General features: G+C 34.8%; 8 protein-coding genes and 1 long non-coding RNA gene across 15 annotated transcripts in view; 5 read left to right on the top strand and 4 right to left on the bottom strand.

Annotated features, from left to right (window-relative positions):
* The window catches only part of LOC109717578, a 19,428-nt gene extending 19,061 nt beyond the window's left edge, over positions 1–367 (top strand). The window contains exon 13 of the mRNA XM_020243433.1: positions 1–367. This exon is cut by the window's left edge and continues 1 nt beyond it. Within this exon, the coding sequence (XP_020099022.1) occupies positions 1–111 (111 nt within the window). The 3' untranslated portion in view covers positions 112–367.
* LOC109707124 lies at positions 3,889–15,349 on the top strand. Its single transcript, XR_002215411.1, has 2 exons — positions 3,889–4,066; positions 14,704–15,349. It is a non-coding gene; the product is annotated as an uncharacterized LOC109707124 (long non-coding RNA).
* Positions 25,177–28,154, bottom strand: LOC109707178 (protein DETOXIFICATION 48-like). Its single transcript, XM_020228296.1, has 3 exons — positions 27,844–28,154; positions 26,184–27,353; positions 25,177–25,748 (listed from the first exon to the last, which is right to left on the bottom strand). The coding sequence occupies exons 1-3, from the start codon at positions 27,988–27,990 to the stop codon at positions 25,350–25,352; spliced, it is 1,716 nt and encodes a 571-aa protein (XP_020083885.1). The 5' UTR covers positions 27,991–28,154; the 3' UTR covers positions 25,177–25,349.
* Positions 44,603–56,123, bottom strand: LOC109719235 (lariat debranching enzyme). 5 transcript variants are annotated; one of them, XM_020245807.1, is made up of 11 exons: positions 56,023–56,123; positions 55,751–55,867; positions 53,067–53,224; positions 52,432–52,553; positions 52,000–52,193; positions 51,098–51,280; positions 50,507–50,625; positions 49,146–49,285; positions 48,624–48,743; positions 46,311–46,398; positions 44,603–45,097 (listed from the first exon to the last, which is right to left on the bottom strand). In XM_020245807.1, exons 1-10 carry the CDS (start codon positions 56,026–56,028, stop codon positions 46,331–46,333), a joined length of 1,227 nt encoding a protein of 408 aa, XP_020101396.1. In that variant the 5' UTR covers positions 56,029–56,123; the 3' UTR covers positions 44,603–45,097; positions 46,311–46,330. The 5 variants fall into 5 exon arrangements, 4 of the variants coding, with proteins under 4 accessions (XP_020101396.1, XP_020101404.1, XP_020101377.1 ...); XM_020245815.1 differs by lacking the exon at positions 44,603–45,097 and adding an exon at positions 46,053–46,214; XR_002218657.1 differs by lacking the exon at positions 44,603–45,097 and having other exon boundaries at positions 46,053–46,398; positions 48,624–48,705.
* Positions 58,152–71,226, bottom strand: LOC109707195 (FIP1[V]-like protein). Its single transcript, XM_020228320.1, has 9 exons — positions 70,180–71,226; positions 66,837–67,075; positions 65,342–65,468; positions 65,179–65,247; positions 64,934–65,083; positions 64,419–64,520; positions 63,569–63,885; positions 60,899–62,450; positions 58,152–59,749 (listed from the first exon to the last, which is right to left on the bottom strand). Exons 1-9 carry the CDS (start codon positions 71,140–71,142, stop codon positions 59,159–59,161), a joined length of 4,110 nt encoding a protein of 1,369 aa, XP_020083909.1. The 5' UTR covers positions 71,143–71,226; the 3' UTR covers positions 58,152–59,158.
* LOC109717661 (nucleolar protein 6) lies at positions 78,967–91,773 on the top strand. 2 transcript variants are annotated; one of them, XM_020243540.1, is made up of 25 exons: positions 78,967–79,407; positions 79,984–80,149; positions 80,269–80,385; positions 80,532–80,665; positions 81,078–81,237; positions 81,850–81,914; positions 82,158–82,256; positions 82,800–82,915; positions 83,800–83,974; positions 84,378–84,488; positions 84,568–84,646; positions 84,769–84,912; positions 85,368–85,481; positions 86,102–86,223; positions 86,775–86,857; positions 87,235–87,341; positions 87,448–87,571; positions 87,944–88,081; positions 88,887–88,983; positions 89,081–89,206; positions 90,324–90,416; positions 90,507–90,612; positions 90,863–91,005; positions 91,085–91,171; positions 91,265–91,773. In XM_020243540.1, exons 1-25 carry the CDS (start codon positions 79,099–79,101, stop codon positions 91,391–91,393), a joined length of 3,144 nt encoding a protein of 1,047 aa, XP_020099129.1. In that variant the 5' UTR covers positions 78,967–79,098; the 3' UTR covers positions 91,394–91,773. The 2 variants fall into 2 exon arrangements, with proteins under 2 accessions (XP_020099129.1, XP_020099122.1); XM_020243533.1 differs by having other exon boundaries at positions 78,968–79,407; positions 87,235–87,359.
* LOC109720308 (60S ribosomal protein L6, mitochondrial-like) lies at positions 94,082–98,651 on the bottom strand. The gene is made up of 2 exons (XM_020247335.1): positions 95,516–98,651; positions 94,082–94,714 (listed from the first exon to the last, which is right to left on the bottom strand). Exons 1-2 carry the CDS (start codon positions 95,607–95,609, stop codon positions 94,407–94,409), a joined length of 402 nt encoding a protein of 133 aa, XP_020102924.1. The 5' UTR covers positions 95,610–98,651; the 3' UTR covers positions 94,082–94,406.
* Positions 101,842–106,165, top strand: LOC109720660. The gene is made up of 3 exons (XM_020247917.1): positions 101,842–101,903; positions 101,983–102,227; positions 105,775–106,165. The coding sequence occupies exons 2-3, from the start codon at positions 102,030–102,032 to the stop codon at positions 105,868–105,870; spliced, it is 294 nt and encodes a 97-aa protein (XP_020103506.1). The 5' UTR covers positions 101,842–101,903; positions 101,983–102,029; the 3' UTR covers positions 105,871–106,165.
* On the top strand, positions 107,550–110,854 carry LOC109706641. Of its 2 annotated transcripts, none has more exons than XM_020227585.1 (3): positions 107,550–107,669; positions 110,027–110,241; positions 110,527–110,854. In XM_020227585.1, exons 2-3 carry the CDS (start codon positions 110,059–110,061, stop codon positions 110,617–110,619), a joined length of 276 nt encoding a protein of 91 aa, XP_020083174.1. In that variant the 5' UTR covers positions 107,550–107,669; positions 110,027–110,058; the 3' UTR covers positions 110,620–110,854. The 2 variants fall into 2 exon arrangements, with proteins under 2 accessions (XP_020083174.1, XP_020083183.1); XM_020227594.1 differs by having other exon boundaries at positions 107,585–107,669; positions 110,030–110,241.

The raw sequence follows: 119,103 nt of genomic DNA, 5'->3' as shown, positions 1-119,103 counted from the left end.
GGGATCAAATCTTTCTCTCCCGACAAAGATGGTAAGGAGCCAGTCCTGAAGGTGAAGTCCTTTGTCTCTGATCAATATGCTGATCTTGTTGAGCGTGCAGCGCTCCATTAAATGATGCTTCTATTTCCAAATGAATATATACTTGCTTTACTTGTTGTATGGATATACTAGCTGTTCTGTTACCTACTGTTGTAATCTGCTTGGGCCATGATTTAAGGTGATCCCTCTTGAACAGCTATAGTGGCTCAGTTTTTAATCCAATCCAATCAACATATTGCAATCTAGGGATTGGGTCTGTTGAAATATGCACTTTTTTTACGTAATATACGTAAACTGATTAATATACACTTTTTTTTTTCTTGCCTTATGTCTTGTTTCCTTTTTGTAATTTTGTTGCCTTCTGTCTTGTTCTTCTGCAGCTGTGGATGAGTTGGTTTTCTTTTGGTAAAAATGTATGGAGATCCCCTCAACTATAGGACATCTTGAAATGGATCCCCGAACATAATTTATTTCGATCGATGATACCTCTTCATCTTCATTTGTTTTGATAGTCATTTCAATCAATTCAATCATTAATTTTGCAAAATGTTTGTTCAACTCATTCTAATTGCAAATTTAAACTAGTTAAAGAAATTAAGGGACCTACTTTAAATGGCTTGTCATTGAGGGGTGCATACAGTTTTACCTTTATTTTTGTACTTGCATAATGTTATGGCATGGTGCAATGCAACTGCTGCTCCTACTTCAATAAGCATATTTTCGGTTGGATAATATCAACCCGTTTGCAATAATAATTTGTTGAGTTCGAGCTATCGGTTTAGAATATTTAAGCCTAGTTATTATTACTAGAATGCGTGGCCTATACAATGTGGGATTTATTGAAGTGTTATAGACTCTCTCCGTCCTAAGACGGCTTCTGTGGGTCGAAGAGGTGACTCTCACTAATTTTGCGGTATGGCATTTAATTCTCATACTTTTGGTTGGTATTCAGTTTTGTAATGATTCAATTTGCGAGCAATAATGATTTATTGGACTCAAACCATCGGCTTAAAATACTCAAGTTCAGTTATTATTACTAGGCTATGTGCCCTTATATTCTCAATCAGAATAATTTTTCATCCGATGTGGGACTATCGGAGTGTTATAGATAGTGAAAAATGATTAATCCAACAGCCAAAATATCCCTTCTTAAGGCTTCTTGTTGTGCTGCAGTAGGAAGTCCCCAGGAGGATTTTAGTAAAACAGTGGTTAGTGCTTTATTTGAATAACTTTTAATTTAATCAAAAATCCATTTCAGGAACCGACCGTCCCTAGAGCAAGTGGCAAAGGGCTTGGTGGTTGGTATCCGAGACCCAAGTTCAAATTTTACTTGATTCACATTTCCAGCTAAGTTTATTACTAAATGATATAAACGAAGCGGGTAGGGTGCTACCTATCTTTCAAAAAAAAAAAAAAAAAAAAAAAAAAAAACCATTTCACGTGAAGCAGCTTTGTTTGAGTTAATCCAAGATCTTGAATGCAGAATCATATGGAGAATGCCCTATAATCCTTTCCTAATTCTACGCAAAAGAGAATCCTACTGCTATTTTAATCTTTCAACAATTTAGTTAGTATTCAGGCTCCCATAGTGAATCAAATTTGATAATTTTAAATCATAGTTAGTTAATTCGGATTCGCCAAAAATTCAATACGGTATACTAGGCATAAAATTCGTTTTCTAATTTTTAAATTCGTTGAAAAATTCGGCTTGAAAAACGGATTCGGTATAAAATATAAAATATAAGATAATCTATATTTAAATATAAAAATTATAAATTTTTTATTCAGATTTTTAATAATTCAGGAATAATTCGTGAATTATTCTCCCAGTCCAAAAATTCGCGAATAATTCATTTTATCTAGAAAAAATTCGTAAACGGACCGTTTAATTCGAATTTTCAATAAGTCGCGAATAATTTGTAAATAATTCGTGAATTAACTAACAACGTTTTAAATGGCTAATACAAGCTAAATTCAAAACCACTCAGATCACTAAGCGACATTGTGAAATCATAAAATTTTTTATTTCTTCTATTTTTTTTTTCTTGCTTTTCGTATTATAATTCGATCTTTAAGTGAAACTCAGTTGAGTCGACTGACATGGTTAGGCTTCAAGCTCACTAGCTATAATAACTCAGTTGCTCCAAACTTGAGAGTCAGACCCGATAAAATTTAGGTGCTCCGAACTTGAAACTCGGAGCAACCCTAAATTATTTACGAAAAAGCTTCAGATACCACCTCTGTGTTGATTTAAATGGGTTAGCATTCTATCCTGTGGCGGGAGAATATGTTGGGCCAGGTCATGTTCGAAATGACGTGAGGCTGGGTAGGCCGAGTCATGCTCGAAGTGGCGCGAGGTTGGTTGGGCCAAGTCACAATCGAGACTCGTGGGCGTTATATTTGTACGCTTTAAGTGAATTGGTTGCGTATTTCTAACAGCTCGAGCTTTTGGAATTAATAGTTAGCGCCAACAATCCGACACTCTGTGAGTTCACACTTTTTTGTTTTTGTATCCTGTGGTTTAAAGTGTATCAATTTAGTGCTCTGTAGTTTCATTTTTCTCTTTTTATTATCCCATCTACTAATTTTTTCAGTAAATCAACGACAAATTTAAAACTAAAATGTACTAAACTGAATATTCGATAAACCTAGGTGAGGTATCTCAAATTTATTGTATATAATTTAACGAAATGTTAACGGAGGAGCTGACAAAAAGAGAAAAATAAAATCACAAATTGATACACTTTAAACTACATAGTACTAAAGTGAAAAAGTACGAAACCACATGAATGGTTTTTGAAGTTTTTTCAAAATTTTAATCAATCACATATAATCCCGATAACCTAAAATTTATAACAATCTATCAACACAAGTCTAACGATTAAATAAAAATTTTAATAATTTTCATACAACCTCAACAATCTCAAAAGAATCCTCGTGGCTTGTTAAAAGACGATAATAATATAAAAAGACGGTGAACGATTAATCGTGTTCTTTATTTTTCGATAAACAATTCCTTGTGTTTCTTTTTTTTGTCCAACAAAGCATCGAGGCATTAAGTTGGCCAAAAGAAAATTAATTTGCCAAATAATATTTTAGAAAGGTTATTTGGCAAGTTAGAAAGTTTTATAAGGTTATGGTGAAAAAAATAAAAATCACTCTCACTTACCTACTGATGCCAACAGGTCGGATTTGAGTTTTTAAACGATCAAACCCAAATCTGAACCCAAACTTGAATCAGAATCTGAAGGATTTTAAAAATTCATATCTAAACTCAGATCCGAAATAATTATTTTTTATAATATTCAAAACATATTGCATTAAATCTAAATTTTTTCAGTATTGGTTCGGGTGTAGTCAAAAGTCATGTCCGAATTTAAATCCATCGATTTTTCATTTTTGATATCTATATACGAAAATATATTTGTTTAGGCTAAATTACAAAAAAAAAAAAACCCTATAAATACTCGCTTTTTTACTTTTTGTTCATTACTTTCAAAATCCTACATTTTACCTTTATAAAATTTCAAAAATATTTTTAGGAGGGATACGATATTAATGAGAGGACAAAATGGCCAAATTATTTTTACTTTTTTTATAAGAAATTTTTTTTTTTTAATATATTTCTTTTATTTTGAAAGATGCTTTTGATATAAATTACAAAAATTGGACGAATAGTAATGGAACCTGACGGAGAGGGACTAAATGCAATAATTTAAAGGGACTAAATGCAATAATTTAAATTTTTAAGAAGGCAAAATATAAATGTTTAAAAGTCAGAAAGAAAAAAATTAAAAAGTGAATATTTGTATGGGGGGTTTTATGTAATTTAGCCATTTGTTTATCAACGGATTTATCGGCTCTATTTGGGTTCTCTGATAAAATTTCGGATGTTCACAACCATTGACATTGACGAGTGCCGGAGACGCCGGCGCCGACGCCGGCGCCGCACTTCGCCGGTCGGCGACGGCGTCGGCGTTCGGAGCGTATCGCCACACGCACCAGAGCCGGTCATCTCTGCTTTGCGGTACCGTTCGAATCTACGCACGTTACGTGTTTGTTAAAATGCCTCACTGGGGCCTGTGCTTGAAAAACATGTTGTGATGTCTCTAAATCTCCATNTTAATTATTAGGTTATACATATTATTATTATAATTTATATTTATGAATTAAATATATTAAAATTATATAATATAATAAATTCTCTGGTATATAGGTATGTCAATGGGTATGGATATTTAAAATTTTATCCGAATTCGAACGGAGCGGATTTATTCGATGCTAAACGGGATATACTTTTGAAGTTAGATAGCAAAAAGAAAAACCCGATGGATATGGATTTTAACTGTACTCGACTCGAATTCGAACCCGATCTGAATGCGAATTTATTTTACATTATATATAATATGAATATAAAAATTTGATGTTATATTTGAATTTGTATTTTAAAAATTTAAATTTAATGTAATATATTTTGAAATATTGATAAGAGAAATAATTGTTTCGGGTTCAGATTTCAGATTTTTGGTCAGATTCGAGTTTTTAAAAATTCGTTCTGAATCCGATCCATTGACATCTCTAGTGGTATAGCACTTAATTCTCATACTTTTGGCTGACCTTAATTGCGACACTAATTATAATAATTCAATCAGCTAGCAATAATAATTTATCGGACTTAAATCACCGGTCTAAAATAATTAAGTTCAGTTATTATTACTAGGCTGTGTGGCCTTATGTTTTCAATCAGAATGACTTTTCATCCGATATAGGACTGTTGGAGTGTTATAAATAGCGAAAATGATTAATCCAACAGCAAAATATCCATTCTTAAGGCTTCTTGTTGTACTGCAGTAGGAAATCCCCAGAAGGATATTAATAAAACAGTGGTTAGCGCTTTATTTGAATAACTTTTAGGCTTCGTTTGAGATTACGAGAAGATTGTGTTGCGTGCGGTGAGAAACGACGATGAAAAAATATTCTGTTTGTTTCCATACGTAATATTACGTTTTAGCATATTGCGGTTAGTCGGTTACAATATATTTTCTGCGGTCCTATCGAAGAACGCAGAAGTATATCTCTACACGTTTTTTCTCAACTCCATTCTATCTAATAACGTTAGATAGATCTCAATACCAAACTAAACCTTAATTTAATCAAAAACCATTGCAGGAGAAGCAGCTTTGTCTGAGTTAATCCAAGATCTTGAATGCAGAATCATAAATAGAGAATGCCCCATAATCTTTTCTTAATTCTACGCAAAAGAGAGACTTAATATTATTAAGGAGAAACTTCCTAGGCAAAATAACAAAAAGCTGGCTCCTTCGCACCGTATCAATTATCCTACTACAACGTATAAATCATGTCAGCTTTAATCTTTCAACAATTTGGTATTCAGGCTCCCATAGTGAATCAAATTCGATAAATTTAAATCATAGTTAGTTAATTCGGATTCGGCAAAAATTTGATACAAAATTTGTTTTCTAATTTTTAAATTGGTTGAAAAATTCGGCTTAATAAGATAATTTATATTTAAATATAAAAATTATAAGTTTTTTATTCAGATTTTTAATAATTTAGGAATAATTCGCGAATTATTCTCCTGGCCCAAAAATTCGCAAATAATTTAATTTTTTTGAAAAAAATTCGTAAACGGACCGTTTAATTCGAATTTTTAATAATTCGTGAATAATTTACGAATAATTCGTGAATTAACTAACAAAGTTTGAAATGGCTAATACAAATTTTTTTTTTTTCTTGCTTTTCGTATTATAATTCGATCTTGAAGTGAAACTCAGTTGAGTCGACTTGACACGGTTAGGCTTCAAGCTCACTAGCCACAAAAGCTCAGTTGCTCCAACCATTGACAAGTGCCGGAGATGCCGGCGCCGACGACGGCGTCGGTGGCACCGCACTTCGCCGGTCGGCGTCGGCGTCGACGTTGGTGACGGCGTTCGGATCGTATCGCCACACGCGCTAGAGCCGGTCATCTCTGTTTCGCGGTACCGTTCGAATTCACGCATGTTACGTGTTTGTTAAAATGCCTCACCGGCGCCTGTGCTTGAAAAACATGTTGTGATGTCTCTAAATCTCTATCATCTGCACAACTGAAGTAGAGTCTTTTTGCTGTGAAGGTAGTGACTATCTTGGGCTTCGGAGTCGAGATAGATCGGAATTTGTGAGAAGGAAAGGGAATTGCCTTGGATAGTATCTATCAAAATTTGATTTTTATCAAATGAATATTATGCAAAGCTTGAATCTTTAGGCGTTGCTCGGATGCAGAGATAAGTTATCCGATGATAACTTACTCGGTACGACGATTTTCTTGTGTTATTTGAACATAGGAGTTTAACTTTGCTTTTTGAAAGGTCGCGGCGGAGTCTATGATTTTGTAGGGCTACATATTTCGGCTAGAAAGTGGTTTATCTATTTCGGAAAAAATGACCTAGAAGGCTGAATATGCTGTTCCATTCTTGAAGGCCATCTTGTTTTTGGCGTCGAGATAGTGCGCAAATTGTGGCAATGAGTTGTAATAAAGTAAGAAAAGGGGAGGAATTTGCCTTGGAGAAAATGTCTCTAATTTTGATTTTTATCAAATGATTATGCTAAGCTTGAATCTTTAGTAGGGGTAAAAGCGGTTAGGATAAATTCCGAATGAATCCGACATGGATTCGATAGGATGCGAATATGGATGTCAAAATCTAGCATTCGACACATATTCGTATCTGGAAAAAATAAAAAAAAATGGATGAAAATATGGTTTCTTAAAAAATCCGACCGTATTATACTGTTTTCACGCTTAATAGATAAGAGGGATGTTAATATATATATTGTAGGGGGATAAAGTGGTTTCCTATCTTGTTCATCTTTTAACATGAAATTATGAATTTCATGTTAAAATCATTCATATTTGTTAAAGTATTAAATTTTATTTAATAAAATATAGGTATACAAAGTTTTAATACGAATGCAAACCTTTGAATCAATTGTGTGTCTTATTCGCTAATTTTAGTTCATATTTATATATGCTTGTTAGGAATTAAGCTCCTATGCTTTCAAAAGCACCAAGTTATTGGTGCTTGCACGTTTTCGGCCTTTGGATGAAGATTCGTAGGGTTAGGATAATAGTGGTCTCCTAGAGTTGAGAAGGTAGTTGGTGGAATATCATAATCTAAGGGATAGAATTGGTCAAAGGAATAGATCTAATGATGAGAAACTTACAAGCACCAAGTCCTTGGTGCTTTAAAGGCACCATAGTCGGACTTTGCATATTAGTATATATTATTATCGAAATAATATTTGAAAACAAAAAAACTTATGTTTGAATCCAAATCCGCTTTAAGCAAATATGATAACAAAAATTTAGCATCCATCACCTATCCGCATCTAAAGAAAAATATGGATGCAAATATGGTTTTGTCAAAAGTCCGACTGTCTTCGACCATTTTCACCCTTAATCTTTAGGTGTTATCTGCATGTCGGGGTAAGTTATCCAATAATAACTTATTCAATATGAAGTTACTATTGTGTACTTGCAAGGTAAGAGTTTGAGTTTTGCTTTTTGAAAGGTTTTCATGCCCGTATTTGGTAGGATTGCATATTGTGTCGGTGAGGTGATTTATCTTGAAGCTGAATATACTATTCCATTCTAGATGTTTGACCGCATTATTAGCTTCCAATCATAAAAAAAAGTTGTCGCACTGAATAGCATATCGCTGGATAACTTATTTTGACATCCAAACAGAGCCTTAATGTAATCAACGCTAGTCTTAGTTTAGAAGGGGGATGAAAGGAGTGAGTTCTGCACGTGTCGGTGAAATAACATCGATCTTTCATTTCCACGTGTAATATATGATCAATCTTAGTGCATAGATGGATTGGGTGAATTGTTGCATACAACATATGTTTTTTGTTTTTTGTTTTTTTGTGGCAAACGCCTTTTTTTCTGCCGATTACAATCTATCCCTTGCTTTTCAATCTTCGTTTAATTTGTTGGTAGTTTTGAGGATTTTCGCATCGGACAAGTGTTTTAATGTCCTCAATGATTTTCTCTTGCTAATAAATCAAAAGCTCGATATTATGCTTGTATGGCGACTTTACTAGTAATATGATCCAATAACCTTTGTGCTGTTTTCCGATTGTTTGAATGGGACCAAAAACATTCTGATTATAGATCCCAAATTGCTCAAAATTTCCTGATAGGAAAAGGAGACAAAATTTTAAGTCGGAAATGTTGCTCGATTGCATTAGACTGAATTTCAAAATGAATCGAAAATTTGAATACACGTGTCCCACCATTTTCTATGAATCCACCAATTTACTTGAAGTTCCTTTCATAATAGTCCATAAAAATGTGCGTATTCGAACCAATTGATATGACTTTTTGGATGATAAATGATATGGAAAACTTAATCTAGCTTGATATAATTTGCTGGTGGGACAGATTGGTGGTTTGATATATAGTTGACTCATTGAAGGAGGGCCAAAATAAGAAATGCTGGCTACTAATAGTTTGTTTCAAATGCTATAGTGGTAGATTAGATCCATGATATATCACATCTGAGAAAAGATGGAACATTGTTATAGACTTTGTTTTGAGTAGAAGAACTCTGCTGAATCTATGAGCACTCCCTAGACAGTGGTAATCTGGGACTACATTTTACAATCTTTTTTATTTTGTTCTCCCTTGTTGTGCAGCCCAACTATAGTTTACCTTCCAATTGTACCAACTGCGGCGATTATTGCTATCAGATTGCTGTTCAGGTTGTCTGTGAGGGATTGGTTTTAATTATCGTCACAATTCAGTGATTCACCACTTGACGATTGTTAGATAGTGTAAAGCAACTGATTTCTCCAAAAATCTTACGCTACTAAAGAATGATGTTTTTATATTTTATATTCAAAACTTCTCCCCCTTGTTTAGGTGACCTCCAGCTCTGAAATCATATATGAAATAATGTGAAGCAACCGTTTTTTCTCCAAAAGTTTAAGCTGTCAAAAAACAGTGTTTATATATTTTATATTCAACGGTAGTCATGGAGCTTATCAAGAGCTAGTCAGCTACTATAGATAATGTAATTGCTTTGGTTTCCTTCTTATTTGCATTGGTCTAATTAGCTAAATGAATGTTACATTCTCAATTTAATTGGTCGTGAAGTGCCGCTTGCTGAACCACGAGGCATTAAAGCAAAGTTGGGCTGTACCACAACCGAGGATCTGAAATTTCCTTCTAGGACATTATAATTTCACTCTTGTTTCGAATTAATGTATCGTGGTGTGCTCATTGATGTTTTTATTGTTAGTAACCTGTAAAACTTATTAGTTATCCATGAATATTCGTAACTTCACAGGGTTTAATTCCTATCTTATGTATATCGCAGTACCATATATATCACAGTACCATATAAATACTCAATAGGTCTACTCAAATGTTCCATCCGTCGCTTACTTTCTGAAGTTGTCAATATTGTTTATGATCAAATCACAGTTTTGATGGCTTGATCTCTACACTTTATGGCTAAGTAGCGAACAAAATTTTATACGAAACTGAACCAGTTTCAACAATCTCAATCTGCATGTTGCTGAGTTGTTCGTATGATATATTGTTGATATGTTATCTTTTCTGTTAATGTATGGTCCTAAAGTTCTCATATGGGTGTCTGCCGCGAACGAACCGGCCCCGCCGTAGGTTGTTTCTAGGGCGAGTGGTCATTCATGGTAGAGATAAAATTTATTTATGTTTTATTTTGAAATCAGGATTATAGGTTCATGGCTTCCAACAGACTCAAGAATCTGCTGTTAATTACCCCACACTTTCGGTGTTAAGGAACCCTCGATTAAGAGACCAAATTTAATGCTGATGATAGAAAGAGACTGTAGTATAAAGATGAACTTGAATTGATATAATTTTCAAGTACATGGCTTAAGCAGGGGCATACCCGCACTGTACATTGATGAAATGCTCAGTTTATGGACTTGGCAGTCATTTAGTCGGTTTGAGCTGAGTTATAGCAGTCGGCTTGATTTGAGTAGCTCAGTTTAGCGACGTGGCGGTCGACTTGACTTGAGTAGCTCAGTTAACGACGTGGCGGTCGACTTGATTTGAGTCGCTCAGTTTAATGACGTGGCGGTCGCTTGATTTGAGTCGCTCAGTTTTCTGTTTGATTTGAGTCGCTCAGTTTAACGACATGACAGTCAGTTTGAGTTGAGATGCTCAGTTTAGCGACATGGCAGTCGGTTTGAGTTTGAGATGCTCAGTTTAGTGACATGGCAGTCGGTTTGAGTTTGAGATGCTTAGTTTAATGACATGGCGGTCGGTTGAATTTTGGTGCTCAGTTCATGACATGGCGGTTGGTTTGAGTTTTGGTGCTCAGTTTAATGACATGGCGGTTGGTTTAAGTTTCGGTGCTCAGTTTAATGACATTGCGTCGGTTTGAGTTTCGGTGCTCAGTTTAATGACATTGCGGTCGGTTTGAGTTTCGGTGCTCAGTTTAATGACATGGCGGTCGGTTTGAGTTTCGGTGCTCAGTTTAATGACATGGCGGTCGGTTTGAATTTGGGGTTTAGTTTAACGACGTTTCGGTCGTTTGAATATGGGTTTAGTTTAGCGACATTTCGGTCGTTTGGTTTGGGTTGGAGGTATTTGGATGACATAGGTTTGGTAGATTTGATTGGGTTTTATTTATGGACTTTGGATTTTGGATCTTTGGGTTTTGGATCTTTATTTGTGGACTTTGGATTTTTTGGGAGTTTGTTTGTGAACTTAGGGTTTGGGATTTTATTTGTGGACTTTGGGTTTTGAGATTTTTATTTGTGGGCTTTGGGGTTTTTGGGATTTTATTTGTGGACTTTTGGATCTTTGTGATTTTATTTGTGGACTTTGGGATTTTTGGGATTTTATTTGTGGACTTTTGGATTTTTGGGATTTTATTTGTGGACTGTGGGATTTTGTGGACTTTGGGTTTTGGATCTTTAGGTTTTGGGTTGAGAAATCCATTCATATGAATTTTTTTTTCTTTTGGACCCAAATTTGCATGTGGGTTGAGATTGTTTCGGGCTTTACAGGTTTGGGCCATGGACCCGAATCTGTATGTGGATTTGGATTAGTTTTGGACTTTACACGTTTTGTACCTTGGACCCAAATCTGCAGGTAGACTGAAATAGATCTTAGATTTTATATGTTCTGGGCTCAATTCTGTATGTGGGTTAAGACGGGTTTCGTGCTTTAATATTCTGGGCCCGAATCTGTATATGGGCTGGGTTTCGGGCTCTGCACGTTGTGGATCCGAATTTGCATGTGGACTGAGATTAGTCTTGGACTTCACATGCTCTGGCCTTGAACCCGAATTTGCATATGGGCTCTGCAATATTTTTTTTGACTGCTTATGAAATTATTTATTGGGCCCATAATGGATTGAACCATTTTCAAAATAATTCAAACCCAATNCTCTCTCTGTGTGTGTGTGTGTGTGCGAAACCGAGAGAGAGGGAGAGTTGGTACCCAACAACTCTTCTTTTTTTTTTTTCTTTTTTTTTCTTTTCTTTTCTTCTTGCTTTTTTTTTGTTGACGGTCGGAGGGGGAGAGGGAATAACTCCTCTTTTTTTTTATTATTTTTATATTCATCTCTCTTTTTTTTAGTCCAAATATACGAAATTGATCACGTCGAGTAATACGATTGAATCGAACGAAAATGACGAATCAAAATAGAATCCGTCCATTTTCTTTTATTGTCACGTTTTGTTCAAATACGTGGAGTTTAATCGTGTCGAGCCTATCACGAAGATGGCCGCTCGATTAATCTTTTCGACCGTGTCGAGCCTATCACGAAGATGGCCGCACGGTTCACGCTTTCGACCATGTCGAGCCTATCACGAAGATGGCCGCACGGTTTACGTGATAAAACGTCCGGTTCGATCAATTATTTTGACCATGTCGAACCTATCACGAAAATGACCGCACGGTTTGGAGATTAACAAATACATACGCACAGCGGAAGTGACAATTTAATGTCAGATTTGATCGGTTCGAAACCTATCACGAAGATGGTCGGGTTGATCAAACCAACAAAAAGATCGCACTTATGCTATGCATATGCATGCGTATCTCCTATTGTTGTAGAAGTCGTCGTGATTGTCGTTGGGGAAGTCGCCAAGATCGCCACCGCCATCGTCGTCATCGTCGTCGTCGTCGTCAGAATCGTCGTAACCGTCGTCATCGTGATCGTGCTTCAACTTTTCTTTTCTTTTTTTACTTTCTCTTTTCTCTCTTTTTTTTTCATTCTTTTTCTTTTTTTTTTTTTTTTTGTTGGCCTGAGAGCTCTTCGAAGAGAAAGGCGGAGGACGAACCAGAGGTGGAGGTGGAGGCGGAGGCGGCGACGGCCAGCCTCGCCTCTAACCCCCGCGCCCTCGTCTTCGTTTTCTCCCTCCACCTCCACTTGCTCGTCGTCGCTTTCGTGGCGGACGATGCCGAGTTGGCGAATGCCATGGCGGGGAAACCTCCTGGCAGCCGCTCTCTCCTTTTTTCTTTTTCTTTTTTTTTTTTTTTTTTTTTTATTTTTTTTTTTTTTTTTTAAAACCTTCCCTCCCTAAAAGATTTTTTTTTTTATGATCCAATTTATAGTGGTTTTTTTGGACCATTTCATTTTAGGAAATGATTCAAAAAATTTTGAAAATAAGGCAATACTATATTCTCTTTTCTTTCCTTGTTGATTCCTTGCCCTTTAAGGAAAATAGCAATCAAATCACAATTTATTTTCTTTCCTTCTACATCCCAATTTGAATTCGAATTCAAATTTTTTTATCTCAAACAATGGGCTGCTCGATCGATAATTAAGTTCAGAACAGAAGTATGATAGATTATGTTCAGAATAGAACAGCTCGGGAGTTAAAAGGAAGGGAATTTTGTTTGTTTTCAGATTTGGTAATAATATTTCATGCAAAAGTGTGTCAGCACATAGGTATTTTGTTACCAAGTGTTTGGCACGAGCCCATGCGGCGGTACTTAAATCCTTGATATCTGCAGTAATATAGTGTTTCAGGCCTCCTTTTCGGTTTTCCTTTACTGGAATTGCAGGCTCTTCAGCTAGTTAAATTTTTTTTGGATACTCATGCATCGGTGGCTCCTGCTAATGCATCAATGTGGTTTATAAGAATCTGATAGGCACCAATCCAACAATAGTCGCAACTCCTACACTCACGTGCGCGGTGGAAATCAAATGAATTATGTCACATCATATGCACTTATAGGAGAGGAAAAAAAATCTGATAGGCACTAGTCCAATAATAGTTGCAACACCTACACTCACGTGTATGGTGAAAATCAAATGAATTATGTCACATCACATGTACTGATAGGAGAGGTAACAAAAGAGAAAGCAAACAAACCTCTACAATATGAAATGGTGGATGCGCGAATTGAACCCAAAGATCTCTTGGAATTACGGTGGCCTAGTAGTAGTATATCTGATACTATATTATCCATGTAACGACCCGACTCGCTAACAACAATAACTTGTTGGGCCCAAACCATCGGTCTAAATATTTAAGCCCAATTATTATTACTAGCATGTAGACCTCATATATTCTAATCAGAATTATTTTATCAGACGATGTGAGATTCTAGAGATGACTCCTATAGGTTCAAGAGGTGGCTCCCACCAAACCCGTTGGTGTAGCACTTTGCCTCGCATAACACTTAGCTCTCACAGTTCCAGCTGATATACGGCTTTGATACCAATTGTAACAATCCGACCCGCTAGCAATAATAACTCGTTAGGTCCAAACCACCGGCCCAAAAGCCCAAAATATTTAAACATTGTTATTATTACTAGCTTGTAGGCCTCATATATTCTAATCAGAATCATTTTCTCATCCAATGTGGGATTATTGGGTTGTTACAACCCAAAAAATTGATCTTATAGAAACGGGAACAGTCTTAGCAAAGAATACCCATCTGCTGCATTTTATTGCGTTCAGTGTTCTGATCTTGGAGACAACATTTCTGCTCTGTGATCACTGTTACAGCTTATAAAATTGATTGCTTGTCTTTTACTTTTGCCTTGGATTAGTTTTCTCAATTTAGGTAATTCTTTAGCATATGTTGATAGCAATTTCATGGGAGGGATTTTGTATTAATAGATATTCTGTGTCCTAACCTTCAATATTTCCACATAGTCAATCTTTTTTGGTTAAAAAATATAAAACTTATCCGAACAAGGACAATTTTGATTTAGCTACCCAACCTTTAAAACTTTTATTTTACTAATCAAACCTTTCAGTTTGTTCGATTTGAGTCGTTCAACGACGCTTAATTTCAAATATAAATTTATTGAAGTAATTAGTTTAAATTTTGAAGTCAAAGTGCCGTCGACTGATTGGGTGATAAGATGCAAATTTTGAAAGGTTTGATAGTCAACTTAAGACGGTTCATAGTTCAGATAAGTTCTGTACTATTCTACCGATTAGTTATCAAAGTAAATATGATGACTTGTACCTGAACATAGCTGTATCAAGGTTAATTCTACCTGAGATCTGATAACACAGGTAAATGTCAGCATTGTGAGTTTCCCTATTGCTGTGTCATGAGTGCAGAGTACTGTAACAATAATTCATGTTCAACTGTTGCTGATGCATCTCATCTGAAACCAAGCACTTGTATCATCATCTCAGGAAAGTGAACCATGGATGCAATTATTTGGAGGTTGAGAAACTTATTGCACTTATTGTCCTTTGCTGACCCTATTTTCCATGGGCAAGAGGTAACAGGTAACTGCTGCATTGTATTGTTCAAATCATCTTTTTTGTAGTTTGTTAAGAATGCTAGTCTAAAGTTTTTTAGATTGGTCTGAGCACTTTATTGATGGTTTTCTTTACTGCTTAAACTTTTATGAATTTATTGCTCGAAAGTAGGCCGGTATTCTGCCTACGTGGCGGCAGAGGCCGAGGTGAGCTAAGTTACACTCGAGATCTGTGGGAGCTATGTTTGTACACTTTAATAAATTGGTTGCTTCTTTTCGAACATTTTAGACTTTTGAAATTATGGGTGGCGCTAATGATCCAACAAATAGTACCAGAATAGATCACGGGTTCGATTCTCGCGTGCTGCAATTTGTGCAGGGGGGGAATTGTTGGCAACGAGGCCCGAAGGCATTGTGTCTGTATATTTTTAAGTCAATTTGTCGGCCCCTTTCTAACAGCTCGAGTTTTTGAACTTGTGGCTAGCACCAATGATCCAACGCATGTAAGTTTACATTGAACTTTCGAGTCCTTTGTAAAGCTAGTTAATTGCAATATGTGTTAACACTTTCTGACTTTAGCCTTCACCTTCTCAAATATTATGAATGAGTCCTTAGTCTTTTATTACCACCTAGGCCCTTTCCATTGAATTTTTCTAACTATAGTGGATTGTATAGTTCCTATAACTGTGAAATTAATGGTTTTAATCCTCTTCCATAACTAGATTCACTACAACAGAGTTAGGTTATAGGGACACATGTTTGGGACACTTTTGTATAAGTGTCCAATTTATACCAAAACTTTTAAAAAATCTACTAATGTCTAAATATAAAGTCCAATCCAACTAAAAATAAAATGTTACTCTACTCAACTCATCCCACCCAGTCCATTTGGCCCGATTACAAACAGAAAAGAAAAAAAAAAGAAAAATCGATTACCATTTCTCCTTCTCCCCTCACTCAATCGACTAAAATTCTAGACGAAGATCCCTTCCTCTCGTCCTCCTCCACCATTGCAGCCAACGAGGTAGAGTTCCGACGGCTGCTAAATGCTTAAATAAATATTGGTAAATTATGAGCACTTTTTTAGGTTATAACGACGCTCTTTAACTGTCATTATATATCTAGCGACCTCACATATAGCAACACTTTTTAAAAATGTCGGTAATTTAGCCGGCAGTACTTTTTTTTACCTGTACCGACATTTAAAAGTATCGCTGTAGACCGTTTTTATTGTAGTGATTACATAGTTATCACCTAATATTTCCATCTCTCAATCAAGGATTTAAGTTCTCATCGGCACGGACTGTATCCACCGTACTCTACCATGCCAGCAAGATATCGACACGACACAAATTCCATTCTGATGGCACGTGGCTCACAGTCCTATTTTTTTAAAAATTAGCGAGTAGTTATCTCAATAAAATACAAAAAAATTAATAAAGATATATTATAAATAATTAGAATATATTGGTGCTAAAGAAAAAGTATGTTTCATACCAATATGTGTCCGTGCAATGGAAACTGGAAATTTTTTTTCCTCAAAAAATAATTTTCTACTATTTTCTAAGTGATCCAAACAAGCCCTAAGGACGGCGGAATCACATCAAAATTGAAAGCTCAGGGATTAAAGTGTTTAAAATGGGAGTTTAATGACTCAGTAGCAATGCCGACATAAACCCAGCTTCAGAAGCCACCTCTTTTGCGGCACCAGTAGAAGGCACCCTCCCCCCTCAATAAATCTTGTAACGACCCGACTTGCTTAGTCCCTGACGTTCTTGTCGAGTCCAAATCAGATTATAAATACATATCAGAATTATCAGGCTATGTGAGATTGTAAAGCTGGCTCTTACGGGTTCAAGAGGTGGCTTCTACCAAATCCGTTGGTGTAGCACTTTGTCCTGCATAGCACTTAGCTTTTACATTTCTTGCTGGTATTCGGCTCTGATACCAATGGTAACGACCCGATCCACTAGCAATAATTGTAACGGTCCAAACCATCGGCTCAAAATATTTAAGTCCAGTTATTATTACTAGCGTGTAGGTCCCATATATTCTAATTAGAATCAGTTTTTCACTCGACGTGGGACTATTGGGGCGTTACAAATTTTTTGGAAAAAAACACATTTTCGAACTTACGCGTCGTAAGCCTACTAGATAGAGAGATTCCGTTCGCAACCTAACCGAAGCAATATGCCAATTGTTCGCTTATTGCCACCAAGTAGATTAGCATATGCTTATTACTTTTTCTTTTTCTCCTAGATGGAGACATAAATCGCGATTAATTCGGTCGCAGTAAGCTTTATTTCTTTTCACCCTTTTTTTTTTTCTTTTTAGTTTTTGGGGCTGTTAGTAGATGTTCCTGCATCTGCATCTTGGAATAAGTTCTCTTGGTTTGGAGATGTCATAAGGTTCTGAGAACACCTCATTGTTCTCAACTCCATATTAAGATGCATTGCATTGCATTACATGCTTTGCAAATATTGTTAGTTGAGGGCATCTTATTCTACATCTAGTAGCATCTAGAAATGGACAGGTTTTCTTTCTATTTTTTTTTTGAAAGTAAAATCAAAAAGTGCAATAGAAACTTTGTATTCATTTGTAGTTTGTGAGCGGACTGACGGTAACAACTAGCGTAAATTGCAAGATTTTAAATACCTATCAGTACGGGCTGAGCCCACCATGCCTCATGGATAGAGCTGTTAACGAGCCGAACATGAGCGAGCTGGGACTCGTGTTCAGCTCATTTAAAGTATCGAGCTGAAAAATTCAGCTTATGTTTGGCTCATTCATATACGAGCCGAACGAGCCGAACATGAGCTGGCTTGCGAACAGTAAGTTAGCTTGTGAGTCCTGCAAGTGAAAAAAATAAGTTGAAGAAAATTAGAAAATTAGAAAATTAAAATCTTAATCTGATAATTAAATTCACAAAATATTGATCTTTTTATATTTGGATTGACCTAAAATCCTAGTAAAAATTGTAATATATATATATATATATATATATATATAATATATACCAAACACAAACTACTAGAATTGCGCTGAATAACATTTAATAGTAAAACGTTTTTTGACCTAAATCCAATTATTAACCTTTGGATAAAAATGTACGTCAGAGAAAATAGCGTTAGATGAGTGCCACCCTATACAGGATGATGTCCCCACTGGTTATAGTATTTAATCCAAATGTTAAAAATAATGAAAAGAGTTAATCCAAAGCTAAAAAACTGTACAATAGGATTGCTACTAATCATTAGCCAGTCCTAACTCTAATAATAATATATATAATATATATATAATATATATAGAGTTAGCTAGAATACAATCATTATAAACGACCGTTTACTAATCATTGTTCGATGATAGAAGTCTTCCAATGACGACCGGCCCGATAAAATGAACTAAACATTTAAATTATCTAAGAAATCAAATTCAACACACTTTCGAAATGTTCTTTACCATCAAGTGAACAGCAAAAAGAATGCTGAAATGAATAAATTTTAAAAAAATGAGAAGAGTTTTATAACAAACAAAAGTATATAAAGATCTGTTTTAAATAGTTTACAAGAATTTCTAACAAAAATCAATTGATTTAAATATTTACGTCGTTAAACGAGAAAACGCCTCTTATCGACCATCAAAATACAATACAAATTTTGAAACCTGACATTAAACAATAATGCAATATCAGAATTTGTTTCTAAATACTTAAGTGTAAGCATCATAGTTCAACGAGCCAGAATCGCCATTTGAAAGCTATAAAATTCATACATATAGGTAATCAACGGCTTCGTTTACTCCTGATAGTATTCTAGCAAAACTATATATATATATTATAATTATATATATATAAGAAACGGACCGACTTATCCTAATTTCTTTGCGCTCTTGAATCTATAGAGTCTGGAAAAATATAGCATTGATATTACGGCTCGCTTATATAAATTATTGACCATAATTATCCGGTCATGTCAAGCCGAACACGAGCTGGCTTGCGACGGCGAGCTAGATTGCCGGCGCTACTCACCGTGTCAACAAAATAGCAGCACGATGTGACCTCCGTGTCGATAACACGGCTCAACATCCTTCTTTTTCTTTAAAATTAGCTAATCATTACCTCAATAAAGTGCAAAAAAATTTGATTAAGACACATAATAAACAGCTAAAATATATTAGTTCTTAAGAAAATAAATATAATATCACGTCACAGTGTGACGACACATAGGTATTTTTATGACCAATACATATTGGCACAGCACGGTACGTACAGTGTTGTATCGTGCCAACAAGTGCTTGGCATTATCCAGTGCCACGACACTTTTATCATTGATAAATTGCAATACTAGTACCTCAACTTTGAGTCAAGTTTCATTTCGGTCCCCGAACTTCTAATTTTGGTGGCCGGAACCCTAAACTTTTAATAAAGATTTAATTTAGTCCCTGGAATTTCAATAACGTTTCATTTTATTCCTTTCCTTCCATAAAAATTATTAAGTGTGCATAATAAATAGATGTATAGATGCACTGTATGTAGGCAACAATTTAGCCTCTACTTGTGAATATATACAAGGACTAAAGTGAAATTTTTTGCGAGCTCAGGGATCACTAACCCTAAACCCTATAAATTTTCCTTTAACAAATAAATCACAGGAAAAATATGATCCATTTAAGCCTAGAAGTTAACTAGTTAACATAAAATGGCTAAATTGCACTTTTGATGCTCAAACTTTGAGGCGCGGAACACTTTGGTCCTCAATATTTTAATTTATTGTGATTGTTGGCTCAAATTTTTTAAATTATTACAATTAAATCCCGCGACGTAATTTAATTAGTTAAATAATGGTATGTTGTTGACATGATAGTGATATAATAGTGCAATAATCAATAACGTTGCAATTACTAAGATGCTACGTCACTAACGCATCGGCGAAACATCAGTATTAAGTCAAATAAGTTAGATGATAGGACTTAATTATAACAATTTAAAAAGTTTTGAGTCAGAAACTGCAACAAATTAAAGTCCGAGGGCTAAAGTATCACGCACCTTAAAGTTTGGGAACCAAAAATGCAATTTACCATAATAATAGATTAAAATACAGAAAACTCTCCTGCAAATATCCCTTTTTTTATTTTTTTCTCGTGACGTTCAAAAATTTATATTTTGTCCTCTTAAAAGTTTCAGAAATTTTTCAAGGGATTACAGCATTAATGGAGAGAGCAAAATGATTAAATTGATCTTACTTGTTCTATAAATAATAATAATTTTGTAATTTACTTATGTTATTTTTAAGAGCATTTTTGGCATAAATTATAATAAATGGATAGAATAGTGACGAAACCCCAACGGAGGGGTGGCTAAATACATCAGCTTGAAATTTTGAGAAAGTAAAATAATAATTTTTTTTAAATCATTGAGAAAAAATTAAAAAAAAATAAATATTTACAAAAATTTTTCTATATTTTAACCAAAATTATATCTAAAGAATTTAGTATGATGCCTGAGAAAATTGACCAAATTATTGGAGTTAGCTATTAAAGCACATTTTTCTTCTTGAGTCTCTGTTCTACTTTGTACTTCAATTGTATATTGAAAGGAATAAAAAGCATATATTATTTTGAATTCCATGCCTCCTAGGTTTATCTTTGTTTGGGCACTTGCGTAGTTGCTTAGGGCAAGTAAATTTAAAGGCTAAATTACACTTTTTGGTTTTCCGCGATACTTTGATTCTCAAACTTTAACTCGATATCGTCGCAATTAAGTCTCATTAATCCAATTTAGCTGACTAAATACTAATCCATCGATAACATTAAAGAGATATGACGGTGTTATGATTGATTATACAATAATGTTCAATATATACTGTGTCACTTCGACACGAATCCAGTACAATTATATGAGAATTAAACTAAATTGGATGATACCGTATAGCTGATTTTTTTTGCTAATTACACCCCAGCCAACGGCTAAGATTCATCCTTCTACAAAATATTGCATCTAATTAAATAATTTTGTTCGTAGGATTTGTGCTGGAAAAAAATCCTACCCACAAAATAATACGAAAAATCGCCTCCTTTCGGTGATTGCGGTCCATTTCATTGCTGATGAGGAGCGAGACGGTTTCGTATGCACAATAAATTTGTATTTAAAAAAAAGATAATTGTCTATATATTTTTCATATGTTTGAAAATATTCGATTTATTCATTTTTTTTTTTAAAAAATAACCCTCATATATTCCACCGTTATTGTAAAATACTCCCGCAGTTATCTTCTGTTAAGTTAATTTGGGTTAAACGTGAGTTAAACATCTACCATAGTTAAAAAAAATTAAAATACCAATTTTGCCCTTAACTTAAGGGCAAATAAGAAATGTTGGTAACGGTAGAAAGGGATATATTAGAAAAAATCAACAGTCAAAATATTTTTTATACCCCTGACTTTAAGGACAAATAAGAAAGCCAGCGATAGTGGAAGGGTATATTTGAAAGGACAAAATAGTAATTTTACAGAAATATCAAAGTTCATTAACCGATTTTAACTCTAAAAATATATTAGAAATAAATTGAAACGTAGAAAAAAAAATTTTAATATTAATTTTTTTAAAAAAATAAATCGGAAAGTCAGAAATATTTTAAAAATATATAAGCAATTGTTTTTCTAAAAAAAATGTTACGTACTGTGCTGTAAAACGGTCGTATCCCAAGTCATATTTCCTGTTACCCCGTAGTCATCTCCAGGCCCCCACAATATTTGCTGCCGTGCAGTCAGCCAGTGCCAGTGGCAGAGGCTGTCAGGCAGAGGTGTCAGCATGCAGCAGACAGCGATGGAAGAGAGAAAGAATTGAAGGGCTTGGCGCAGCAGCCGTACCTATCACTTGCTTCCTACTTTCCAACTGCTCCCTCACTAGTCACAATACCATCTTTTTTTTTTTCTTTTTTTTCTTTTTTTACATTGCAATTGCCCCTCTTTACACTCTCACCATTGCAAACCTCATTTGAGTAATTAGTATGGTGTTATGGGAAAACCTAAGCTCCCGTCACTTCGAATATATATGTATCAAATTCTCACGTTCTTTCGTGTTTATTATGCACGTGAGTAAGAAATAATATGATATCGAATATCAGTATTGATTTTAAATTTGTGTTATTATATATTTGATATTGTGGGGGTTTATGTTTTATTTATTGTTTTCACGTATTCTTCATGACCATTATATACACGAATAAAAATATCAGATACACTTCTATACTATTCTTATATGGCTGATCTTTTGGGTAACATCGATTTTTTATAAGTTGATCTCTAAATTGAGCCATGTAATTAAACTACATGAATAGTGTTGGTAGAAAAAAAAAACTGTTTCAAACGATAAGAAAAATAAAAAGTTTGGACACTTACGGGATAGCGAGAGGTTACGTGCCAAATATACTAACAAATAAAGTTGTAAAGTCTCTGTCCCAATCGTGCATTTTTTAAAAAAAATTTTAGTGCACTCCTCCCTATTATCGCATATCACTTAGAATATCGTACTTTACACACGCATCTGATAAAAGCTTTTTTATTTTTATTTTTTCAGAAAATAGGTCAGGGTTCACACCAAGAATTCAACTGAGCCTACAAGTTGNTAATAATTTTTTTAAAATCATAGAGAAAAAATTAAAAAAAAATGAATATTTACAAAAAATTTTCTATATTTTAACCAAAATTATATCTAAAGAATTTAGTATGATGCCTGATGAGAAAATTGACCAAATTATTGGAGTTAGCTATTAAAGCACATTTTTCTTCTTGAGTCTCTGTTCTACCTTGTACTTCAATTGTATATTGAAAGGAATAAAAAGCATATATTATTTTGAATTCCATGCCTTCTAGGTTTATCTTTGTTTGGGCACTTGCGTAGTTGCTTAGGGCAAGTAAATTTAAAGGCTAAATTATACTTTTTGGTTTTCCGCGATACTTTGATTCTCAAACTTTAACTCGATATCGTCGCAATTAAGTCTCATTAATCCAATTTAGCTGACTAAATACTAATGCATCGATAACATTAAAGTGATATGACGGTGTTATGATGGATTATACAATAATGTTCAATATATACTGCGTCACTTTGACACGAATCCAGTACAATTATATGAGAATTAAACTAAATTGGATGATACCGTATAGCTGATTTTTTTTTGCTAATTACACCCCAGCCAACGGCTAAGATTCAGCCTTCTACAAAATATTGCATCTAATTAAATAATTTTGTTCGTAGGATTTGTGCCGGAAAAAAATCCTACCCACAAATAGTACGAAAAATCGCCTCCTTTCGGTGATTGCGGTCCATTTCATTGCTGATGAGGAGCGCGACGATTTCGTATGCACAATAAATTTATATTTAAAAAAAAGATAATTGCCTATATATTTCTCATACGTTTGAAAATATTCGATTTATTTTTTTTTTTTCCTTTTTAAAATAACCCTCATATGTTCCACCGTTATTGCAAAATATTTCCGCAGTTATCTTCTGTTAAGTTAATTTGGGTTAAACGTGAGTTAAACATCTACTATAGTTAAAAAAAAATTAAAATGCCAATTTTATCCTTAATTTAATGGCAAATAAAAAATGTTGGTGACGGTAGAGAGGGGTATATTAGAAAAGATCAAAAATCAAAATATTTTTTGTGCCCCTGACTTTAAGGACAAATAAGAAAACCAGTGATGGTGGAAGGGTATATTTGAAAGGACAAAATAGTAATTTTACAGAAATATCAGAGTTCATTAACCGATTTTAACTCTAGGAGTATATTAGAAATAGATTGAAACGTAAAATTTTTTTTTTTTAAATATTAATTTTTTAAAAAGAATAAATCGAAAAGTCAGAAATTTTTTTAAGAATATATAAGTAATTATTTTTTAAAAACAAATTTTACGCACTGTGCTGTAAAACGGCCGTATCCCAAGTCATATTTCCTGTTACCCCGTAGTCATCTCCAGGCCCCCACAATATTTGCTGCCGTGCAGTCAGCCAGTGCCAGTGGCAGAGGCTGTCAGGCAGAGGTGTCAGCATGCAGCAGACAGCGATGGAAGAGAGAAAGAATTGAAGGGCTTGGCGCAGCAGCCGTACCTATCACTTGCTTCCTACTTTCCAACTGCTCCCTCACTAGTCACAATACCATCTTTTTTCTTTTTTTTCTTTTTTTCTTTTTTAACATTGCAATTGCCCCTCTTTACACTCTCACCATTCACCAACTTTGCACTGCAAACCTCATTTGAGTAATTAGTATGGTGTTATGGGGAAACCTAAGCTCCCGTCACTTCGAATATATATCAAATTCTCACGTTCTTTCGTGTTTATTATGCACGTGAGTAAGAAATAATATGATATTGAATATCAGTATCGATTCTAAATTTGTGTTATTATATATTTGATATTGTGGGGGTTTATGTTTTATTTATTGCTTTTACGTATTCTGCACGATCATCATATACACGAATAAAAATATCAGATATACTTCTATACTATTCTTATATGGCCGATCTTTTGGGTAACATCGATTTTTTATAAGTTGATCTCTAAATTGAGCCATTTAATTAAACTACATGAATAGTGTTGGTAGAAAAAAAAAACTGTTTCAAACGATAAGAAAAATAAAAAGTTTGGACACTTACGAGATAGCGAGAGGTTACGTGCGAAATATACTAACAAGTAAAGTTGTAAAGTCTCTGTCCCAATCGTGTATTTTTTAAAAAAAATTTTAGTGCACTCCTCCCTAAGTCCCTATTATCGCATATCACTTAGAATATCGTACTTTACACACGCATCTGATAAAAACTTTTTTATTTTTATTTTTTCAAAAAATAGGTCAGGGTTCATGCCAAGAACTCAACTGAGCCTACGAGTTGATCAGATCTACCTGAAAAAAAATATAATATTATTATCAGTAGTTCAAATTTTATCAGTAGCAAGGTGCAGTGCTCAGATTGAGTTTTTTTTATTTTTTATTTTTAATAATAATTTATTAGTTGCGTTCTTCACCTGAGCCGTTAGTACACTGGGAAAAAAATGCGGGAATAATAAGAGAGCATCTACTTTAGAATAAGAACCATGACAATGCTAGATTTTTCATATCACTCTTGTGCCCTTTTCGCCTGTCTCTTAAAATTAAGTAAGCTTTAGTAGAAGAGAATAGAAGAAATTGGTATCTAATTACTTACATATCTACTCTTTTGTAAACCCTAATTTGTAACACTTGTAAATGAGTAAAAAAGAAAAAAGAAAAGGCAAAAATTTTTTTAAAAAAAGATGATAGAGTTTAAGTCCCATTAATTTAAAGTAATTAATGCCTACGTTTTTCGTAGGTTATATCGAGTACAGTAATTTTCTGATCATGTTAATTTTAAATAATAATTTGCACCGTATATTACAAAACTACTGTTTTTAATCATATCAAAATTCAATTCATCTAAACAGAACAATTGATAAAACAAAGGAGGAGGAATAAACATAATTACCCTGCACAAATCCTCACCAACAACATAACCACCCCCAAAATAAAATAAAATAAAAATTAAAAATTAAATAAAATACATAAATTCAAAATTCACACACTCCCACTCTTTCCCCACAAATGAGGGGATCACTCTCCAATGCAACCCTCTTCTCATCCTCCTCGCCAACACAAACTATCTCCTCCAACTTACAATCATCACTACTGACATTTCTAGTTGCCGCACTGTCTATATCATCAGTACTTACACAATAGCGCGAAAAATTCTTATTATTGTCATCAGAAAGATCGGAAGAAGGAAAAGAAGATGATGAATTTTTGGTGAGCTGTTTGGCCCTCTCCACCTCGCCGGCCCAGTCGGTCCGCCAGATTGCAGCCACCATCAGAACGGCGCAGGTCGCCTGCGCAGCCAGCAGGCCGATCCATAGCCCGACGAACCCCATCCCCGCTGCGAACCCCATGATGAGCCCCACTGGCATTCCGACCTGTCGAATATAAAATATTAAAAAAATATTAATTTTTTTAAAAAAAGATTAGGTTTTTATATTAAAAAAATTCTGAATTCAAATTCTACTTGTCTTGTCTTCTAGGGGAATATAAAATATTAAATAGGTAGAAATACTTGTCGTCTAGGGGAATATAAAATGTTAAATAAATAGGTAGAAATATGTGGGCGCCCCCTCTACTATAGCCCCTTTTAAACTACCCTCACCATTTAATTAATCGATTCTATCCATCATTAATCAATAATAATTACTTTAAAATTAATAAAATTACTAATAAATTTCATAATATTCCTAATTTATTCCATTAGAATCTTATCCAAATCTAAAAAAAAGGGGCTATAGTGAGGAGAGTTTTAGCCGTACATTTTTATCGTTCATAAATATTATTAATAATTCAGCATTGTTACTATGTACCAGATAGAAGGAGCCCAAATTTATGTTGGCTCCTACGGCGGGCCGAGCGGTGCCGCGCAGCACGCCGCAGCCGGCGGTCTGCGGGCAGTTGCCGAGCTCGCAGAGGCCCATCACCGGCAGCGCGGCGGCGGTGAGCCGCAGTATCGTCCGGTCCCCGGTGAACATCGTCCCCCACCGGTCCCTCACCCCGGCGGCGAACCCTGCGGCCGCGACGCCGATCGCCGCGCCGCACACCAGCCCCACCGCCGCCGCGCGCCTCGCCGCCGCCGCGCGCCCGGCCCCGAGCATGTTCCCGACGCGCGTGGAGACGCCGAGGCTGAGCGCGGAGGGGAACACGTACACTAGCGACGTGGTCTGCATGAGGATCCCCATGCTCGCGACGGTGTGGCTCGGGTTCCGCAGCAATCCGCAGAGGAGGATCATGAGCTCGTACCACCACCACTCGAGGCACACGGACACGCAGGTGGGGACGGCGAGGCGGAGCAGCGCCGACCACCCGCGCAGGCACTCGGCCGTGGGGGCCACCCACGTGTCGCGATGCACGCCGGAGAGTAGAATATAAGCTAATAAGAATAGGAAGAGGTTGAGGTTGGTCCAGGTCATGGCGAGGGCGACGCCGGGGACGCCCATGCGGAGGCGGCAGACGAGGAGGTAATTGAGCGGGGCGTGGAGCGCGATGGCGAGCGCGGACGCGGCGGTGATGGGGAGAGTGATGTTCTGGGAGCGGAGGTATATGCGGATCGGATGGAGGATGCTGAGGAGGAGGAGGTCGGGGAGGGCGGCGAGGAGGAAGGAGGCGGCGCAGGCGGCGAGGAGGGGGTCCTGGCCGGAGAGGAGGAGGAGACGGCGGGCGTTGAGCCAGAGGAGGGAGATGGGGAGGGAGGCGGCGAGGAGGAGGAGGACGCAGCGCTGGAGGGTCAGGCCGAGGAGGCGCGGCTGGCGGGCGCCGAACGCCTGCCCGCAGATCGGCTCCATCCCCATCGCCAGCCCCGACAGCACCGAGTAGCCCGTGATGTTCGCGAAGCCGATCGACAGCGACCCCCCCGCCAGCTCCGTCTCCCCCAGCCCCCCCAGGAACAGCATCGAGATCATCGACCGCGAGTACAGCACTAGTCCCGTCGCCGCAGTTGGCAAGGAGATTTTCCCTATCGCTCTCACCTCCTCCACCACCTTAGTATATACATATATATATATATATATATATATATATATATTTTTGGTAAACAACAAGTGAGTGCATATGCTTACATTAAAAAGAATCTACCACACCAATTAGAATGAGCCACATATGTTATAAATTGTTTGTAAGCAAGCAAATTAAAAATTGGTTCTAGTTGAGCTTTTGCAGCGCCACCAAGTTAACTGGAACAAACAAAATTTTAATAGATAGCGCTTCTTCCCACAACTCTACTCAAAAACATTTATACAGAAACTAACGTGTAACTAAATATACAGTAGAAGAACTAGTCCTAGGAGGGAATCTACAAGCTACGCGTGCATGGGGCATCTATATATATATATATGTATATATATATATATATATAATAAATAAGAGGATATATATATATATATATATGATACATGTGAATATGAATATACATGATAATGCAAGTTGCACATGATGGGATATGCATGACAATATATATATATATATATTTACCTCAGAGAGAGAAGGCCAACGGTTGAGATCATCATGGAGAGCATTGTGGGGAGGAGGATCCTCCTCCTCCATTAATGGTTTGTTAGGGTTTAAGAGATGGGATTTTTGGGTGGAGGAGAAAGGAGGGGAGGGGGAAGTGTTACACATTGAGGTGAGATGTGTGTTCACCTTTTTCTTATTTCCTTGGTGGGGTTATTTTTAATTTGGCCTTGGTTTGGATGTGTGTATATATATATATATATAGTTTCTTCCCTTTGGGAGGGATGTTGGGAGTTTAATTATGATGATGGTGGGCTTGTGCTTCCTCTGGCAGCACTGGAACTGCTTATATAGGGGCAGGCAGTACAGCCCTTCAAATGCCAGCGGCCATGTGTCGATTTGGAATTTGGAAGTGATGTGATGGTTGGGTATATTAAAAGGGAAGGAGAAATGCGGTCCCCCCCTCTCTGAGACCGCAGATGCGTTGGTCAATTTGTGTGGTGCCTGAACTGCATAAATAAATAAATAAATTAAAGTCACCGATTGTTGTTGTGCATTTGTGTCCTGCATAACTTAATGAATATATTGCATCTTCTCGACGTTGTATGTAGCTAATGCATCAATCTATAATGGCAGCAGAGCTATGGTTTGAGCCACCCCTCTCAAAGAGTTATCNTATATATATATATATATATATATATATATATATATATATATATATGTATTATAATAAATAAGAGGACATATATATGATACATGTGAATATGAATATACATGATAATGCAAGTTGCACATGATGGGATATGCATGACAATATATATATATATTTACCTCAGAGAGAGAAGGCCAACGGTTGAGATCATCATGGAGAGCATTGTGGGGAGGAGGATCCTCCTCCTCCATTAATGGTTTGTTAGGGTTTAAGAGATGGGATTTTTGGGTGGAGGAGAAAGGAGGGGAGGGAGAAGTGTTACACATTGAGGTGAGATGTGTGATCACCTTTTTCTTATTTCCCCTTTTTTTAAGCTTTTGGTGGGGTTATTTTTAATTTGGCCTTGGATTGGATGTGTGTGTATATATATATATATATAGTTTCTTCCCTTTGGGAGGGATGTTGGGAGTTTAATTATGATGATGGTGGGCTTGTGCTTCCTCTGGCAGCACTGGAACTGCTTATATAGGGGCAGGCAGTACAGCCCTTCAAATGCCAGTGGCCATGTGTCGATTTGGAATTTGGAAGTGATGTGATGGTTGGGTATATTAAAAGGGAAGGAGAAATGCGGTCTCTGAGATCGCAGATGCGTTGGTCAATTTGTGTGGTGCCTGAGCTGCATAAATAAATAAATAAATTAAAGTCACCGATTGTTGTTGTGCATTTGTGTCCTGGATAACTTAATGAAAATATTGCATCTTCTCGACATTGTATGTGCTAATGCATCAATCTATAATGGCAGCGAAGCTATGGTTTGAGCCACCCCTCTCAAAGAGTTATCACAGATTGCTGATGTAGAGGTCACTCAATTTGACGTTGTATGTACTAACGCATCAGTGATAGCAGCAGACCTGTTATTTGAGTCCCCCCCTCAAAGAGTCCTATAGATTGCTGATTTGGCGGTCACTCGATTTGATAATTTGAATGGTAAATGCGAACTAATCGAAGCACTTATATATCGGCAGCTTACAAGGATATATAATATTGTGAAAGTTTTATTGTAGTACTAGTATCAAAAAGCTCAATAAGTCGTACTCATTGCGGTCCAACACCAGCTCAAGCCATCATAAATATCTATATTTGATAGATTTTTCAATGTCTACAATTAATCCAATGCGTTGCACGAGTGATCACGACCGCTCATATCTCGACTAAGACTAAGAGATGTCTGGCTGTCACGCATGTCATGCAGAGAATAAGTAGCAGAAGCGATTTGATGTGCGAGGAAAGAAGTATGAAAGAAAAAAAGGTAAAAACCCAAGTGTTCTTTATTCAAAATTATGTGTCGTATTTTTTCTCTGGTGTAGTCTGTGAATGGTCCAATGGACCTGATCCTAGCAATAACTTCTTAGCCAGGAGGGTTAAATGCATGGGACAATGCTTGTCCTATCGAAGAACTTAATTTTCAGAAGCTACTCCCAATCAAAAACAGTTGAATTATGAAAGAGCACATGTGCTCATAAGAAAAAAAAAAAAAAAAATTCAGTAGGAAGCTTTCTAATGACGCCTTGTTGAGGAGCCCGATCTGCTGTCATGTGTTAGTTTTTTATTTATCTAAGAATTATAATCCTCTCCTCTAAATTCAAAAAGGTTAGTGTTTTTTTTTTTGAAAAAAAAACCCCCAATAAACTTTTGGATGAGAGCAAAATGAACACGTAGCAACAGATTGGAGGCTCTGAAATAAGGCGCCATTGAGAGCTCCCCTCATAAGTGCATGGTTATCTAACAATATGTGGTTTATGTACACTTCCTTCTACATGTGGCCCCTCCATGTGTGGTGAATTTTCACCATTGCTTTGTTTCCTTTGTTTCACTCAAACTTCTTTTTTTTTTTTTCTCTCTCATTTTGTTGTCCTGCTTTCTTTTATCATTGGAATTTCCATTAGATGGTCCCAAATTAAGGAATAATCTTTTTCTCCCTAATTCTCCTAGCTAAAGCTAAAAGAAGGGATTGTGATTTCTTATTATAATGCTTTTTCAAGGAACCAAATCTCCCTTGCATGTGCCCATGCAAAATGCAAAATTCTCCCTCATTTTTCCAGCCATTTATGCCCTTTTTTTAAGCATCATCCAATTCCTTCCCACTTTAAGGACCTGTTCGAAAACGCTGTAAATACAGTATAATTGAAGAAAACAAATTTTTTTATTATGGACTGTTTAGGTGCTCTTTTTATAGCTCTAAAATATAGAGTTTATAGTCTACAATTAATAGAGTATTTTTTGTGTAACATGAAAAAGGAGGTCCTAGCTCTATACATCTAAATAATAATAATAATAAAAATAATAATTATATATATAATAATAATCAGAGCAAGTTGGTGAAATGGATAATATAATGTCCATTGAAAAGTATATAAAATTTTCTAGAGTTCTCAAAGCGGCCCAAAAAGTGGACTTATTGTGGAGGTTTCTCTTGATATTTAGCATTTTTTTTGTTCTTATTGCTATTTTCTTTTATTTAGGGTTGATTATATATTATCTATATATATATATATGTGCAATTATTGCTTGCTTAAAGATCAACTTAGTACATATTTTCAAAATCCTTTGATTAATTTTTCGCGCTCTAATTCGAAGTTGACAAGATTACACCACTAACTTACATAGAAAACGTTTTTAAACCGATCATTATTGGTTAGTAAATTGCGGAATATAATCCAAAACACTCTGAAATTAATATTTATGATGAACCATATATACCAAAATTTACAATGGTGGAGATGCATGTAATTGCAAGGGGGGAACCCAAAAATTCTTTTTTTTTTTTCTTCAAGTTATTAACATGCCAATAGTTTCTTTCTTTCTTTCTCTTGTCCCCCTATCTTTTGTTAGTGGGGGTTTTGCTATCAATTTGTGGTGGGCATCCTTATCTCAATGCTGCTGCATTTGTTCCCTCCTCAACTTGCCACAAGAATGCTCTCTTCCAAGTTTTCACATACACATGTAGATAGATGCTCACGCAAGTTCACTATTGGAATATATGTAATAAGATAAGTGTTATCATCTTACCGGATATAACAGTACTTTTCGTAAGAGCATCAGAGGTTTCGTTTCGTATACTGCTTAAGAAGTCTGGTTAATTGGTCTCAGATATAATATATATATATATATGTATATATAGCTGTTTGTCTGTCCGTCTCTTTCTTTCTGTCTCTCCCCTATAATCATTTTGTCTAATGTTTTTCATTCTTGGATTAGGATTTGTAGTGCAGATGTACACCTATTTTGGTTTACGTGGTATGTACAACTGGGCATCAAAGGGGACTTCTTTGTATTCGTGGAGTTTTAACTGCATGCTTCTTCAATTAATACCACTTAATGTGGCGTGCGTGTGCACACAAAAATGTGAGAACGTAACTCAACATCGAAAACAAAGTGAAAGCACGGGAGAGAGAGATTGGAATCTATTCAACAAAGCATTTGTAGATAATAATGTGCTGCAAAAGTGAAAAAAGGCCAGGGGCCTGCTACTAACTGAAGAAACAATATATATATACTCTTATTATTATTTTGTCTACCTCAGATCGATCAAGATGACAAAATTCTCAGCAGTGCCACTGAGGGGAAATTACCAAAGCAGTACTACTGATCCCTACCTCCTTTGTCCCACACTTTCCCCTTATTATTACTACCTTTTCCTCCCACTGCTTTGTAGGGGTGGAAATGACCCGAGCTCGAGCGAGCTTATCTTACCTCAGGTTTGCGAGGGAGCTTATTTTACCTCAAGTTTGGCTTGAAATTATTTTCGAGTCTAAATTTAGACTCAAGCTCAGCTTAAAATTAGTTCGAGCCGAGCTTGAGTGAACCTAACTTCGTGTCGAGCGTGCTCGAGCCCTAAACGAACTACTTGAAATTCTTAACGTTCATACAATATATAGTTTAATTTTTATAAAATATTATCTTGAATTTAATACAAAATTTTGTCTAATGGTTCAACATGTAAAATAAATGCATGGAATACGGTATTATAATATTAAAAAATAGTTTATAAGTTGATTTAGAGGAAAAGACTCTACGAGCAAGTGAAAGAAAGTGGGGTCAGGAGAGAGTAATTAGGATAGGGCTTCGCTAGTTTAGTTTTGTGGACCAGCAAATATAGTCCAATAAACTAAACTTTATATACATATAATTAAAATACATAATATATATAATTTTTACTATATATAACTAAAATATATATTAGATATAATTATAAATATTAATAAATATTTATAAATATATATAATTATACATAATATATATTTTCAATTATATATAATAATATATATATTCGAGCTTTTTAAGCCTAATTCAAGTGAGCCTAGTAATACTCAAGCTCGACTTGAAATAAATTTCGATTTTTTTTTTTCTACTCAAGCTCGGTCGTTTATTTTTGAGCCTAGCGCGAGCAAGCTAAATGCTGAGCCGAACACGAGCCGACTCGCTCATTTGCCCGCACTACTGCTTTGGATAAAAGTTATCCTTTTCCTTCTCCTTTTACTATGAAGATCCCTCAACTATAGGGCATTTTGAAATTTCCCCTTAACTTCACTTTTTCTCGCGGATAATTCTTAACTTTTGTCTCTTTTGAATTGAGTGATTTTAGCCATATTTGATGGGTTTAATTTAGAGATGTCAACAGGCTGGATACCGAGCGGATTTTCAGAAACCCAAATATGAATCCAACTATCAAATCGGAAACCTGAACCCCAATACGCCCAAAAATCCGAAACCCGAACCCGAAATAATTATTTCTTTTTACAATATATCAAAACATATTATATTTAATATAACTTTTCAAAATACAAATTCAAATATAACATCAAACATTTATATAAATTATATAATGTAAAATTAATTCGGGTTCAAGTTTTGATCGGGTACAGTCAAAATCCATACTCGAATCCAAATCCGTCGGGTTTTCGCTTTTGATATTCATATCCGAAACTATATCCGTTTAGTATCGAATAAATCCGCTTCGTTCAGATTTGGGTTTGGATAAAATTTCAAGTATTTGTATGCATTGACATCTCATGTTTAATCATTTTCTAACTAAGGAAACTAAAACAACTAACTGTTAGCTAATTAATAGACTCATTATATTTGTGAAAGTTTTTAACTGAACTATTGTAAATCAATTAGGAAAAATTAAAAGTTAATTAGGAAGCCAATTACAAAATAAATAAATAACAAAATAAATAAATTGAGGAGCTTGTTCGAAATGCCCTAAAGTTGAGGGGTCTTTTTGCAAATTTACCTTAATTAATTTTTCTTCTTTTGGACGAAAACTCTAGGAGTTTTCCTCATAGAATTTCTATGAGGTGAGACTCTTGATACATGATATATATGTGTCTTTATCTTATAATGTTTTACTCTTTTAGGTTGGTTGGGGAAAATGGAGTTCCCCTCACAATATTTGTCCACCTTAATTATCATGCCTTTCACTTTCTCCTCTTTCGCTTTGCCTCCTTATAATTTAGTACCATTCTTGCTCTTCTAATACTTCTTAGTATCGCTAATGTGCTGGTTTATACTGTATGTCAGTTTATACGTGATACATTAGTACGCCAAAACATCAGCAACCTATAAGAGCAACATTTTGAGACACCTGTAATTGTACTCGTTGTAGATATGCAGTTCATTAATTGTAAGATCTTTCCATAGTGAGCGGTAAAGAGTGTGAAATAATCGTTTTTCTTTAAATACTTAAGTTGACGAAGAGCGTAAAGAATGATATTATATTCAACAATTCTCATGTTCTGAGCTCGAGATTTTTTGATAAGTCTACGAACGTGGTCTGATGAGATCTAAGCTCAGGATTTTCTAGTTTAATACCATGATAAAATATATGAACCAACCGTTGTTCTCCAAAAAGTTAAGCTCTCAAAGAACAGTTCTTTATACTTTGTATTCAGCAGTGAGGAGAGAGAGGGGCCAAGAGGTTCTTGCTTATGAGTATAAATTTAAAGTATCCTAATTATAATTTACCTACCATATTAATGTAAAATAACATAAGAACATATGAAAAGATAGAAAAACTTAAGATTTTCATTTCAAGCTTTTACTATTGGTATAACAAATTCTCAATTTTATCTCTTAAGAAAATGATAAATAATAATAATAACTATTATTTATCGATTGAGATGAAAAACAGTCTAATATATATAACATGAATTTGGTCTGCCTCAACTGGTCACTAAACATTTAAAAAAAAAAAAAAAAAAGTCACCAAAGTTTTAGCACTTCACAAAATTAACTTCTTAAAAGCTAAATAAGATATATTGGTATATTCTGGTCAATAAACATATGTCAACCACATGTATGTTGATTATCCTTTATTTTATAACCCTTGTTATCATTTAACTGTTCATGCCACCAATATATGAAAAATATTATCATAAAATAAAAGGAGATGACACAAAAAAGTGAGTTGTTTGTCAAAAAGGAAATGAAAATTAGTTTGGTGAGTAATTAATTGTGTATTAAAAGTAGGAATCAAATAGGTTACTTTATAGGTACCACAAAGAAAAACTGTGGAACGTACGTGACTAATTTATCATTAGTGACACAAACAGTATGATTATCACACCATCATCATGCCAAAGTCAATTGTACCAAAATATTCATGCAATGATAATATTGATAATTCAACGCCGACTAAACACTGATCGAACTATAGATTACGATAAGGGATAAAGCTAGCTTAAGAATGTCGGTTTATCAGATTGAGATAGTTTAGAACCGACATCGTCGACGGATTAAAGTAAGTGTATACTTGCCTAGATTTAGAACAAGGACAACACAATTGCTCCACTTCATGGTGATTAATTTCATATTATTATCCATCTAGAAAAGGAATCCCCACTACATTAGGATGTGATTAGGAGCATAACACACAGAATTGACACTTAGCATGCCAAAAGTTGGGATATGTAATAGATTAAGGGAGATAATTAGTTGAAGAATCATTAGTAGTTTAGTAAGTAAAGAAGTGTTTGGAAGACTAAAGATGATCCCCACTTAATTAATTGGAAGTCAAAAAAAAAGGGCAAAAGTCAAATCTCAAGCTAGTGTTAGAAAAACCTAAGAACCATATATTATTTAATAAATTGATGTGATATCCAACAATGAGAGAAAAGTTTGATGCTCTTGAAACTTAAGATGCAAGGAGTTATCTTAGCTAATATTATCTTGGACTAATTTTATGCTCACGAGTATATCAGCATCCTGTCTTTGTTGCGGAGATTGCGTTGACCAAAGTCACAATAGAAATTTATGAGTGTTGTCTCTGTATACTTCAAATGAATTGATCTCTCTCTCTCTCTAATAGTTTGAGCTTTGAGAATTATAGTTAGGATTGACGATCCAAAAAATAATATCAGAGCAGGTCATGAGTTTGATTCCTGCATACTGCAATGTGTGCAGGCGTAGAAAAAGGAGGATTGTCGACGAATAGGCCAGCATTCTACCTACATGGCAAATGTTCTTTGTCTGTATATTTTAAGTGAACTAGTTATTCCCATTCTAATAGCTCGAACTTGAGGATAATATATGAGTAATTTCGAACCATCCAACATTATATATATATATATATATATATATATATATATATATATATATTATTATATATATATTATACCCACTGCTTTACAAAAAGAGCCAAAGAATAAAAGACATATGTCAACAAAGAAGGAGACCATCTTAAGGGAGACTGAGTATCATCACCCTTAAGCACCAAGCTTATGATTTTGCACCACGTGGCACGACACTATACGTGCATGTTAAAATATTAGCTAAAAATAATCGACGATAGTCGGGGTTACAAGTGTCGGTTTCTTAACAACTCTTTTACCAATAAAGAATAGGCAAATAATATAATAGATCTTTCATTCCTTGCTTCAAATTAAGTACTAGCAATGTTGCAATGAAGGGTTTTCATTGGTGGAAAAGGGTAGTTTGGTGGGTCATGGGAGAAGGAGAAGAAATTAAGAAGGAAAATAAAGAAGAAGAAGAAGAGAGAGATAGTGGAGCAAAGTGTTGTGTTGGTAGGGGGGATAGCAAGAACTTTTGTCTAATTTAAAAGGGACTTGTACACAACTAGTTTGTTGTTTTATTTAGGGTAGGGTTGCTTTGGAACATGGCTAAAACAAGTAAAACTCCTACTCCTCCCATCTCCACAACAAGTCATGTCAAGAAACCACATGTAGAGTAAGTGCTCCTTATCTTCTCCCATCCCAATGCAAAAAAGCCCAAAACAAAGTAGAAGTTGGCCACCACCAAACAAGTCTTCCAAAGAAGATGGTTGGGAGGGAGGGGTGAGTTTCCCTTCTAGGCATTGACACTTGTGCTCTTCTCAACTCTCTCTCTCTCTCTCTCTACATATATAGCCTACACTTTAGCTCTTTTGTTCCCACAAGGCTAAACAATGCTTTTAGGGCTTCATGTTCTTTTAAACTACAATGGTCCAAAACCAAACTAGTAGGCTCTATTACTATTTGCAAGATAGCTCATCCTCTCTCTCTCTCTCTCTCTCTCTCTCTCTCTCTCTCTCTCTCTCTCTCTCTCAATATATATCTATCTCTTAATGGCAAACAATTGAATAACATTTCTTACATTATGATTGGTGCCCTATATGCTATGGTTGTGTTTCCTTTCTTTCTCTTTGCCTAGGTTAGGCAATTTTGTCACACAAAAGAATAGAACGGAAACTCCCACATGTTTGGGTCCCCTTGGGTTCATTTCACACATGTCTAGGCCAGGCTAATTAATTATTAGCCTATGTACTAAAGGGCTATTTAGTTGTTTGGAGTTTTAACTGCATTGTAGTTATAATTCTATACAAATTCAAATATGATATTTTATTTGATGCATTTGAATTTAACTATTGTAACTATTATTATAGTTATAATTGCACAAAGTGATTCAAATGCAAAAGTTGTAACTACACCAAAATTGACTATAGTTTCAACTATAGTAGTTGGAGAGAGCAACTTTAAATAAAAGGTAAGCTTCATTTCGTAATCACCTTTTAAACATAAATATCTTCTTTCTTAGTAGCGATTATTTCACTATTACATATATAAAGTAATAAAATTTTGTAAATGCACTTCTCAATTATATGCAACTAAATAAAGTATTTATTGTTGTACGGTTTTCACTGCATGCCATCAAACAAGATGCATTTATTTTTAATTGCTGCATTTATAACTACATGCATTTTTAATTATATTGTATTTATAATTACATGTCAAGTTGGAGTTTTAATAGAAGTATTTTTTAAGCAAAACTAACCAAACAAATATTTATGTTAAATTGTTTTTGTTTTTTTTTTTGCCATCAAACTACAAGGAAGCTGACAATTTGGTACTCGAAACTTTAATTTGTTGTAACTTATGTTATGAATTTTCTAAATTATTGCAATCAAGTCCCCTAATAGTCCAATTTAATTAACTAAATGATGATGTATTGTTGATGCGGCTGTTTAGTTGTTATCATGTTATCAACCACAACACTATCATATCATCGCCAAATCAGTGATGCATTAATCACCTTAATTGATCTGTGAGACTCAATTACAACAATATAGAAAGTTTAAGCTAAAAATTATAACAAATTGAAGTTTGAGGAATATAAGAATGACAACAAAGCCAAGCAAGACATAGAGCTCGTATTTTTGGAGCTCTGAAACTATCTTCTATGGATCATAAGCATGCACTAACCAACCATCCCAAAAGGCAAGTGCAGATAGAAAGGGCCCACCTGTCGCACTTAAGAGCTCAGCTACAGCGTTTACGGAGTTCAACCCGACTCAACCCATCTGGATGTTGAATCTATTGTTGGGTTTAATATTTTCGCTAGGTCTATTGCAGACCGCAGCCTTACTCAACTTATTAGGCTCACGTAACTCAATTTATTAGTCTTTTGGACCAATTATCACGGAGCAAAAAGTTAGACCCATTTTACCCAATAATTATCGACATGCTATAGCATCAAAAGTTGTGGATCTTTTGTTTATTAAACATCTAAGCACTAGTATTTTTTCAAAGTAGAAAAGCTATTTACTGAAACCAACAAAACATGAAACAAATTAAACACTACAAGAGAAGCCAAGTCTCATAGCATCCATGACTAGGCAGAATTAGAGGACCAGCTTGCTTAAGGTAGTCAACAATTGAAGGAAAAAAGGGGAACAAAAAAAAAGAAAGAAACACTACATTTATTCTCCAAACTTGGGAAACCTAATACTTTACGCATCAATTAGTTCAACAACCCACTCTCTCTCTCTCTCTCTCTCTCTCTCTCTCTCTCTACATTTTAACATTTTTGAGCAATGTTTGTAACAAGGTGAACGTGTGCATCTACACACCACCACTTGCGCTTGATGCTTTGAAGAGGATTAATATTGAATTTGTTCCTTCAAAGAGTCTTTTTAAAGAAACACCACCCCTTGTGTTTGATTCCTTGAAAAGTGTTTGAAGTTGTTCCTTCAAATCTTTTACTAAGATATTATCACGGGAGGACCGCATAATGTGCGTGAGCTGACGATGACTGTCATTTTCAATGATAGAACAATCGAACTAATGATCGACACCACCAGACATGATATTAAATATTCGAACTATCTAAAAACTTAATTTTCACATGCAACATTTATTCATTTAATATTGGTCTAGAACAGATAGCCAGAATTTTTGTTTGATTATACTATTTATGATTGATAACTTAGAACTTGAATTGAAGAGTAGTATCATCTATTTCTAAAATACTATTTAATAAGAACTGTTTATTTTTGTACCTACTTGACGCACTCTGAAATGGTATTCTATTAATTTCAAAATAGTTTTTAAGATCATGTCCGATAGTATTGATTATTAACTTGATTAGCCAATTATCCAAAATTATATAAAATTATACATTTCCGTGCTTTCGGAATTATACCAGCTCTACTTTATAATGTGCTTTTGCATTGCAATACATTTTTCACCCAAAAAAAGAAAAAAAAAATTCCAATTTTGGGGCAAAAGTTCCAAGCACAAAAATAATTGCGATAATTTTTATATTAAAATAGCATTTAAGACACTTTTGTTTCTTTTACCTATCCGTGGCTTAAATGGGTGAGTACTCTTATCCAGTAAACGAAAGATTAGACTGGACCGAATCAAGTTCGAAGTGGCGGAAAGTTAGATTGGATCAAGTTACGATCGAAACTCGTGACACCGTATCTATATATTTTTTTAATTATCTCCTTTCTACCAGCTTTTTTGTGCATTCCAAATTATAGCATGCAGCTCTACTTTATAATGTGCTTGCATGGCCAACACATTTTTCACCAAAAGAAAAAAAAAAAAAAAAACCCCTTATTTGGGACAAAAGTTTGAAGCACAAAAATAATTGCGATAATTTTTATATTAAAATAGCATTTAAGATATTTTTTTTAACCTATCGGTGGCTTAAATGAGTCAGCACTCTGTGTAGTAAACGAAAGATATATCATGTTGAACCAAATCAAGTTCGAAATAGCAGAAGGTCGGATTGAGTCGAATTTCAAAATAACGGAAGGTCAGATTGAGTCGAATCACGATGACATTATATCTATATATTTTAAATAAATAAATTATTTCTTTTCTAATTGCTCAAATTTTTAGTATTAGTGGTTAGCGCCGAGGAACCTACACAATATTATAAGTTTGACGTGGAATAACTGTGACAGAAAAAGACTAATGCTAGATGCGGGTCCCACTCCGAACAGTAATCTGATTGGAAGATAAAGTGTGGGACCCACTCTGGGGAGACAAATTTGTCACTAACTTTTCTATCTTTACCATTTAAAGCAAATGTTTGTGCTGAGCACCTTTCGGCTTGTCTTAAATGGAAATTTAGGGCAAACCTCATCAGACACCCCCCTCAAAAAAGAAAAAAAAAAAAAGAAAAAAGAAAAAAAGATATAATTTTTTATTAAGTTTGTGGCTTTCTCCTCTTTGATCCCTTCTTCTTTTGTCAAAGCAAAATTGTGTCGCTATACTGTCTCTGTATCTGGCGTAGTGACGCAGACCAAAATGCAGCATAGTAAGTGAAAAAGTATAAGAATGGAAAGAGAAATATATAAAAAATTATTATTAATCAACTCTAAAAAGTACTTAGTGTATATAGGGGCGATATCTGAATCTTACTATAATAAATTATAATACATCTCTAAATATAAACCGATAAAAAATAGGAAAGTTTTCAAAATTAAGTAACCTAAAATTGCAAAAAAGCAGCCTAAATAGTTGAATTCGGGTTCCAAACTCGGATAAAACAGTTTTGCTATTCGGCGCATAGATCTCGAAAAGTATTTTTCATGCCTATTATAAAAATTGCCGAACTCAATGAAATTTTCGACCTAGTTTGGTTGAGTTATGCTTTTCAGAACTAACGCTAAATTAGCAGCATCACCCGATTTACTAAGAGGTTGTTTGGTTTCTTGAAAAAATATAAAAAAAAAAAAAGTTTTCAGTTTTTTGCCCATTTAATTTTGAGAAAAATAAGCTAAGATTTCGCAAATAACCTAATATGTTTATTTTCTGAAAGAGAAAAATACTAGTTTTTCATATAATCTGAAAAAAAAAAAATCAAAATAGTCTTTTTCTTTTTCCTTTTTTTTTTTTTTTACCAAACAGACGAAAACTGAAAAAGATATTTTGCACAAAAACTTTTTTCTTAGAAATTCTTTTCGCCATGCTTTTTTCAAAAGTCAAACAGCCTCTGAGGGTTGGTGGTTGGTATCCAGTGTTTAAAAAGATGTAAGGCGTGAAGAGATGCACTGCGAGGTGTGCGTCTCAAGAAGACGGAACGCATATTTACTAAATCTAATTTAATTTGTTATTCTACATTAAAATTTTTAAAATAATCATCAAAAAGTAAAAAAAAAATGCATGAATATAATTTTATTTGATGTTCTTGCTGACGCTGCTGCTGTTTTTGCTGCTGTTGCTTCTTGTTTTCCTATTGCCGCTGCTATTGGTTGCTTGTTCTGGCCACCGCTGGTTAACAACTGCTGATTCCTGCTGCTAGCACAGTTGCTGTTGGATGCTCGACAGAGAGAGGATGTGGGAGAACAAGAGACAGAAAGGAGGGGGCGAGCGGCTGATTTTTTTAGAAATTTTGGATTTCTTTCAAGATTTTTTAAATATCGTATCGGATTTAAAGTATAAGATATAAATTCAAAATCCGACAATCCGAAAACTTGAATTTTTTTGAATTTCTTTTAATATTTTTTAAGTATCTTATCAGATTAAAGTATAATATGCAAATTCAAAATCCGACAACTCGAAAACTAGAATAAAAAATTTTTGAAAATTTTAATATTGCGAGGCGATCGTCTGAGGCACTCGCCTCAAGCCCAAGGCGCGTACCTCAGCAATAGCGCTGCGTCTCGCTATAGCTGAGGCGCTGAGGCCCGCGCCTCAAGCGTGCCTTTTCAAACAGAGTCTGTATCCGAAATTTCAAATTCAAAGCCTACTTGTTTTATATTTTTAGCGGAGTTTTTTTTACAAAAAAAATGAGCCAAAGTGGATAGCTTGCTTACATTTCTCTTAAAAAAATATTGCAACTTTTGAACAAATATTTTAATAAATATTTATTTAATATAAAACTATTATATTGTTTTGATTAGGCCATTCTCACATAGGCCCCAGTACTTTCATTTTTTGGATTGATACAATCTAATTTTTTAAAGCTAAAATACAGAATATCTTCCTCTAAATATTTATTTATTTTTTTACTATACCCTCCCCCTATATTTTTAAAAAACTATTATTTTCCTCCTTTAAAATTTAAAATTGTAACACTTAACTCAGCGTTGTTACAATTACGTTACTATTTTATACATAAATTGTATGATACAGTCGAAAAATTTATTGAAATATTTATCATATCCTTAAAAGTAGTAAAAAAACGCATAAGAATTTTATATTTTCTTTCAGGTAACTTTATGAAAGAGTTCCTCAATTATTTACTAATTAACCTTTTGTCATTAAATTTAAGGATAAAACAAATATATTAGTATTACCTAATTGTTCCACACAAATAATGAAATAGTAGCAAATTTATAAGAGTGTTTAGATTTAAGGGGACAAAATAAAGACTTTTAAAAAGCATGTGATTAAAGTGCAAAGCGGATATTTATAGAAAGATTTTATATATTTTAGTCTTTTTATTTTTATTTTTAAGAATTAAGTTCAAATATATTGCAAATTTTTCACATTCAATGATAACTCCACAAACTTAGTGGTCTTAATTAATCACTTCGTAGCAAACAAAACTAGATTAATTAACTGCTAATAGCTAACTAATCGATGAAATTTAACAAAACTTTTAACTTAGCGGAGAAAAGAAATTTCAAATTAGAAACTTCGGAGTTAAAAAAGCATCAATGCAAAAATATAAAAGTTGCGGGGTCTATTTCAAAATCGCCTCACAATTTCCTTATATACCCCTCACTACTATTCAAAATTTCAAATTTACCTCTCTATTCTCAAAATATCCTTCTAAACTCCAGATCCCGTTAGTAAACCCTAGAATCTTTTAGAAATCAATAAAGATAATTTTGACCGACCAAGTTTCCAACTTTCTGATTTATCCTTCTTAGAAAGCTAATATTAAAAATATCTTATTTACGTTTCAGCCTATTTCAAATACTAGAGTTAAATTTTGTTAATGAACGATTAACAATAACTATTATCTCTATAAAATTACTATTTTGTCCTTTCAAATATACCCTTCCACCATCACCTACATTTCTTATTTGCCCTTAAGTCCAAAAATATTTTGATTTTTGATCTTTTCAAATATACTCTTCTAACATCACCAATATTTCTTATTTGCCCACAAGTTAAAGGCAAAAGAAACATTTTGATTTTTTTTTAACTCTAATAGATATTTAACTCAAGTTTAACTAAAGTTAACTTAACGGATGATAACTGTAGAGGTATTCTGGAATAACGAAAGAACGTATGATGGGTATATTGAAAAGAAAAAAAAAATAAAGGTAAATAAAATATTTTCGAAATTTTGAGATGTATATAGGCAATTATCCCAATAATTTTTAAATTTTGAAGGATATATTAGATATTATCCCTTCTTTCTTTTTTCTAGAGTATCTAGGGATTTTTTTTCATTTTAACCCTTTAAAAATTCATAATTGGCTAAATAGTCTTATAAAAAATTTATTTGTTGAAATAATTCTTTTTCTTTTCTATTAGAGGCGGTAAATGATTCACCATCTTTCTAAGTATAAAAAGTGAATGATTTATTGTTTTTCCTTATTCTCATATATAATTTTAACAACCACATAAAAATTTCAACAAATCACATATAATCCTTACACCTTAAAATATCTTAACAATCTATCTATATAATTTTAACCATAAATAAAAAATTAATAATCCACATACAATCTTAATAACCTCAAAAAAATCCCCACAACATAAAAAAAAAAAAGAAGATAACAATATAAAAACAACGAACCATTCACCACTTTCTAAAGACGGTGAACGATTCACTGTATTTCAAGTTAGTTGCCCAAATAAAACTTTGAAAGAATTATTTGGCAAATTAAAAATTTTAATAAAATTACTGTGCAAAAAAGTCCTCTGAATTTTTAAATCCAAAACATTCCTATCTAAATAAAGTAAAAGATACCTCTTTGAAGAACATGGAAAGGGCTCTTTTTCCCCCCCTCCACCATGCTTTACTATAAAGGCACATGTGAGAACATAGAAACCCTAGAAACCCTAGAAACCCTAATTTCGAGCATGAAAGCTATAGCTCAACCTAAAAAAGTTGCCACACGTAGCAATCACAGAGCATCTCTATCTTCAAAGCAAAGGCAAGGAAAATTGATTAACAATTAAGTTGACTAGTTATCGGTCGAGTGTTTGACCAAATGAGCCACAACATCTAGAACCCTTCTCTAGGGTTTCTGTGGTGTCGGTTTGAAACAACGTCGAAGATCAAAAGGATAAGGAAGGAATAGTGAGGCTTGAACAAAAAAAAAAAAAAAAAGAGGAGAAATGGAAAAGAGAGAGTCGGAGACGAAAAAAAAGAACATGTAGTCAAACATTTGGGTCACACTATTTTGAATCTTTGGTTTAGTTCACCATTGATAAGCATGGAGTGATCCATATCCACACAAATGCAGGAGTATTTTATTCGATACATCTCTTTCATTCACTCAGAAAGATTGTACTACTTGGTTGACGACGAGTATGATCAGATATCTAAAAAAGCATACTATATTCGGCCTTCGACCTTATAGTTATTTTCTTAGAATAAGATAATTTGCCTGATACTAACAAGCAAAATATGCTGTCCTACTAAATCATGGCCTATCAAAACCTTCTAAAGAGCTAAAATTGAACTTCTAACTTCTAATCACAAAACTAAAGGGGAAAGAAATAACACCTTAATTTATTTATGGATAACTTGTTCAGACATCCAAATGGGACTTGTATCTCCTTCATTTGCTTGAAGGCGAGGTAATAATTGGTAATAATTGGTTGAGGGGATAATGAGTCCGTCAACAACCACGTATATATATACATCCTGCAAATTATTATCATCTAATATGATAAATCACCTTGCAGGCAGAACGCATCATTCTGAAAGAAACATGATTCGTAGCGAAAATCCTAGCTTGAAATCACGAGAAAATCCTCATATGACGCGCAGGTTATTATCAGATAACTTGTTCGGATGTCCAAACAGGTCTTAAGAGCATATGATCCAAATAGATGGAAAGCTAATAGTGTTGTTTTTTTCATTTCTTTTTTTTTTTTTTTTTCTGAACAGATTTATCCAACAACACTTCAGTAGAAGCTCCATTGAAGCCGATCAGAAAATGATATGTTTGGGTGGGGTGGTGGTGGGTTGATCAACAACACCAAAGTCAGTAAAAGATTTTTCAACAGTGGAGCACTTTATCTTGAGCAAGCATGCCAATAAAGAGTTACAAGATTTTCAAAGGGTTCTTAAAAGAAGAAAAACTGTAGCATGTTAGACCTCCTCAAATAAATTTGTGGAAAATGTCAGTCTGATTCATAGTGGTCTGGTTTAAACATCATGCATCAAAGGAATGAAGAAATAGAAAATACGACTCTCAATGAAGTAATTTCCGAGTCAAAATTCAAGAGATCATTGTATATAGAAGGAAGCGAAGTTGTCGACGGCACTTAAAAGACTCTGAAGTAGGAATATGTTTAAATTCGACATAATGCTCACAGAATACACAACCTGATGTATTTCTCATCTATTTAAAGCAATTTTCGTAAGGTTATTAATAGCATGCAGAGCTTATTTGAACTATAGCGCAGCTTTCGACAGGCACCTGAACAAGAAAGATTTTGAGTTTACTAACTAGCCTTTCATTTGTTTTGATGTTTAATAAATTTCAGTCTCTTAGAACTTCATGTCTCTGTCGAAAAAGTTGCAGAATATACTATCAAATAATGGAATATTCCATTAGAAGTATTCGTGTCACAAATCCTATAAGATTAGCTAGTAAAATCAAATTCCTATTTCATAAATACTTTATGTTTAGGTAGTAATATCAAAATGTCTGTAGTGTAGGTACCTAGTTCAAAAAGTGCTATAATTCAAGTAAGGTATGTAAGTTGTCGGATCAATCCAAGAGGCAGAATTTTTTGATCTATGATCAATCCATCTGTATTTCAACAGTATGTTAGTACAGATTAGTGCTTTCTGTCAATAGTTCTACTGATAGGACAGAGGAGAAATTTGGGTTAGTCATGTATCACACCTGTGAGAAAACCTCGCTCTTCACTCCTCATCATCAGAATCAGCATGCTCTTCCAGCTCGTCCACATCATCGTCGTCATCAAGTGCATCTATTACACATCAGATAATTAACTTTCAAAACTCAATTAAAGACAAAATACGAGGAATCTATATGCATACTGAGATCACTTTTAAGACGATGCCAATAGAAATGCCAGCAGAAACTCCTAAAAAGCAAAGTTTAGTTTAAATCATTCATTAGGAAATAGTGTAAGATGTGTAACAACCCAACCCACTAGCACCACCAATATGTTAAGCCCAAACTGCCAATCCAAAAATGCTTAAGCTCAGTTACTACTCATTATTAAGAGAGTACTTGGTCCTTGTTTAGCCAAACATAATCCCTTATGTATCCAATATGGGACTATCGGGGCATTACAATAAGCAACTAAAAGAAGCTGCACAACACTGAGACTAATCCAACAAAAGGCAATCGTTCATGTATTTATCTCCGAACATGCCAAATGAAGCTATTGTGTGCAATATGACCATTTTTTGTTGTCCATTTCTGTCCAAGATTTAATGCAATTGTTGAACAGCAAGTAAAATAATTCAAATTGCTTGCGCCTTTTTCTGTTGCCCTTTATAGAAGAGCCACAATCCTTCTCACTTAATTGTTTCAAAGAACCAAGTAAAATACTTCCAATTGTTTATGCCCATTTGTGTCGCCCTCTATCATTCAATAAGTTAGCTTTTCGAAGTAGGTAGGTAAAATTATTTATAAATTTGAGTTCAAATCTCCTTTGTTGTCCCAAAATATTATAAGTTCCCGAGACCTCTTCCAGGCTGAAAGTAATGTTTGCATGGCCTTCTTCATCCCAAAATCTTAGTCCGCATGGTCATTTCCTTCGTTCCACATTTAAAGATAGCATCTGCCATCATGTCCACTAATAGTCTTTAGAAATAAACAGAAATATGTTAAGGATTTGTATGTATAACTCACATGGTCCATTTCCTCAGAAAAACATAGTCCAGAGATCTTTTAGCCAAGAGTTGAAATTTTTGGAGCTAAGTACAATCAGGCGAAAGCAGGACTGACTACAAAAGTTTACGTTGTTCTCTCTCTTCTATTTTTTAAATGCATAACACCATTAAATTTTATTTGAGGTCTCTTTACCATGTGCATATGTCTATTTGTTTACTCTCTTTGTATGGAAAAGCACAACTGGAAATGGTATGATCCATTAAATTAATCAAATGATCATCACCGTTTCTAAACTCTATTTGATTCTTAACTCCATATTCTGAAGTCTCCATTTTCTCCCTCATATTATCTGCTTTAGTTTCCTAACAAATTTGCATATACTTTTTGACAGAGGTTTCAACTCCTAGTTATCCCATCCTAATGTCTGGAAGCTTTGCAATTGCTAATGATACTAACGAATTCTCCCAATACAAATCATTTTGTCACTATCTTACATTTCAAGGGAAAACTCCAAAATTCTGACCTTCGTATAGCCCGATTCGACTTTTCCACCCTGAAGTTCAAAGAATAGCACTTCGTCTCCTGATGTTGCTGTTTCAATTTTCGGTGAGAATGACAACCACATACCTCAACACATTGTAATATAGGGAAAACTACAAAACCCTCCTTGTGGTGTAGTCCAATTTGTCGCTTACTATACTGTAGTTCAACATTGTACAACTTTGCTACATATTTTTAACAGCACTTTAATAGCACCCTAACCGGAAACCACATACTTTTAACGGCATTTTAATAGCGCCCTAACTGGACCAAGAAAGTAACGACAGGGACAAAGTGTTTCATCTTGAATCACATGGCCGCAAATTGGAATTGGGCTATACCATGGTTTTTTTTTGTAAGTTTCTCCTACCTTTAATTCTACTTACATCTTAAAAATTCTTTTAAATTATTATCTGAATTAGACCCACCTATAACTGTTCCTTTCAACTAAATCAAAGTTCATGTAGCATTTTCAATTCCTCAGATCTCTGCTACCATTTAATCCTCTAGATAGTATATACAAATTATACTGATTCCATACTAATCACTAAAAGTTAATATGTTACTAAGTTTCTAAATTTCCATCACGAAAATAGCTAATTTGCTGACACTCAACAGAATGGAGGAAGACCTTTGACTACTTTGCTAGTGCTGATTCACTAACAATCCATTTTACATCATTTTCAAGACTGTTGTACACTGACTTTGAAGAAAAATACAAGAGAAAAAGGCATAGGTTGCTTGCGTGCGTGTATGAGAGAGAAAGAGAGAGAGGAATGGATAGTTCAATTGCATTTCACAAAACTCTACCTGTAGGATTTAACTGCTTGGTACTTTGCGATGGAGTATTGGCTACATTCTCACCATCAAGTAGATATGGGAGTTCCAAAAACTGCAGCAAGGATTCAGTTTGCGGATTACGACAATGACCTGAGTATAGCAGAAATGTAAGTGTTCACAGCAACAGAACTTCAAGATCTAAAATGGAATGCAGAAGACCAGCTTACTAAATCTTCCCAGGGAAGAGAGAGAGAGAGAGAGAGAGAAAGAGAGAGAGAGAGAGAGAGTTATAATGTGGATCAATTAAATTACTTTAATCCGAAAGAACAAACTTTCACAAAAATACAATCATGCGAAATACACCGATTAGATGAAAAATTACAAAAGCATGAAGGCGCATGGAACAAGAATTATAACATGGTGTACATGGAATAACCTAGTAGGTTAGAACTATACAATGTAGAACTGCAACGACCGAATAAGAGCTATGTAACTGAGAACAGATAACCATAATATTTATAGGATAAAATATACAAAAATTCTGAAAAGTACCAGTACGGAAAGGATTGGAAAAGGTCTGAGAAGGATCATAGGCTGGGACAGTCTGGACAAAATCAAAAGGTTTGGCCCCTCTTTCATCCAATTTACGCATCACCCATTGCCGACAATCTTGAATATCAAGTTGCTTAACCCTAAAAGCAAGTATCTAAGTTCTCGATTTAGATAGTAATAGATCGTGAGAGTGCAAGAAACTGAAGTAAATTTTATATATATATATATATAATATATAATTATATACTATTTATAATATATATATATATATGAGTGCGTCTAGTATGCTTTTGGAAGCACGGAGCGCTCCGTGCTTCCAAGTTGTTTTCGATGTTCGGACTTTCGAATCGACAATCGGCTCGTTAGACTTGATCTAGAATATTTGAAGTATCTAGAAATAAATTTTGTGATTTTTCGATATCATTTGCTAGTGATTGAAGTGGCTCAAAACCAACGGCTAAAAATAAAATCTTACAAAAATATGATATGACATTAAAATTTTAGATCAAAGTTATGATCTTGTTTTATATGGTATAAAAAAAAATTTATCAAAATTTCATGTGATTTGGATATTTCTACACCGTTAAACTTGCAAACGGCTCACCACGGCCATTAAAATTATTGATTTTGAGCCCCTTCGATCACTAGGCAAATGATATCGAAAAATCACAAAATTTATTTTCTAGGTACTTCAAATACTCTAGGTCAACTCTAACGGAGCCGATCGTCGATTCGAAAGTCCGAACATCGAAAACAACTTGGAAGCACGGAGGGCTCCGTGCTTCCAGAAGCATACCAGCCCACTCTATATATATATAGAGTAGGGCTACTATACTCTTATGAGTATTAGGCCCTTCGTACTCATAAGTTGTTTTCGATGATGGGACTTCCGAATTGACGATTCACTCCGTTAAATATGATCTAGAGTATTTGAAACTTTTAAAAAATAAATTTTGTAATTTTTCGAAATCATAATAAAATCCATCAAGCGGATACAAAATGAACGGTCGAAATCGAACGACGTCCTAAAAATGGATGATCGGATCCTTCAATTTAAGATCGGAGTTATTGATCTTTTATAGATAGTGAATAGAATTTTCTATTAAAAATTCAACCGATTCCGATTCTTTTACACCATTAAACTAGCAAATATCCCATACTGACAGTTAAAAATTGTCAATTTTGTAACCTTTTGATCGTAAGGTAAATGATGTCGAAAAATTATGAAATTTGATTTCTCGAAGTTTTAAATGCTCTAGATAACGTTTGACGGTATGGATCGTCGATTCGAAAACTCTATCATCGAAAACAACTTATGAGTACGAGGGCGATCAAAATATATATATATGACACATTCTTACCCTCCATCAAAATATTTTCGCGTCAAGGGAAGAATATTATTAAACTTTTTTGTTATTGCAAGCCATTCCTCATCGTATTGAATCTCATAAGGTCCTGGATCTGATTCGATATCAATAATCTGAAAAATTCAATGAAGGCTAAAATGAGATTATAGATCCAATTCACCGCATATCTTGCCGATTATAATAAGTGAGATGTCTCGGCAAAAAGTATACAGGTAAATTGCATCAGGGTCCTTAGCCTTTTAGCACAACAGCAAAGTTGGTCCCCAACCTTTTAATTGTTCCGATCAGGGTCCTTACCTGAGCATTTTGCTACAATCTTACCCTTTCAGTTAAATTCCACCATAAAATTGGATTACTTATTCGCATAAATGTCAGTTTAGACTTCTTGTGTAGCTATTATTTGGGTATCTTTAATTTTCATGCATTTTATCCAATTTAAGGAGGGACTAAATTAAAATGGTAAGTCTGAAAAATAACAGAAAAGTTAAGGAGTCGATTATATCAATTGAAAGGTTACAGACCAAACAGAAATCTTCCTAAAAATGCCGGCGACCCTTGTGCAATTAGCTAAAATGAAGACCTAACCTGCAGAAATCTGCGACCATGGAGGCATTTATCAAGTGCAAGAAACTTAGTAATAGGTCCATCCTTCCCATGCTGAATTACTGCTGGAAATTTACAGTGGAGATGAGCAGAAAACCAGAATGGCGGTCTTAATTTGTTCAGCAACTCTGCAGCAGGTTTGCTACCTAGGGTTCTACTGTAGACCTAAAAAGGAATCCCAAAAAACGAAATGTGACAAACAATATATTATAAGAAATGAGTTCCTGAAGCAGAGGTCTGCAATATAATTGGTGCAAGAAAAAGCAGGATATTATTCATGTAACAGAACATCAAATCCAGAACAATCAGAAATTGGCTCGGCCAATTGCTACAGCTACAAGCTTGTGAGACGTCAACTTTATCAGATATATATGAGAGGGGAAAATAAATAAACAAGAAAAGCTACTATCACCAAGTTCATATTCAACTTTACTGAAATGATGAATAAATACATCACATGAGTGTGTTTCAACAATGAATGGCATTCATTGTGAAGAAGAATTGTGAAAGGAATGTAAATTCAATTTTGAAACTGTTCATCTGAACTATGTGGTAACTTGAAGAGGCTCAAGAAACTCCAAAAAGAACAGCAAGTTAGTACACTTTTATGAGGCAACATGTATTTATTGTTCACTGTAGTGCAAGGTTTACTACAAACAAAAGAGATTCAACTGTAAACGATGATTACAACTATATCGGAAAAAAAAAAGCCAGTCACTACCGAAGTTCTAATTTCAAATTTCAACATATATAAACCAACAAGCCAGGAAAAAAACAATTTCCTCCCTTCATTAGAGAATTAATATTATATTATATCATTTCACTTGCATGCAAACCTGCAACTTCAACCATACTAGAAAGTAGCTAAACATAATTGACATTACCTCTTCTGTAAAATGCTGTTTAATTTTAATAAGCTTCTCCCAGTTTCCATACTCGGTGATTCCTAGAGGCCAATCATGGGACAAGAAAATATCTATTGGTTCTTCAACGTGCATGAGTTTAAGGACATCATAATGCCTCACATGGTATATCGATCGTATGTCATTATCATTATACGGAGGCCGCTCGAAATGTCCTGCTTGAACAATAATATACTATCATAAGTCAAGGGTAATGAAACTTCAGCTGTCAAGGAAAAATTTATATTTAAGAAAAAAGAATAAAATAGTAAGCAACTGAGAAATGTCCTGCCGATCATCCCACTAATAAAAAAAGGATTTATTGTTTTGGAGATCAAAAAACAAAAAAAAAAAGAAGATTAACAAAAAAAATATATATAGAAGATCAAAGCGCAGGTATAAGGTTAAACTTGCCTAAAAAATAATGTCCTGGCTTATAAATTCCAGAGAGCCCTCCAATGCGGATGTTGCCAAACTTAACAACTCCAGCATAGCCCAAGAAATAAATATTTTGTGCAGCCCAACCCCCATAATACCTAGTGAGGAAGCAACAGGGAAAATAACTACAGCATTCAAAGTAAAATAAGAAATAAAAGTTCAAACCCCAGTATGAAATGTATTAAATTTTCACAACTAAGAATCTCAATTCCATCTAATAAAGACCATTCTTGCCAATTTGCTTTGACAACTAAGAATCTCAATTCCATTTAATACAGGCCATGCTTATTAATCCTTCTCCCAAGTGATCATAAGTGCTACGTATAGTTCAACGACTTTTATCCATGAAAGCACAAGACAACAAGAATTTTAAACTAATATCCAGGAACTACACTGTCTTGCTAAGATTTCCGCGTTCAACCAAATAAGAATACATAGCTGTGGTTCAAAAGAAGGCTAGCACTAGCCATATTCAGTTTCAATTTTGAAATATAATACTCACACAATTGATTCTAAGAGTATAAAGGTAGTGCAAAAAATCGAGAGGAAACATGATGCTCTCACGTTCTCATTTCTGAAAGCTATCTGGTTAAGTAAATAATAAAACTCACAATTCCCACAAATAGTTGGATGCCTCATGATTCCCACCAATGAATATGGTTGGATACGGAGCTACTTCTTGCCCTGAGTAGTACTTCCAAAATGTGTTCATACTGCGATACTTTGGTTTGACGTTTAAGCTCTCTAGATCATTTTCATTTCGAACTGCCTGCTTAGAGAAAGAAATGATTTATTCACATGCTATGAAAAGAAATAATAACCAGAAAACCAATGATATTCTAAATTTGACAAGGCAGAACGACACTAGTTACGGCAACAATTTATATATTAGTTATGATGAAAAACCAACAATCCTGTTTCTCCAAAACTACGTTATCACTACACATGTTAAGCGACCAATCTCATTCAGAATGCAAAATTTCGCATTGCTTTTCCATGTCCCATGGTTTAAAATTAAGACAGAAGAGCATATTATGCCCAAACTCAGATGCCAAATGGTACAGAAAGGATAGAGCTAAGTTCAGTCGCAAACCATATTTGGATTCATAAACGAACAAATGTTAATCAATGATCAACTCTTACTCTTAAAGATCAAATGTTAATCAATGATCAACTCTTACTAAGGATAGAGCTAAGTTCAGTCGCAAACCATATTTGGATTCATAAACGAACAAATGTTAATCAATGATCAACTCTTACTCTTAAAGATTAGATTTTCTGGAGAATGCCGTTTTCTAGAGCAAGATTATACTACTTCGTACTTTGATCATTCTAAGAAAATAATAGACCATAGAGAAACCAATCTCACTTCTTCTATTCCACTTCATCAACCATTTTCCTTCTTCTACTGCTAGTTTCCTACTGCTTTTCTCATATCTCAAGACACTCTAGCAATAGAGAATCACCCTTCCATTGAAAGAAAGTGTTGGTGGTTTAAGTCCTTCAAAGCAATTCTCATCTCCCCACTTATAGTTCGAGTTTCAGCTGCAACCATATCCTGCGAAGCACTTTGGAAATAGAAAATTCTAAAGTTCTTTGTACAGCAGGAACCAAAAAATAAAGTCTGTTTGACCTCGCTTGTAGCAGCCTCTGTGTGAGAATTTGACAACGAGAAAATTCTAGGGCTTGTACTATGGCAGACAGAAGAAATGATACTATGTGTCTAAAAAACAAAAGCCCCTAATTGATGCTTCTAATTCTTCAACAGAAAGAAGTTGTTTAGGGTATTTTAATATTACGCTTCTCTTAATAACATTACTTAGATGGCACTTCATCAAATAGCACTACAACAAGGCTGAATAGGCCCCAGGATCATGAACCTCCAAAAAAAGAAACTTCAATTTAATTTAAAGCATCTAATTCTGCTGTAAAGAGAGACCACCATGCAAATTCTAAACGAAATAGTAGTTTGTAAAACAACATTGCACCCAACAGCAAAGCCAAACATGTTGTATTCATCTTCTGCTTCTCTCCTTCTTCCCTAATTTGAAAAATCCCGGAAACATGTGATTCCAGTCTCATCATTGGACTCAAGACCTTTTGCTTCGGTACCACGAGAAACAACTATCAAATAAGTCATCTCTAAAAGCCTAAGCTACTATCGAAAACAGTGCTTCTAATCATATATATTCAACAATTAGTGATGGTATCATAATTTCATTTCCATCCAACGCGATCGTTATCCTAACGCCTGCCTGTTTGGCCCAACTTCCACTTACGCTTTCAGCTGTAATCACATAAAAAAAGCATTTGGCAAATAGAAAATTCCACAGCTTTTGCTATAGCAGGGAGCACAAACGAGCTTATGAGCCCCAAAAGCAAAAAACTCCAATTCGAAGCTTTTGACTCAATTAAACGAATTCTAGCTCAAACAACACTACGTTGTACAGCAGACCGAAATATGTTATATTCTCACTCCCTCCTCTCCCTCCCCTCCTACGCTATTTTAAAAATCCTAGCACTTTACAATTCCAATCCCATCATTAAACTCAAAACCTTCTACTCTGGTACGGTGCATAAAACAACAATCAAATCACTTGCCTCTAAAAGCTTAATCTACTATGTTAACAAGTAATTGTGAAGCTACATGCAAAAATATGGCGCGCCACCACCTCTTCTTCTATTACATTTTCAACTCAACACGCAAATTTCAACCAAANAAACAGTTCTTTTAATTATTTATGCTCGACAGCTACGTGAACTAAAGGCTTTTGGAGGTTTAATTCATGCAAAACTATCATTATTTCACTTGCATTCAAAACAATCATTGGCCCAGCTTATTCTTCTTCTTTTGCCTCCAGCTACAGTCATATCAAATAAAGGATTTGGCAAGCAGAAAAGTACAGGGCTTTTGCTGTAGCAAGAACCAAGCGAGATTACAAGTCCCAAAAGAAGAAACTCCAATTTGAAACTTTTCACTCTTTAGGCGAATTCTAACTCAAACAGCAATTTATCAAACGACACTACATCCAACAACAAGCGAAACATGTTACATTCCACTCCCTCGTCCCTACTTTAAAAACCCTAGCACTTCACAATTTCAATCTTATCATTGAATTCAAGGCCTTCTGCTAAGCTACTATCAAAATCAAAATTTTTTAAATCATTTATACTCAACAATCACATTGCGAACTCTGATTAAGAACCCTAGCGCTATTCACATCCAATCCCATCATCACACCGAAAGAAGGTAAAAAAAAAAAAAAAGAAAAGATCAAATCAAAAATCAAATCACCTGGAAATCGCCGCAGCAGAGGAGGAGGTCGATCTTGGTGTTCTCGACCTGCTCCAGGCGCCTCAGCGTGGCGTACACCGCGTCCAGCTCCCCGTGCATGCACCCTTCCACCGCGATCTTCATGATCCCCGCACCAAAAAATTCAAAAAAAAACACCCAAAAATCAGAAAAAAAAAAAAGAGAAAAAACTTGCATAAAATCGATCGAAATAAGGCGACGACATGGATCGATCGATGGAGCTCTCTCTCTCTCTCTCTCTCTCTCTCTCTCACCTTCATTTTTATCTTAGAATTAGGGCATTTTGTTGAGCTTGCGATGCTTCTGCTTCTGCTTCTGCTGAGAATCTCTTTTTTAAATTAAGCCCTGATATTTTCAACCCATGTAGTGTGGATGCCAAATGGATACGAATACCCGAAATTTTATCGAATCCGACCCGAAGAAGACCGAATGCAGGTATAGTTTCGAACAAGAGTACAAAATATTGAAAGCACGATTTTGCTACTTTTTAAAAAAAATAAATTTAGCTAAAAATTTGAATTAACTAGAATTCGAACTTGGGACCTCGGGTACTAACTACCAAGCACTTTGTCACTTGCGCCAAAGACAGTCGATTCTCTAATATCAATTATTGAAATCGATATTTACACTAATATCGATTATGGAACTCAAAATCTAAAATCGAACAAAATAATATAAAGAAGAAATATTGGTAAAAGGAGAAGATAACTAAACAAATATTTTATTAATAAAAAGCATTTAATTGCACTCTGAGCAACACCGATATAGTCATATCTACTGTAGCTTATTCTTCTTATTAACTCATGCCAATTATATAACTATCAAATCATAACTAATGATAAATCCAATTTTTACATTGAATAATTACAAATCCTAATTATAATCAAATAAAAGACTTTAAAACTTAATCTCTAACTATATTTTAATTAAGTTTGGATTATTATTCCAACATAGAAAATAAGAATTGGACGGATTTAGGTTCGGCTATAAATTTTGTTTGTACCCAGTCCGAAATCCGAATAGATTTTACATTATATAATATATAAATATTTGATGTTATATTTAAATTTATATTTTAAAAATTAATTTGATGTAGTATGTTTTGAAATATGGTATTTGAATTTGTATTTTAAAAATTAATTTAATGTAATATGTTTTGAAATATAGTAAAGAAAAATAATTGTTACTGGTTTTTCAATTCGGATTTGAATTTCAAATTTTTGGTTGAAATTCGTCGAATTCGGGCTCCAGTTTCGACCCATTGGCATCCATCGGTGCATAGCCCACTCCAAATTACTTTGCTTAAAATCTCCTTTTAAATTAAAAGGATAAACTTCAATAGTTCAAGCCCAAAATTTTTACTTAATCTTTATATGATTTAAAAATTAATCACTTTGATCCGCTGTGGCATTATTTTTGTTTTATCGTAAGAATTTACTATTAAAATAAAATAGTTTATTGATTATGTTCATAAATCATAGATGACTAAGCGTAAATTATAGGCTACTAAAATGTTAAATATTGTCACAGAGTTTCGAGAAACTAAGCTTATAACAATCTTTAATTGTAAATATAAGCATTTATAATTTGTATTTTTTAAATTTGACTAAGGTGGTAGATGATTTTTTTTGCTTTTAAAAGTGATGAATTTAAAAACTATGAATCATGTTGGCTATTTATTGTTAACTAAAATAAATCCCACTTCTTACCATGTGACGATAGACTTATGAAATTAGTGACGATATATTTAAAAGACTAATAAGTTGAATTGAATGAGTCTAATAAATTGTATAGAATTGCCGTCCACAAAAAACCCAAAAATAAAAAATTCAATAATAAACCTAACATCTATGTGAATTAAGTCAAATTTAAGCCGGTGAACGCTATGACTAAATCCTTAAGTGCAATAAATAAGCCCTTAGTCCTTCCTTACTACCGTATTTTTAAAATAATTGATTAGATAATTGATTAGCACTTACGATGCAGAAGAGAGAGAGAGAGAGAGAGAGAGAGAGAGAGAGGGCATTTGTTTATTTATTTACAACTTGATTTTGTTTACCATTTAAGTACTTAAGAAAACGACTAAGAAATAATCCTAACAGAGCCTAACCAAGTCATCAAAAAAATAAATGAAAAAAATATTCAGATCCGAATTCTAATTTGCGTAGACCCTACCCAGAATAATGCTCATTATTATTATATTATATCCCAGACCAAACACTGCAAAAGAAAACAAAAAAAAAAATCCCAAATCAAACATGACCTAAAAAGAAAAATACAAAGGTAGGAACTCACATCACAAAATGGTTCCTTCCTTTTCCCTGTTATACATCTACACTGTGAAAGCAAGCCAGGGAGAAACCATGCAAACAGAGAGAAAAAGGAAACAAGCAGAGACCATCAGGAAACAGGAAAAATCAACAGAAACAAGCATTTGTGAGAAGAGCACAAACATATGGTGGAGCAATTCAGAGTAGCATGAGCTCCCAGGCTCACCATCACAAGGGTGACAAACAGCAACCAAAACCTCCGAACTACAGATATGCTCTCGCTTTCGAATGACCGAAAGCCGACATTCACTTCGTCGGGAGATAAAACCAACCGATTTCCCCCCATTCGGTCGAGCGCATGTCTCGACCATGCATGTCCCCCCATTCATCAAGCATTTTCGTGTACAGTTGAACGCAAGCATGCAAATCGTTACATGGATCGCAGGGGCCTATGATCTCAGACCAGAAAGTTCCAGATTCGTGTTTTCGGCTTCTTGCTTTCGCACATCAAGATGCGCCGAACCTTGACAACCAGTTACTGCATTTTCCACCTGGAAATCTTTCCCAGCTACAATGACTCATTGTAGCTTGCACATGAATCTTGCAGGACGAAAGAGGGAAAAGAATCAGCAACGATAAGGAGGAAATCCAATAAAAGCCAGAGTTTCCTCCGGTTCGCCGCCTGTGGAGCAGGATAGAGATTCTCGCTGCCTCGGACCAGCAGGTCGCAGTGCGTCGGCCATCAATTTCGCGCCTTTCTTGAAGCAATTCATCATAAATGTCCAGTGCGGTTCAACGGCATCATAGTGCCTTATATGTATTACAAGTTGTTGGGATCCAAAAAAGAGAGAAGGAAAAAGAAACAAAATCAGGGGAAAGAAAGAAAGATAGCATCCAGAGTACATATCCAGGGTGCATAAGTTACAACACGGTCATTCGATATGATCTCAGGATGGTCGGTTTCAGCTTCAATCTGAATAATATTGAAGCCTCAGCAATGTTCCTCCAAAGCAGCCATCTCCTCTGTATATAGCAGGCCACACTGATGAGAGATGAGCAAAGATGAACCGTTGTAACTGTCAGAGTGCGACGAATATCTTCAATGGTCTCAAGGAATTAATCAACTCCCTGTCCACCTTCTCTTACGAGCCGGCCTCTCTGGTTTAACCTCCATCTCGGGTGGAACAGCTTCATTCACGGGTTTAGGCATTTCGTTCTCTGCTACTTTATTCTGCACTGTCTCCTTCTCAACCGGCATCGGCAATTTAAAGCGCTCGCTCCTCTTCTTAAGCTTTGCTACCGTGTCCAGGTGGCGGTCCCGGTCCTCCGCTACCTTTTCTGTGACCTGTCCCAAATCGCCATCCTTAGCGCTAGGGTTAGGGTTGGAACTTCCGGCATTATTATCGTTAGCTTCAGTTTTTCCTAACTCATCGGTGTTTAGGGTTTCGGCCTCCTTTGCCCTGCTTGAGGTGGTGAATGCTTTTGTTGCATCGACAGTAGTGAAATCCCTCTCCTTGTGGCTGGTCCAACGCTCCAGCTTAGAACGTCCCCTTCTAGAGTCTCCTATATTATCGTCGTCTGAGGTGGGCTCTTCCTTCCCTTGTTTCATGAATGGACCACGGAGATGAGCCTCTGATTGTTCACGAGTTTCGGAACGGTTCTTCTTGGATGAGGGGATGATTTCTTGGTCGGTTTGGCCTTTGCTATTGCCCTGATCAAAAGTACAGTTAAGTAGTGAGGAACAAATAAGTTACGCATTAACGAGATTGTTGAATAAAATTTTGGAGTTCTTCTCGCTGCTTACCATAAGCATGCCATATATAAGTGTAGTCATATTACTGCAGCACTACGAGAAGAATGTAACGTGGTTTATACATAAAAAAGTAAAGAAACAATTGAAAAGAAGTCACTATACAATCTTCATTCGCTCCAACCAAGGCGACGCAAGATGTAATGGAATTCATGAGACAGTTAAAAATTATTATCCGATAATGGTTGTTTTAATTTTTTTTGTTTTTGGTAGGCACTATTTATTCATCCTGCATGCAATTAATTCAAAGTTGCTGTTTTTTTTCCCCCACTTACTTTTATGACAAGAAATATGAGCACCTGAAGGTCATCAAGAAATCGCATTTCCCTAGCATTAATCAACTGGTGATAATTGTGACACTGACCGGAATCAATAAATAAAATACTTATCCACTTAATCCATTAACCAGATTTAGCTATTCAAGGCTATCGAAAAAGCTAATGACATTCCTCCTTTCCCTATGAAAAATAGTATAAAAAGGAACTCGTAATAGTACATCACTGTTTGCTTTCCTCATTTGGAAGAGTTAAATGGGTATTTATTTAAAGAAAAGCCCATTGAGACCAGATTCCCAATGCCCAAGTAGGTTAGGAAGCAATGGCTTCCATCAAGCCCCTGTAGTCTTTTAAAACCTTTCAGTACCAAGGACCTATTTCACCAAATAGGAGCTGTTGTAGAAATGCTGTTTACAAAGATTTGTTCAAAGCAGCAGAAAGAGTTCCGTTCATTATAATCACCTGACTGATATTCTGCTCAGCAGCAGGAGGGTTTGAATTGGAGCTGGCTAAGCCTATTTGGACCGTAAGCCTACCTATTGAAATCTCGCTTGGTTGGAATAGAACTATTAGAGCTAATAGCAGCCGTGCTTTCGAGCTCAAAAGCTCATTTTAGCTTCACATCATAGAAAAGCTCCAGAACTTTTCTTTTTTACCAAATGACTAACTGCTTCTCGTAGCAGATGCTCACAAATACCTTCTGTCCAAGATTTTCAGAGGCAAACTGATGCAAATCAAAATAGAGCCAAGTTATCAGAGGTTTATCAAGTCATACCTTCTCATTTTGGTGAGCACTGTGGTCCTGATGCCTCCTCTTTCCAGGCCGCTGAGAATTTTGCTCACTAGGTTCAGAGCTCTTGCGTTTTCTCATAGTCTCCTTCTGTTCCATGTACATATGATGGCCGCCAGACCCACTTGAAGAGTGGTAATTTTGAGAACTTACTCTATCATGTCTCGAGATTCTTTCATCACGCCCTTTATGCTGCATTGAAGTTTCTTCCCCAATTTGATCTCTCTTCGCGGACTCGTTTTGCCGTCTACGTTCTTTGTCCTGATAGATCTTATCCCCCACAGGCTTCAAATCTTCCTTATTCCTACTGCTACCATATAGCTTATCCTCTCCAGCCCGTCCGCTCCTTACTGCTCCTCGCCCTTCCTCTCTCTCACGATGTGTTGATGTACTTTCGTGAGGTTGTTTAGACCTTTGTCTATCCTCTCGCTCCCTGTGATGCAAACTATCTTCTTTATGCTTGGAAGGATAGTAGTCCTCAACTTTATCCCTTATTCTTGTATTATCCTCTCTCCTCCTTTGATCCACTCCATCGTCCCTCTCTCTCTTCCTTCGGCTGGATTCTTCCTTAGCCCTATACGATAGATCTTCCTTCTCAAGTTTGACTCTTCTCGAGCTCTCCTCATCCTTCTTTCTCTTGGTGTGCGAATCATCTAGGGTTTCGCGACGATTCATCAGGATATCGTCCCTCTCCCTTGGTCTGGAGCCTCTCCAGTCTCTGTCGTCGACTCGTTTCTTATGAAGGTCTTCATCCCTCTCAGTCCGATCGCTTGCTCTAACCTTACTCCTGTGTCTCATACCTGCCTCCAAACTCTGCTCTCGCCTGATATCTTCGTCTTTAACTCTTCTACCATGAAGGGCTTCTTCTCTCCTCTGCCAGACATCTGCCTCCCTCACCATCTCAAAATTCCTTCCTCTATCCAAATCTCTATGAGAGTAAGGGTGGTATATATCTTCCCTCCCTTTGGGAACTGTACGGCTTCTTTCATGGTGTTGGCCGTCCACTCTTCGGAAATTACTTTCTTCTCCTTCACGGCGCCACTTAGAATCACTTAACCGCCTGGATCGTTCATCTTGTACAACTTCTTCCCCAAGTTCAGGGCGCTTGTGATATTCCCTACTGCTCCCAGACTTTGCCCTGCTGTTCTCACTATGCGAGGTCCGCTGCATATCCTCATCGTCATTATCGAATGCCAAAGAATGCTCGACTCGCGAACTTAGCTTCGACTTCTTGCCAGAATGGGCTAAGTCATTGTCCTCACCAAGAGTCTCACTTGATTGGTGAATATCTGAATTGGCGTCATCTCCTCCTTCAATGCTGTCATGTAGTTCGAGCTTGTCTTCGTTTTCGTCAAATCTATCTTCAATGGTGGGTGATACCTCAGACTTCTCATTAATTTCACTGTTCTCAACTAGTTGGAGATCATCTTGATGATCATCATGTCCTTCTGAGTTGGTAGGTTGGGTACGAATTGCATCATTAGATTTTCTGCCACTTGAAGGCGAGTGTCTTGCAGTTGATATTTGTTGAGGCAACCTGAAAATTAATGGCAAGAAACTTCATTTCAAAACACATTCTGAAAAGTAATTTATAGTTATCAAGAAAGTTTATCAACTGATTTATCTTCCTAAACCTACATACAAAAGTTTCAGAAACTAACATGAAGATAACGTAAACATGTAAAGGACTAGTACGGAAACAAAAAAGCTAAAACCCCAATTACCCTAAATATTTGATGGTGGAAAGGCTTGAATTATGATCCCTTTTTTTAAGCAAATGCAACCAATCAATGGGTAAACAAACTCTATCAACTGAGATTTATAATAAGCCCTAGGGACATCAAGTTTCTTACGTACAAGAGTACAGAAACAATCATCTCCAATTATAGGCAGTCTTCATTTACGTCCCTTGGTAGTTTCTGTTCAACTTCTAGTTCTATTACTTTTTTAGTACCAAGAACATGTCTACTTGAGCGGCTTCGATCTTAAAACTAATACCAATTTTAAGTGGATAGAGTACTACAAACAATAATCACGTGATGACATGTACATTGAATTGCACCAATCCCTCACCGAGAATTAACTTGGGCAGACGTTAAGTGCCCAAATGAACAAAACCAAAGTCTAAGGACAGACATAAGCGCGTTGTCTAAGTCCACATCTTAAGTGAACCTACTATCTGAATATAGGACATCAGTCTACCACCATGTAAACCTAAGAGAGGATGGACACTTTCCAGCACGTTGAATGTTTCTTTTACGTCCCCAAGTAAATTGGAATTAAAAAAAAAAAAAAAAACTTTTAAGCGTGAAGAATACCAAAGGAGAAAAACTGCAGGTTACAACAGTCAAAAGGATGATATCCAATATTCATTTCCAATCAGACAGCAGATGTAAAGATACAGCATTAGTGGGCATTATTACAAATCCCCGGAAACAAAAAAAACAAAAAAAGAAGTAAGGATTTCACCAATTGTAGCAAGATTTTAATAAAATTATCCAACAATTAAACACCCCTCAAAAAGTATATCACTATATTTAAGAAGATAAAGCCAGAAAATGAAGATTTCTAATCATTTAAATTTTTCTATCATTTTCCTTAACAATTTAAGAATGTACTCAAAGAAAAGAACTAAGCATGAAATGCATAACATACCTCCCTCCATGATGTGCACCAGAAGAACCACCATTTACAGGGCTCTTAGTTTTGAAATTGGGAGGTGGGTACTGATCTTGAGTCTCGGAGGGAAGCAAGGCATTGTCTCCTCCTTCGGATGACAAGGGTGCTCGTCTAGTAGGAACCCTCCTATTTGTGGAAGAATTAATGTGATCCATGTAGTCTGACGCGTCATTTCTTTCATCTTCTTTAACTTCATAGGAATCTTTAGTACGTTCACCCTGGAAATCCTTCTCAGGTTGCTCTAGCACACCATTATACATAACCGGATCATCCACAGAGTCCTGTAACACAATCTGTTCACAGAAGCACCTTTAGAACATGGCTGTGAATGATTATCCCGTAATTACCAAGAAATTTCACTTACGTCATACTTTGATTTGTTTCAATCTACACACTGACCTTCATTTTCTATTCCTATCAGGTTATGCTGTCAAACACTATTTTAATTTTTCCTAACATGGAGTCGATTCATATGCCTCGAGTGACAAGGCAGCTGGATTAGTTGTTACATTGTCACCACATCATTACTTTGAGATGACATGACAATTTAATCAACTGCGACATTCCATTATGAAAATTATCCAGAGTTCAACTGAGCAACCAGATTTGAAACAAAAATTGAAGATCAGTGCTCAATTTCTCGCACAAATTGAAGTTTGGTTTGACCTGAGTGAAATTTCACAATAAGTTCATTGACAAACGATGTAAGCCATCCAACATATTTTATTTGTACATACTGCAAATGACAATTAGAAAGCAAGAAACTCAACAAATGGGTACATCAGTAAAAGCACCATTCAAAATGACTAAAGAAGTTGAGACTTACTTCTATAATTGCATCTGAATCACGCATACGAGGTGGCCTAGTGTCAATAGAGGGAAGACGTTCACCATAACCACCTTCAACCTGTATCGCCCTCCCAGTTGGCTGGGTAGACAAAGATACATAAATATAGGAATAAGAACTGGATAAACAATTAGACATGGAGGAAAAATATTAATTTAGGGACTGTTTGGCTTGGCTGTAACTTATTCAAAATTGCTTCTTGAAAAAATCTGTTCGAAGAAGCAGTAATAGATTTTCCATTAAAATCTTGTCTGCAGCTCCTCACTACAACATAAGGAACTTAACCAGAAAGCTCATTTTAGCTTCCTATTGCAGCTAAAACTTCAAAATGTTTGTTAGCCAAACGCCTGACTTATGGAAGATTCTGCTTTCAGGAATAGATTAGTCGATCCAAAAGCTAGGCCAAACAGGACATAATAAGCAACATCTAAATAAGGCATGTGTGAGGTATTGTAAACTACTGGATATTTAATATTGGAATATAGATGTCGTACTAATGGTGGTCGAACATTAGCAGGTCCTCTTCCTTGGCTATTAACATCAATTTGTCCATTATCAGCCTTACTAAGGCGCCCATTATCAGTAGAAATATCATGATAGCCCGCTGCAGCGGCAAGTTCAGGGGGTAAATCTGGATCGAACTCCTGAACCAAGAAGAGGAAAAAACTAAAAACTAAAAATAAGGGATTTGTTGGGGAGACATTAGTTCAATTTTTATAAATCCAATTTATAGAATAACCTGCTCAGATCGTCCACTTTCATAAACACGGATTTTACTTTGCATGGTAGCCTCCAAACGCATTTGTTCCTGGTAATCAAAAAGTAAACAACAAACAATGGTAACATACCTTTTCTTTGACTTGATATGCAGAAGTAAATGGGGCAAAGTAAGAGCCACTTACCAGGTGTTTGCAGTACTCTTTCCATTTGTCCTCATCAAGTTCAAAGTTGAAAAAATCTGAAACATCAGCTCCAGGATATCTCCATGGTTTTTCCTCAAAACTATCAATCTCAATATCAAATACCGTCCTGAGAAAAAATTGAGAAAATAAACATATCAATTTCCATTTCGTGGTAACGGTTCCAACTTACAAGACACTTCTATGAAAGAACATTAAGGACTTCATCAAATCAAGCTTTCTAGGCAAGTGAAAGCCAGTAAAGCCAGATTTTGAAGCTGTGGGCAAAGAACAATCTAACCCATGCAGGAAGTTCCCGTAGTTAAATCTCTGAAGAGGGAATTCCATATATTTGGCCCTTGAAGATACTTGATGTAGCTTAATTTGGCATATTAGGTTACAGCAACATAAGTTGAGTGTGTAGTATGTTGTCTCAAAATACTATTGATAGTACGATTGCAGTAAAATCTTACCATGAGCATGGGAGGGATCTGAGCGTTAAGTCAGTAAAAAGGCAATTTCTACTTTTCAAGAATACTAAAACAAGCGAAATTCCTTCTAAATATTCAATTAACCTAGATGGTAGTAATTTCAGGACAACATCTGCTTGTACAAACTGAGGGAACGAATAACTGTCGTCATCTTACCAAACACCATGAAAAACAAAAAAAAGGATAGCACCACAATCCTGTTACCATCTTTTTCTTTTGCTTATCTGAAATAAGATTACTGTCCATGATAGCATGATCAGGTAAGTACAGACACGGAATGTGCAAATATCTCAACCACGAGTAGAGAAAGTGTATTCATGCTTACTAAAATACCAAAGAAAAGAGAGAAAAAAAGATCGGTTAGAGACAGGTGATTAAATTCATGCAATCGCAGAGTCAATCATCCATATCCCAACAATGTGACATAAATGTATCTCTGAAGTACCATATTTGCACTGAGCTAGACCGAGTATGAGACTGTCAACAAGCTGCATGTATTATTAGTAGGATGATAAAGCTAACATACTGTTTACATTCTTGTCCTGGCATCAAAATTACGATATCAATTCCCGGAAATTTAATGTTACTGCAGTGAAGTCAACTGATGCCTCATTCATGGATATGAATCATGAAAGCTATTTGATGTAACAAGAGCATATTATAACAGCTAATAAGAATACAGCAAAAGGCTCATGGCAATAGTTGTCTTGCATAAGATTCATCACCTTCTTCATCGCTCAATCGAACTAATGGAATCAAATTTTCAGCAACATAGACATGCATCAAATTCTGATCATGACGAACAAACATCTAGTATTATAACCTAAGGGTTCATTATAAAAAGAGCGCATCATGCTTTCAATAAAAAACTAAACAACTTTATTCATTTTAGTCAACAAAAAAAAAGTAACTAATATTAGGACTAGCACAACTAAAGAACTAAAAACAAGTCAACTTTATATTGAGAGAATAATCACAATTACTAGCACGGAGACCGCCAAACATACTTGTGTGGGGGAAGCGTAAAATCCAATCCAGTGCCAAATGCACGAGCTGATGAATTATTCCAAGAACCAATTGGGTAGAAACCCTTCTGCGCATTCCCAATGCCTCTACCTAACGGAGGCCTCCAATCACCTCTCCCTCGACCAGCAAGAGGCCCAGATGGAAGAGGAGGACGGATTTGACCTTGAGGGCCGATAGCACTGCCAACACCTGATATGGGTCCCGCACCAGGTCTTACGTACTGCACAAAATAGGAAGACAAAATTGGCAAATGCAATAAAGGTAAAAGCTATATTTTAAACATATGCAATACCATAATTTCCTATGAAAACTATTGTAGGACAGTTGAAAAGATTCCAAACTTGTGTTCTTTTGTCCTCTTGAACTTGAATACAACATCAAAATGGTGATACGCAGATTTGTACAGTATAATTTCTGACAGCAACAGCATTCATAGGCCGGAAACAGGCTGAAATCCTAAATGAGTGCTCAAATTAAATTGATATGTCTTAAGTAATGAGACACAGGTGGCATTTGATATTTCAAATAAGATGAGTTAAAGCAGTAAAATAAAGTGTAATAAAGCTGGCTATTCAACGACCAAAAAAAGGCCTTCCAGTCAATAACGACCTAACTTTAGGACAATAAATATCTCTTGTTCTATACAAACTCTGGAATCCTGCAACTAGTTCTTCAAAAGCCGCCACATTTGTTTTTTCATCTTTTCTTATTTAAGCCACATGCGGATATAAATATGATCAGCTTGGTCTTTGGTAACACAACAAACAACAATAATTGTACGGGGGGAGGGGATCCTAACAATCTGACAACACACAATATGTGAGGGTCCAGATACAAATTTATCATTGGATCAAGGAATGTCAATGGCCGAGTCAATATAGGAAGATGATTGATGTAGCTAATGTAGGATCATGATAGATTAACACCAGATTATGTCCAATAAAAAGTCTAAAAGTCCGCTATTTTCATCCAATGGAGGTCACCTCGATACTTAAGCTCTGATTACTTTCCAAGTCAATCTGGGTCAAAACAAGTTTATTTGAATTTGATATGCTTTTGAGAATTTGAAAGATTTCCAACAGATTTTCAACAGTACATCTAGATGATAGTGAAAAAAAACAAAGACAAAAACACCATTCAAGAGCAAGGCCCTGAGCAAGAAACAAATCTAGATGTCATGTATGGTCTCAAAAGATTTGTATCTTAACAAAACATGAGTTTAGAAATAGTTTTGATTGATCCAACCTAGTAGATTAGTATGAGTTTGATTTAATCAAGTTCACATTTCTAATAATTGACATGTAAAGAGGTCAAAATTCAAATTTACTTCGAGTGAATGGCCTAATTAGGTCGTGTTGGTTCGGTTTGCATCAATAAATTCAGACATGTCCTGCATGAGGTCAATTAGATTTTGAATGGCCTTTTCTACAAACTTTCAAACAAACCTCATCACTATTTGGTCAGTAGCTTTCTTAGCTTAAATAAATTTTAAAATTAAATAACAAGAAATGAAGAAAGCTTGAACTAGAAAAAGATAGGTAGATATGATTAGGTATGCAAACAGGGCGGATCCGAGGGGCAGGAGAGGTCCCTCACCTCCTGCTCCGATTCTTGTCAGGTTATTATTGGCCCCCACTTATCGCTCCATTCGGGGTGGATCGGTGCGGAAGCAGGTTTTTGGCGGTTTTTTGACTGATTCGGGCGGATCAAAGGAAGAAAGGGGTCTTCCGCCTCCCACTCCATTTACCAGGCGGATCGGGGTGGATTCGGGGTGGATTCGGGGTGGGTTATATTTTTCTATACTTTTGGTTCCCACTTACCGCCCCATTCAGGATGGACCAGGGTGGGAGCTCCACCAACCCCGATCCATTTACATCCCTAGATGTGGATGTTCCCAATCAACTTACTGTCATAATTGTCCAGATACAACATATCTATGGCTCTTTCACTGCTCTCTTCACTCTTCCGATCCCTCCCTAATTATTCCATACTTTCTCTTTAACCTTCTTCCGTTTCATTTTACTGAACTATCACAACTTATGCAAAATTTTCTGCAATAATCTTAATTTCCTGAGAATTTATCCCCTTTTTACGGTTTTGAAACCTATTCATCTTGTATTCATTAAATCATATCCCTTTTAAGGTTTGAATGCTTTGAACCTTCTATTTTGGGATTGTCTTGGTCTCTTTTCAATTATGGCCAAAGGGACATCGAAAGAATCATACATTCTAGTGGAAAATTATCAAAATTGGACAATTTTTTAGGGCAAACACCTTTTTCTCCCTAATCTTCTTACTTTGGATTTGCAATTATTGTCGATTTCATATTTTTCTTTTGTTACACTCTTTATCCCTTCTACCAACATCGTTGGATGACTGATCGACTAACTTCACCCCACACAGCAATTTTCTTTCCTTTTAGTACCAGCTCCCCAGTTTTGACAACTTCAGAAGATTTGGACAATTTACAATTTCCCAAAAGAATCATCAAAGAAACAGGAAATAAAATAAAACGTGAAGCAACGAAAGTTACGAACATAGTGCGATTTGAGATGTAGATATACATTCTTTCAGCCAATACCACTAGATTCGGGATGAAATTTCTTCAAATTATGAAAATACAACTACTAGTTTGGTACAAACATCCCACTGTTGGATTAGACATTGGTCCTCACGATTAACTGTTTTTGTAAGTAATATTCTCCCAAAAAAAAAAAGAAATTCACTTTGATCCATTGGATCGCTTTCTATGCTGTGATCAAACAAATTTTAAGAAGAATTCAACTTTATTTACTTTGGAGAGTTATATGGTGGTAGCACAGAGCTTGTGCTAAATTTTGCATGTGTTGTGAGCGGATCTATGCATAAAAAACCAACGACATAATTTTTTTCTCTTTTTTGCAGTTTGGAAGAAAAAAGAAAGCCCCACCAATTTGGCCATGGAGTAATTATAATGACATTCAGTAAAGAGAATGGTGTTTGGTACTGCAAGCACCTCATTTCTTTCCAAGAACTTCGGATCAGAGTTGCACGGAATTGTCCTTTTCTCCGCAACACAAGAGTTACATATTTCTAATTCACGCAAAATAAAAGGTTTCCTTAATTGTTTTCATCTGGAGAAGGAACTCATTAGTCCATGCAAAGTATGTGTTTCCCAACGTTGTAATCGAGAATAATAACAATCCAAAGATGATATTATCCATGAAATCAAGTAAATTTTACATGTAAATACAAGCAAAACAGGGGCAACTAGATTGTACAGCATATATCGTAATTACAGTTTGCTAGAGTTTTCAGCTTCAGCTTTCCCAGGCATAAACTGACCTTGAACATGGAATGGTGCGGTGGCGGATGGAAGCTATGATTGCTGTACCCGATCCGTGCAGACGCAGCGGCACCACCGGCTCCGCTCCCTTTCTGCGCTCCCTCTCCGCCGTCCTTCCTCTCCCCATCCCCGCCCGCCTGCATACCCTCTTCCCCCCAATCCTGCTCCTCCGCGGCAGGTAGATGGTGGTGGTGGAGCTGATCCTCATCAGTAACAATAACCAAATCCTCCTCGCCGTCCTCATCTTCGTCTCCGTCCTCCACCCCTCCCCTTCCATCGCGAAGGCCGCCGAGCATGCCATAGTTGTCGTCGTTCAGCACGATCTGCAGATCGTCCTCGCTGTCGCTGTCCCAATCTTCGCTCCCGGAGGGCTTCGGATCGCGGCCCAGAAACGGCGCCGGAGCGGGCGGGCCAGATGAGAGGCCCGGGATGGCCGGGACCTGATCCAGATCGCCAACATCCGTGTTCTCCTCAATTTTACCTTTCAATAATTGATCCCCGCCGCCGTCCACTTGAACCCCAGTTCCCTCATCCTCCTCCATCACATCGGCGCCGCCCTCCGAGATTTGCGAAACCCTAGCTCCGTTCCCCTCGTTGTTACCCTTCTCCAAAACCCTAGCCCCGCTCTCGTCCCGAGCATAGGATCCCACGGCATCGGCCGTTCTCGTAGACGCGCCATCCTCCTCGTCATCGTCCCAATTCGCCGGCGCCTCCACGGCGGGCGGCGCGCGGCCGAGGAGCCAGTCATCGTCGCCGTCATCGTCCCCACCGCCGCCGAGCTCATCCGCCGCCGCCGCCGCCCCCGCCGCCGCCGCTGGAGCTAGGGTTTGAGGGGGATGAGACGGGGATACCTCAATCGCGATCCGATCGGCGCCGGGCGCGACAGCTGCGGCGGCGGCGGCGGCGGAGGAGGGGTGGAGGACGTCGGTGTAGAGATCGCCGAACTCGTCGTCGTCGTCCATGGCGGCGATGGAGGAGGAGGAGGAAGAGGGAGAGATGAGTCTCCGAGCCGAGGCGGCGTGGGTGGGGGGAGGGGATGGGGAGGGGAGAGGCGAAGAGAAGAGAGAATAAGCAATTGTGTTTGCTCAGCGAGTTTTTATATGTAGGGGAGGAGTATATTTACAAATGTACCTAATAAAAGAGGAGTTGTTACAATTTACTAATAAAGGAAAATTTACTCTTTCATGAGGGGTTCCGTGTAAAAAGTGATCAGAAACACAAGCAATAATTTACTATTTAAAAAAAATATATTAAAATTTGTTATGTTAATTTTTTAATTTTACTAAAACTTATTTAGATTTTTATGAACCCTAAGGCTTCGTTTGGTTCGGAAATTAGTAGGAACTAGTTATTCCAAAGATAGGTACAGGTATGGATTTTTATAAGAACAAAGGTATTTTTTTGTTTGGATGAAAATGTGAGTATAAGTCGAAACTAAAAAAATTGTGTTTGGATGATTATTGGAAATAAGAGAAATAGTTGATGGTTATAAATAGAAAATAATGATATTACCCCTATAATTAAATTTAAATTTTTAAATTTTAAATTTGTAATTTTAAATTGAAATTTTTAATTTTTAAATTTTAAAATTTGAAATTAAAATTTAAAATTTAAATATTCAAATTTATAAATTTTAAATTTTAAATTTTAGACCAAATTTAAATTTGAAATATAAAAAATATCAAATTTAAAATTTAAAAATTTATAATATCAAATTTAAATTTTAAACTTTAAAATTTAGAATTTATAATTTACAATTTTAAAATTACAAATTTTAAATTCTAAAAATTTAAATTCTATTTTAAAACAAAACTCTCTCTCTCTCTCTCTCTGCACCCAAGTGGGTGGGAACAAGTTTGTTCCCACTCGGGGTGGGAACTATAGTTCCCATCTTAACAAAATTGTGTTTGGGTGCAAGAGGGGAGATAAGCCCCTTATCTCTCCTCTTGTACCCAATCCAAACGGTATTTAAGATGCTTACTCTTTTTAGAGTGTATAAGTAAATTTTTTGCTGAACACTAAATTCTGATTTTTTTTTTTTTTTAGTTTCGATTTGATTTTATTAGATTAGTCCTATTTGAATGAATGAATATCTCGTATGATGTAATTTTTTATTTTATTCAATTTGATAAAGAATATAATTGAATATTTAGAATTTAATATCATATTTGGCCTATATGCTATTTTTTTAAAATAGGATAAATTATTTTGTAAGTGAAATATACTATCCTACTAAATTATCGATAGTAAGATTTTTGAAAATTAAAAATCAAACTTTTTTACTTATAATTATACTAGAAAATTCTTATATGGAGTAAGTTATTCTTATATAACTTATTCCGACATCAAATAAATTAGAAAAAAAGATACAAAAATTCTCTGAACTTCCATATTTTTATACGTAGGCCACTTGTCTAAATATTTTTTTTCTTTCTGTATAGATAATATAATAACATTCTTGATTATATTTCAGATTAGCTTGGATCGAAGTTACTGAACATTGAACAATAGCGTTTTGATCATATTTCAGATCGATTTAAACCCTCTAAGAGGATGTTTGGTTGCATATAGTTGTAATTGCATTGTAGCCGAAACTATGTACAACTTCAAATATGATATTTGGTTTGAATCATTTGAATCAAATTGCTGCTATTGGAACTGTATGAGGAGGCTCAATTGCAGTATTTGAAATTATGTCCAAATTAGCCATATTTCCAACCTCAGTAATAAGAAAGAGTAAATTTAAACAAAAGATAAGTCACCTTCATAATCACTTTATAAACAAAAAAAAAAGGGCATTAGAGGTATTATACCATTGCATAGATAAAAGTGATAAAATTTCGACAATAAATTTCTCAATTGCAAGTCACCAAAGAAATTAGTTATAACTGTAATGCTTTTTACTACATCCAACCAAATAATATGCATGTAGTTATAATTGTTGTATTCGAACTACATATGTAATGAACTGAACTTTTGCAAATTGCGAAGCTCTAGTGGGTAATAAGGATTTGAATCCATTCCAATAGTTTCAAGGGTGTTTGGGAAACAACCGAGTATTTTCTACTTGAAAATAACGTGAAAATAGACTTTTGAGATGTAATTCTGCTGAAAGTGCAGATTTCGTACTGAGTACTGAAACTAAATATTAGTGCCAATTTTTCTCTGTGTAGAGAAGAAACCAACATTCAGATTTTGAGAAACTCACCTCGAGTATAGGTACTAATTATCGAGTGTTAGTATTGATTTGAGCGAGTACCAATATGTAGTAGAAAGTTGAGGAAATTAATGTTCAGACTGCGAAACTACGCTGGGAGTACCGATACTACTGCCCGTGTAGCAGTATCAGAACTCATGTACCGGTATTTAATGCTATGAATAGCAATTTTTGAGAGGTTACAATATGACTCTTTGTGGGGTTTATTTGCAAATCTAGCCTATCTATAAAACTCCCTTCACCAATCAAAAACCCTAAAAAAAAAATTTCTGCCCCTTCCTTACTCTTCCTTTCCTTTTTCGCTCTCTAGAAGCAAAAGAGACCCCTGGATCTATTTGGAGAAACTTAGGATTGACCCTTTTAGAAGCTTTGGATCAGTCGAAAGCTTCAAGAGGAGACTTTAGAAGGGAAAAAAAAATCTTTTGATCCACGTTTTAAGTGCTAGAGTAGAAGAAGTAAGTGGGTATTTTAAAATATTGGTTCTAGAGTTTTTGAAAATGAAGATTTTTGAGATTTTGATATTGCTGGAGTTGTTTTTCCAGGATTTCTTGGTGTTTTAAGAGATTAAATCCATCTTTTGGAAGAAAAACCTAGCAAAGGTAGAGAATATCACCGAAAATGGTGATCTCACTCTTTGTCCATCGTTCTTAATTTTATTAATATGCTAAATTAGTAAATATTGTTCTAAAATCTAGATTAAAATGAAAAATCGATTAGATGTATGTAATAGTGATGAGAACCTAAAATCTAGATTAAAATGAGTGTCATCTAAACTTAAATCAAAATCTAAGATAAGATATAAAGACATATGAACTCTAGAATAAGTATAAACTATAGAATAATTTGGTAAACAATGGATATGTACTATAACCCTAAGAGTGCATTTGGTTCGGATCATCCTGGTAGGATTACAAGCAATCCTATCAGGATTACTGCATTTGATTCATCCAGTATGTAATATATTCGATATTGTAGCATTACAACAGGTATAATATTACACCGAAAATATTACCGGGGGGTGTGTGTATCTTGAATTACTGAAGGCGGCTAATCTTACATGTTATATAAAATTATAAGGTTACCCCTCCAACTCTCGAAATTCTTTCAATACGTCATTTTAAAAATTTTAATTTAAAATTTTGAATTGTCAACATTTAATTTTAAAATTTTAATTTAAATTTAAATTTTAAATTTTAAATTTTAAATTTTAAATTTTAAATTTTTAAACTTCAAATTTTTAATTTACATCTAAAATTTTAAATTTTAAATTTTAAATTTTCAATTTTCAATTTTAGATTTTAAATTTTAAATTTTAAATTTTAAATTTAGATTTTAAATTTTGAATTTTAAATTTATATTTATATTTAAAGTTTAGATTTTAAATTTATAAGTTTCATATTTATATTATAAAATAAAATATTAATTAAATTTTAAATTTATATTTATATTTAAAATTTAGATTTTAAATTTATAAATTTCATATTTATATTTTAAATTAAAATATTAAATTTTATATTTTTTTGAAATTTAAAATTTAAAATTTAAAATTTAAAAAATTTAAATTATTTAAAATAAAATTTAGTAAAAATATATTATTTGTAACAGTAAAAAAAAAATTTCTAATATGGCTAAGGACAATTTTGGAATAAATTATATTTTATTGTCAAGATTATTGAATTTTATAGATTGAACCAAACATAATAATGCTTTAAATACTACATTCCAGTATTACATTACTTTTATATGCACATATCATGTTGGTGTTTGCCACTGCTTTGTTCGGGTATGGGAGGTCTTGCTCGTTCGGCAGGTTTACGTGCGTGTTCGAGCGGGCTCAAATTGGGTAGTCTTGGAGCGTGAGAGAATGCATCTCCAACTATATTGTATTTTTAATTATATTGAACTAAAAGACCTCTAAGTTTTGCTCGCACAACAACTCTAAAATCAACGATAGACATTTTTAGAAAGATTATCCTTAACCTTATCCTAAATGGCCTTCTATTTATCTCATATGGTTCTAGTATCTGTATAGTTTAGATAAATAAGTGTGAACTTTTAATTTTGATAATTAAAATTTTCTAGAATAAGTGTAAGATATGAACTCTAGAACTCTAGAATTCTATTAGTTTCCATCAAAACCAAAATGCTAACGGTCCTTACTAAAATAATGTCTCTTTGTAACTTAAAAATTTTAATATTAAAATAAGCAAATAATAATATGAGGTAAAATTTTAAAAAAAGTAAATTCTAATATACTACAATATTATTAACTCTATTTTGTTTAATAATGCCATGACATATCGTACCAAATAACACGAGTTAATTGCATACAACTCCCTACAAACACATCAAATTATAAATATATCCTATTACAATTTAATTAATCTAAATGTGTTAATATATTTATATTTGCCTCTACTATTAGTATCTCTTCTCTCTTAACCCGTTTCCCCACACTCGCGCTCTTCGTCTCCCTTCTTACTCTCTCACAATCTCTTCCTCCATTTGTGATTCCAAAGCCCTTCCGTAAATCCTTGAATGTCATCGTCATTGACGATCTCAATCCCTCTTCAACACCAGCTATACTACATATGACGATAAGGGCAAGATAGTACAATCAAGCTATCACTCTTTACCATAGTGGCACTGAGGCTACCGTATTAAAGTTGACACTAGAGAAGGAGAACGACAACAATGGTGATGAGTGGAGCCCTCTCTCCCGATCTAGCTACAAATGGGAAGAAGTAGGAGAGGAATGGATTTCAATTAGATAGGTGGTGGAGAATGCCATCGGAGGAGAGGGGCAAGGTCGAACGTATAGGAAGAGGAGAGCAAGGAGGAAGTGGGAGAAGGAAACGATAAGTTCGCTACATGGCGGTGATAGTGTTTATAGGAGGATGGTAAAAAATGCATGGAGACCCCTGAACTATAGGTCATTTGGAAATAACTCGCTCAACTTTGCTTATTATTTATTCGTAGTAAAGGCAAATAAGTAAAACTGTCATTACATTGCATCCATAATAAAAGCATCATAAATCTTAGCAATATATTTGCATCCTTAATAAAAGTATCATAAATCTTAACAATATATACTACTAGTTTGAGAGGAAAAAAAAAAAAAGAAGAAAACATTTCTTGAAGAAAAAAGAAGACAATGGGAAAGAGTATTTTTACATATATTTAGCAATTGAAGGGACATATTTGCAATAGTGACCATGAATTCAACATTTGGAGGGACATCTTTATATAATTCTAGTATTTGGTGGGACACATTTTCAAAGTTAATCTCATGCCTTTGTGAGGAGAATATTTTTCTATATTTCTACATATTAATAATATTTGTAAAGTTAATATTGTCATTTCACTTCTTAACTATTAAAAATAAATATAATACTAATTGCTTTAAACAAAAAGGAAAAATATGAACATGTCACACATTTGGAGGAACATATTTAATCACTTAAATTTTGGAGGGATATATTTGTATTCTGATGTATTTGCAGGAAGCTATATGTAATGAACCTTTTTTTTATTCATTTCTCATATAAATTTTTAATTGTAAGTGCTCTAAAAAGCCCAATCCATATTCATTTATTAGAAGTTAATTAACTAGGGTAAACCACAATTGCACCCATGTGGTTTAACTTATTTTACTTTGTTACTCGTGGTTTTGAAAAGTTGCACTTAACTGTTTTATAGTTTAGCTTCTTTTTTATTTTGTCATAATGTAATTAAAAAAGTTATAATTAACTATCCTACTCTTGGGCCTCGCCTTGAGGGAGGAAGCTTTTTGAAGATGAATTCTCGCAGAGCAACACAACAGAGTATCTAGCTGCGCATATACAATAATATAAGTTAGTGCAATATAAACTACTATAACTAATGGTGTGTTTGGTTCGCTTCGTTTTCACCCTGGAATCGAAATTAGAATTGATAAATCCGTTTGTGGGTATTTGGTACGCGGGAGTTCCATTCCGATTCCGATTCCCGAGTGGAATGGGAATTCCCCAATCACCTCTTTTTTCAATCCAGCCTAGGAGGCCGGATTGAAAGTTGAATCCGGACGGAATGGATATTTATTCGGATTAAATTTATTTTTTCAACTTTTTTAATTAAAATATGAGTTAAAGTTTAAAAATTAAATATATAATTTTAAATTTTAAACTTAAATTAAAAATTAAAATTTAATCAAGTATTTCGAATCTAACTTATGAATTTGAATTTAAATTAAATTTTAATTTATATAAAATGTTATTCAAATTTTATTTCAAACTTAAATTAAATTTATGTATTCAAATTAAAATTTAAATTGTAATTTTAAATTTGAATTTGAATAAATCAAAATTTAGTTTCATATTTTAAATTATCCACTCAACTTCAAAGTTTAATTTTTTTAAAAAAAGTAGATTTAAAATTTTAACATTATTTCAAAATTTTAATGTAAATTTTTAATATTTAATTTTTAATTTGAATTTAAATTAATATATTATAAAGATAATGTTAGTATATTAATTTGATTACATTTTTTATATCCGCCTGAACCAAACATCGACAATGGGAATGATTTATTCCGATTCCGATTCAGGTGATAAATCAAACAGAATTAGGTAATGAGTCATTCCGATTCCGATTCCAGCTTATTTTGATTCCGATTCCGATTTCGATTCCGACTTCGAACCAAACACGCCCTAAATATAGACTATCTATAATCATATTATTTTACTGTGTAGTCCGCTCTGAGTGCACTCTTCAGTCCTATTTGCAAAGCAGTAGGTGCAAGTCTCAGGTGATTAGAATACAATATGACAGAGTTAATAATCAACAATACTTATATTTAATTGAACTATGTTAGAATGCTCACGATTATACTCTATGATCAATATATGACACCTGAGCACTCCTAGTGCCCTAGAAACAAACCTAAACCTATCAGCTCAACTGGCCAACTTACCAGCCTAGCGGAAAAGTCTCTATACCCGTGCACCCAAACAAGGCATAAAATTTACACAATTCCTTATGGTGGACCCGGTCCAGGCGCTAATTTTCTCATCATAAAGACGGAAGGGCTTGATCTTATGATCCAACAGTGGAGCTCTGAAGCCTCTCCATGTGACTAGGGATGTCAATAAGTACGGATACCCGAAATTTTATCCGAACCCAAGCCCGAACGGAACGAATTTAAATGGATATGATTTTGGATATGGATATAAAAAATAAAAACCCAACGGATATAGATTTTGACTGTACCCGATCCGAACCCGAACCCAATCCAAACCTGAATTTATTTTACATTATATATAATATGTATATGAAAATTTGACATTATATTTAAATTTGTATTTTAAAAATTAAATTTAATATAATATATTTTGAAATATTGAAAAGAGAAATCATTATTTTGAATTCGTGTTTGGGTTCGGATTTTGAGTTTTTGGTCGGATTTGAAAATGAATTTTTAAAATATGTGGAGTTCGAATTTCGGGTTTGGAGTCGGATTTGGTTCAGATTTTTAAAAATCCGCTTCGAATCCGACCGTTCACACCCCTACACATGAGACACCGAGCTTTTCAATTCCTTCTCTCCCGCGACGCTCTAAAACCTTTTCCCTCCCCGTCCCCTCCAAAACCCTAAACCCTTACTTCTCGTCGCCGCCGCATAAGAGAAACCCTAAACACATCGGAGGACACGATCGCCGCCTCCAATGGCGCTGGAGACGGCGTCGATGGATCTGAAGCTCCGAGAGCTCCTGGGAGAGGTGCGGCTCGGCGATTCCGCCGCAGAAACCCTAGATCGACTCGTCTCGTCCGTCGCCGAGGCGATTGGGTCGATCCCCGACCAAGAGATCGGCGCCGATGCTGGCCTCGGGTTCGTTCGGGACCTCCGCGTCGCGTATAATAAGGTCGGCTTCACATTCAAGCGTCCGGAGGCCGTAGAAGTTTCGGGAAGCCACTCGGTTGGGTGCGTCGCGAAGCCCGATGTCAATGTCGATCTTCTAGTTCGGATGCCAAAGGTAGAACAAAAAAAAAGAAATTTTTTTGTGGCTAAATTATGACGGAAAAAACACGCCAAATTATGAAAAAGTGTGTTTCTGTTAGTGTCTCAATGGCCTTATTTCATAAAGAATTGCATTAATGTCGATCCTGCGCTTTGGAAAAAGTTTCTGATAGGTCCAAAAATTTGAGTTTTGATTGTTGAGTTTATATGCAAAACCCATGGAAGGTTATATCTAGCGGAGGAGAGTCGCGTAAATTGAATAAATTTTATAATAAACGGCCAATTTTGGTTTCTATAGTAAAGAAGGAAATCCCTTTTATCTAGTTTTAGATCTACCAATTATGTTGTTGTAATATAGATAGATATTTAGACAAAGAATGATGTAATATGCAAACTCATTTTATCGAAGTTTTGCATGAGTATCTATTTGAGCCACTGATAAAGTGTAGGGCGAAATCGATGCAAATTTTCATTCATGAGGACAACTGAGGCACAAGCGAAATTGCTGGGTGGTTTTTTTGCCATTTAGCCTTTTTTGGTGTATATTTGTGTTTTACTTTGATAATGTGGTCGCTATTGCTGTGATATCTAGGAGTGCTTTCATGAGAAGGATTATCTGAATCATCGGTATCATGCAAAGAGATGCCTTTACTTATGTGTTATAGAGAGGAGTCTGAGATCTTTACCATCAATTCGGAGGATCAAATGGTCTACGTTTCAGAATGAGGCTCGAAAACCTGTTCTGCTGATATATCCAGGTTTTTTAAATTATTTTTGCATTAACTTTTCCCTCTGCTGATCTCTGTCTGAATTATCTTACTATCTTCCGTGCGTTATGTTATCTTAATTGCTACACATTCACGAAATGATCTTGTAGCGACGGATCTTCCTGAACTTACTGAGTTTTACATTCGGATAATTCCGGTTGCCACATCACTCTTCAGCCCGGCAAAGTTAAGTTTGACGAGGAATAATGTCCGTGCTTTTAACCAAGGTAATATATGCATCTGGAACATCCCATATGTCTTTCAAGTCATGAAGAAACCTAGTGTAGATGACAAACTGTTCTTCTTTTCAGCAAGTTGATTTATCAATTGTTTTCACTCTGTTGTTTTATCCACATAATAATTGATTTGGCAGGTGGTGTAACTCAGGCTACTCCGAAGTACAATAGTAGTATATTGGAAGACATGTTCTTGGAGGAAAATGCTGGGATTGTGAAGAAAGCTTTTCAGGACTGGAAAACTCTAGAAGAGGCTTTAATTTTGCTAAAAGTAAGTAGACAAATTCTTATCTTTTAGCTATTATGTTATTGATGTCTATTAATCAATCAATTACCATAGACACCTCCTAAAATATACTATACTGGTATAAGTAATATGCTGTGGCTTGTTTGGGCTGCTGGTAGCTTTGCAGTGGTGGTATGGAGTATTCAAAATAGCTTTCTTCTTAATATCCCCTCAATACCTCCGTTGCAGTGGAAGCAGGAAGATCTTCAAAAGGGCTTTTGCTTCGTGGTTTAAGAAGCTCATTTCAGCTTCTTGCCACAACAAAAGCTCCATGCTTGTTTCCGAAGCAATAATTGTTAATTTTTGGAATATAGAACCATTTTTAGAAGCCAGTCGAAGAACATACTTAGTTAAGTTTCTGGACTGCACGCACTAAGCTTTTAATACAATAGTGCAGGTTTGGGCACGCCAAAGAAGTTCTCTCTTTACGCATGATTGCCTCAACGGATACTTGATATCTATCCTTGTGGCATTTCTTACTGGAGAAACTGGAGGGAACATTATTAACAAGTCAATGAGTGCGCTGCAGATTTTCCGTGTCACATTGAAGTTTATTGGTACGAAAGTTTTCTTGCATCTAGTTTTCTATAAATGGTCGAGCTCTCTGACTATTTCAAGAATTGGGAATTTAACATCAGAAACACATTATATACATGTATTAAGGACCAAGATCCGCATATATCTTTCATTTACTTTTCCTGTTACTTGCACAGTTTGACCCTTTTTTCCTTTAGGGCTGATGGTCCCTGAAGTTTGACCTTGATATTTTTGTCTTCATAGCTTTGTTGCAGCAATTTACTACTCAAGTCCTCTTTTGATCTATCATTTAAAAATGGTTCCATGTCAGGTCTTTTGTTTGTTAAATTTGAAACCTCATGGAGATTGAAATCTGGGTTAAAGTCAAGGTGCTGAATTGTTAGAAGTGAGGCTATGGAAAGGAAATTGGATTATTCAAATTAAGTTTAAACTTCAGGGACTCATTATTACAATTGAAATTCCATGAACAAAATTGAAATCTGAAGTAAACTTTGGGGACTAAATTTGCAGTTAATCCTTTTCATCCTTAATCATGTAAGACATAAGGTCTCAATGTAGTAAAACTAGCTTTCTTATTTACCTGAGATTTGCGCATGCTTGTTTTGATAAACTGGTTTTTACTGTTCTTGCAGCAACTTCAAATACATGGGAGAAGGGCCTAGCACTTAGGCCAATGGGGAAGCATAGTTTGCCCAAGGTCTGTTGCTTATATTTCATTTTAATTCCAATTATAATTCCTTTCTTCTATATGAACGCCAGTTGGTTGCTTGATTCCTGCCTTTACATACTTAAATACTTATTGACTTCTTGACATAATTCATTTTTTTTATTCATTTTGGTTATTATTGCAATTCCATGTCTAATAAAACTATGCTTTATTTATTTATTTTTTCTTTTGCCTTAATTTCCCCTCTGACTATATTGTATTGAAAAATTATAGGATATGACTCAGTATTTGCAATCATTTGCTGTTGTCATTTGTGATGTCTCTGGCCATTTAAATTTGGCATTCCGGATGACTAGGGCAGCTTTCGTAGAGGTATGTAATGCAGTCGTTTACTGAGATGGAAAATACATTATTTGCGCTTCTCCTTTTCACATTATGTTTTTTTTGTATTTATTATTCCCTTTCATGCTTAATTTATTGGTTTTGCATGTATGTCATTGCAATATCATCCATCTACTTATATGTATCCCTATGAAATGTGTGTTGTCATACATATGCCTCAAAAGTGCAATGTCTTGCAATATATCCTTATCTTAAAGTGGGGAATCATCCAATTCATGGTGAAATTATTTTTTTCTTTTTCTTTATTTTTTTCCCTATTGGAAGGGGTTTTTTTGTGCGAAAGGGGTACTTTTGTAAGTGTATATATATGTAACAAATTAAGATTTTGAAGGGTGTGTATAAAGATTCATATTTACCAGATCCATGAAGTAGATTAATTTTGCTGATTAATTTTGCATTGATATGTATATATAATGTAAATATCTCTTTGTTACGCTTTTAGGACTAACTTTGCTTGCTTCTCAATTTGTTTTTCTTCTTTTGTATTTCGATCTGACAATAATGCTTATTCAGCTTCAAGATGAGGCTGCTCGCACACTTAATTGCATTGATAAATGTGGAGATGCTGGGTTTGAAGAGATTTTCATAAATAAAGTTGACTTCGCTTCTAAATTTGATTCTTGCCTGAGGTACTACAAATTTGTTGATTATTTATATCACATGCTAACACTTTATTGTTGCCATTTTTTCAAAGAGAAGCATATCTTGAAAATCACAAAATGTTTAATGACGCCAAGTTCTATACAACTTTTGCCTTTATTAATTACATCTGTGTCAATTAAGCATACCAAACATTTCTAGTCAACCTTAGTGTTCAGATTGTGATATAAGAATTGAATTGCAAGAACAGAACCTTCAAATCACAAAATTTAATTCATAAGATTGTAGGTCTCAATTTGATAGTTAATAGCTATCTTTTGTTTATTTTCCTGATTAAGACAGCTTCTGCATAACCTGTAGAGAATTTGGTCAATTTGGTCAGTATGCGAAAGGCTTTCTTTCATAGCCATGGACATAAATTAGTAGTTCTTCAAATAATCTATAACACAGTCTGTTTACCTAAGAATTCTGAATTCTCCTGTTGGGTGAATTAGACCTGTGTTTCCGACGCCCTGTACAAGCTTTTACATGCTTAGCTTACTGCTCAGTTGTTAGTTTGACTAACTTTATCTATTTCTTTTAAGAGATTACTAAGTGCTTCTCAAAGTCTTACAATTTTACGGAAGCTCTCCAGAAGTTGAAAATATCATAAATGCCCTAGCTATCGGAAATACTCTAAACTATCCTTGAAAATATCATAGATGTCCTTGAAAATGCTACTTCAATTTTCCTAAATGCCCTCCAAAAACGATATTTACAAAGAATATAAATTTTACTTGGACTTGTGTGATAATTTTGACTTTTCGAGGGATAAGTACAATATTTTCAAACTTTTGAGGGTAATATGAAAATTAACCCGTTCTCTAAGTTGTGAATGTGGAAAGTTCCTTAGGTGCTTTCTGGTTATTTTCAGGATAAACCTTGAAGGAAATTCTAAGGTTTTTGCATCGGATTTTTGCTTGGATGATGAATGCTGGCGAGTATGTGAAAAGGATGTGCATTCTCTTCTGCAACAAGGACTGACTGATAGAGCAAAGCTGATACGTGCTATCTGGAGAAACATGCCGTCTGAATGGAGAATCGATGATGTATGCTTTCTCTGTTCCTTGCTAATTTAATTTGGACGCTTTTACAATTATATTTATCTCTTCAAAAATCAAAGAAAAATCATGTTTTTACATATGTACCTCTCTGAAGTGCAAGTTTCCACATATGCCCCTTCGGAGTGCAGATTCCTACGAAAGAGAACTTCTTAAGTTGGGCGAGTTGACTAATTCATGAGAAGTTGGTTTTGTATTGGAATAAAATTATTTTGAATAAGATGTCTTTATGTTAAGATTTTGCTGGATATCATTCATATTAGATTGATAATGCTGGATATATTCATATGTGAACAGATAATTTTGGAGGGCTATATATATTATGTAAATATATCTCAAATATTTTCCTAGTTATTGGTGATATAACCTAGATGATGAACATGTCTTGTAGGGATTTTCAAATTTTGGTAATGAGCAAATGCTTGTCGGTATATCAATTAGCTCCCAGGATACAAGTTTTCGAGTAGTTGATGTGGGCCCAAACCCTGAGAACAAAGAGGAGGTATCTCTTTTCCTTTTTCATTGAAGTCTAGTGATTGCTTTTACTCATTGTATTTTTGTAGATACTAACATCATTTCAGGCCATCAAATTCAGAAAGTTTTGGGGAGAAAAAGCAGAACTTAGGAGATTTAAGGACGGGACAATTGCAGAGAGCACTGGTATTCCTTTTTCCCCATCCCTTTCTTCCTTTCCTTATGCTTTCCTTCTTTTTATAGGTACTATCTGCTGGATTACTCATTTAATTGCTGAAGAACTTATAGCTTTTTCTTCTGACTATTAGTGTGGGATTGTGAGCCCTGGGAAAGACATCTGATTATCAAGAGAATCACGGAATATGTGCTCTCTAGACATTTTCTACTACTAAAAGAACACATGGTTCATACAGTTGATCAGCTTGACTTCTCCCTGCATCTTGGTGGTAAAGGTGTGTGTTTATTTCTACCTTTCACCTATGCATAATTTTTATTTTTTTGGATCAACTAATTATCAGCTCCCTGAAGTTTCACTGAATAGTTTTAATTTTAATAATTTAATTACTGAAGTTTGCCTGATTGCAATTTCATACTCAATAGTTTTCAATTTTAACTATGAAGTCTGACCTCAATTTTGTGCTGATAGTTTGGAATTGCTTTCAGTTTTCTCCTAGATGTTTCAATATTAGTGGAGGAAATCTAATGATGGTGTCAACATGGCACTATTTGAGTGATAGACTGATGTATGGACTTTTTTTTGACAGAGAAATGTAGGGACAATTTTTAAATGGAAAGAACTCTGAGGACTAGATTTTTATGATTGAAAGGACCAAATTTGTAATTCATCCGTATATCTTTTATTATCTTTTTATCAAATATTATTTATCCTATTTATTTCTTTTTGTAGATCCCGTATTCTATTCAGGACTTATTCTTGGAGCTTTTGATGTTTTATCTAAGCGGCTGTGGCTTTTAGACGAAATCCCTTTGAAAGTGTCCAGTGTGCAGCCTCTTGATCCAGGTTTGTTTTATCTTTATTTTTAGAGGAAGCTTTAAAATTTAGCCAATACTTGTGTATCAACTTCAACTTCATGCCTTTGTTGATCACTCATGTATTTAGATGACCTGACAGAACAATATTGCTATTTCCTAACTATTAACTTCCTTTCCTAATTTCTTATATATGCATTCCAAATTGGAAAAGTGGTGTGCTTATCTTTCCACTCATGTTAAAATCCTACATTGATGGTTGCTTTATGATGTCAAGTAGAGCCAATAACTTGAGTTTATGGGCCTGAACACGTGGTGTAATGACCCAATTTTAATTAAACCCAAACTACTATTCTAACCTAAAAGAAGTAGGACATTGTTGTTTTTCGGCCATTTATCTTAAGCTTGCAGCATAAATTTCTTATGTTGATACTATTCGATATGTTACTATTCTCTTTTCTGTAAAGGCTGCTTCCTGAATACTTGTTTTCTGTAGGAAACATTAATCTGTGTTATTCTTGACTGAACTCGATTGTTTTGTGCTGTATTTTCTTTTATCTTAGCATTTTTAGGTAGTTCTTTTTTTTGTTATAAAAAAAATGGTTCTGACTTTTTGCAATATACTTATTTCATCATTGCTGGTCCTATCAGCTTTCAGGCATACGTCTGTCTTCCCTCCCGAACCTCATCCCTTGGCTTTTGAGAAGAGTTCTAATAAAAGACCACCAAATTTTGTGGCGACTTGTCTTCAACCACTTGAAGTTATGATTCAGGTAATTTACATGATCTTTTCGTTTCTTTTGTTTTTAAGGATTTTTGCTAAGATCATAATAATAGTCTTTTCAGTACATTTGTTTTTTCTTCATCATTTCATGTTTTCCATCTGGCTGATTATTTTTTTGAGCTATACGAGCTCCTCATGCCTCATGCTTGCTCTCGCACTAGCTTAAATCTAGAAGCTAGAGATAGTTACATACATGCCCCTGCCACACTATCTCTTTACATGTATTCCCTTGTAAACTCTGAATTATCATATATGCACTTCAAAAGCTCAGTACCTACCTATAAACCCTTCTACTTGTGAAATTATTCCTTGTTTCAAAAACTCTTACTAATCCAAAACCAACTTTATGAATTGTGTGAATTCCAGCTTAAGTTCTTTATTTAAGAAATAGCACTTTCGATGATGTTTATATCAAAATACGAATATGCATAAGTCAAAGATTTTGAAAGATATGTATGTAAAAGCCCCTAGAACTTACGCACAATTTTTATCTAGTATTTGATTCTTAGTGCCTGAAGATTTTTCTATGATCATGGACAGTTAGAGGGCTCAGGTAACTGGCCCATGGACCATGTAGCTATTGAGAAGACGAAGTCTGCATTTCTTCTAAAAATTGCAGAAAGGTACACTGTTAACAATTGAGGTAAATTGTATTGATAGTCCCTGTGCTACACCGATATTGTGACGTAGTCCGTGAACATTCCATTTTAATACTTTAGTCCCTCTACCTTTTCTTTTCATATTTTGGGAGTTGACCCCTTGCCATTGAGATGAGATCTTACAATGGTGACTTTCTCATATTTTGTGACTTTAACCCTTGCCATTGACAAGCGGGTAAAATGTAAATGGAAAATTCATGAATTATGATGCAATATTTTGAAAGTATAGGGAGTAACCAACCAATTAACCCTGCGAATTTTGATGAAGCTGTCTACTGTCTTAGCTGCCTGAAGTTTTCTTTCATTGTTTTGACTTGGTTTCAACTTTTTAATTAATACAGTCTTCAGGATCGGTGGGGAATGTTTTGTACAGCCACTGAGGATGAGGTGAATGTCCATACATCTGGATATTCATTTTCGCTAAAAATTTTGCATGAAAGAGGCTTGAGTATGTTGAAAAATCAAGGTTTGGTTTTGCCGGTAATGGTGTTTCTTATTGCCTTCTTTTTTAACAATGGTCTGATATTAAGTTCATTTTATCTCTTCCCTTGTAGCTAGTACTGATGGCAAGCCGAGAACTACTCCATCCATAGATAAGGAGCTATTCTTAAGAAGCCAGCATTCGAGTATGATAAATGGTTTGCATGGCCGTTACCCCATTTATGGGCCAGTTGTCAGGTGAGATATTTTCTTTCCAATATATTGACATAATAAACACCTATGCAATGCTATCCTTTTTATACTCCTGCAAAATCAGAATTTTGAATATTATGAAACCCCTTGCGCTCAAAAAATACCCCTACTTCGAGAAGGCTACTAAATCCACTTCATTCCCATGGACTGATGACTCCCTAACTTGAGGATGTGGTTTTCTGCAGTAAACTGCACTTTTGTGGGGCATATGTGAAAGTTCATATTTATAGTAGGGTAGATCATTTTTCGCAAGGATATATGTGCAAAACTATATTTTTATTTTTTAGCTTTTGTGCTCTTACGTCTGAAAATGCACCTTATCTTAGCCCCCTATTCTCTTCTGCTCATGTCATGAAGGCTTGCAAAACGATGGGTTTCTGCACATTTGTTTTCCTTATTCCTAGCAGAGGAGGCGATCGAATTGGTAGTTGCCTACTTGTTTTTGAAGCCATTTCCATTTAATGCTCCCTGTTCGCGGATCACTGGATTTCTTAGGTAAATTTCTGTAATTTTCTCTTTTAATTACTTTCCACACACTTGTGCCATTTTTAACAGTCTACTTGCCTCAGCAGGGTAATCTTGTGATTGTTTATTCATATTACACATCTCTTTAGATAATGCTGAAGCTGTTCAGGCCATTGTTTATTTTCACATGCCGCGTACTGAGTTAATAGTGGAATTATGCCTCTACTTTTAGGCTTCTGTAACTTTTAAGGCGTCATTCAGACGATAACAATTATGTTACACATCTCAATATTTTGCGTCATGTTGGTTGTATATCAACTAGACTTTAGACTTCTGCTGTACATAATTTAATGGGCCTTATCTTGGATCTACAAAGCATGTGACCTTGAGTAATAGGAGGCTACTTTGGGCCCGAATTTGGTAGTTGGGTCCAGCTGGCAACTTTACACCGTGTGACTTGTTTGGTTCAATGAATGATGGCACTGTTCTGTCTTTGATTTCCATCGGTGAATTCAGTTCTTAGTTAATGCTAAAAACTTATTATTTTGTTTTGGATTCGACTTGCTTAAATACTATAAATTTCTGTTAGATCCTATATTTTTAACTACATAGTATTGTTTGGCAGCATTTTACATGGGGTGTTGCATTAAATGGGTATTGGTGCAATGTAAATTACATCTTAATTACATCGAGTTTGGTACAATCACTACAAAATTGTCCTGGGATCTGACTTTTTTTAATCTTCAGTGGCATCTGATCAATTTATGTCGCAGCTGTTTATCTTTTATTTTGATTTTCTTTATTTAATGGATCAATAATTCAACTGTAATGGCAGATTCTTGCGCCTACTGTCCAATTTCGACTGGACCTTCTCTCCGCTGATTGTTGATATAAACAACGATTTCACGGCAAAGGATGAAAAAGAGATTAATGTCAGTATCCTGTGATCCATTTGAATAGATGATACTTCTCCTGGGAATCTACCAGAGAGATTCAAGCTCTAATTCCTTTTCCTTTTTTTTTTTGTAGGAAAACTTCTTACTGAACAGAAAATCTTATGAAGAAAATCCTGATGATATAGAACGAGCTATGTTTCTTGCTACATCCTATGATAAAACATCTGAAGCGTGGACTAAGTACTCACCCAACAAGCTGGTATTTCTATTTCCTTAAGTGCAGTGTATTTCGTTCTTTCTGATGCTTAGAAGCATCATCTTGTAGCAAATGGCATAATGTTTGATTACTATTGGTTTGTTTATTTAGTGTTATGTAGATTGGGGGGTTTCATAGAAGGTAAAAATGTATAGACAATAGGGGACCCTTGAGCAATGTGCCATTTTGAAATTGACGCCTGAACTTCATTCTTTTGGATAGATAGCCGCTTAACTTTTATTTATCTTTATTTCAGTTATTTCTATAGGTTGAACTAGGAGATCATTAAGGTTATTATCTTCATTAGCTACCAATCATTAACAATGAAGGAAACCTGAATTTTGTCAGCTTAAAAACAGGTAGAGTGGTTAAATTAATCCTAATATCCAATTTATATGTTGGAACTAAAATTAAATCAAACAAAACAGGTTTGAGTTCAAATAAAAAGGGTAAAGTTTAGGTCTATATCAAAATCGCCGATTATTGAGGTGTTCTTTATACAATTTTACCTTTATCTGATCGACTTTATTCTAAGCTAGCCTTTGTCTTTTTCCATTCTTGTGCCTATGAATCTACTCATTTCTAGTCGGTCAATATCCGCAATGAAGTCAGAGTTGGTTTCGTTTGGATATTTTTAGCAGTTCTCCATCCCTAATTGTGCCCAAGCTAGCACAATTATTGGCCTTTTTTTTCCTCTCCCTCTGTAAGTTAAGAGGTTTGAAGACCGTCAAATTTTTTTCGCCCTGGAACGAGTGCCTACAATGGCATCTCTTCTTCGTAAAAAATTCTAATATTTCAACTTCAGTAACCCAGGGATGACATAGTCGAAATCCAGACAAGTTAGAGACCAATCTGTTTGAATGAAATATTAAGTATTGTAATTTTGTAATAAGTTCAGGGAGTACCATATCTTTTATCCTTGTATTTGTCTTTTTACTTGAGGTTAAAAAGCCGACATCATGTCATTTAATATTTCCCAAATCCCAACATTTGTATATAAATAATTCATTGATTATTTTGTCGTGACCTTTTCTATATGATTCATATCTCATATCCATTTCTAGTCCTTTAAACAATTATTCTTTTAATTTTCTCCCTGCTGTTGACTTTTCTTCTGAAGGTGCTGAAGCGAATAGCCGCTTATGCTCGAAGCAGTGCGGACCTCTTAACCAATTTAATCCTCCAAGGTCCCTCTGGTCCATACACATGGGAGGTAAACATAAAATATCCTCTCTTTCCATACTTTACAATTGCTTTCGACAAAATTGGCGTCAGTCACTCTGTTTTTCCCCTTTTGTCGCAGTGCGTTTTTAGGACTCCTTTGAACAACTATGATGCTGTAGTTCTTCTACATCGTGATAAACTTTCTCGTCCGCGCCACCTTCTTTTTCCTGCCGAGGTTCAATCTGGTTAGTTCTTTAGACTCTTTCCAAAAACATTCCATTCTTTCCTCCATTTAGATTCTTAATATTTTGAAATAATCTTTTAATGAACCGAAATGTCCCCGGCCCGTGGTGCTGCAAACTTGTGCATTAGAGATTCGGATCTCGGGCTTTTCAGTCAGTGAAAACTATGATGGCCCAAAAAGGACTAAGGATGCAAAAACCATAACTTTTGTGGCTTCTTAACACAAAATCTGTGCCATGGCAATCTTTGCAGGTAAGCTGGTAATTTGTGGTAAACCAAGTAAGGCCTTCAATCCCTACATGCCGCTTCGAGGTGCTGTGAAAAGTCTGGAAGATGCGAGAGATAAGCTATTGGTAAACTTTGATCCTACCACATGTTTCCTGGAGGATCTTAAGGTAAAATACTTATTAATCAATTACATTTGTTCTTTTCAAAAGGAAAGCTAAATTCTTATTCTCGTCGATTTAATTTCAGAAAGAATTCCCGGACATGTTTAAGATGTGGTATGATTCCGTCGGAGGGGACGCGATTGGTCTAACATGGGAGAAAAGGATCTCCAAGGTGATTGGTCATACTCGAAACCATACGGAGAGATAGCGTGATTTCATTTTCTTTGGTTTTTAATTTTATGTTTGGTGATTTTTCTTTTCGCAGAAACGTAACCGGGACGAGGAAGATGAAATGAGAATAGATCCATTAGAGATTCTTAAGCAAGTTGGGGAGGTGGGAAAAGGGCTGGTGAAGAGTGTGCATCTCCTCAAGGCTCCAAGAGTTGGGAGATAAGCCACACATTACATTTTATTCATGTGCAATTATTTATGTCACACACATATACTCCCTTGAAGCGAAAGGGAGCGAGCAAATATGCTCCGGCGAGGCAAAGGAAAAGTTGGCGGCGAGGGGTTTTGCAGGAGTGCGAATTTCTCTAAACCCTTTAATCGAAGTAGAATCTCGAAACTACTCAAAATTTCCGAAGGGGGAGGAGCTCCTTGAATGCTTATTAGAAGTGAATATGGCTTTGATGGGAGAGCTAAAAGTTAAAAAATTGAGTGTGTACAAGGTGTAATATTGCATATCTATTTCATGAAGGGATTATTTGTTGTACCAACTGAAAAACTTGTTATCTTAAATTTTTTTTAATTTAGTGATTTTTGTATCTAACATCACCATCTATTTGACTTGATATATATATATATATATATATATATATAACATGAAAGGCCTCTCATTTGAATTGTAATGACTCAACTCATTAGTCATAATGAGTTNATATATATATATATATATATATATATATATATATATAGCAGGGCTGCTGTGCTCTCAGGAGCACGGAGGTCTCCGTGCTTCTGAGCCGTTTTCGATGATGGAGTTTCCGAATCGACGATCGACTCCGTTAAACTTGATCTAGCGTATTTGAAGTTTCTAAAAAATAATGTGATTTTTCGATATCATTTACCTAGCAATCGAAATGATTCAAAATCAATAATTTTTAACGGCTAAAAATAAAAATCCTATAAAAAGTGGTGATATACCATTAAAATTTTTGATTGGAAATATTAATCTTGTTGTAGATAGTATAAAGAATTTTGTATCAAAATTTCATATGATTTGAATATTTCTACACCGTTAAATTTAAAAACGGCGGATATTAACCATTAAAAATTATGAATTTTGAATCATTTCGATCACTAGATAAATGATATCAAAAAATCGCAAAAATTATTTTCTAGAAACTTCAAATGCGCTAGATCAAGTCTAACAGAGCTGATCGTCGATTCGAAAATTCTATTATCGAAAATGACTCAGAGCACGAAAGCCTCCGTGAGCACAGCAGCCCTTCTCTCTCTCTCTCTCTCTCTCTCTCTCTCTCTCTCTCTATATATATATATATATATAACATGAAAGGCCTCTCATTTGAATTGTAATGACTCAACTCATTAGTCATAATGAGTTTTTTTTTTTTTTTTTTTTTTTTTTGAAGTAGAGAAAGATAGTTGCTATCTGATTCATTCATCTAGAAAATGAATTAAGCTACGAAAGTGAGGCAATGAGGCATCAACTGATGAAAAATGAGACAGAAAGAAAAGGGGAGGCAAAGAAAAGGGAAAAAAAAAAAGAGGAGTTATTAGCATTAGTAGGCTGGATTGTTTTAGCATCAGAGCTGATTTGTTAGCCAAAAAAGTAAGATGGAGTTTATATCGTTGGGTGATTTTGGGCTAAGAAGTCACACATGGAATGTGGTAGAAATTGTGTTGGAAAATATAACAATTAGTGATTACTTAGTGTCTAAAAAGTAATGAATTTGACTTTGCAATTCATCTGCACAAGATTCCCTTTTGAGAATAAAACTAGTAAAGGAAAAGAAAAGGGGTAATTTAAAACATGATGATCAATAAATATGGATAGAGAGAAAAAAAAAGAAAAACTTGANTTGGAAGTAGAGAAAGATAGTTGCTATCTGATTCATTCATTTAGAAAATGAATTAAGCTACGAAAGTGAGGCAATGAGGCATCAACTGATGAAAAATGAGACAAAAAGAAAAGGGGAGGCAAAGAAAAGGGGAAAAAAAAGAGAGGGAGTTATTAGCATTAGTAGGCTGGATTGTTTTAGTATCAGAGCTGATTTGTTAGCCAAAAAAGTAGTTGGGTGATTTTGGGCTAAGAAGTCACACATGGAATGTGGTAGAAATTGTGTTGGAAAATATAACAATTAGTGATTAATTAGTGTCTAAAAAGTAATGAATTTGACTTTGCAATTCATCTGCACAAGATTCCCTTTTGAGAATAAAACTAGTAAAAGAAAAGAAAAGGGGTAATTTAAAACATGATGATCAATAAATATGGATAGAGAGAAAAAAAAAAAGAAAAACTTGATGGACAATTGATTTTATTTCAAGGACTTTGTAAATTTGACCTGTAGATTAAGTAGTAGTTATACAGGAGTAAAATTAGTAGATAATTAACAAATGAAATTTCATAGGAAATTTTTATAATAATTTGCAGAACATAATATAATTAATAGTTAAGACTCCTACTTCAATTTGTTTCCATTACCGATAAGAAATAAAGGTGTGAAGACTCCCTCACCTTTGGGCTATTTTGAAATTGCCCCCTAAATTTTACTTTTTAGTATTAACATCCACACAACTTTAGAGCCTGCTTATTTTTTTCGGATCACGATGCTCGTACTCGTGACTCAGAGAAAATCGTCAGTGTCAGCATTTGTTTCGGCACTGAAGTCACGAGATCACTAAATTTTCACTCACAATTGTACGAAAATCGACCTTTTGACTTCAGTAGGGTAGGAGGCGAAGTCGAGTTCACGAAACTCACAAGCTCTTCACTCTCCAAGCTTTTTGCTTCCAAATGACTTCTTTATACCATTATCTTGGTAATGAAATCTACAAACAAGCAAGCCATTACATCACAAGAAATTATCATCGCATTTGACAAAATTAACAGTACATATGATGAAAATAACTCTTGAATCGCATAAAACAAATACAAGGGAGTGCAAATTCATTAAAAAAAAGGAAAAAAAAAGAAGAAGAAAGAAGAGAGTTTAGGAGCCTATTTCAATGGGGATCTCCATTCATTCAATAATACAGAATTTTTCTCCATTAAGGCTTGTAAAATTACTAGCACCAGAAACTATTACATAACACCAATTTGATCCTCAAATTGAGCATTACACAAATCGACGCGAACAAAAAAAAAAAAAAAAAAAACTGCAATTGATCTGCTTCTCAATGAGCCTAAACACTGCATGACTTGCACTTCGAATTCCCGGCAATCACTTCGACTTCTTACCTTGCTTCTTCTTCACGACCTCGTCGATGTACATTATCCCTTTCCCTTTGTAAACCTCAGGGGGCTTGCAACTCCGGACCGCCCCCGCGAACTGGTGCACCCGCTCCTTGTCGATACCGGTGCAGCATATGATGTTTGGCTTGAAGCAGAAGACGCGGACGGCCAGAGGGACCGCGAACTCCACCTCGTGGCTGTAGCCCAGTTTCAGGAACAGCTGCCGGCCCTCCGATTCGGTCCTCGCTTTGAACCCGACGCCCGCGATCTTGAGGAACCGGAAGAATTTGCTTCCATCTGCGAAAATTTTGATGCAGCTGATCTGACAGCATAAGTGCTTGTCGATTTTTAATCTGACAAAAAATTAATATTTTGCCACAAAAAAGGGGGCAATTGCTTATATACTCCTAAAACGTTTCAGACTTTATTATTTACTCCGCTTAGAAGACTAATAAAAAAAAACCCTTTTAACGTTCCAAATTCTTCAAATATACCCCTAAAATTACATTCTGCTACTGAACCATTAAGAACAAAAGAGGTATTTTGCCCTTTCAAATATAACCTTCTGCCGTCACCAACTTTCCTTATTTACCCTCAAGTTAGGAGCAAAATAGGTATTTTAACTTTTTGCCCTTTCAAATATATTCTTTTACCGTCACAAACTTTTCTTATTTGGTTTTAAATTAGAAGCAAAAGAGGTATTTTGATTTCTTTTTAACTCTTGGTAGAAATTTAACTAGGGTTAAATGATTTAACGGGTACTAACAGCGAGATTATTTTTGAATAACGGAGAAATATATGAAGGTATATTTGAAACAAAAAAGTAGGAATATATAAGATATGTCAGAAGTTTTGAGGAGTATATAGGTAATTATCCAAAAAAGGAACTAGTGTGCAATTACGATAATCCGAGTGGAAATTTGTAAGTTGAGATATTCTACACATTGGCAAAGAGCATGAAATACAATCTTAAAGAGAAAGAAACAGTGAAAACAAGTCCTTTGCTAGTTCCATTATCGAATTTGTTCCCCCTGTAACTTTTTTTTTTTAATCTTTTAAAGAATAAAAAGCACATAGAATATTAGATAAAAATCTCACCTGGAAAAGCAGTAGATTCAGTATGATTAACCAATACCGGGAGCGGAATAAGGTAAGGATGAATCAAATCCTCAGAGATGCAAACACTGCACATTAGACGTGGACTAAACTTTCCTTTAGAATTATCATATTATGTGATAGTCTCAGGAATCAGGATTACTTGATCGCATACCAGCATTTATTCCTCTATTTTTGCTAATTGACGATGACGAAATCCAGCAATTTTTTAAGCAAACCGTAAGCATAATCTTAATCCCTTCACATCCTAGTTTAACATAGAACAACTTATGCTACAACTGCTAATCATAGCTCCAAAAGGTTCAAAAAAAAAAAAAAAATGTTGTTCGGCAGAATTATCCACGAAACAAACAGGTGCTGAAGTTAAGGTAGATCCATAAAAACAGAATAGGCTTTGGAACAGTCTTTTGAACCATCTGACAATATCAGCTTCTATTGACACAAGCCTAGAATTATATGCCATATTTTTTGATTTTCCTCTGCTCAAAATTGGTGCAGCCCCAGCATGCATCATACAAAGAAGGTAAAAATGCAAATCTAAGAATCAGCCAAAGACAGATGAATAACTCAACTAGTTTTTAGCTCAGATATGGTTTATCGCCGTTTTGTTGAAAGTGAAGAAAATAAGCTGATGGTCCACAACTAATCATTTCATCCCAGCGGTTCAACGCTTAAAGGGAGGTCAATGCTCATCCTAATTAATAACATTTGTCTCTTATTTTATATCCTTGATCATTGACAAAAGAGATTCCCGCGTGTTGAAATTTGATAACTTAATGAGAACTAATCCTAAGGTTTGAAAGTAAGAAACTCAATATGGAAAAGAAATTTCAGTAGATGCACCCAATAAGACACTCAGGGTATGAGCCGTCGGATAGCACTTTTGCAGATCTTAAAGCAATGTAAAGTGCTATCCGACAGCTCATTTCCCAGGTGTCCTATAGGATACATTCTGCTAACTTTTTCCCTCATTCAGTGCTTGCTCCATGGATCGGATGAATATGGTAAGAAGCCACATGGAGAAGTGCACAAACAAACAAAACTGCTAAAGTAATTCCCTGAAACGCAGGTAATGTAAAGACTTATATAGGCATAGATGGAAAGACATATTTCATGCCTTTATCAATGCTTCTCTAGATTTAGTTCTAGAAATGCTCTTCCGGTATAACTCAAAACTAGAGAATCACACAAGAGAGAGAGTCGAGTTCCTGATGTCGGATCTTTTCGCTAAATCTTACTCCATGTTTACTTCAAGATTCCTTTTGTAAACATGGAGTTCTTTTTGGGATTTACTATGTATCACATCCGTCTATTATAGTCACCTAACATAACTCCAGTAGACATGATGAATCTTAATTCTGAAAAATCATTATCTGAGGTAACCCACTATGCATAGGGGAAGTCTCGACATTGTCGGTGCATATTATAAACTGAAAGCAATATAGCGAGTCTAAAGTGACACCTTAGGAGCTAAGAAAGGAGAGAAACTAGCTATTTCAGAATCTTAAGATGCTAGACATGCACGAGAAAGCCAAACTTGGATGCTTCTAAATTCATGAGATACTGCAAAAGGAAACAGAATATGGCGATTTTGTGTACCATCTACCGATACAGACACCTTATTCTGTTATCAGTAATCCAAACTAGGTCAAAACTAATTGATTTCGTAAAATTTCAGATAGTTTTCAAAAGTTATCACCCAATTTTCCAGCTTCAGATAATTAAATAAAAAAAAGACAAATAATTGTCACGTTTCCTATTAAAGAGTGAATATAGATAAGTTTAAATTCCGACCTTAGAATTTTACATGAAAAGAGAAAACTATGTACTGCTCAGAAGATATACCTAATAGGAAATTGTCCAGGAATAATCTTTTGCTTCATTTGGATGAAGACAATAGGAAAGAAAAAAAGAGAAAATAAAAGAAGAGAGAAGAAAAGAAAAGAAAGTAATTTTCTCCCCTAAACTTTTGGATCAAGGGAAGAAAAAAAGATAATTACTTTTCTCTCCGTTTCTCACCACTTTTGAAGGGAAGAGAAATTGATAGTTATGGAAGGTTATTATCGCTTTATTTTTCTTTTCTTTCAATCCAAAGAAGAGAAAACATTTTTTTTTTTCTCCTAATTTCTTTTCTTTTATCCCCTTTTCTCCCTATCTAAATGAAGCCTCTTAATATCCTTACGTGCATGGTGGAGATCAAGTGAACCACGCCACATGCAGTAATAGAAAATATAACGAAAGAGACAACCGTCAAGAATCTATACTGTTAAATAACGGATGTGGGGAATCGAATTTTAAAACCTCTAACATCTGAGATGGCTTAAAATTGGCTTTGATACCATGTTACCCAAACATACTGATATTATAGAAAACGGTCGAGAAAACATACTGATCTTATACAAAATAGTCGCTCTTGTTTGGCTCAAAACTTGAGGAAAGAAAAAAAGAGAAATTGAGAGAAACGGAGAGAAAATGACCTTCCATAATGGTTCACTTTTTCTCTCCAAAAGTAGAAAGAAAGGCAGAGAAAGTTAGTCTCCCATTTTCTTCCTTTCGGGCTGGCTTGTTTCACCGAAGTGAAGTTCAAATTGAAGCAAATTTTCAAGTGAACTACAGTTTATATAAAAATTACTTTTCTTCCGTTGTTTGTTTGTATGACTATGAAACTAAAGCTCCCTCAGTTTTGCTGTTCGTTTGGTAGAAAATAATATAAAAGCTGGAAGTGTGAGAGATGGTTGATATTTTATTCTTTCTTTCCTCACTTTTCTTTGTTTTCCATAGTTGACTTCGGCCTGGGGTGGCCCAAAGTCAATCACGCTATTTTAGAGAGTCTGAGTTTCGACCAAAGTAAAGTTATGGCAAACCAAACAACAGAAGTGGGCATTTATGGCCGAAAACTACTTCGCCCTTGTTTGTTTCGAGGGAAGTGGGGTGGACATGCGATGGAGGAAGTGATTTTCGGTGAAAACTAGCCACTTCCGCTGTTTGGTTCACCATAATTTTATTACGCCCGAAAGTCCAGTTCACCTAAAATAATGAACTTGACTTCGCCCTCCCATTGGGCGAAGTCAATTCCGGTGAAGTGAAAAAAAGGCAAGAATGGATTAATGTGTTAGGGTTACCTCTTCTAAAATATGATCAAATTTGATTAGGTAAGCTTTAATATATTTTTTGTTTAATTTGTATATTTAGAAAATGATGAAAAATGAATTTGTTAAATGTTAATAATTTTTTAACTTTAGAATTTTATTTGTTGTATTATTATAATTTATATGCAAACAAATAATATAATTTTTTAAAATTTTATTTTATAATTATACATATATATAATTATATACATATATAATTATATTAATTTTTATTTATTATAATTTATTATTCATTATAAGTTACAAAATAGACAATGATATCACTTTGGAGGTAAGTATACCGAGGGTGGAGAGCTACACTTTTTACGTCACCAACTTCCTACCAAACAAACAACAGAACTCGCAGAACTGCACTTCCACAGTTAGAAACAAACAGCAGAAGTGAACTAATTTTCACCCCAATTCCACTTCAACTCAAAGTTCACTTCCACCCCAAGTCTACTTACGTTGAAACAAACATGTCCTAAAACGAACGCACTCTAAACCAAACAACATGAGAGGCAATTGCTTTCCTTTCTTTTCTCTTCTTTTCTCTCCATTCAAACGAAGTGTAAAGCATATATTCCTCCTCAAACATCACACCACAAACCCCCATTCATCAAATTTTTCTCCACCTAGGGTTCCAATGCAAATTGATTCCCCATAAACAATAGTTCCCAGAGCAAAAAACTTCTTCTAGGGTTTCTCCCCTACCACTGCCACTTCCAATTCCACCGAATTATCCACAAACTAACCAAATGCGATTGCAAATGGAGGCAAAAATCCACCTTTCGACGCTAAAAAAAAAAAAAAATGCTTTTCGTATGAACAAAATTTGGGCGAGATCGAACGAACACGACGGATCCCATTATAAGACGCTCTCATCAGATCTAAAAAAAAAAAAAAAAAAAAAAAAAAGAGATGAGAGCATCAGAGTACGAACACTGAACGATGCTGCGAACGCGCACGGCGGCGCCCCGCGGCGGCGGCGGCGGAGGAGGAATGGAGAGAGAGGGTCGGGGGGCTAGGGTTAGGGTTTTAATGGGCCTCGTAGGCCCTATAGTGAATTTGATTTTTTTTTTAGTAAGCCCAATAAGGGCCCAATAAATAGAGGAATATTTGGTGAACCGGGTCTACCACGCCATAATTTTGTATTTTGTTTTTGGGTTAATTTCTTCGACACCCTCCAACAAAGTTGTAATTTTACCGATGCCCCTCTAAATTTGGAAATACCATACATAAGGATGCGAAAGATTCAGGAGATGGAGGAATCTTCCTCCTTCCGCTCCATTTCTTGTCGGATCATGGTGCATTAATTTTAGTTCTAGTTTGGCCCGCACTTACTGTTTCATTCAAGACGGATTGAGGCGGAAGCGAATTTTTAAAGGATCAAAACAGATCAAAGGAAGAAAGGGGCCTCCCGCCTAGAGTTGTTAATGAGCTGAACGCTAGCTGGCGCGTTAAAATAAAGAGCAGAAAAATTTAAGACTCGAACTTTCAGAATTATTGTAATTAAGTTCTATAACTTAATTTAATTAACTTTATATTAAACAATTGATGATGTAAAAGTGATATGACATCTTAATTATTAGCGCATCATCAATCGCAGCTGTGACACTCTACCTTTCAGTGGTGTCTTAGAACTATTTTAGTCTTAGTATATTTAATTAATTCTCTTAACTTTTTTGGCTTAGTCATCGTCCAAAATGCTACAATCAGATTTTGAAACTCACAAGCAGTAGGTAATGTGAGACTTATCTTGCTAGTCTTAGCCGACTTTGTGGAGAGCTGACTCAATTAAAACTCATTTCACACTTCCGGTTAGTGATTGGCTTCGATACTAATCGTGACGCCCTGGGAAGCGGCGCGTCACAGTGCATTGTTACATCACTGCAGTATATCAATATTTTTAGCCAACTAAATTGGATTACAGTATTTGACTATAACAATTCTAAAAGTTCGAATAAAAAATTATAATAAATTAAAGTTTAAGGAGTAAATGGAGGACTGAATGTGCAATTTACCTTTTTTTTTTTTCTCTTAGCCCCTCTAAGATTTCAGCTTTACACACCCAATAGAATAAGGCCACATACACAAATGCTCGATTCCTCTTATCCTGTATCTTTCCCTCCAAGGATATCATATTCCTTTTTAATTCCTCTCATTTTCTTTTTTTTTTTGTCTTTTGGTAAAAATGTATGAAGAACCCCTCACCTCTACGGTACTTTGAAATAGACCCCTCAACTATTTTGTTTTTTGTTTTTTTATTCATGTTTTTCTACTTAGTTAAGTTAAAAATTTTATCAAATTAAAGAGCTTTATCTGATGTTAGTCATTAATTGTCTAATCTTATTTGCTAAAAAAGAATTAAAGTTATTAAATTTGATGAATCAAACTAACAAAATTCATAAAGTTTTCTATCTAATCGGTTAAAAATATTTGATTCAAAAAATTTAATAGTTCATGAGTGCCAATGAAAAAAGTTATAAAAATTAATGGGGCTATTTCAAGTTTTGTAGAAATTTATCTATTATTTGTAAACCAAAAAAATTTTGAAGAGTAAATCAGATTATTTTAATTTTGCAGAAATTTATCTATTATTTGATTTTTTTTTATATAAACCTTATGAAATTAATCTAAATGAAATATTAAAAACTGGTCTTTACAAAAAAAAAATAAGGTAAACTTCAAATACCACCCATGTGGTTTAAAGTATATCAATTTAGTATCATGTAGTATCTTTGTTAATATTTTATTAAATTATATACAAAAAAAATTTCATTATTAAATATACTTTATCTGTTTTAACTTTGCCATCGACTTAAATAAAAAAAATTAATGCGGAATTAGATAATAATAAAAAAAAATAGACTGCGTAGGGCACTAAATTGATTAACACTTTAACACAGAGTACTAGAATTTGAGAAAGTGCGAAACCACACGGTTAAAGTTTTTCCTAAAAATAATCGAAGTTAAGGTATTAATGAGGCCTGTTCCACAAAATTCTCTATAGTCGAGGGGTTCTCCATAATTATAGTGAGTTTCAAAGAGCCTCTGTCAGAAAATTCTCTATAGTTGAGGGGTTCTCATTAATTTTCACTTTTTCTTTTCCTTCTTTTATTTTCCTTTTTTTTGCCCCCCTTCCTCTTCTCCTTCTCTCTCTCTCCTCTCTCTCTCTCTCTTCTCCTTCTTCAAGCTTTTTCACACTTTCCCCTTCTCCAGTCCCCGAAACTAAATTTTGAGTGCGTCTTTTTTTTTTTACAATTTTTTTTTTGACAACTATTCTATCGGTTTAGATTTACCTTTTCTTGCCGGCAGCAGCAGCAGCGGCAGCACCAGCAATCTGTCGTAGTAAGTCTGTCGTCGTCATGGAAGGCGGGGAAGGAGGGTCGGGAAGACAGTCGCCGACGCCGTGCTACAAGAAGAGGAAGGAGGGGGAGGGGGAGGACTTTCTGGCGAGCGCGCGCGACCACCTCGACCAGTTCAAGAACACCACGGCCGAGCGCCACTGGATCTGCCTCAAGAACACCGTCCGCCGGGCCAAGAACACCACCTTCTTCGCCGCGGTGATTATTATTATTATTATATATATATATATATATATAGTCCGGCTGGGATACTAGCAATAGCATGAAGCATTCGGTGCTATCAAGTTTTCTGCCGCTAGATTTATCTTTTTTATCATTTTCATCTGTTCGATTATACTATTCAACTAACCACCAACTCAATACTAAGGGACCCACATCATTCTAGCTACGCATCTTTTAATCCAAGGGGAGAAAATTTAATAGCACCAAGTCATTGGTGCTAGTATTCCAGCCTAGTTCTATATATATATATATATGGAAATTATTTGCTTGATTATTGATTGCTTTTAGGCTAAAATACAGAAAATCTCTGCCTTTCTCCACTTTCGGAAATCTATATTTTGTCTCCTTAAAATTTTAAAAATAATTTCAGGAGGTCGTGACCGGGAATTTAAGTGCCGTGGGATTGGATCGTGCCGAAAATTTGTCGGTGCGGTATGGCACGATGCGTGTGAGTGATAAAAAATACATGTGTGCCGACACATAATTGCATGTATTATGCTTCTTTATCAAGTCTTTTGAACTTTATTGAGAAAATTTCTTACTAATTTAAAAAAAAAGAGAGTTTTGAGATGTGCTATCGGCACGAGGGCGGTTTGTACTGATGGACACTTAGGGCATGTTTGGTTCATGATTGGAATAGGAATGAGAAATGAAATTGAATTGTTTTGGAATGGAAAATGGAACGACGAATCATCCAAAAATATTTCGTTCATTATTGGAATGGCAATCGGAATGGAAATTTAGAATTTTTGAGAGAGGATTTTGATTACGAGAGAGGAAAGTGATGAAGGAAGATGAGGTAGGTGTTAGTGAAAGAGAATTTTGAATAGTTTACTTTGGAATGGGCCAATTCGGAATTCAAAGCCGGATTGAGTCATAAATAGATTTGGCCGTTCCCATTCCGGAGTAGAATGGGAACTGGAATCTGATTCCTATAAAACAAAAAGCAACTATCGGAATCAATGAATTCCATTCCGATTCCATAGTCTAAAATAGGTGAACCAAACATGCCCTTAAATTCTTGGTTATGGTGTTAATGGATTGGACGAAATAACCAAATTATCCTTACTTATTTTATAAGAAAAAAAATAATTTTTAACATATTTTTGTCATTTTTAATGATATTTTCGGTATAAATTATAAGAAATCGACGAAATAGTGACGAAGGGGGGTTAAATGCAATAATTTAAAATTTTGAAGGAGTGAAATATAGGTTTCTGAAAGTCGGGAGGAGAAAGTAAAAAAAAATTGATATTTATAGAGGAGTTTTCTGTTTATTAGCCTTGTTTTTAAGGTAAATTGCAAATTTGGTCCTCGAATTATGAGATCGGTGACATTTTGTTCCCAAACTTTAATTCGTTGCAAATTTTGGCTTGGACTTTCAGAATTGTTGCAATCAAGTCCAATAACCCAATATAGGTGATTGACTTTTGATGTATGACCAATATAGAGAAGATGGAGCTAGGTTGTAATTAATGGTGCACCAATAATTAAAATGTCACATAACTTTTACATTAACGATACACTAAAATTTAGTCAACTAAATTAGATTGTGAGACTTGATTGTATCAATTTTGAATGTTCGATCCAGAAATTGCAACAAGTTAAAGTTTGAGGACTGAAGTGTCACCTGCCCTATACTTTAAGGACCAAACATGCAATTTGCCATTGTTTTTACCTAATGTAGATTAAGGTAAATTGCACGTTTGATTCTTGAACACTGAACACCGGTCCGACCGTGACTAGGGATATCAATGGGTATGGATACCCGAAATTTTATCCGAACTCGAACCTGAATGAAACGGCCGATGGATATGGATATGGATTTGGATATGGATATAAAAAATAAAAACCCGACGGATATGGATTCGGATATGGATTTTGATTGTACCCGACCCGAACCCAAATCCGACCCGAACCCGACCTGAACCCGAATTTATTTTGTATTATATATAATATATATATAAAAATTTGATGTTATATTTGAATTTGTATTTTAAAAATTTAGATTTAATATAATATATTTTGAAATATTGAAAAAAGAAATAATTGTTTCGGGTTCAAATTTTCGGGTTCGGGTTTGGGTTCGGGTTTCGGATTTTTGGTCGNACTTAAATTCTTGGTTCGATCCAGAAATTGCAGTAAGTTAAAGTTTGAGGACTGAAGTGTCAACTACCCCATAGTTTTGAGGACCAAACATGCAATTTACCATTGTCTTTATCTAATTTAGATTAGGGTAAATTGCTCGTTTGATGCTTGAACACTGAACACCGGTCCGACCGTGACCCCTTTTATAAAGCGGTTCTAATCAACCCTTTTGAATCGGATAAGTCAAAAATCATTGTGAACCATTCGGAACGGCCCGTATTTTAATCAAACGGTAGGGTTTTTTTTTTCTATCAAGTCATATTGTAATTCAACGACTTGAAAGTTAATTTAGCTAATTTTATTTTTTCTATTACCAAAAATTAGTCTAATAACTACTTAATTTGATCCAGAAATCAATATTTTATAATTAAGTATGATAATAGAATAATAATAGTATATGTATATTTTTCTGTATAATAAAATTAAAAATAATAATTAAATATTTATAGCGTCATGCTGACTTGAACCAGTGACCCTTGGCCTAGTAATATTTTCGGGTCACTGCTAGGCCCAGCCAGTTTTTAAAACATTGACACTTTAGTCCTCACACTTTAATTTGTTGCAATTTCTATATCGAACTTTCAGATTTATTACAATTAAGTCCTATAACTTAATTTAGTTGATTAAATATTGACGCATCGTTGATGTAAAAGCAATATAACATCTTAATTATTGGCACATCATCAATCATAGCACTGCTACATCACTTCTGCATTAACGATATATCAATATTTGGCTACTAAATTAGGTTATAGGATTTGGTTGCGACAATTCCGAAAGTTTGAACAAAAAATTATAACAAATTAAAGTTTGAAGACCAAAGTGTTACCAGAGGAGCAAATGTGCAGTTTACCCTTGAGATTTTGATGGCCAAAAGAAACATAATATAGAGAAACCTTCAACTAGTTGTTGATATCCTCTCGACTTTCGATTTCGGATCAATGATTCATACAACTTTGTTCTGGGTTGTATGAGCAGAATTATTAGCTCATAGGGTCACTACAATGAGGATATGATCACCTTCTATCGTAACTTCATTTTCGATGCTTCTGTTGTACAAAGGCGTCAGTATTGCTCGTTTCTGTCGATTAAAGTTCCGTCAGATGAATTGTAATTCCGTCAGAATTAAAGGCTCCAAAAGGGAGGCAAAAGCATTAATATTCGACGGAATTACTGTCAAGTTTATTGAACTTCTCAGTTTGTTCGATGGATATGACTCGAAAGAAACAAAGATTCGCAGCTCTAGTTCTAAATTGCCTGTAGTTGAGGCGGTCTTCATATATTTTAACCAATTTTCAGACAGAGTTTTTCAGTTTGATCAGCTTTAATCTCGAATAGCATCTGTTTTTGATTGATGTGGATTTGTGTGATTCAGTTCTTTGGGCCATCAAAGGTCGGCGGCGAGAGCGATACAGGCGCAAACGACACGGCCAGCTCACCGGGAGATCCAATCTCGTTAGGGTTTGATTAGTACAGCATCATAACACAGTAATCGATCTTTCGAGTCTTAAAGCTTTGTGGTGAGGAACAGAAGATCGTAAGTCGTATACCGGTTTCGATACTATTTTGCAACGAAATTAGGTTTTTGTTGCTCTTGAGTTTTTGGTATGCTGTGTTCTTTGATCTTCTCCCTGCTGCTGTAACAGTTTATTTTACAGATTCATAGTTCATTTCCACTGTTATTGCAATTGTTGAACTCTGCATATTTATGTAGCATTTAGTCACTCTACCTGTTAATTATAATATGTACTATTTCTAAGAGAAAATTTGCTTTTAGTTTGGCTGATGAATTTAGAAGGGTTAATTTCATACAGATCCCTATAAATATAGTGAATTATAAATATATTTTTACAAAGTTCAACTTCATATATTGTTCCTTCAAAAGTCTTGATGTTTTCAACTATATCTCTGCCATTAGGATCCGTTAGAAAAAAATTAGTTAATCATAGGTAAAATACTTAACCCTGTTTAGTTAATGAAGCGAATAATCCTTTTTACCCCTCTTCAATTAAGATTTTTGGAGGGACATTTGTGATGGCAGGAACAACATATGAAAGTTGAATTTCGTAAGAATATATTTATAATTTACTATATTTACAGGGACCTGTATGAAGTTAACCTAGTTTAGAATTGTGAATCCTCTTGTTGCTTTGCTCGGAGGCTTTTTTAGGATGTTTTGTTTTATTTTTTTATTTTTTATTTTTTACGCCGCGTTACAGGAATTGACGATGAAATCTGATACATTTTTTTTTTTTTTTTTTTTTTTTTTTCATTCAATCAGAGTGTATCTTATTTACTTTTATTTCAATATTTAACGGTGTTGGTCGTCAACAATGGTGGAAGTAAATACACTGCAAGTGACATTTGTAACCTAAAACAGGCACATTGAACTTGGATCGTATCCATGTCCATATTTTTTTTTTTCGGATATGAATTCGAATATAGGTATGTGTTGGATGTTAAATTTTCGTTGTGTCTGCGAATATGGTCGGATATTTTTTCGGATTCGAATATGGATTGGATATATATTCGAATACTATTTGAATACTAATATACACTAATATGCGCGCATAAAGAAAATAAAAATGTAAAAAATTATTTTATTTTTTAACCTTGTTTACTTATCTTATTTTTCACTAATAAAATATGCAATTTTAATAGAAACCTCATAATAAATAAAAAAAATATAAAAAATTACTTTATTTTTTCACAATATATATTAACACTCACCTTTATCTATTACTAAAAATTCAAATATTCGGATGTAGATCTGGCTCTGTCGGATATCCAAGAATTTTTGCCAAACCATATCCGCATCCGTATCAGGCCGGATCCCGATAGAAACTATCCAAATCCAAAAAATCGCGGATACGGATCCGGATCCGGATAATTTTGGATAATATCCGATCCATTTTCACCCCTACAGGTTCCACAAGAACCAGTTTAATTGCAGCAAATATCTTGTTTTTAACTTGTTTACGGGTGCAAATGGATCCGGGTTGGCGGATGCAAATGTATTTTACCCTTTTAAAAAGTTTTTAATTTTCGGATTCGGGTCGCATTTTGCCGCTCCCCATTTCCCCTACAATGTGTATAGCGAAGTTCTTCGGATTCGGGCTCATTAATGGGCCTGACCCGGCCCATTTGCAACCCGTTAGCGGGTTCTAGAACTCTCTCTCTCTCTCTCTCCCTCGCGGCTTCTTCCCCAAGAAAATAAATGGAAAATAAATAAATAAAAAACCATTCCCCCTATTCTTCACAATATACTCGGTGAGTGCTCGAACTTTTCCTTTTCTTTATTTTTTTTTCCTTTATTTTTGGTGGTAATATTTGATAAATTCCTACGTATGCAGCTATGTATTAAATTCCTATTCAAGTGATTCGTTTGGGGTTTTTTTTTTTGATTTTTTTTTTTTGTGTATGTATAAATTTTGATTTTAGATGGTGAAAAATGAGGAAGAAATAAGAATTTTATTTCATTTATGTGATTCTGTATCATATCATTAAATTTTAATTAAGTTTTACTTGTTTTTTTAAAAAAGTGAGTAGATTACAATTTATGTTTAATTATATTCAGATTTTTAGAGTGGGGAGATATGCTCAATTATATTCAGATTACAATTTATGCTTAATTATATTCAGATTTTTAGGGTGGGGAGATATACTTTTTCATTTTCCGATCGGAAATTATATCATAACTGAGTTATTACGAAATTTATACATACGATAGAAGCTTTTGAGTCATAAAAGCAGAATCTCTGATTTGGGGCTATGGTTTGAAGCTTATGCTTTTTGATGCAGCACTGAAAAACCATTGTAGGAATTTTAGTTAAATCCCTACAAAAAGGCTTATATTGTATTTTGCTGAGGCCTGAGTTTATGCAGGCTCCTTTTAAAGATAGAAAATAAGCAAATTTGTTTGAATATTTTTCTTGGTTTGTAGAAATTCGAAGTAGAGATAGTTGGTATCAAGGATTTAAGTGCCGTGACATAGAGTCGTGCCGAAAATTTGTCGGCACAGTACGTGTCGGGCTGTGTTGATGCGTGCGGGTCGAAAAAATATACATGTGTGCTGACACGTAATGACATGAATATTTTAATTGCTTATTATGTATTTTTATTAATTTTTTAAAATTTGATTGAGAAAATTACTTATTAATTTTTAAAAAAAGAGTTTTAAGCTGTGCCATCGGCACAGGGCGGCTGTATCACGATACTGCACAGTGGATACGGTCCGTGCTGATAGGCACTTAAATCCTTGGTTGGTATGTTTTAGAAGAGTGTGGTGAATTAGCAAACAAATGTTTAGGGAGAATTTGTTGTCATGTTTGTTTTAAGGCTGAAGCTAAATATTCCTGCATGACTTTGTTGGTTGTTTGGTTTGGTTTTCCTTTTACGGAAATTTTAGCCGTACAAATGAATAGGAATTTTGTATATGACGCTACCGTTTACATGTCTTTTGTGTTAGAGAAATCAAATTATTAGCATTTTATGAAATATTTCCCCTGGCCTCGAGTAACATAACCGAGAAGCTCCACTCCATATTCATACATATACAATTAGCCTCTATTTGATTTATTTTTCTCGTCCTTTGCTCGCCGTACTCTTATCTAGCCTCACCATGCTTGCTTTACTTCCATTACCAACCTTTGGCCTATCTGGATGTTAGAAAAACTGATTGGGAGGTAGGAGTTTCATTTTCGCTCTCTGAAAGATCTTGGCATTTGTGATCTGGTAGGATGTATCATACTTTGTCTACGAAATGATTTATCTTATCCTCAAAGATAACTTGAAGGACAAATATAGTATCCAATTTAGACCTTTGATCACACTACGTATCAACCAATACTTCATGTTTCTTGAGCAAACGAGGAGATATACCAAATACGGCATGTACATTGTTTGCTATTTTTTTGTCGTTTGCTAATTTATCCTCTTACATTGAAAAATTATTGGTTCGACTCCCTTCTACCGTGACGCCCGTAGACTGTGTCAGTAGCATACAACGCGTACGAGCAAAATTTTATAGGGACAGTACCCCATGGTGAGACGGTCCCTTCCGCTGTTCCGTCATGTGGGCTAGCATGAATTTATCTTAAAGCATGACGGACGGTAGATGGAACTGTCTCACCATGGGAATTGTCCCCACATCAGAGGCTTTTCTTTTCTGTATGCTCTTAACTAGGCCACCCGAATAGTCATTTGTTTGCATTTTAGCAGGTCTGCTTTAGTTACTAGACCCGGCCCGATCAAACGATTTCGCCCTTCCTAGGCCTCTTTGCATCCCTTTCCACAAGTTCCAGTTTCAATGCTTTTCACTTTTGAAAATTTGTGGTTGCCATGTATTGCAAAATAACGATGGTTTTCTTTTAGTTATTTTATAGAGAGTCCGTTTTGTTATATCTGGTGAGAACGTTGTTGCGAAATCCTCTATAGAGCTGTTAAAAGACCTTCTTAGGTTTCAATTTTGCGGACACTAACTTCTCGTTGCGATGATGTATACATTTGATGCTTTTGTTTATGGTAGCCGACTAGGTCACACCGTGTTTTCCACAACTTGTTTCGGTTATTTATGTTCGGAAATTAATTCATTATTGATAATACAAAATCGGTTTTATTTTGTTTAGAAGAGTCGAAGTAGAGCCGTTCAACCTCAGAAATGGAGTCTTCGAAACCTCAGCCTGAAGAGCCCCGTTTGCCGGTGTATCCAGCCGCGAGCTCATGCAGAAAGAAGAAAACGGAGGGCGCGAGTTTTGTGAGGGATCTGAGGGACCACATCGATGAGTTCATTCACGCCTCGATGGACGAGCACAAGACTTGCTTCCAGAAGACGATCAAAAAGGTCGTTCGATCTCACCTAAACTTTTTAAGATAGTGAGATTACGCGTGAGTTGACGACTTTGAGCGCTTTAATGCCGCTCTTAAGTCTTTCTTCTGGGTCCAATCGCCACAATCTAGTCCCTGAAGTTTGTTTTGCATAACAATTAACTCTGTTTGTTAGTAGTTCGTTCAAAATTTGTGGGTCATACTTTTAGGGACTACATTGTTGAAACTGGGGCTAAATTTGTGATCAACCTCTTATTAAGATTTTGTATGCGGCTCAAAGAATTTCTTCTTTCTCTATCAGATGTTCGGCATGTCGAAGGCCGTCGCAGAAAGAGCTGCGGAGGATAAAGAAGTCGAGAGTTCTTTGCCCCTTCAGACGACCGTATCCCAGTAAGAGCGAAGTCGCGACTAAAGTAATATAGTTTCCTGCTTTCTCTTTTGCATTAAGTTGATGTTGCTTTGTTAGATTTTTGAAATGCCAATAACTAGATGAGACTAGGTTTTCTATTTAGTAAGCATTTGCTTTGAGACCCATTTCAATATCACATTTCAAGATAGATCTTTGAACTTCGAGTTAAGTTTACCGTTCTCGCTTAATATAGCATCGAAGCATGAGATCCTGATTTCAAGTCCTGTCTGGCTCGTAGCGTTATTTAATTTTCTCCCATTTATTTTAAGTCTACGGTTTGGGCCTATCAAAACATTTTACATTTTGAGCTCAGACGCGAGAGAGAGTATTGAATATTACCGTCCTATGCGTACAACGACTGTTTCATATTCTTTAACTTAGAGAATTTGGGTTCTGTCAAAACTTAATTGATTGAGTCAAAAACTTCGAGAATTTGGCCGTCGGCGGAGAATTTTGTACGCGTTTATGGTAAGAAGTGTGTGTGATATTTTTTTTAGTTTTCAGTTCATTTCGGTTGCGAAAAGTGTCAGAACCGAACTGAAATAGAAAACTGAAGCTATTTTTACAACAAATCGAATAAAAAATCAGATAAATCGAATCAAATTACCTTATTTGGTTTGGTTTGTCTTTTTGTTTGGACTTGCAAATCAACACCTCTAGTAGCCAAAGGGGAGTCATTTGGGGTGACAGTAAAATGGTAAAAATGTATGGAGACCCCTCAATTATATGCAATTTTGAAATGGTCCCCTCAAACTTCTATTTTAGTAATTTTGATTGGGACTCTCTTAACTTCTGTTTTTTCAGAATGAAGTCATTTTAGTCAAAAATTGCAGAGATTGATCATATTCGATGATAATTTAGTAACTTTTAACTACTTTTTATCAAATAAAACTAGACTGATTAACGGTTAACAACTAACAAAATCATTAAATTTGGTAAAATTTTTAACTTAATCCCAAATCAAGAAAGATATGGAGCTAACTTCCACTATGGCCTGTTCTGATTTGACTATTTTACTTTTCAGAATTTTAATTTTAGTACCTCATCTTTCTGTTTGTTTGATTCAAGTCATTTGATATCTCTTTGTTGCAAAATTTGGTTGCATCACTTGTTCTAATCTAATTATAATTTTGAAGCGAAAGCATTATCAAATAAGCTTGAATCAAATGAATTGAACGATTAGATTGTAAAATTGAAAATCTCGAAGGTTGGCTTGTCCAAATTTAATGTGCTTCAATAAAATTTAACATTTTCACAAACATAAATATAATTTTAACATAAAATTCATAGTAAATAAATGAAAAATACGCTAGAAAACAACTTTATCTCTCTACAATATATATTAATATTCTTCTTATCACTAAGGGGAGAAAAAAGTCAAATACGGTCCGACTTTTTAAGAAATCATAAGATGTGAAGTCAGATGTGAATATATGTCGAATGCTAAATTTTAATATTCATGTTCGCATCCTATCGAATTCGGTGTCGAATTTGATTCAGAATTTATCTTAACCACTTTCACCACTATGCCAAGGTGGTCCATGGAAAATGGAACACACCTTTTCTCTTCCCCCCAATAAAAGTAGTAGCTGCAGCTGGAGAGCAGGTTTGGTACTTTGGTTTGGTGTATATTTACTGTAGATAGATTTATTGTGGGTTAAATTGCACCACCAGTCCCTGAGCTTTTACTCAGGTTACATTTTGGCCCTCCAACTTTTAGCAATATTTTCATTTTGGTTTCTAACTTGGGAAATATTTTACTGTAGTACTTTACCTTGCGCCTTGTTCATCTGTATATTTGTGGGCTAAAAATTTTGCTGGTTCTTCATCTAACTAATACTTTGAACTCAATATGTATCTATAGAATTAGACTACCATACTATTGATAGTGCCAAGCGCTTGGTGCTATTGAGCTTTCGACCGTTGGATGAACGAATTGTCGGATCATTGGCTCTAACCATTAATCCCAAAAGCTCGAGCTATTAGAAATACACAACTAATTCACTTAAAGCGTATAGATACAGCGCCCGTGGGTCTCGATTGTGACTTGTCCCAATCAGCCTCACGCCATTTCGAACATGACTCGGCCTATCCAGCCTCACGCCATTTCGAATATGATTTGCCCCAACATGGCCTCTCGCCACATGGCAGGATGCTGGCCTATTTAAGCCAATAAGAATGTGCGGTTAAGATGATAGTGGTTTTCAGTTAGAATGATGGTGGTCTTTTAGGATTGAGTGGGTGGTTGGTTGAATAGTATAATCTAACGGGTGGAAATGATCAAAGAGTAGATTTAACGGCAGAAAACTCGATAGTATCGAGTTTGGTACTATCGATAGTATAGTAGCTGAACTCATATATGACTGGAATAAGGTATCGACAAATGCATTATTTTACAGTAGTTAGACATATATCTCTTATTTTAGAGTAAAAAATTCTGTTTGGATGTCAGAATAAGTTATTCAATAATAATTTATTATGATGATAATGAATATCCTATTTAGTATATATATATATTTGTTTTATTTATTTAAAAGTCGTATCTGGATGTCGGAATAAGTTCTATCTGTTTAGATGTTGGAATAAAGTATTTAATAATAATTTATTCGGTATGAAGTTTTTCAAGGTCTTATTTTGGGACAAATATTTTACCAGGCAAGTCATTTTTAATAAATAAAACAAATATATATNTAAAGTATTTAATAATAATTTATTCGGTATGAAGTTTTTCAAGGTCTTATTTTGGGACAAATATTTTACCAGGCAAGTCATTTTTAATAATCCACATTCAATTCATTTTTTTTTTCAAAAAAAAAAAAAAAACAACAACATGTATTAAATCGAAATTTGAATGAAAAATTTGTGAATTCAAACTAAAAACATCATAATTATAGAGAGATTTTATATATCTATATATCTAAAAATAAACTATTTAAAACAAAAAGGAAATTTACCTTCCGGTTTGTTCGGATTTTTCTTCTTCAGATTTAATCTAAATTTTAATTTTGATAAAATAATTATTACAATTTATTTTTTGTCCTGATCGGGTTATTTTATACAGTGGCTCCGTATAATATATTTTTTAAAATAAAATAAATTATATGATGGGTGAAATAAACTATCCTAACAAATTATGCAAGTAAATATTTTTTTCAACATATTCATTGTATGAAAAAAGAAAAAAAAAGGAAATAATTTTGGGCCCAGTTGAATTTGGCCCAACTGTAAATCACCATTTAAAGTAGGGATGCAAATGGGACGGATTCAGGAGCGCGAGGGGTTCTCTACCTACGGTTGTTTCCTTGGTGGTTCGGAAGGGGTTGATTTTTATCCTATTTTTTGTTCTAACTTACTGAATGGTTTATTAAGATAGCTGCAGCTGAAAGTAGAAGAACCACTTCCAATCGGGGTGTCAACGAGCTTAACATGAGCGAGCTGGGGTTGGCTTGTGTTTGGCTCGTTTCCTAAACATGCCGATCTTGAACTGGCTCATTAAAATATCGAGTTGAAAAGTTCAACTCGCGTTCGACTCTCTTATTTAACGAGACGAATACGAGCGGGCTCACGAATGAGTTAAAAGATTAGAAAGGATATATATAGGACATAAATTTATGAGGATCTTACCCATTAGTCTTTGATTTAATGGTCGAAACTTTATACATAAATAAATTTTTTTATAATTGAGTTGGGCTTTATATTTTGATTGGACTAAAAATTAAATAATAGAAATTTGTATTATATATATAATTATTTATTTTTGCATATAAATATAAATTAGGTAAACTATATAAATATAAAATATATATATTCGAGCTGTTATCGAGCCGAAGAGCTGACTCTAGCTCGTGTTCGGCTCGTTTATTAAACAGCTAAAAAATTCAGCTTGTGTTCGGCTCGTTTACTAACGAGCTGAACAAGAGCCGAATACGATCTAACTTATGAATAAGAATTAAAAAAAAAAGAAAGAATATATATAGGAAATAAATTTATAAGATCTTATCCGCTATACTTCGATCTAATAGTTGAAATTTTACATATGAATGACCTATTTTACAATTGAGTTGGGTTTNGAGCTGGCTCACGAACAATGAACCTGGCTGCCACCCCTAACTTCCAATCTCTCATCCTTAATTAAACCACTTGCTAGATTTGGCTTATTTGGTCTTGCAGAAGGGTATAATATTGTACGATAAAATATTATCTAAATTCTGCTTTTAGAAGAAGCACTACAATAAAATTCATAAGGTAGCTTCTGCTCGCAGCGGAAGTAAAATCATCAAATTAGAGCTTTTACTTTTGACGTTCGAAATCTTATTTTAACTTTCTGCCACAACAAACACCGAGTGATTTATCGAGATAGCTGTAGCTGAAAGTAGAAGCACTTGGAACATCTTATCTTATCCTTAATTAAACCACCAATAAAAGCCTTTGACCAAGAAAAGTTAACCCTAGATTTGCAGTGAGGTAGCTCAAGGATTAATAGGAGACAGTGACACCCATTTAAATGAGAGCCTGCAAAATTTAAGTAGCATTTGAGAAGTGAGCTTCATTTCCCTTATTTTATTTTATTTTATGTCTCTTTGGGTGCATGTGTGACCAAGAAAGGTGTGCTTCAATTGCTATTGCAGGATCCATAATAAAAAAGGCCACTGCATTCTTAATTTCCATCATAACTTTGTACAGTAACCCCACTTAAGAATCCCTTTAGTGGGAGAAATTATTGTATCTGATCAGGGTTGCAAAAATTATAATTTTAATAGTCGACACGAGGGATTTGCCCGATTAATGATGTAAAGAAGTCTAAATCAATAAAATTGTGGTTAGAAAAAAATTTAAACTATTTAAAATAAGATCTATATTGTCGATCTTGATTACAAGAATCCAATCATCTCTTTTTAAGAATATTTATTTTTAGCTGTTTATTTTTATGTTAATTTGATATATAAGAAAATAATATTGAAAACATATTAAATTTAATTTCTAGATAATTCAAATGGTGCAGATCATATTTAACAGTGTCGATCATCAATTTAAAGGCTCTATCATTGGAAACAAATCGATAGGGAGTTCATTTGCTACTGATAGTACTCTCTCTCTCTCTCTCTCTCTCTCTCTCTCTCTCTCTCTATATATATATATATATATATATATATATATATTAGCTTATGGAAGCACGGAGGGCTCCGTGCTTCCACTTTGTTTTCGATGTTCGGACTTTCGAATCGACGATCGGCTCGTTAGAGTTGATCTAGAGTATTTGAAGTACCTAAAATAAATTTTGCGATTTTCGAAAGGGGCTCAAAATCAATAATTTTAACGACCATGGTGAGCCGGTTGCAAGTTTAACGGTGTAGAAATATTCAAATCACATGAAATTTTGATAGAAAATTTTTTATACCATATAGAACAAGATCAATAACTTTGATCTAAAATTTTAATGTCATATCATCATATTTTGTAAGATTTTTATTTTCAGCCGTTGATTTTGAGCCACTTCGATCACTAGGCAAATGATATCGAAAAATCTCAAAATTTATTTTCTAGATACTTCAAATACTCTAGATCAACTCTAACGGAGCCGATCGTCGATTCGAAAGTCCGAACATTGAAAACAAAGTGGAAGCACGGAGCCCTCCGTGCTTCCATAAGCATCCTAGCCGCACTATATATATATATATAAAGAGAGAGAGAGAGAGAGAGAGCTCGGCTACTGTGCTATTAATAGCGCCAAATGCTTGGTGCTACTAAGTATTTTGCTGTTAGATCTACCCTCTGACCATTTTCGCCATCCGTTAGACTATACTATATATTCAACCAACAATCCACTCAACCTGGGGAATTACTATCATCCTAATTGCATATATCCCTTTATATAAAGGTTGAAAATCTAGCGCCAATGATTTTGTGCTATTAATAATACAGTATGCTAGTTCTATATATAGAGAGAGATAGAGAGAGTTCGGCTACTATGCTATTAGTAGCACCAAGAGTTTAGTGCTATCATGTTTTTCATCATTAGATATGTCTTTTTAACCTCTTTTTTTTTTGTTATTTCATACTATTCAACACATAATTTACTCAAGTTTTTCGTCAGTTTACTACTTCAAGTTTTTACTACCCATATGGGTTATTATGTTTAATGCCCCTAAATACGTGCTAAGCATTACCAGATACTATGGGGCCAACATAGATTGAATACACTCGGACTAAATGTGTATTAAACTGCTATGATACACGGCTCAACTCTGTTCATATACTATAATGTTTGGCACGACTACCACATGATATGAACAACTTTACGTGTTAGATGCAACTAGGTGGCTATGCCAACAAAAAAAAAAGATTAGAAAAGTGTGAATCAAACTCTGATATCATGTTACAAGATTTGAATCAATCATGAGTACTCTTCATATTATATACAGATTAAGTTATTGTTTGCTATCTTGTATGGGATTATTAATCTTAAGAAGAGAGAGAAAGAGAGAGAGAGAGAGAGAGAGAGAGAGAGAGAGAGAGATTAGCTATTTGGTAAAATGGTTGGTCCTTGCCTCTCCTTTTCAGAAAATGACATAAATACCTTTCTATAGGGTTTAGAACTTTTCTTTATGTGCCGTTACAATTACAAAGACTAACTTTTCTTTATGTGCCGTTACAATTACAAAGACTTGGTAGAAAAGGACATGTTATAACTTATAAGTTTATAATTACTTCAAATATTCCAATAGTTTTATTCATTAATATCTCTCTAATTATCAATAATTGGTATATTCAGGATAAAAAAAAAAACTTCTATATTATAGATTATTGCTCTTTTATGAAGTATTATTTCAGTAGCGTTATTATTATAATAAGTATAATATTAATTTATTCCAACGTCTTCTTCTAATCGCAGATTCAAAATTATTAAATAGAGCTTCTATCTTAAAAAAGTTCATTTTTATTTTTATTTTTTAATAGTATAATATAAGATAAGGGAAAAATGTGTAAAATTTATTTTAACTATTTTTCTTTTGAATCTGACTACTTAAATCTTAACAAAATTTGATTTTAATATCTGATCCTTTAATTTATTTAACTAGAGTCAATTAGTAATTTTTTAACTTCAAAATTTTAGTACATGCATCATTTATCTTTACTATTTTACTTAGCATATTTTATGCAATTTACGATTCATTAAAGTGAGCAATTAGCTTAAATTTTATATCTAATTAAAGAGCCTTCAAATCACTTAAATTAAATAAATGAAAAAATTAGATACTAAAATTAAAATTCTGAAAGATTGGATAGTCAAATCAAAATAATTTATAGTTTAGATAAGTTTTATATATTTTTATTTTTTATTTTTTATTTTTTGGTAAAATACTCTTTAGAGTAGTAGATAAGAAGCAATACCAAACAAGCCCATATTAAATGCAAACTTTAATCATGCATGCATGGAGGTCACAAAGTTACATTGGCCATATTTATTGCTATGTTTGTCCTTTGGTTTTCTTGGTGCATGGTATTAGTCTTATAAGTACTTAAATATGGAGTGAGGCTACTATGCTATCAGAAGCACGGAGCCTTTCGTGTTTTCAGCTCGTTTTCGATGTTGCGACTTTCGAATCGTCGATCGGCTCTGTTAAATTTGATCTAGAGTATTTGGAGTACCTAAAAAATAAATTTTATTATTTTTCGATATCATTTGCCTAGTGATCGAATGGGCTCAAAATCAACAAATTTCAATGGTCGTAGTGAGCCGTTTGCAAGTTTAAAGGTGTAGAAATATTCAAATCACTTTTTTTTTTTTTTTTTCATAAGATTCATTATAAAATAAAACTGAAAATATAAATTTCTTCCAAAACTGGTGTTCGAGTTATACATCTAAAGATACATATTCGTGTTTTATACTTGAACCTAATACACTCTTTTTTTTTGAGAATTCAATAAACTTTGTTGAACTATGAAACTTTTAAAATTCAATAATCTCTTACGATAAAATTATAAAATATAAGTTGGTCATTAAAAGGGAAAATCATATTTCATTCCTTTTAATATAAAAGTTTTAATGAAGACTATAACGGTCACAATTTTTTTTTTTTTTAGTTTTAGTACCGATTTATAAAACATAGATGAGACGGTTATAGTTTAAATCGAGGCTTTTATAATTAAAAGATTAATTATATATAATTTCCTCACTCCGATGATACAATAGACTTCGTGCCTCGGAAGACACGAAGGTCGAGCAAAAGCTACAACGCTGAAAGCTTAGCAGCTAGCCGAGGTAATTTGAACTAGATCTCATAAACTTCATGGATCTTTTATTTAAAATATTAAAATGCTATAGTAAACGGATCATTTGCTTCCCCGAGTTTTAGTTGCCGACTTTTATTTTTAGAATGTTTTACATTATTATACTGTAATTTTAAAATTTAGTTTTTATAACTAGAACAAAATATACCATGTTTCTTAAAAGATAGTTTTAAAGTG

Source organism: Ananas comosus, linkage group 1, assembly GCF_001540865.1.
Source record: "Ananas comosus cultivar F153 linkage group 1, ASM154086v1, whole genome shotgun sequence".
Lineage (NCBI taxonomy): Eukaryota > Viridiplantae > Streptophyta > Magnoliopsida > Poales > Bromeliaceae > Ananas > Ananas comosus.
This window is presented reverse-complemented; position numbering and strand designations above follow the sequence as displayed.

Bases quoted from the DNA above. Each gene is read 5' to 3' on its own strand.
- LOC109706641 (XM_020227585.1), top strand. From the start codon at position 110,059: ATGGAGTCTTCGAAACCTCAGCCTGAAGAGCCCCGTTTGCCGGTGTAT. The intron at 110,242-110,526 runs GTCGTTCGATCT...TTTCTCTATCAG, and splicing joins TCCAGAAGACGATCAAAAAG to ATGTTCGGCATGTCGAAGGC.
- LOC109707195 (XM_020228320.1), bottom strand. From the start codon at position 71,142: ATGGACGACGACGACGAGTTCGGCGATCTCTACACCGACGTCCTCCAC. The intron at 65,469-66,836 runs GTATGTTTGGCG...ATTTTTTCTCAG, and splicing joins TTTACGCTTCCCCCACACAA to GACGGTATTTGATATTGAGA. The intron at 63,886-64,418 runs GTAAGTCTCAAC...TTCTGTGAACAG, and splicing joins ATTCAGATGCAATTATAGAA to ATTGTGTTACAGGACTCTGT.
- LOC109720660 (XM_020247917.1), top strand. From the start codon at position 102,030: ATGGAAGGCGGGGAAGGAGGGTCGGGAAGACAGTCGCCGACGCCGTGC. The intron at 102,228-105,774 runs GTGATTATTATT...TGTGTGATTCAG, and splicing joins ACACCACCTTCTTCGCCGCG to TTCTTTGGGCCATCAAAGGT.
- LOC109719235 (XM_020245807.1), bottom strand. The intron at 49,286-50,506 runs GTAAGAATGTGT...ACTTGCTTTTAG, and splicing joins CGAAAATATTTTGATGGAGG to GGTTAAGCAACTTGATATTC. The intron at 46,399-48,623 runs GTAGAGTTTTGT...GATGTGTAATAG, and splicing joins CAAGCAGTTAAATCCTACAG to ATGCACTTGATGACGACGAT.
- LOC109720308 (XM_020247335.1), bottom strand. From the start codon at position 95,609: ATGTGCAGTGTTTGCATCTCTGAGGATTTGATTCATCCTTACCTTATT. The intron at 94,715-95,515 runs GTGAGATTTTTA...AAATTTTCGCAG, and splicing joins TGAATCTACTGCTTTTCCAG to ATGGAAGCAAATTCTTCCGG.
- LOC109717661 (XM_020243533.1), top strand. From the start codon at position 79,099: ATGGCGCTGGAGACGGCGTCGATGGATCTGAAGCTCCGAGAGCTCCTG. The intron at 85,482-86,101 runs GTTTGTTTTATC...TGGTCCTATCAG, and splicing joins TGTGCAGCCTCTTGATCCAG to CTTTCAGGCATACGTCTGTC. The intron at 86,858-87,234 runs GTACACTGTTAA...TAATTAATACAG, and splicing joins CTTCTAAAAATTGCAGAAAG to TCTTCAGGATCGGTGGGGAA.
- LOC109707178 (XM_020228296.1), bottom strand. From the start codon at position 27,990: ATGTGTAACACTTCCCCCTCCCCTCCTTTCTCCTCCACCCAAAAATCC. The intron at 27,354-27,843 runs GTAAATATATAT...GTATATACTAAG, and splicing joins GTTGGCCTTCTCTCTCTGAG to GTGGTGGAGGAGGTGAGAGC. The intron at 25,749-26,183 runs GTACATAGTAAC...TATATTCGACAG, and splicing joins ATTTGGGCTCCTTCTATCTG to GTCGGAATGCCAGTGGGGCT.